Genomic DNA, 137,305 nt, shown 5'->3' with positions numbered 1-137,305 from the left:
GAGGTTAATGTTGAATTGGGCCGGTGGGTGAACGAGGAGGTTTGTCTTTAAATAACTTCCAAATTGATTTGTTTCTGTTTGTTTCTTTGTGAACAATCTGTGCTGCTGCTGCTCCGCGACTCATTCTTCTTTGGGAATATAACAAACTGCATTCTACAGTATACCAGCAAATGCTACATGAGCTGTCGTGCTATGATTGATGCTTTCCACCTGCTAGAATAACAGCAACAGCTCCCACCTGCCTATTCACAACGTGTCTGCCTGCTCTCCACCTGCTGATGGTCTGCAACTCTCCTGCCTACTCAGTTCCTCCTTCTTGCTCTCCTCGCTCACCATAACAAGTAAGACAGAGTCAGACACTTACACAACTCACCACTACAACACTTACCTGTTGGATCTCGCTAAGTGCTGCTCTCTTCTGTGGCAGAGCTCCTGTGATCCAATTCTCATTGAGGCTCTCCTTTACTCCCAGTTCCCTGCTTGATAACCGTTTCTCCTTCTCTGATGAACCCTACTGCAAACTCAGGCCTGAGTCTGCTCTCTGAGTCCTGCCTGATTCAATCCCTGGCTGTATTACTACATAACAGTAACAACTAAATATAAGCATACGTGCATATGTGTTGCTAGTAGGACTCAAACATGTCATAACTCACTGGATGTCCACTTTTGTGATGTTGAACGAGTTTTCACTTCAGCTCACCTCTGAACAAATTGCAGTAACTCTCTTGCATCCTGCCTCTCATTAAACACAACTAACATCCCTTGATGGTTCTTGATCTTGCATCCAACTATCTTTTCTATGGAGGTCCCTGATTCTTAATCTATAACCACGTGGGAATAGTAAGTGGAGCTGTGTTAATGTTGGTCCCATTAGTCCCAATCCCCATCTTCTGCTCAGTGAATGTATCTTCTGACAGGCACAGCTACGCATTTTTGGAGTTTGATTGCAGCCTCTGATCTCCAGCTCTAATAGTAATTTTGTATGGCTTCGCGGGCCAAATGTAATTAGGCTGCGGGCCAAATTTGGCCCGCGGGCCAGAGTTTGACACCTGTGGCCTAGGCCCTTATGTCTGTCTAATACATCCCTGCAGTTTAACTAATTGGTGTGTGTCATCTGGAGGCATGGATACATAAAGCTGGGTATCCTTTGCATAGCAATGAAAATGTATGATATGTTTTCTAATAATACTACCAGCACGTGTAATATAAAAAATGATATTGGTCCTGGCACAGACCTCTGTGGAACTCCATAATTACCTTTAGTGTGTGAATATAATTCACTATTTACATGAACAAACTGGAAACTGTTGATTCTGACTGATATGACTCAAACCACTGCAGCACAGTACCTTTAATCTCTATGACAATAGGTGTTCACTCGTACTCTACCAAAAGCCCCTCCAGGGACAAATAATGATCAAGACTCCAGACTCAGATCAGCAAATTCCTCCACAGGTTAATGAACAGACTCCTTACTGCTTCACATTAAGGGGATTGTGGGTTTGAACCTGCTGACCGACTGGGGCCTTTCAGTCTGGAGTTTGCATGTTCTGTGTGTGTGCCTCCAAAGACATATTGGGGTAATAGGTGACTCTAAATTGGCCATGGTGTTGTTGGTAAATGGACTGGTTCTTAAATGGTGGTTTTCTACCCTGTCTGAGCACTCAAAGCGCTTTATACAACGTGCCTCATTCACCAGCACCCATTCATACAAGCACTGTGCCTTCCAAGGCTTTGGAACAGCTTACCACTCACTCTTCACACTAACAGCTTGAACCTCATCAGTTTGGACAAATGATGTTATTTTTGCTTAACTAAAAAGATTGCACACTTCCTCCACCACTCACATTTTGGGGGGAAAAACTGCAGCCGAACAACAAAGCAAAGCAAAAAAGTACTTAAGCTGAAGAAGTTTGGAAAGCTTACATTCCAATAACCCAAAGCTGTTTCCTCATGTGGAACCATCGCAACGTACTCTTGTAATTGTTCAGTATATAAACTTCCATCATGACTGTTGCTAGAGAGAACAACATTCCCTGCCCATTACACACTCAGGAAACTTGTAGACCTCCTTTATGAGGTGTACCCCCATTGAGTGGGGTTTCCCTTCAGTAACAAGTGCCTGAAGCAGTGTGGAGCTCTCCTCACAGCTGCAAGGAGCCTGAAGGACCCCACACTGGAAAATGAGATTCCACCAGGACACATACAGAGAGGAAGACACACACACTGTTGTAAATCTAAAACAGACTTACAGTATGGTATTTTTTTATTCTATTTATTTATTCGTTTCTGCATTTGGGAAAACCTTGAAAAAAAAGCAGATACCCTCTGGTACGATATGATATGAGTGTTGGTGATGGTGAAGATTTACTGTCAACTAAAGAACCTCATTTTTAATGGCTGACATTTTGGAACATAGTGACAGGATGTTTAGGTTGTAAACAAAGCAACCAATTCATTGAACTTATCTAAATGGATTTAGATTAAACACTGAAAAAACAACTGAGATGACACTAATAATTTATAATCACTCATTTTTTGTTTTTCCTCCAAACAACTTCTCTGACTGTATCACTTTGTGGTTTTTCCAGCAAGTGAGTCCACAGTGGGCAGGTGTAGGTGAGATGTGGGGCTGTGTGGGCTGGGCAAACCCACATTAATCCCATGGATGTCCCAAGTGGGTGTGCCCACACACGGCAGTTTTGCCTTTTCTGGTCGTTATTTGGGATTTCTGATAAGAGCTGGCTTGTCCACAGAAGATCCCTGTGTGGTCCATGTAAGCTGCATTTGAAATGTGTTGTTTTTTTCTCATAGACACTGTCAACAGAACCCAAGCCGACCTGAAATGGTAGCTTCAGTGAACACATGGTTGAACAATGCTTGAGGCCAGTATTGGGGAAGCAGCAAAATACCTTTGCAAAATGTGACTTTTTATTTCATGTTCAAGAAAACCTTATGGGATTACCAGAATTTCTCCCCATCTTATGATTTGTAACAGGAAACAGCTGTTAGTAAAGAGTGTTCAATGGTCACTTTTTCAAGCCTGCTCTATAACGTTATTACTCCTTCTTGTTGAATAAACACATGACCAGTACGTTATTTCTTAAGTCTGATAGTGTTTGTCTACAATGGGGGGGCTTCAAAGCTGCTTGGAGATGAAGAGTGGCTACCACATTACAATCAGACATCAGACCAAGTGGGAAACAAATTGTTAGAGTTGTAGAGTTCGCAAGAAATAGCAAATTGAGAGAATCCTGAACATATCAGCTGCTACTGGAGTGAAAGGAAGTGAAGGTCAGTGATTAGTTGATGCCAACCAGGTATCTGAATGCAAACAGTATCAGTTCCTCCAAGAATCCATGTGCACAAGATATATGGATGAGAGGGCGTGAGAGAGAAAGCAGAAGGCTCCGACCGAAGCCACGAGTAGACGGTAAAAACAAGGTAAAACAGCACACAATCCATCCTGCTGGTCCTTATTAACCCTGAGGTGTCTGCAGGCCAGATGGCTTATTATTCTGCACTTCCTCCAGTTCTACCTCAGAGGCAGATAGACTAGGGCCTGCATACAAACTTAGATTCATTTCAATGTTATTTATATGCTGCAGTATCAAATCACAACAACAGTCACCTACTGGAGCTGTATATTGTAAAAGGCACCCTACAACAATATAGAAAGAACCTCAATCATAAGCACTTGGTAACAGTGGGCAGGAAAAACAGAATGAAACCTCCAGCAGAATCACGCACACATCTGCCATGATGGGTGTGGGTGAGGGGAGGGAGACAGGCCAAAAGACACACTGTGGAAGAGATCCAGAGATTAATAATAACTAATGATTAGATGCAGAGTGGTGTATAAACACAGAGAGAACAAGTGAGCGAGGAAGATGCTCAGTGCATCACGGGAAGCCCCCTGGCAGCCTAGGCCAATAGACTATGTGCACGTTAGCATATGCTACTTCCGGTGCGGAAACTCGTGTGGGGAGCTTTGTTTCCAGTGTCCTAGTCACACCTGGTTTACGGTCCAAAACAAGTTAAGCAAATGATTGAATCAAGCGGCGATTTACATTTCTATAGATGTCTCGGGCATTTACCCAATATATCTGTAAATGATGTTCATCGACTTGTCGATATTTTTCCCCTGCGCCTCAGAGCAAAAGAGAAAAGGGATTCAAATGTTTCTCAGTATCTGTAAACAGCGGTCCCTCGTTTATCGCGGGTGTTATGTTCTAAAAATAACCAGCGAGAGGTGAAATCAAGGAGCCAATTTTATTTTTTGACGGTGCAAAGCGTTTGGTGGACATCGTGGACATACAGCACTGCACTTCAGTTACACTGCTAGCATCGATGCAGCGATTCTGTACTGTACAGGAGAGACGGAGGAGATCGTCTGCAGCGATCAGGACGCAGGACACAATGTGATGTAAAGAAATATGCATGCTTGCACTAAAAAATCTGCGAAACAGCAAGGTGAAAGGTGAACCGCGTTATAGCGAGGGACCGCTGTAATTTTGAAGGTAAGTCACAACATACCCTTTCTTTCCGTTTTCGAGTTTTGGACATGATTTTGGAGGATATCTTCGCAGTAGCGATTGACCGCAAAGTAAAGATACCGGAAATGTACAACCCCACATCCGGTCTCAAACCAGGAAGTTAGCATTTTCTCGTGCACAGGGTCAATTAACCCTTTAAGACCTACCATAGAACCAAGTCCACCACAGCTTTTCTTTATATTTTTAGATGCTGTATTGCCAATTTGGGAGTATTTCAAGTTTCTATACATCAATACAATCGTTATATCCCCAATTTTAATAATATGCATGCATTAAGTCCATAGTAACTACATAAATTGCAAAAAAAGTGCAATAAATTGCAAAAAAATTGAAAATCATCTTTGTTTTTTTTACACATATTTCTAGTTAGAGAAATTTCAGAGGTAAAAAAGTTGCACAAAATAATTTCCAACCACATAAATTTATTTTGAGTGTCTTCATAGTTTTATTTTTGAGATACACCAATTTTTATATACTGCAGGAAAAACAAAAGTAAATATTATAATGCATATTTGCAAAAAAAACCCCCAAAAAACAGCATGTGCATCTAAATAAGCTATATATCTTTGTAATTGCCCTATAGGAAAAAAAACGTCCAGTTTTGGTCAGGTAATGGCGGACATCAGATAGATTGTGCTGACGTTTAGTAGGAAGTGTTATGAACAGCTCATCAGATCAGAAAGCGTGTTTCTGGAATATAATATGTTTGTTGCTGCAGATGCTTTTTACACAGGGTTAAAGTGCAAGTAAGGGAGGGTTCAGGGTCACCACTGCGATCCCTATAATCTTTATCAAAAAGAAAAGTTTTAAGCCTTGCTTTGTCCACTGACCTTTTGGCCTCGTCCTAAAAGAGAGCTGCTCTCTCTCCCGTTCCAGATTACCACACCTGATTGCTACAGCTGAGCAGCATCAAGATCGTCTGTGGAACAGCATATAGAGCTCCAGCAACAAATGCTTTGCTCTTTCTTTTGGCGCTTGGAAGTGTGTGCCTGCCTGCTATCGCTGTTTTGCTTTGGTTACTGGAAGCCAAAGGTGGGAAATATGTGAGACCTAGTTTGTGTTGCTATGTAGTCATGGTATTTTGAAGTTGTAGGGGTTCGCTGCCATTTCTTTTTTATGTAAACCGTTTCTTTAGACCCTACAATAATACATGCAGAGAGAAACCCAACAATCATACGACCCCTCAAGAGCTTGGCGACATTGGGAAGGAAAACCTCCCTTTTAACAGGAAGAAAGTGGCTGTTTATAAAGACATATCTGTGGGATATTATGAATTATTTTTTTCTCTAATGGTAAAAATTCTATTACTAGTTGAGTTTAAAGGAATACTTAGTTCAACACAAGTCTGACTCTTTTTTTGGACTGACCTGACGGATCCAACGTATAGTGACTGTCATGGTTCTGAGTTTGTTTTGTATGTTGCCGATGACATTTTCCACTAGTTAATCTTGAGTTTATTCTTTCCATGTTCCTGAGTTCCCTTTGTTTCTTGTCCTTTAGGTTGCACTTGTGTTGCCTGTGTCTCTTATGTCTCTTTCCTTCCGTGTCTTCCTCTTTCTCTCTCCCTCCATGTTCCTCTATGTTTCTCTGTGTTCCTCACCCTCTCGCTCCATGCCTTAGTCATGTCTGTGTCTCCCTTACTGGTACCCATGTTCTCCTCCCTGTGGTTCATCCTTTGTCTCCTCAGTCTGTCATACACTGTCTTTCCTCTGTTCAGTTGTCAAGCGTACATGTCCTTGTCTGGGTTTCAGCCACTTCCTGTTTTATTTTGACAGTCCCTTGTCTCATGTGTATTGTGTTCACCAGCTCGATAGCAGACCGGGAGGTCAAGGAGCCCGGCGAGAACAGCAGACTCCCGCACATCGTTTTCAAACCCCCCACGGTCTTTCACTACTCAGGTTAAACATGATGTATAAGCCACTTAGATAACTGCGAAATGTTAATGTTTGGTTAGTTTCAGTGTTTATTTGTTCTGAGTAAATCGGTTTGGCTGAGATTAGCTGACTCTGGATTAAATCTAACATTAAAAATATTTTAATTCAGGAAACATTTTCACCGGGAACAAAAACAGCATCTTAGTACATGGAGATTCTGAAGGCTGCTTCAAAAATGATCAGATTCTTTTAAATATTTTTTTCAGTTCTCTTCCAAACCCCAGCAGCTGTCTGTCATTTTTGAGTGTCCACCAGGGGCGGAGCGTGGGGGTGGCTTACTGGGCTTAAGCCCGGGTTGTTTTGTCAGAGGCCCGGGGTCTTTTGGAGTGTAATTTTTTCATAGTTAGATGTCTGGCTGACAACTGTATAAAACAAAAAGTACACACAATATTCGAAGCACATAGTGCACACTGTGGGAATTTACGACTGTGCGTGAATCCCCCCTGATATTGGTATGATCCGAGCTCAGGCACTAAGCGACTGAGCGAGGGGGCGGGGCAGCTGCCGCCTGTGAGTGCGCTGTTGGAGGTTGGAGAGACAGAGCTAGCCATACTAAGGAGAGCTTAAGTTTGACCAGGTACCAAAGCAAATCATTCGTACCGTACAAATAATGTAAATATGACGGTGCATCACGAAAGATATCAAACTGATCACTTGACCAATATTACCTTACTTGCTCTTCAAGTGACTCAACAAATGGCGAAATGAAAAGCCGAACAAATGCTATTTTTTTAGAGTCTTAGCTTACGTGTGTTTATTTCATATTCTCAGTTCTTACCCTCCCCGACTAAATCGGTTTCAGTTATGTACTGAAATATAAGAATGGACATTAGAGGCTTCTTTCAAAGAAAAACTCAGGTAAATGTTATTTTCTATATTATGCTTTGTATGTTGTTCAGTATATTTCTATGCAAAACAAGAGGGGTTTCAGTACACGGCAGGATATTCACATTTGTAACCAGATATTTACACTTTAGGGAGAAAACATAAAACATTTTTACTGTACAACATCAATTTAGAGTAAACTTTTGTTTTAGATAAATATTGAAATATATTTTGAATTAGTTAAATGTCAGAATAAAGAGAGACAGAGCTTCTATTTTTTATCACTTTCATTAAATTTAGGAGTACATGTACACTAAGTTTATTGTTAATTAATAAGAAACTCCAGACGATTCCATTCTGAGCTGAAGAAGCTTCTGATAGGTTAGTAGAGTCCATGTGAGTAAACTGGTGGCACAGCTGTGGATGCATATAAGGCAAAACACAGAGCCTGTTTCTGTGACATGGGAAAATCAAGAGATGTCAACCAAAACACCAGGAACAGAACTGTGGAGCTCCATAAGTGTGGCTCAGTTTGAATACAATTTGGTGCCATTTGCAATTAAGAAATACAGACAGTTTCTCTCTTTACTCTTAAAGTTAACAAATATAAATTAAACATTTAGTCTAATTTGAGGTTTTACCTTAAATAAGTGTTTGTGTTTTTATCTGAAGAGCATGTAAATATCTGGTTTCAACTGTATATTTGATGATGTTGGTGTTTGGTTTGATTCTCAGCACAAAGAGGGAGAGAGAGGGTGAGAGAGGGAGATGGAGAGGAGAATGAGGACAGAAGAGAAATGGAACAAGAACCAGGTGAGACAGACATGTTAGTCAAATGGTTGTTTGCCAAAACATCAGAACATGTATCTCGTACCTAGTGTATCTTTTTAGGTTTGTTATTTTTCAAATTCTATATTTATTAAGTTATGCAAACTTATTTGCACAACAAGGCTAATTAGTTATATAAACTTTTGTGAATCTAAATAGAGTACTTTGGTAGAATTAAAAATAATATGGCGGACTTCCGGTTTAGGTGACTATGGCGTAGGTCGCACCGAGCGTAGCTCCTGCAGAGTCTAGTTATTATCTAGCATTTCCAGGCACATTTTGACGGGTTTTTTCTTTTTGTTTAGTTCCGAGACAAGACTGTTTTTGCTTTTTGTGTTTACAATGTCGCGTAAGGTTAATAAGAGCGCAAGCACCTCTCAGCCGAACTTGCGGCCTGCTGCTAACACTGCATCCCCGCCTCGTGGTAAAACTTCGCCACTGCCTGGGTCACCCGACACGCCGCTCGTCGATACGGAAAAATTCACGAAAGCTGAACTCCTCTCTGAACTTCGTGAAGAAATTTCATCACTGTTTAAAAAGGAACTGACGGCAGCGTTTGCGGAGAATCTCACGTCTATCAGGTCCGACATACAGCAACTAAAAACGGACCTTTCCTCAGATATAACTACCATGCGGCAGGAATTCGCTGGCCTCAGGAGCACAGTTACGGAGATGGAACAGTCTCTCTCCACATGCACGGATGATATTGTCCACCTCCAAGCCAAAGTGGATGCGATGTCAAAGGAGTTGGCCAAATTGGAGAATAAATGCGAGGATTTGGAGTCCAGGTCTCGCCGCAATAATATACGCATTGTTGGTGTGCCAGAGGAGAACGTCCTGTCCGCTACAGATGTGTCTGTGCTGTTGATGGAGGCATTTCAGCTTGGGAAGGAGCCGCTTGTAGATAGAGCCCACCGAACTTTGGCCCCCAAACCTAACACCGGTGAACGCCCCCGTGCTATGGTTGTGAGGCTGCACTATTACGCGGACTGTGCTAGGATTCTCCAGAAGGCCAGGGAGCTGCAGAGAGTGCAGATAAATAATATGACCATTTCTGTGTTCCCCGACCACACCGCTAAGACAGCGCGGGCCCGTGCGGCTTTCAATGAGGTCCGTCGCCAGCTTCACGGCATCCAGGGAGTCCGATTTGGGATCCTCTATCCGGCAAGACTGCGGATCACTTATCAAGGAATGCAGCGCGACTTCGTCTCGCCAGATGAGGCCAAGGAATATATTAAGACAATAACCACGCGATAAAAAATATAGCGGGACAATGTTTGTTTGTTTGAAATAGCGCATGATCCAAATCCAAACCTCATTGTGGTAAGCTAAGTTTGTTACTCTGCCAAACACTTGTTTTGTTTTACCTGTCTAATAGTAAAATATAATTGGGTTATTTTTATTTTATTTGTGCCTTTTAATCTATTGAGAAAAGACTCTGTTGGAGCTTTGGTTTGACTCGGTTCGTTTCGTAGTCGGGAGCGTTTTTGTTCAGATTGCTCCGGGTGGGAGCGTGCACTGCCGTCTCCATCGTTTGGGGATGGGGGCTTTTGCTGTGCAGGGGGGAGGCGGGAGGGTGTGTTTGACGTGTTATTATTATTTTTATTCTGAAGCTGTACTTCTGTTGTTGTGGGTTTGCGTTGTGTGTTTGTGTGAGTGTGTTTTTCCACTTGTTCTTTCTTTGGGGGTGAAGAAATAAGTATTTTCTCTTTTATCTTTCTGCAATGACCAGTACTTCAGGTCAGTCCTTAGGCAATTGTGGGATTAGATTTTTAACTTGGAATGTCAAAGGTATGAATAGCCCAATTAAACGATCTAAAATATTCTCGCATCTTAAACGTTTAAAGAGTGATGTAATGTTTTTGCAAGAGACCCATTTGCGAAATCGGGATCGTCTTAGGCTCAGGTGCCCATGGGTGGGTCATACTTTCCATTCAATGTTTAATTCAAAAGCCAGGGGGGTGGCGATCTTAATAAACAGAAGGGTACAGTTTACAGCCTCTGAGATTAAAGCTGACAAAAACAGGAGATATTTGGTTGTTGTAGGCACCATGTACAATGTACCCGTCCTCTTAGTCAATGTGTATGCGCCAAATTTTGATAATCCAGGTTTTACAGATGCACTTTTGAGTAGTCTCCCTTCCCTTGATACTCATCTTTTGATATTGGGTGGTGACTTAAACTGTGTTATTGATCCTGCCTTAGATCGCTCGAATCCTCGGACCCTGACCCAATCCTCTATGTCCAAGTCTATTTCAGAGTTTATGTCTCAGAATGGTTTTGTAGATCCCTGGAGGTTTTCTAACCCTACTACCAGAGCGTACTCTTTCTTTTCTCAGGTACATCAGTCCTTTTCGCGGATTGATTATTTTTTTGTGGACGGTTCCCTTATTCCAAAAGTACTGTCATCTACATATCATCCTATTGTCATTTCCGATCACGCACCACTTAGCGTTGACATCAAGCTCATAGCCCGGTCCTCTTTTTCCTCACCCTGGAGATTTAACTCTTTGTTGCTTTCGGATGAGGGGTTTGTTACCTTTATCAAATCCGCAATTGATGAATTTATGGTGTTTAACGACAGCGATACTGTTACGAGGTCATTACTTTGGGAATCTCTTAAGGCATATGTGCGTGGGCAAATAATTTCTTTCTCTGCCCATTCCACTAAAAGCCACAAAGCCAAACTTCAAACTTTGACTACGCAAATTTGTGACATAGATAGACAGGTTGTTGACAGTCCCACTCCCGATTTGCATAAAAGACGACTTGACTTGCAGACCGAATTTGATTTACTTTCTACGGCAGATGCTGAACGTCTCTTACTTCGTGCGCGTGCGACTTATTATGAACATGGTGATAAGCCCAGAAGGCTTTTGGCCCATCAGTTAAAACGTCAGGCCTCTTCTCGATTAATTTCTCAAATTAAAGATGCGGCAGGCAACTTGGTCTCTGATTCAAAGGAAGTCAACGAGGTGTTTAAGACGTATTATTCCTCCCTATATGAATCTGAATCTGCTGCTGACGCCTCTGAGATGGATTCCTTTTTTAACGGTCTTATAATGCCCACTGTCGATCCTGTTATAGCTGAACAATTAGATGCCCCTTTTAGGTTGGATGACATTGTGCATGCAATCAAGACCATGCACAATAGTAAGGCACCAGGACCTGATGGGTTTTCAGTTGAATTTTTAAAAACATTTAAGATAAGATAAGATAACCTTTATTAGTCCCACACGTGGGAAATTTGTTTTGTCACAGCAGGAAGTGGACAGTGCAAAAGTTATGAGGCAAAAATTAGAATACAATAAGAATAAATACAGTACACAACTGTACAGAATAGAATAAAATAAAATACTATATACAGTAGAATAAAATAAAATAAATATACAATAAGACAAGTTTGTAGACAAGTTAGCCCCACTACTTCTTTCAGTGTATAATGAATCTTTTGTACGTGGTCTATTGCCCCCTACATTGTCTCAAGCACTAATTACTGTTCTCTTAAAGAAGGGTAAGGATCCTACGTCTTGCACCTCGTATAGGCCTATTTCACTGCTGAATGTTGATGTTAAAGTCTTGGCTAAAATTTTAGCAATTCGCCTTGAAAAGGTTCTTCCTACTATTATTTCAGATGAACAGAATGGCTTTATTAAAGGCTGCCAGCTGTTCTTTAATGTCCGCACGCTTTTGAATGTCATTCTCTCCCAACACTCGACCACTAATTCAGAAGTAGTTATCTCACTTGATGCTGAGAAAGCTTTCGATCGTGTGGAGTGGAGCTTTCTCTTTGCGGTCTTGCAAAGATTTGGTTTCAAGGACAGATTCATTTCATGGATTCGACTGTTGTACAAGGCACCCCAAGCCAGTGTCTATACAAATGGTGTTTCCTCTGGCTACTTCTCATTGTCACGCGGCACGAGACAGGGTTGCCCCCTGTCCCCCCTACTTTTTGCTATTGTAATTGAACCCCTATCTGTAGCTTTGAAGGCCCTTCCTCATTTTCGTGGTATTTCCCGGTCAGGCCTTGACGTAAAATTGTCTTTATATGCAGATGACCTGCTTCTATATGTTTCTGATCCCTTATCTAGCATACCATCGATTGTGTCTCTATTAAACAAGTTCGGCTCTCTGTCAGGTTACAAAATAAATCTTCTTGAAAGTGAATGTTTCCCCATAAATTCTTTAAGTCTTACACTTAAACAATCTGACATTCCTTTTAGACTTAGCCCTGCCGGCTTTAAGTATTTGGGAGTTAACGTGACTCGTACTTTGTCTTCTCTATACTCTTCCAATTTCTCCCCTTTAATGACTCAAATTCAATCGGATTTTCAGAGATGGAAATCGCTACCTTTGTCCCTAATTGGTCGGATCAATGCTGTAAAGATGAACATTTTGCCTCGATTGTTATTTCTGTTTCAGAGTATTCCTATATTTTTACCTAAAGCTTTTTTCAAAAAGTTAGACCAGCTAGTTACATCGTTTTTGTGGGGAGGGAAACACCCCAGGGTGAGGAAATCATTATTACAGAGACTGACATTTGATGGTGGTCTTGCCTTGCCTAACTTTTTATTTTACTATTGGTCCTCTCATGTTCACAAATTGACCCATTGGCTTGAATCTCAAGAACTGCTGTGGTGCAAACTGGAACGCCTGTCGTGCACTTCCTCATCCTTAGAAGCTTTATTGTTCTCTCCACTACCACTTAAGCCTTCTCATTTCACCCAAAATCCCGTGGTACAGTCTAGTCTAAGGGTCTGGTCACAATTCAGGAGTCATTTTAAGTACATCTCTGCGTCAGTACACATGCCCATCACGCAGAACCATCTGTTTACTCCTGGCCTCATTGATGGTACCTATGTACAGTGGAAGCGTCATGGTATTAATACATTTAAGGATCTCTATAAAGATGGCACTTAACTTTTTTAGACCTGTGTTCAGAAACAAATCTTCCGGCTACCAATCTATTCCGTTATTTTCAGGCGCGGCATTGCACTTCTGCTCTCTTCCCCTCCTACCCTCTTCTCCCAAATGTCCAACCGTGGGAGGAATTCTTATCCCTTAAACCCAATAAGAAGTCAATTATATCTTTAATATATAAACAACTTATGGATTTAAATATCCATTCAGTTGTTAAAATTAGGGGGGCTTGGGAGCGGGAGTTAGGAGTAATTTTTTCGGATCAGCAATGGGAGAAGGCAGTATCCAATGTCCGTTATAGTACGTCCTGTGCCAGGTTACAACTTATCCAGTTCAAGGTGTTGTACAGGGTTTACTATTCGAAGTCTCGTCTGTCTGAGATTTACCCACAAGTGATGGATCAGTGTGAGAGATGTCATGCCACCCCATGTGACCTAGGCCATATGTTCTTTCTGTGCCCAAGACTCCATGGCTTCTGGAGTCAGTATTCAGTTATTCTTTCCAAGGCTCTTGGGACCCAGATCTGCATGGACCCTTTTCTAGCTGTTTTTGGGCTTCCAGTCAACACTGGTCTAACCGACCCTACACACTTCAAAATTTTAGCCTTTACATCACTTTTGGCTAGACGTTGCATCTTACTCCTTTGGAAATCTTCAAAGCCACCTTCAGTTTCTTTTTGGTTTAGAGATGTGATGTCATTTCTTAAATTGCAAAAGATAGGCCTTGTGGCGAAGGGCAAATACAGAGAATTTTATCGTATCTGGGGGCCCTTCGTAGACTATTGCAAGTCATTACACGCTCTACCAGCTGATTAATATCACATCTCTCCCCCCCCCCCCCCTTTTTTTTTTTTTTTTTTTTTTTTTTTTTTTGTGTGTGTTTTGGGGTTTGTTGTTTGTGTTTGTTTTGGGTTTCTTATTAGGTTTTGTTTTGTTTGTTTATTTAAGCGTGTGTGTGTGTGTGTGTGTGTGTGTGTGTGTGTGTGTGTGTGTGTGTGTGTGTGTTATTGTATCTGTTTATGTAAGAAAAACTAAAAAATATGTGAGGGGAACAGATTGAATTGTCATTGTAAACCACTGTACACTTGTCTCTCAATAAAAATATGAGGAAAAAAAATAAAATAATATGGCACAAACTTGTGACTCACAAAGACAAATACAGAGGGATCATTAATTAGTAATGATTCTCTTTCTGATCATTCAGAGAGGTCAGGGGAAATCAGGAAAGCAAGAGAAAACCAAAACACAACAGCATCACAGCAGGAAGCAGCAGGTGGATCGTTAAGGACAGCTGAAGGAGGTTTACTGGAAGGAGCAGCAGGAGATGATTTAGGAACTCTAGAACGTGATCCAAGACAATGTCCTCCCACAATATCCGCTGAGCCAGTTTGGAGGCCAGCAGAGGGCGTTCAATAAGAGTTGGTTTGAACAGTTTACATGGCTGGAGTATTCTGTTGTGAGGAACTTGGCTTTCTGTTTTTCATGTCGCATTTTTGGGAAGCAGAATACTTTAAAAAAAGATGGCCTCAGTCATTCAGGGTTCTGCAATTGGAAGAGGGCTTTAAATGCCTTTAGGGAGCACGAAAAGAGTTCCAGCCATTTGTCTTCTATGATCTGCCGGCACAGCTTTAAGACCACAAAAAACCAAGGTGACGCTGTTGAGCAACTTAGATCAGCAAGCGCAGCAGAGATTTCAGAGAGACGACAGTATCTCCACAGGATCTTAGCTGTAACAAGTTTCCTTGGAAAACAAGGAATACCATTCTGTGGCCACGGTGGGCAGGAATCCACCAGTCATAATCAAGGCAACTTCCTGGAGTGCTTGAAGCTGCTGAAAACATTTGATCTATTTTTGAAAAATTACAGTCCTTTTTTTAATTTTTTCTAATTTATTTATTATTTTTTTGTGTCCCGTTTGGATCTTTAGCATCAGAATTGTTGTCTTAAGGCCAAGAAAGATGCCAAGCGGATTTATTTTACCAAGTGGATCATCATGGCCTTGCCATATTGGTCCATTTGATTGACCTTTATTATAATTATGAATTTATTTTATTTTCAGTTGCTACAAACGGGACAGACATGACTGGCGGATAGGACAGGGAGAAAGAATGAAAGAAAGAGAGGGAGAGAAAGAAAACCAAAGGGGAGAAGAGACGGTGAGAAGGGGGGGAAGAAAGAAAAAAAAAAAAACAAACAAAAAAAACAAAACCCCTGGGTCACCTGTATGGAGAAAAAAAACAGAAGAGAAAGCAAACAACAAAGAGCAACATAATAAAAAAAACAGCACCATCACAATAAACTAGCTAGCAGTAGATATCAGTAGATACTAAATAATAAACGATATTGTACAGCACGCAAGATAGACAGCGCACAATGTGCTTTGAGGCAGCAGCCAAGAAAGCTGTAGTCCGCGTCTGTGAATACCCGTGTGTACACCTGTGTGCACACCTGTGTGGATCAGCATGCTTGCATTCCAAATAATAATGATCTGCTAGGGAGTGTGGGGAGCCATAGCCCCGTCCTCCAGGGTATGAAGCAGGTATGGAGGAGATCAAAACTCCAGACATCCAGAGGCCCCCAGAACACAAGAGACCAAGGAAGACCAACAGAGGGGCAGCCGCGCCACTGTCCCAGAAAGAGCTGAGGAGAGTCCCAGATGAGGGCTCACTCAGCAGCCGCGGAGCAGAAGCCAGGGGGGGTTGCAGTGACGCGCCCGTGAGCTCCGCCGGCAGCCAGCTGCGCCTGAGTGACCGAGCCCCAGGCCGAGAGGCCGGGGGCACCCCACCTCCGAAGTGGCCCGAGCGAGCCCCAGGCTCCAGGCCCCGATAAGTGGCCGCCAAGGAGTGAGCCGGTGTGTACCCGGACGCCCACCCCCAGACACAAAGAACCACCAACGCACCGACACCTGAGGGAGTCCGCCACTGGCAGGGGAAGTGGTGGTGGGGGGAGATAGGCCTCCAAACCTTGGAGGGCCTGAGATGTCCACAGAGAGGTGGCGTCTGATACCCAACCTGACATATAGACACAGACATACAGGCACACACATATACAAACATCCATTCCCACCCTCATGCTCTCATATGCACTTACTCCACACTCAACCAACGTGGAGACAGACATAAAGAGACGTTGTACACACGATCACACTCCCCAAGCGTACTCTACGAACCGGGTCTAGGTACCCTTGCCCCTGGAGGGGGAAACTGCACCCAGACCCAGGTGGTGTTACCCTTTTCCCTGCAGTGGGGGGAGGCAGACCGCCCCGACTCCGCAGCAGCAGGGAGGCCCCACACTCCAGACCGCAGTCGGATGGCCAACTCCTCCTCCTAGCCCCCCCGCTCCAGCAGGTCGCAGAGAACGGGGGTGAGAGAAGACTCCAAACCTCCCTCCACCCGCTCATTGTAGTGTTGATGCATGTGTGTTCTAAGGTGCAATGAAAACCCAGGAGAGCATGGAGCTACCTGCCAGAGAGCAGCAGGTAAGCGCATGGTCCCTCCTGCTAGCCCTCAATGTCTACATGTATTTAACATTGAGAGGTGGGAAACGACGCCAGGGGTGAGGTGCACACCCTGATGGTAATTTGGACTCCGTGTAGCGTGCCCACCCCCAAGATCCTATATGTATGTGTAATGAGAGTGTGAGTAATGTGAATGTCTAAGTTGTGGGATAAAATTGAAGCAGAGGCAGCCAGAAGGGGACAGAGGGGGGGGTAGCCTCCTCTGCACCCTGGTGACATACCCCTACTCCAAGGCCCTGCATGTGTGGGTGGTTGTGGTGGAGCGGGAAGAGGGAGGCAGCTGGAGATGGGGAGGGAAGGAAGGGAGGGGCAAGTGACCCCTCCCTGGGGCCAGCTCCCCCGCTGACCCCAGTAGGCACTCCCATACTCCGCGACCCGCCAGGGAAAGGGGGCCCAGGCCCATCCAGACCGGGGCCCAGTGCAGCAGCGCCCCCCGGCCCCACAGAGCCCAGGACAGTCCACCCAACCCCACCACAGAAAAAACTGCACCCACCCCACCATCCACTCATCTTCCAGACTACATGAGACAATAGACGCCCAGGCTGAGATCTTCCTCCACCTCTCCTGTATCTCCCCCTCCTGCAGAGTTCCTGGGGAGAGGAAAGCTCCTGCTAGGTGTGACAATCTCCCCCACCAGTTGAAGAGCCCCCCCAGGTGGCTCGACGCACCGGCAGCACCCTGCGCCAGGGATGGGCCCCCATGCACCCACCTGCCCACAACCCCAGCAACACACAAACCAGGACCCAAGGCCCCGAGGCCCGGCCAGGGCCCCAGCCCAGAGACGGAGCGCCCCCAGAACCTCACGCCCATCCCGGACCCACCCAGGGGCAGACAGGCTACCAGGTCAGTAACCCACGTCCGTCAGCAAAGACCCTCCCCTAGCCCCGCTGCACGCAGCCACGAGGAAACAGTCACCCGAGAGCCAAAAGAGCCCCCAACCGGACATGACCGCTACCCCGGGTTGAGCCCCCCAAGGAATATGCCTCCAGGGAACCCCCCGACGCCCTAAGCCTGTCCCTACAGGCTTACAGTCCTGTCTCACATGCTACCTATCTGTCTCATTTTTCACACAATGAGATGATAACCAGCATTTCACATGAAATAACTGGAAATATAGTTAAAGAGATGAAGGAAGCTGAGATGTACTCTGTTATGGCTGATGAGGCTAGAGATGGGCACACGGAGCAGCTTGCAGTGTGTGTACGTTTTGTGTCATGTAAAGGCCATGTCAAAGAATGTTTTCTTGGTCTACGGAAACTAGAAAGGTTTGATGCACAGTGCATTACAGACACTATTGAGGAGCTGTTGCAGTATCACACGCTCAGTGACTTACTTTGTGTTGCTCAATCCTATGATGGGGCATCTGTCATGAGTGGTGCTGTGGGTGGTGTGCAGTCCCGTTTCAGACAGAGACACCGTGAAGCAGTATATGTGCACTGCTCAACCTTGTCCTTTGCCATACATGCAAGGCTATTCCAGCTGCTTCTGACTTCTTTGGACTTTTGGAAAATGTCTACTCGTTTTTTAACACCTCCCTGGTAAACCACACAAAGTTTAAGGAACTGCAAAAGGACCTTGGACTGTTTGCATCTGAGCTTGTTCAGCTCTCTAACACAAGATGGCCCTGCCAAGTAAATTCCATCAAAGCCCTTCTCAACAACATTTCTGCAGTTTTAGCAACTCTTGAAGCCAAAAACACTCCTATTGCTAAAGGGATCTTGTCCAAGCTGTCAAAACCCAAGACTGTGTACATGTTAATCATGTTCTCTGCTGCTTGGCATCACTGAAGGCCTGCACCGCTACCTGCAGGGAGAAAGGCTAGACATGGGCAAAGCTGTGGAGTACAAGATGTCGGTAGTTGATACACTAAGTAAACTGCGCACAGAGGCTGCTGCTGAGGAAATATTTGAGAAGACCATGGACATTTGTGGAAGCTACAACATCCAGATTCCTCAGGGGGCACGACACAAACAGAAAAGACTTGAAGGATTTGTACTTGAGTCCAGCTGTGCTGCAACACCAAATCTCAGAAGCTCAGCAGAGTTTAGGTACGAGATATTCTTTCCTTGTTTGGACCGAATGTTGCAGGAGCTAGCAGACAGATTTTCTGGGGCAGGACAGAAAATAATGGAGGGCATTCAGGCATGCAATCCATCCTCCCCAACATTCCTTTCCAAAGATGCCTTAAAACCCATTGCGGCACACTACCATGTGACGATAAAGCCTGAAGAACTTGTTGTGGCAAAAAACTTCATGAAAAGAAAAATGGAAAAAGAGAACATTTGCGACATCACAACTGCCTTCCACTTGCTTGACGAGGACATGTTCCCAACTCTGAAGGTCATCTTTAGAATTGCACTAACCATTCCTGTCAGTAGCTGCAGCTGTGAGCGCTCTTTTAGTGCCTTGCGTCGTCTCCACATGTGGCTAAGGAGAACCATGGGACAAGAGAGGCTGAATGATTTGGCCATATTATCTATTGAAAAGTACTTGGATAATGTTGACCCTGAAAATGTCATTGATAGGTTTGCAAAACTCAAGCCTCGAAGATACAATCTCATGTTACCACAATAAAGAGGTGTTGTCAGTGTAGTGCAGATCTGTGATGATTTTCAGTGCTACTGTCATCTAGTTTTGATTTTGGTTCTTTGTTGGTTAAGTCCTAAAGTAGTCCTGATTTTGAACTGTTATTCTGCTGTTTTCATTCCGGATCAGTTCTGGGTGTGGTTGAAATGGGGTTTAGTCCCCGTATCTTGAAACAGCCCTAACTTCGTTCTGCCTTGCTGTTTAAGTAAAAAACTGTTTTTAAGCTGCATATGTGATATTTTTTTTCACATATTAATTTTTCTTTTCTTTTTTAAAGCTTACAACACAGCCTAATAAATCTTCAACTTCACAGCAGGTTTTTTTGTCATTTCCAACCCCCCCCCGCGCGCGCGCGTATTACCCTTTAGGGCTAAGCCCCGGGTGTACACAATGTCTGGCTCCGCCTCTGGTGTCCACTAAAATAAAAATAAAAGTGTTCTAACATCTCACCTGTTTGTTTCTATTAAGACCTACATGTACACTGTTTTTATTAATAGAGAGATTGATGTATAAGTCACTTAGATAACTTCTAAATCGTGTTTGGTTTGTTTCAATGTTTCTTTGTTCCTGAGTAAAACGGTTTGGCTGAGATTAAAGTTAAGCTTCATAACATATAAATCACAGTTAAGAGGGGATTGCAGTAAAAACTCCGGACCTGTGACATCATCAAGTACGCTGATGTTCCAACTGTACAAATCACGAGTCCGGACTCGGCAAGTCCAGACTTGCCCAGAATGCGTGTAAGGAGTCGCGTACTTGAGAATTGAGAAAGGGGCCTAGTATTTTCAGGTTTCTTAGTATTTTCCCAGTTTAGGTTGTTGTTGCATTTTGTTTTTTGTATCCTCGTGTTCAGACTGTATTACCTCGTCTTTTGTTTCCAAGCTTCTGCTTCCCTGTGTTGTCTGCATGTGGGTCCACACCTCGCCATACACGATCTGCACCCGCAGATCTTAACAAGTGAGGGTACCCTGGGAATGCCTAGCAGAGACCTAGTCTCTGAAGGACATTGGGGACCTCATTAATCCCACTTACACGTCTTCCATAGAAGAAGCAGCGTTTCAGGACAAGGGGGACAACAGGGCCCCTAGGGTGGATGAGTTCCTGAAGGCTCTGGATGGTATAGGGCTGTCTTGGCTGAGATGCTTCTACAATGCTACATGAACATCTGGGGCTGTACCTCTGAATTGGCAAAGCAGTGGTGGTTCTTAGCTTTAAGAAGGGAGAGCCAGAGGGTGTGCTCCAACTATAGGGGAATCACACTCCTCAGTCTCAACGATCAATCAATCAATCTTTATTTATAAAGCACTTTTCATACAAAAAATGTAGCAGAAAGTGCTTTACATAGTTAAAAGCAGCCCACCCCACCCTCCAACGCACTCCCCACACTCTCATTAACATAAATGATGTGAATACACACATACACATATCCCCCCCCCCCCCCCCCCTCCACACACACACACACACACACACATACACGCACACTTAAAGAGTAAAAATTGGGCTGGGTTCACATGAGCCAAGTGAGCCAAGTGAGGAAACACTATAACAGGGAGCCGTCTGCACCGAGAGCCGGTCACAGACCGCAACCTCCAGGCTGGGCACACAGCAGGAGGACCAACTTTATCCTCTTGAGGATGTTTGAGGGTGCATGGGAGTTCACCTAACCAGTCAACATGTGTTCTGTGGACTTGGAGAAAGTGTTGTGTCCCTTGGGAGATTCAAGATTCAAAGTCTTTGTTGTCAATACAACAATATACACAGTATACAGTGTACCGAAATGTCGTTTCACTCCAAGCCCCCCGTGGTGCATTTAAAAGAATATAAAAAACATATCTCCAAGAGATGTAAAACTTGAAATTACAAATAAATAATAACTCGCTAGATTTTGTGGAGATCTGGTGGAAGTGCATCCAAAGTCTCGGGGCAGAACGACTCTGAGTCCCGTGGTCAGGTGAGCAGGTGGAACAGACAGACGGGAAGCTGAAGAAGAGCGAAGTGTACGAGGGGGTGAGTATGTGTGGAGAAGATCAGATAAATATGGAGGAGCGAGGTTATGAAGCGCTTTGAAAGTGAGAAGCAGGATCTGACACAGAGTGAACTGGAAGCCAATGTTTAAGAACAGGTGTTATATGTTCAGTGGATCTAGTTCTGGACGCAGTACGAGCAGCTGTATTTTTATTTTTTTCCTGTCCCATTTGGTTCTTTAGCCGTCAGAATTGTTGTCTGAAGACCAACAAGGAGACCCAATGGATTTACTTTGCCAAATGGAGCATCACGGCCTTGCCCTATTGGTCCATTTGATCGACCTCTGTTGTTATTGTTTATTTTATTTTATTTTCAGTTGTTACAGACGGGACAGACATGACTGAGGGACAGGAAAGGGAGAGAGAAATATGAAGGAAAAGAAAAACAGAAGGGAAGAGGGACAGTGAGAAAGGGCACTTAAAAAGAGAAAGAAGAGAAAACAAGCAAAAACAACAGAGCAACATACTAAACACAACACCATCACGTTAATCTAGCTGAGTGTAAACAGCAGTAAATACTAAATATTGAATGTTGTTGTGCAGCAAGCAGGACCGACAGCGCACAATGTGCTTGGAAATAGCACCAATAGAGGTGAACAGTGAACACCTGTGTGGATCAGCGCGCTTGTATTCAAATGGTTTCCACATGTAATGGTCTGCTAGAGGATGTAGAGAGCCATAGCCCCGTCCCCCAGGGCATGAAGCAGGCATGGAGGAGATCCAGGCTCCAGACATCCAGAAGCCCCAGAGTGCGAGAGCCCAAGGAGGACCACCGGAGGGGCATCCGTGCCACCCTCCTGGGAAGAGCTGAGGAGAGCCCCAGACGAGGGGTCACCCAGTAGCCACGGAGCAGCAGCCAGAGGGGGCTGCAGTGGCGTGCCCGCCGGCTCTGCCGGCAGCCAGCTGTGCCAGAGTGAACCGAGCCGCAGGAGGCCCGAGGGCCCCCTTTGCCCCGGAAGAGGCCTGACCGAGCAACAGGCACCAGGCCCCGCCAAGTAGTCACCGGGAGTGAGCTGGTACATACCTGAGCGCCCAGCCCCAGACACCAAGAACCACCAACGCACCTGGGAGTTCCCAGAGAGGTGGAGTGTAAGACCCGACCTGACATATAGACACAGACAAACAGGCACACACAGACACAAACATGCATTCCCACCCTCATGCACACATATACAAATACTCAGCACTCACCCAACGTAGGGATAGACATACATGGACACTGTACACACAATCACACTCCCCAAACATACTCTATACCCCGGGTCCAGGTACCCTCGCCCCCAGAGGGGGAAACGGCACCTAGACCCAGGAGATGTTACCCTTTCCCCCGGGGAGGCAAGCAGGCGGAGTGGTCAGGTTGAGATCGGCGAAATCCTTTGGACGCTGCCAGGTCTCCAACAGATATATGAAGTCAAGTTTATGATCATTAAGAAGATCATAGACAAGAGGTCCCTTGCTGGAGAGGGATCGGACATTAAGCAATCCGACGGAGATGGGATAGTCGCCGCTAGCTTTGCAAGCCGACCTGGCAGGGCTAGCAAGCACACTGCGGTCAGCAGTCCATCAACCAGTCTTCTGAGCGGAGAAGCGATGAGATGACCACAGGGATGGTATCGGGTTCCAGCTGTTGATCCTGTAATTCCATCTGGATCGGGTGCAGCAGTAAAGCCAGCAGAAGGGTCGGGAGGTGCTGGAAGCGTCGATAGAATCGTTCTGGTACCGTGTACCCCAGAGTGGAGGAGACAGGCCGGACTGCAGAACAAACCCAGCGGGAAGAGTCTGGAAGAACAGGACCTTAGCAGTCATGATGTTACAATGTCCAGAATCCAGCTGATGCTAACAGCTGACAGTAAATATGTCCAAAAACACGCCAGTCAAACAGGTAAGGCAGAGAAGCACTTTACCTAGGACGACAATGTAGGTTCAGGGAATAAAACAAACTTGTGTAGCTATACTAAGCAATAAGTATGGAAAGTATAGAGAGAGAGCAGCGGCAGCCAAAACATGCCAGTGTCCACGGGGGGAGTGGATATGTGCACGGACATGTGCAAGGTGCAAAATGTGCAAATATAATATAATACAGATGTGACTGAGGTGTGCAAACAAGCCTATTGTTCCCAGGTCCAGTTTGTAGTGCATTTGTGGAAGATTGTGTTGCTTTGAGTCTTTTGGTGAGTAATGTTGGTGTTTGTAAAGGTGCATGTGTCACGGGGTGGAAATGGACACGTTTTTATCTCACATGAGTTGCTGTGTTTTATTAAACAGCCCTGGCCGAGGAGAACACACAATAAAAAACAATAAAACATAAACACACTAAAAGTCCAGTGGCGTCAGCCACGGCGATAAAGTCCAGGAAAATCGGAGCGGGCAAGGAAAGCCCGGTGGCGTCCCCGGCCGCCCTGTCAGTCTCTCCGCTCCGGAGTACTGAAAAAGAGACGGGCAGCGACAGTCACTGTTCTTTCCAGTGGCTCGGGTTATTGCAGCACAATATGTCACGGGACTTACCACACTATTACATACGTGTATAGAGTTGGGAGATGGGTGTCCTCACTATCTGCTGCAGAGACGTCTTTTCAGCGAGGGTGCAGTTCCCGTGCCAGAGTGTGATGTAGCAGCAGAGGACGCTGTCAGTGGTTCCCTGGTAAAACGATGTGGGAGGAGGGAGACTGGCCTTCTTCAGTTTCCTAAGAAAGTGAAGACGTTGTTGGGCTTTCTTCATGATGGTGGTGGTGTTCAGGTTGCAGGAGAGGTCATCTGATCCGGAGTATGAGTTATGTGTCCTGTGATTAAAAACCATTTAGTCCTTATACAACCGTTGGAGGAGCCTGGTTCGCATTGCTAGCAATAAGTTGGACTTGTGTCCGGTGGATGTTGTCATTGATTTTGTACATAATTTTTATGAACAGAATTTCTAGACGTAGCCAAGTGGCAGAAGGCTTCAACTGTGGTTCTTTTGCCTTCATTGGGTGATTGCTTCCAGCTCGCACTGGAGCGGTTTGCAGAAGGAGAATCAGCACCTCCAAGTCTGAGGCCATGGTCCTCAGCCAGACAAGGGTGGTGTCTCGCTGGTCCAGGAACGCCTCGGTGTTCCCCCAGATAAACTAGAGGAGGTGGCTGGGGGGAGGGAGGTCTGGGCTTCTCTGCGTAGGCTGCTGCCCCTGCGACCTGGCCCCGGATAAGAAGAAGAAATGGATGGATCAGAGAGAAAAAGGTTTCAGGGAATATTGCTAAATGTTCAGAGAGAATGCTGCAACTCTCCTTCCTGGGACAGTAAATCAATATATTGATCACTTAGTAAATGGTTTAGTAACATGGAGTTAGAACGGAGAGACATAACATAACATCACATAATCAACATTTAATTTAACAGTTTCACTCTTTGGTGCAGTGAGTCAGGTTATATTGTTATATATTTATATATTTTGATTAAATTGTTTTTTGATGTTTGTTTTTTGCTGGTCTGAGTTCATTTCTAGAAATAAGAGCTGCTCCATCCACAGTGGGATTGATGCTGTCTCTCCTAAAGACCATTTTTTCCCCCAGAAAGTTTCCCAGTTATCTTTAAAGCCCACGTTGTGTTTTTGGACACCACAGGTCCCTGAGTAACCTCACAGGCCTGGCAGTCATCAGCCCCAAGGGTCTGTTACTTCAAAGGGCTGGAGTGGAAGAGCTATTCATACTAATGTAGATAATACTCAGGTTTTTACCTTTGCTGTTTCACAGTAAGTTAAAAAAGGGAATGTCCACAATATACTTTTTAATGCAGGAGATTTTTAAAAAGTAATTTAGCGGTAGCAAGGTAAAAACAGGATCAAATATGAATAAAAACGGAGTCAAATCATCTGAATTATACTCACCATGTTTTTCGGAGTATAAGGCACACTTAAAATCCTTTACTTTAATAATAATAAAGTAATAATAATAATAATGGATTGCATTTATATAGCGCTTTTCGAGACCCTCAAAGCGCTTTACAATGCCACTATTCAGTCACTCTCACATTCACACACTGGTGGAGGCAGCTACAGGTGTAGCCACAGCTGCCCTGGGGCAGACTGACAGAAGCGAGGCTGCCATATCGCGCCATCACCAGTTGCGCCTTATGTATGAATTCTAGTTGTGCTCACTGCCCTCGAACTGATTTTATGTGGAACACGGCGCCCAGAAATCTGTCAAAAATGTTTTAGTAGCACTTTGCTAGCTATGAAGCTGCACCGCATGATGGATTGTCGGAGCATTACGGCTACTGTAGTCAGGACCAGCACCTGTTAAGAGATGCTTACAAAGCAGATTTCAAACTCTATCAGTCACACAGTCGAACATGGGAATAGAGCAGCTGCGAGAGAATTCAGCATTGATGAATCAGTGGTACAGAAGTGGAGGAAGCAAGAAGATGACCTGCACCAAGCAAAGAAGATCAAACAGTTTCGGAGGGACCAAAGCGAGATGGCCACAGTTAGAGGACAACATTGAACAGTGGGTTATTGAACAGAGAACATCAGGTAGAAGCGTCTCTACAGTCTGTATTTGACTCAAGGCAACAGCGGTAGCATGTGACATGAAGATCAGTCACTTTCGAGGAGGTCCTTCTTGGGCGTAACAAGAACTACACTCTCGCAGCAACTGCCAAAGGATTACGAAGAAAGGCTGGTCATTTTCTGCACCTACTGCAAGAATAAGATCACTGAAAAGAATATGTGGCCAGAACACATCACCAACATCGACAGTAATTTGCCTTATAGTGCGAAAAATACGGTATCTAGTGACCTTGTTCTGATCTTTGTGAGCAGAAAGAGGACGAGCACACCGGGATCCAAAGGTGCACTTATCAAGTGTGCTGAGCTGATTGGAAATCCAAACCTCTCTCATTCATCATATTGATTAAACTTGATTATACGTTGATCAGTATTAAGAAATTAAGCATAATTAACTATTGTCGAAGCTGTAACATGTGTATGTACACAATATCTACATATTAAAACATTTTCATTACTCAAACTGCATTTCTCATTTAACATGTTAATCATACCTGCAGCTTCATTTATATCTCTAATTAAAAATATATATTCACTATTAGCAAAAGCACATACAGAGAAGCTCTGTTCTAGCACTCTGTATCATTGTAAAGATAAAAGGCTGGACGTTAAGACGTTTTACCGTCTCTCAGATGTAATGAGAGGAAATCGCACCTTTCTCATCAGAGTAAAACTTTAAGAACACTTGACTGTTGCTGCTAATTGGAGCTTTCTGAACTGTTGTGTAAGATTCACTGTGAATAAACGCATTGTCGTTCACATGACGCCATGCATTGGGTCTCTTTGACATCCAGATGAACACACGAAGGTTACACTATGAATATAGAAGTTTTATAAAGGTTCAAGGTTCTTTATTTGTCACATGCATAGTTATACAAGTATAACACACAGTGAAATGTAGCCTGACACGCTCCTCGACATGTGCAAAAAAATTGGGGGGGGGGGGGGGTGTAGGGGAAGAACATTATATATATATATATGTAGTATATACATTGGGTGAATGTGCAGTAGTAGCAGCAAGCAGGTGAATTCCGTACGTTATTATGAATAGACATATTTTACAGGATAGACAATATAAACATATTTAAAATTAAAGGAATTGAAATGTACATTGTGCCTTGGTTTAGTGTCTGGAAGAGTCCTGTCTCAGTCAATTATAGATGATGTGAGAGGGCGGGTGTGTGTGTTTAGGGCACGGATGGCTTGGGGATAGAAGCTCCTCTTGAGTCTCTCTGTCCTTGCCCGGAAGATGCGGAACCTTCTACCAGATTGCAGAAGTTGGAACAGTTTGTTGCCAGGATGGGACGGGTCCTTCAGTATCTGCTCTAGTCCGGCATCTCCTGGTGTAGGTGTCCTGAAGCGGGGAGAGAGCAATCCTGCAGCAGCGTTCTGCTGTACGGATCACTCTCTGGAGAGCTTTTTGGTCCTTCACACAGCTGTTCCCAAACCACGAGGTTTGCAATTGCATGAGCTACACAGATTGAACCACTGAAAACACATCTGTGCATGGAAACAGGAACAGGCAGTGATACAATACCACTGTGATCTAAAAGCAAGCCACCACCAGGAACAGTAACCTGTCAATCAAATGCAGCTGTGAGACAAATATTGTGATACACAAATTAAGTCTTAGTAGGAATAAAATAAAACATGTTTATTATGTAAATCTTGTTACGGGGGACAACAAACAGATAAAGCAGTTGCATACAAAGTTATTTATTACGTATTATTGACCAGAATGGGTAAAAGCCAAGGAAAAGCCCGGGTTGTGGCTGAGCTAATGGCTGAGAGCCGGACGAGGGGGAGGATGAACTGGCTGGGGGCTTTGATGGGACAGTCTTAGCTTACTAAATATGTCACTATTTTACTACAAAAAGAAGAAAAGGGAGAGAGGACAGAGTTGTGCTGCCACCTTTAAAGTCTACACAACAACTTGAAAACTAAACCACCCTGCTGCACTCTTTACCTTCCCTCACCAGCTTTTAAAAATCATGGCTACCCAATCGGTTAGGTCATGGTGGTCAATAAGACTAGAAAATGCTACACAGAGGTGAGTCCACTGAAGGATTACTCCAAGAGCGCTGAACAAGTATTCACAGGAATGATGTGACGTAGTGTGATGTGTGGGCCCGTTGTGTCAGGTGAGCAGCATCTGAGACAGAATGAGACGTCAGATCATAAAAGGTTTGGTTTTATGGGGTTGCTTTCATTCAGTTCTCCAACCCTCTGACTCACTGTGTCGCTGAGCCTGCAGCTCTCAGAGCTTTCTTCTTGTTCTTTCATCCAAATATGACTTAAGTGCTTGTTCATAGTGAATCTGCATAACTGATGGTTTATAAATACAATTAGATTGTTTTTAAAAGAATAATTGAGCAAAATTATTTGTTGTTTGTTTATGCATTTCTCTTGCAGTCATGTCAGAGGCGAGCATGAGCCAGTTTGTCTATATGGTCACAAGATTTTGAGGATGTTGAGCTAAAAAACAATGTTTTGTAACACAACAGTGTTAAAGTAGATTCTTAGTAAAGTGCAGTTACCATTGACTCCAATGTTAATTTGGCTGGTATAAAATATGTTGTGGTGCTGCTGAACTTTAATATAGCCAGTGTTGGGACTAACGCGTTATTAAGTAACGCGTTACAGTAACTACGTTATTATTGTGGTAACGAGCACGGTAACTAGTTATTATGCCAAAATCAGGAACGCGTTACTCGTTACTGGGATTCAGATAGACTCGTTACTCGTTACTTCCTGTGGTGGCTATCGCGGAGCTTCCACAGATTCAATAACATTAGCAAGTGGTGGAGGCCAGCAGGTGGATGAACGAAAAGGGAGGCAGGAGGAGGAGAGACCCGAAGCAGCCGCCGGTCCAAGTGTGAACTGAACTTCAGGTAAGAAGTTATGACCTGCAGTCTCTCTGGGTCAGATATGAACCAAGTTTAGGTGGAGTTTATTTTCGTTATTCAGACTTTTTCCGTACTAGCTAGCATGACGGAGTTTCTATACAGCTGGGTGGTGCTATGAAGTTAATGATGTTGAACTTTATTTTGTTCATAAGTTATTAGAGTTGCCAACCGTCCCGTCTGGTATTCAGAGAAAATATTACGCGTTTCTTATTGAGGTGAAAAGGAACAGTTTGTCCCGTAATTCAGCTGCAATGGAAAAGACACAAAGCTGGAGTTACTCTGTGTTTACGCTGCACAGCTGCCTCTTCTTCTCTCATTCTCTCCCCTCCCTCTCCTGTTGCTACTTCAATCATGAAACTGATCAATGATCAGCTGATCGGCTCTCTTGTTTGTTTATCGCTCACTTTGCGCCGAAAGAAGAAACCAGCAGATGTCGCGCTAAACAACAGCAGCACGTTTAAGTTTGATCAGCTGTTGTTAGAATTTATTTAATATTAATTTCTAGTATCAGCTGATGTTTGCTGGAGCCACAGCTGTAAAGCTGCTGGTCATGATATGGTTTGGTTATCTGGTGAGAGGGAAACATGAAGATGAAACCAGGAGATGTCCTTACTGAATCATCAGAGCTGTGATGGAGAAACAGGTTTACCTTTTAGGTGACATGGATGAGTTGAAGTTATGAACTGTTTCTGAGAGACTAATAACACCAGGATCCTTTTCTAAGCAGCTGACAGCTGGTAACTGTGCAGGGGCGGGTCTAGCAAAGTGTTGCCAGGGGGCCAGGTAGGGCATTAACAGGGAGAGGGGGGCACAAAGAAATACTTTTCTTTCTTATTCTCATTCAAAATGTCTAGCTTTTAAAAAATAATTATCTGAATCTTACAACAAACGATTGATAGATTGATGCATATATACCATCAGAACAGTGTACATCACTGTCACAGCAGTGTTTGTTTTCATTCAAAGGCTTTATGATTTTTCCTATAATGGCGGCCGGTCTCTAGTCAAAATGCCCGGGACGATTTTCTGTCCCAGTCCAGCTCTGTATGCAGCTCATCTGCAGTCTGGTGTTACCTACATCTTCCTATTCAGAAGGCAGAATTTCCGAGTTCTGAGTACAATCGAAAGCACCACGACTGCAGTTTTTGTGTTGGATGTAAAAGGTGCACATGACACTGTGACGTAGGCTAGAATCATGGCAGCAGTCAATGATGGTCCAGGCGTGGGATTTCTCTGACAGCTGACAGCTGCTTCACTGTCCTCAGTGTGATAAATCAGTGTCTATGTCCAGATCTGAAGGGTTTACAGAGTTGATGGACCCTTAGCCACCCGACACAGGCTGAACGAGTTAAAAACAGATACACAGATGTACTCAGAGTCTCAAGGGAGGAACTATTCCCAAAGGACGATCCACTGCACTATGATTGGGATTTGCTGAATTATTAATTGAATTAACTGAGATCATTGTATAGAGAGAGACAGGCTTCAGATATTTGTCATTCATGTGATTCAGTCGACGTTTATGCTTTGCTGAGACTGTAATATTTCCAATATTGCACAGAACGCCCGTCTCACATCTAGCAGAGCTGCTTTTAGCAGTGAGGTTTTTTCCTCTATATTACATTTGGTTGGCACTGTATCAGATTTACAGACTGACTAATACAATAGCCTTTTGATGCTACATTACTCTTACAAGTGACAAGCCAAGCCATCAGCTCATAGGCATGCAACCCACACGGAGGAGAGCACATTTATCTCTCCCTCAGCTGATCTTTGCCTGTGACTGAAAAATGTGTCGCATTTGCATATGTTCAGCTCAGTATGATCCATTATTAAACCTCAGGTGAAACGACCTGGCTTTAATAAGTGATAAACCCAATGCTTGTCATTTAAATTCATCATGTGAAGAAAAAAGACGTCAAACTCAGATATCAAAATGTCACTCAGCTTCACTGTTTGTCTTTTAATAAAGCTCTTACACACATATGAAAACACACATATATGCAGCAGCTGCTCGTTGTGTTGTATAGTGTGCCACTGCCATCTAGTGACGGAGTCAAAGCTCACTGGTTTGTTTTTGTGTCAGGTCTGAATTAAATGACACGTGTACAGAGCTACACACACATACCATCACAGAGAAAGCAAACAGAAGTGCACTTGATTGGAATCAGTGTAAGAAGGATATGAAGCTAACAACCTCCAGTCTTGATTCAGGAATCAGCGATCATGTGGTCCTGAGATTAAAGGAAGAGGATCAGTTGCAAAGGTCGGTGCTGCAGCATTGGGCGATCGCACCAGGTGTTGTGATGTAGCTCTGACACAACGCCATGTTCATGCACTGACGGAACGAAGCACCTAGAATAATGAAACAGAGTGTACGCTTAAAGTGAGCGTGTGAACATACTTACTGAGCAGGCATAACTTCACACATGATTTAAATGGCCTGGTAAATGGCCTGTATTTATATAGCGCTTTACTCGTCCCTAAGGACCCCAAAGCGCTTTACATATCCAGTCATCCACCCATGCACACACACGTTCACACACTGGTGATGGCAGGCTACATTGTAGCCACAGCCACCCTGGGGCGCACTGACAGGCTGCCGGACACTGGCGCCACCGGGCCCTCTGACCACCACCAGTAGGCAACGGGTGAAGTGTCTTGCCCAAGGACACAACGACCGAGACTGTCCAACCGGGGCTCGAACCGGCAACCTTCCAATTACAAGGCAAACTCCCAACTCTTGAGCCACGATCGCCCCGTTTTAGAGATTCATTCAATCTGTCTCAACACATTTCTTTTTTTGGTATCATTCCTTACCTTTAGTAGTATTTAAAACCCTCAAATACACATACAGCTGGGTGATCCTGGGTCTGTGCTGCAGATTTGAGTTCATTATGGTTTTGTGTTTTGCATTTAGCAGGTTTTCATATTCTAATTTCCTAATGCATCTGAGTCATTAGATCATTTGTTATTTCAAGTTCCTGGTTTTTGTTGTGTTACATTTAGTTTCTGGTCTGTATCTTGTCATCACCGCCTCTTGTTGTAGTATGCTTTGATTCCCTGCTCATATTCCTGTCTGTCTGGTTTCCCTGTGTCTAGTTCACATATCTCAGTCTAGGTCTCAATGTTTTATTTTGATACACCAGCCTCATGCGTATGATGTTCAGTTTTGCTTTCCTTGTCTCATGTGTTCCCACGTTGCTGCAGATCTGCTCGTCTTTGCCACCATGGCCAGTCCACACCTCACCTGTCTCTTTGCTGGCAGAAAGAGGAACCTGCCCCCGCTGCACCCTCAGTTTCCTTTGGTTCCCTCATCAAGGAGGAACCGGCACTCCCAAGACCGTCAGAGCCTACAGCTCCACCTGGGTTTGACCTCAGAGCAGCCAAACGCTCCTCCGGGTGAATTAGAAGAACCTTTTCTCTTGTGCTTTCTCCGAGCCAGAGAAAATTAAAACAGGGGCTTTAAATTTGACTGAGTTGTTTGTTCCTGAGTCTGTAGGTTTGTCTTTTTTAATGAATCATGTGATGTTCAGCGAGCAGGAGCTGAGTCTGTATTTTGTGCTTTCAGTGTTGACCAAAGCAGAAGTTTCTTGTTTGTTTCTGAGACATTTGTTCCAAGCTTTTACAGTTTGAGGTCTGACCTCAGTGTGGCTAAGATGGCACAATCAAAGAAGTGAAAAAGTGTTTTCAACCTCAAAGCCAGCAAAAAGTAAGACTGAGGTTTTTGTTCCTGAGACTGTCGACATGGACAAAGTGCGTTCCAGAACCAGCTGAAAATAAAGGAGCAGATTTCTGTGCAATTAACGAAGCACTGTGTGTTTCTGAGACAACTATAAACAACATACTGCTCCTGAGCTGGTCGATAATGACAGATGCCAGCCTCTTATTGCTTTTCCCAGCCGGCCAGTATTGATAATTGTGTGTTTTCTGCTTCTGAATCCTCGGCACTGCTAAGTGTAGTTTGCTTTGCGTCTGAGTCGACTATCTGAGGACTTTGAACTTAAACACAGATAAACCAAGCTGGTTTTCTTTAACACTGTCAGCATTTCTGAGCTCGATGATTCAGGGATGCTTGGTTATACTTGGTTATTCCTCTGTTATGATTCAGTGTTATGGATATTTGTGTTTCTTTGTCACACCAGACACACCATAGTTTGTGTCCTGTGTTATTGCTGCTATGTGAGTCCCAGGTGGAGGCTGACCATTGGTGGAGGACTGGCAGAGGCCGGCTATAAATGAGGACCCTTCTCAACCGGCACGCTCCGCCTACTTCCTGTTCCCAACGAACTGTGCATGTGGCTGCGTGTGGATCTGTATTCTGGAAGCTTTTGCTGTGTTGTAAGTAGTTTGTTGTAAATAGATGGTAGCTGTTTTGGTTGGTCTTCCTTGAGAGCAGGGAGTGTGGGGGCATTTTCCTCTTTTTATTGTCCTTGTGTTGCACGCCGGTTTCCCCTGGGCTGGGGTGTAACACCTCTGACTGATGTTTGTCTTCCAAAGCTGGCAGCCGTGAGTCAGCTATGAGCCCTGCTCAGCTCCAGTCGTTGAGCATCCTCCCAATCTGCAGGTTCTCACGCTGCCACCTGTGGACTCCACACAGCTGCCACCGGCTTCCATATTGCCTTCAGCATCTGGGACAGAGCCTGGACCGGCTTCCCCAGCGCCAGTGTGTGCGCCCAAGCCGGGGGTCCCCGCATCGCCTTCACCCAAGTCTGATCCTGCCCCGTCTGGTCTTTAGGCAGCCTGGAGATAAACTATCTGAGCCTACAGCCTCCCAGCCGGGCTTCCACAGCTTCCCTGTTTCTAGTCTCAGCTCCCCAACATTGGACACTTTTAAAACCCGTTTGAAACCCTACTTTTATTCCTTGGCTTTTAAATCAGAATGAGTTTATTGCTTTTATTTATCTTATTTCTCACTCAAATCTTCTAATTTTCTGATTCTTTTTCTAAGCTCTTATCATATCCCTATGTTTTTTTTTCTTTAAATTATCTTGATTGTACAGCACCTTGGTCAACGGTTGTTGTTTTAAATGTTCTATATAAATAAATTGGACTTTGACTAGATTAAACATCTAAGTCTACGTCTAGTTTGTCACCTTACAGTAAAGGTTGTTCCCAGTCACTTTAAGTTGCTCCGAGTGATCAGTATTATGGTGACAATCTTCTATTCTGGGAGGGATCTTTTTTTAATTGACTTTTTTTATTCCTTGTATGATCATTTTTCATAATTAAACAATAAGAACAAGAAGTCTGATGTCTTGTATTTATTATGTATGTATAGTTTGAAATACACTACTTTGTATTTAAATTTCAAACACATTTCGTTTTTGTACAAAGTCTCGATATCGGATCAGTATCGCTGATACCAGCCTGAAGTTTACAGCTATGGAAAGGAAATCCGTGGCATCGCTATTGGAAAGGAAACTTCTTCAAGCTGGCAAAAATATTGTGATGCTACCATAGGGTACTTACTGACGCTTTGAAATATAACATCAGCACAGGCATTTTGTCCTGCCGGACAGGTCTGGATGCTTGTAGGAGTACAGAGGTCACTCTGCCATGAGAAACAAAAGTTACACCTCAGTGCCTCTCCTGGAAACCACACACACACACACATATTAAAATAATGCAGATATAAGAGATCATTCTGAGCACTTATTGACGTCTTTTTTGTCATTCTTCTTGAATTCTTGAATTGATAAACAAATGGTATGAAAAAGAATAAAGAAACATACCCTGATACAAAGTCAGGAAGAAAAGAATGACACCCAGTGCAGCTCTCATGTTTTGGTCTGGAAGTTAAAGAAAACAAAAGTATGTTTACACCGTGTTTCAAATTATTATGCAAATTGTGTTTAAGTGTCATAAAGATTAAATAAGCTGTTCTTCGATAAAAACCATGGATGGGAGTGTGTCTCAGGACTCTGTGTTTCACTGAAATCAACCTCGGACCCCTGTGATCGTTAGTTTGCCAGCTGAGCCCAATTAAAGGAAAAACTACTAAAGGAGGATGTTCCACATTATTAAGCAGGCCTCCATTTTCAAGAAACAGAGGAATGAAAAAGGATCTCTGCTGCTGAAAAGTGTGAAATAGTTGAATGCCTTGGACACGTAACGAGATATTTCACAAATATTTCAGCGTGATCACCATCATGTTAAGAGATTTGTGAGTCAGAGCACACATGGGTCCGTGCAGGTAAAGGCACAATGATGAAGGTTTCAGACAAATGCATCAGATTAAGAGAGCAGCTGCTAAAAGGCCATCACAAAGCAGCAAACACATGTTTGAAGCTGCTGGTGCCTCTGGAGCCCTGCGAACATCAAGCTGTAGGATCCTCCAGAGACCTGCAGCTGTGCATAAACCACCTCCAACCAATGCTCACAAGCAGAAACGCTGCAGTGGGCCCAGAACTACAAGAAGACTCGTTTTCAAACGGTCTTGGTCACTGATGAGTGCAGCGCAGCCCTGGATGGTCCAGATGGATGCAGAGGTGGACGGCCACCGTGTCCCAACAAGGCTGCATCGTCAGTGAGGAGGTGGAGTCATGTTTGAGCTGGAATCACAGGGAGAGAGCTGGTCGGCCCCTTTAGGGTCCCTGAAGGAGTGAAAATGACCTCTGCAGAGGATGTGGAGTTTCTGACTGACCACTTTCTTCCATGGTAGAAAGAGAAGAACTGTGCCTTCTGCAACACAACCATCTTCATGCAACACAATGCACCACCTCATGCTACAAGGAACACCTCTGCATCATTGGCTGCTGTCGGCATAAAGGGAGAGAAACTCATGGTGTGGTCCCCATTCCTCCCTGACCTCAATCCTATTGGGAACCTTTGGAACATCCTCAAGCAAACAAATATGAGGGTGGGAGGCCGTTCACATCCAAACAGCAGCTCCGGGAGGCTATTCTGACATCCTGCAAACACATTCAAGCAGAAACTTTCCAAAAACTTCCAAGAATTGTAGAACTGCTATCAATCATCTGGGACTCTCCTCAGCTCTTTCTGGGACAGTGGCGCAGCTGCCCCTCTGTTGGTCTTCCTTGGTCTCTTGTGTTCTGGGGGCCTCTGGATGTCTGGAGTTTTGATCTCCTCCATACCTGCTTCATGCCCTGGAGGACGGGGCTGTGGCCCCCCCACACCCTCTAGCAGATTATTACATGAAGGAACCTTTTAAAAAAACAAAAAACAAGCGCGTCCATGCTCACAGGTGTACACACGGGTGATCACACCCACAAACTACACCCTTTTTGGCTCCTACCTCAAAGCACACTGTGTTCTGTTGATCTTATGTGCTGCACAATAATGTTTAACATTTAGTATTTACTGTCATATTCCCATATATCATTGTGATGCTGTTTATTCTATTACTCTTGTTCTCTTCTGCTTGCTTTCTTTTTTCTTTCTCAGCAGGTGATCCAGGTGATTGATATATGCATTTTTTTTCTCTGCCCGTTCTGTTGGTTTTTGTCTTTTGCCCTTCTCCCCCGTCCCTCTTCTCAGCTGTTTCTCTTTCCCTCTTTCTTTCTCCCCTTCTTTCCCCCAGTCAAGTCTGTCCCGTATTCAGTAAGTGAAAATAAAATAAACAATAAAAGGTGAATCAAATGGACCATTACGCCAAGGCTGGGATGGTCAGTTTGGTAAAGTAAATCCGTTGGGCATCTTTCTTTGCCTTTAGACAACAATTCTGATGGCAAAAGAGCCAAACGGGACAGGCAAAAAAAAAAAAAAAAAAAAAAGAACTGCTATCAAATAAGGGGTCCTGTGTTAATGTGTAACTTGACCTGTTAGGATGTTTCTGATTTCAGTGAAATTGATCCACTAATGCTGCAAATTCAACAAATCACCATTTTCAATTCTCTACAACCTGTAAAATCTTTTGAAACTGTGTGTGCGTAATAATTTGGAAGCGTGCGTTTCAAGTTTTGTATTTTTGAAAAACTGTTTTCATCGGGAGTTTAGTTCAGTAACATTTGAATTATACTCTAATGGCTGACGACTCGAAAATTATGCCGACTGTCATTTAAATCGACTATGTAGGAAAAACAGAGAAAAATATCATAATCATTTGGAACGCGGTGTAAGCTCCTGTGCCCAAGAAAAGTACTCGACAGGATTGATTGCCCCACTACCCACAGGAAGAGCTTGTAGGGGTTTGGTGCTTTGTAAATAAGGAGGCAATCAGGGGCAGAGCTCGTGGCAATCCAATCGTTAGCTTCCAAAACTGGCTTGTGGTTCATGGAATGTCAGTTCTTTGTGGAAAAGGAGTCTGAGTGAGACTGAAAGACATGTAGATAGGGATGGGTATCGTTTAGGTTTTATCTGATACCGGTGCCAAACCGGTACTTTTGAAACGGTGCCGGTGCTCAAACGGTGCTCAAACCGGTGCTTAAAGAATGGAGAACACAAAATTGGTCCAAAAACCTCTCATGTTCAGCTGGTTTTTTGTAAAAAGATAACAATGTTAGCCTTTTCTGCAGCTATGGGGCATATATGGTATCACTCTTGGCTGGAAGCAGTGCTTAAACAATGGAAAAAACACAAACTTTGTCCAAAAACCTCTCATGTTCAGCTGTTTCCCTCTTTTTCTTTGGTCATTTTAGCCTTTTTGGCCAGGGTGAAGGGAGTATCTGCCATCAAACAAGAAGACAGCCGCATGTAGCTATGATGATGTTTGCTAGTTCACCTTACATGCATTAATGTAATAACGTGGTTAGCCTACTCAACGTAAATTACACACGGACAACATGAAGCTACTCATGCAGAGAAGAACGGCTGCTGCTGCCATCAAATACAGCGCATTTCTCGGCTTTTAAAAAAAACGCTATGCGTCGCCAGGTGTTTCATCGGATTCGAGGTGTTACCTCCTTTGACAGTATCACAGTATCAGCTTAAAGCACTTGTTGCTGCTGAGTTTGCATATTTTGCTGTGAAGTACAGCCAGACTTTTGACCGCTTCGCCTTGGACATTTTTAATCTGTAGCTCTGCATAAAAGAACGTACGTACCTGGCCCCGCCTACTATCCTGGGAAACGTAAAATGATTGGCTAGAAGTGTATCACAGCTCAGGAAAAAAAAGCACCGAAATAAAGCACCGAAATGTGCGCTGCTTTTCGGTCTGGTTACTACCGTTTATGTCAGAACCGGTGCCATCATGGCACCGGACACCGGTACCCATCCCTACATGTAGATGTAGTCGGGCTCACCTCAGTGGACAGCCACCAAGGGTGACTTCAAAGGATTCGTTTGACAGTTGGGGTTTTCTTTGCAGCTTCTTTAGGGTCTTTACCTCACAATATAGTAGTGCCTTGAAGCAACTGCTGCTGTGATTTGGTTTTACATGAACTGAATTGAATTGAATTGAATTGAATTACACTTGCATTCCCCGGTTCGCTGTGTTTGGGTTTTCCCCAGTGGATGCATCCATGTACCTTCTGGTCACAGAACAGGTCCTGACTGTTGTGTTGCTTGTGTGCCAAGTGACAGTATTCAGCCTTCTTTGAGTCACTGGACGGGGTGCTAAAGTGTGCTCCGTCTGGGGACTCCATTGTTTTGCTGAAGGACTTTAACTCTCAATGGGTCAATGACAGTGTGACCTGGAGTGGTCTAATATGAACCCAAATAGGGTTCTGTTATTGGACTGTGGAGCATAAGGATGTCAAAGTGCACTTGGCACCAGGTCATCCTAGGTCACAGATCAGTGATCAATTTTGTAATTATCAGATCTAAGGATGATCAGACATCCTTAGATCAAGACGAGGAAGATCATCTAATCAAAGGCTGTTGGTAGTCCCACAAACATGTTTTAAGACCAGAGGAGGCCCCGGGTTGTGGAATGCTCTGCCTCGATCATTACATTGCCTTGATTGTATTTATTCTTTAAAACAGCAGCTTAAGACTCATTTATTTAGGTTGGCTTTTACCTAGATTTGTGCTGTATGTTCGATTGTGCTGTTTTATGTATATCTGTTTTATATTATTGTAAAGCACTTTCTGGTTTTTATCCAGTGAAGAGTGCTATATAAATAAATAAAGTAAAGTAAGCTGGGGTAACCTGCTGGCAGGCAAAACTAAAGAAGTCAGTTGGATGAGTAACAAAATGTTTCTCCTACAGAAAAAGCAACGTGCAGATGAACAGAATCAGCTTCCTGGGATTTCCTAAACTGGATGATTGAGGATGTATCAAGAGTAATTAGCAGTTTCTCAAGGTAACTTTTTGCACACTGTCCAGTCCAGCGAAGTTAATTAAGTTTTTATTTATAAACAATTATAAGGATAAGTAATGATTTCAAATTCAGTACTATATATATCTATATCTATATATTTATATATATATAGATATAGATATATATGTCCCACTAAAAACGGCTGTTTTTATTTTGATTAATTTGTTGCCCAATGAGCAGTCATTTTGAAATGACTGATCGTTTGTCAGTGACGTACAAACACAAACCAAATATGCCACTAACTGCACTCTGCAAAATCCCTTTGTTCACTTTAAAGCATCCGCATTATTTAAGCCTTTATGTGTCAGTGTTGTTTGCAGCACTTTGAAGACCTTTCCATATCAGCATGTCAGATATGAGCAAACCTCCCTAGTTATGAACAAAATGGAATCTACTTTACAAATAGGGATGGGTACCGGTGTCCGGTGCCATCATGACATAAACGGTAGTAACCAGACCGAAAAGCAGCGCACATTTCGGTGCTTTATTTCGGTGCTTTTTTTTCCTGAGCTGTGATACACTTCTAGCCAATCATTTTACGTTTCCGAGGATAGTAGGCGGGGCCAGGTACGTACGTTCTTTTAGAGCAGAGCTACAGATTAAAAATGCCCAAGGCGAAGCGGTCCAAAGTCTGGCTGTACTTCACAGCAAAAGATGCAAACTCAGCAGCAACAAGTGCTTTAAGCTGATACTGTGATACTGTCAAAGGAGGTAACACCTCGAATCCGATGAAACACCCGGCGACGCATAGCGTTTTTTTTTTAAAGAAAAAGAGGAAAACAGCTAAACATGAGAGGTTTTTGGACAAAGTTTGTGTTTTTCCCATTGATTAAGCACTGCTTCCAGCCAAGAGTGATACCATATATGCCCCATAGCTGCAGAAAAGGCTAACATTGTTATCTTTTCACAAAAACCAGCTGAACATGAGAGGTTTTTGGACCAATTTTGTGTTCTCCATTCTTTAAGCACCAGTTTGAGCACCGTTTGAGCACCGGCACCGTTTCAAAAGTACCGATTTGGCACCGGTATCAGATAAAACCTAAACGATACCCATCCCTATTTACAAAGTTTGCAGATTTAATTTACTTGTGAGTTGTTACCTTGTGCTTAGATCGTCAGCTCCCAATCTGTGTCCTGTATCTTGGAAGGAGGTGTTGGCTTTACAGTGGGTGCTGTCTTTTATAACCATTGCACAATCAGCCAAAGGAGACGATGTATTGTGGAATAGGTTTTGGTGGGGATATCATGTGACTGAGGCTTGTTGAAAATTGTTGTTTCACATGAAATCCCCACCAAAATAAGGAAGTAACAGTGTGTTACTTCCTTATTTTGGTGGGGATATCATGTGACTGAGGCTTGTTGAAAATTGTTGTTTCACATGAAATCCCCACCAAAATAAGGAAGTAACAGTGTGTTACTTCCTTATTTTGGTGGGGATTTCATGTGACTGAGGCTTGTTGAAAATTGTTGTTTCACATGAAATCCCCACCAAAAGTAAGTAACACTGTATATATATATATATATATATATATATATATATATATTTATATATATTAGGGGTGCAACGATACTCGTATCGATATTGAACTGTTCGATACAGTGCTTTCGGTTCAGTACGCATATGTATCGAACAATACAAATTTTTTAATTTATGTTATCAACTTTCCTTCTGACGATGCTGTCTGTGTTGAGCGCTCAGTGGATCTGCGCTCGACAGTGCAGCCTAGGCGGAGTAGTCGAACGCAGATTCACTGAGCGCAGGGCAAGCTAGCCAGACAGAAGTTAAGCTCTCCTTCCAACATGGCAAATTGAACCTCCCCCACCCTCATTCAGATCTGGCGTTTGGAACTATTTTGGTCTTCATGTGACGTATGACCCTGAAGGTAAGCGAGTCATGGACTAAAGTAAAACGGTGTGTCGGATGTGCCACGCAATGCTCAATTACATGGGTGGGAACTAGTGTGTTAGTGCAGTTAGCTCGTTAACGTGTTGACGCCGTCCAGCCCCACGCACGGGGCGATCGGCGGTAGCTCGTTAACGGAGATTTGCCATGTTGTGGTGTTAACGTCATTTCAGATTAACGCTGACAGCACTAGTGGGAACACAACGAATATGACTGCACATTTACACCGACATCATCCTAGTGCAAAGACAAGTGGAAGCAGACAAAAACAAGCAAGCATGCTACTAACTTTAGCCGAGTCATTTAGACAGCCGTTAGCACAGGATTCTCCTTATGGGGACCTGATATGTTTAATATGCTGCTGAGAATATAGCCCAGAAGAAGCGTATAGTAGAGCTTTTATTTTGAAAGAGCCATTTCTCTGTAATAAACTCTCTTTTCCAAAGATGAGTGATTCCTCCAGCAGATAGATTTATTATTTTATTACTTTTTTGTTTTTGCAACATTAAATTAAAAAACTGTACTTTTGAGTTAAAATATATATTTATAATTTTAATAAATGACAAATTAAAAAAGGCATGAACATTTTTTTTGTATTGAAAAAATATCGAACCGTGACACCAAAGTATCGAACCGAACCGTGAATTTTGTGTATCGTTGCACCCCTAATATATATATATATATATATATTACGTGAAGTACCCTCAGAAGGTCTGCTAGATGATGTTAATGCAGCACTACGGGCAATACCTACAACCACGATTACCGACACTAACAAGCTGATCTACAATACGGCAGCAGTGATCAGTGAGATGCTTGGCTACAAGTTGAACAGCCACAAGGGGCAGTACCCTCCATGGAGAAGGAGGCTAGAGGGCAAGATCAAAGTAGCACGGAGGGAGGTTAGCCAACTAACAGAGTTGCAGCAAGGTGCGACAAAGAAGGTGCATAAGAAATACAGCAAGCTGTCCATACCTGAGGCCTTGGAAACTGCCAAGCAAAGACTCACAGCCTTGGCCAGCCGCTTGAGGAGGTACACCAGAGAGATAGAAGGCAGGAGAATAAACCAGCTGTTCTCCACAGAACCAGCAAAGGTGTACTCTCAGTGGCAAGGGAACAATAAGAGAACAGCACCACCAAGGCTGGAGACAGAGCAATACTGGAAGAGCATATGGGAGAAGGACGCAACCCATAACGGCAATGCTCAGTGGCTAGAGGATCTGAGGGCAGACCACAGCGACCTCCCTGAACAGGGTCCAGTAACCATCACAGTGGCAGATATCCAAGAAAGGGTCTCCAGTATGAACAGTTGGACAGCACCAGGGCCCGACATGGTTCACGCCTACTGGCTGAAGAAGCTGACTGCACTCCACGAGCGTCTGGCAGCACAAATGAACCAGCTGGTAGTTAACGAGAGACACCCGGAATGGCTAACCGAAGGTCGGACGGTCCTGATCCCCAAGGACCCCAAGAAGGGACCGGTCCCCTCCAAGTACCGACCAATAACCTGCCTCAGTACTACATGGAAGCTCCTGTCAGGCATTATATCGGCTAAGATGAACAGGCACATGGGTCAATACATGAGTGGGGCACAGAAAGGGATTGGCAAGAATACCAGAGGCACAAAACACCAGCTACTGGTAGACCGAGCAGTCAGCCAAGACTGCAAGACCAGACTGACCAACGTGTGCACTGCCTGGATTGATTACAAGAAGGCCTATGACTCAATGCCCCACAGCTGGATACTGGAATGCTTAGAATTGTATGCAACAATTCTATACAATTGTATTGTATAGAATTGTATAGATCAATGGGACCCTAAGAGCCTTCATCAGGAACTCAATGGGGATGTGGCGTACAACACTAGAGGCCAACTCCAAGCCCATAGCACAAGTCACCATCAAGTGCGGGATCTACCAAGGAGATGCTCTGTCCCCACTGCTGTTCTGCATAGGCCTGAACCCCCTCAGTGAGATCATTAACAAGACTGGCTACGGATACCGACTACGGAACGGAGCAGTTGTCAGCCACCTCCTGTACATGGACGACATCAAGCTGTATACCAAGAGTGAACGAGACATCGATTCACTGATCCACACTACCAGGCTATACAGCAATGACATTGGAATGTCGTTCGGACTGGAGAAGTGTAGTCGGATGGTAACAAAGAGAGGGAAGGTAGTCAGAACAGAGGGGATTGAACTACCAGAAGGCAACATTGCAGACATAGAGGACAGTTACAAGTACCTGGGGATCCTGCAGGCAAATGGGAACCATGAAGAGGCCGCTAGAAAAGCTGCAACCACCAAGTACCTGCAGAGGGTCAGGCAAGTCCTGAGGAGTCAGCTGAATGGTAAGAACAAGATCCTGGCCATCAACACCTGTGCCCTGCCCGTGATCAGGTACCCTGCTGGGGTAATAGGCTGGCCAAAGGAGGAGATAGAAGCCACTGACATCAAGACAAGAAAGCTCCTTACCATGCATGGAGAGTTTCACCCCAAGTCCAGCACCCTGAGGCTGTACACTAAGCGGAAGGAAGGGGGCCGGGGACTGGTGAGTGTCAGCACCACAGTCCAGGATGAGACAACGAACATCCAAGAATACATTGGGAAGATGGCCCCAACTGACCGAGTGCTCAGTGAATACCTCAGGCAGCAGAAACCCAAGAAAGAGGAGGGAGACGAGGAACCATCATGGAAGGACAGGGCCCTGCACGGTATGTACCACCGGCAGATAGAGGAGGTGGCTGATATCCAGAAATCCTACCAGTGGCTGGACAAAGCTGGACTGAAAGACAGCACAGAGGCACTAATCATGGCAGCACAAGAACAAGCTCTGAGTACAAGATCCATAGAGGCTGGGGTCTATCACACCAGGCAAGACCCCAGGTGCAGGCTGTGTAAAGATGCCCCAGAGACAATCCAGCACATAACAGCAGGGTGCAAGATGCTAGCAGGCAAGGCATACGTGGAACGCCATAACCAAGTGGCCGGCATAGTGTACAGGAACATCTGTGCCGAGTATAACCTGGAAGTCCCGAGGTCAAAATGGGAGATGCCCCCAAGGGTGGTGGAGAATGACCGAGCTAAGATCCTGTGGGACTTCCAGATACAGACGGACAAAATGGTGGTGGCTAACCAACCGGACATAGTGGTGGTAGACAAACAGAAGAAGACGACCGTAGTGATCGATGTAGCGGTTCCGAATGACAGCAATATCAGGAAGAAGGAACACGAGAAGCTGGAGAAATACCAAGGGCTCAGAGAAGAGCTCGAGAGGATGTGGAGGGTGAAGGTAACGGTGGTCCCCGTGGTAATCGGAGCACTAGGTGCGGTGACTCCCAAGCTAGGCGAGTGGCTCCAGCAGATCCCGGGAACAACATCGGAGATCTCTGTCCAGAAGAGCGCAGTCCTGGGAACAGCTAAGATACTGCGCAGGACCATCAAACTCCCAGGCCTCTGGTAGAGGACCCGAGCTTGAAGGATAAACCGCCCGCAGGGGCGTGCTGGGTGTTCTTTTTTTTTATATATGTATATATACATATATACAGTGTTACTTACTTTTGGTGGGAATTTCATGTGCTTGTTGAAAATTTTCGCTTCACATGAAACATGAAATCCCCACCAAAAGTAAGTAACACTGTGTACATATATATATATATATATATATATATGTCATCCAGGGAAGGACGGACGTTGTTTTGCTGTGCTGTATTTTAATGTGAAGTGTACATATTTATTTTTTATATTGCATGCATTGGTTATATTTTTGTGCAGTGTTTTATTTAGTTTGCATGTTTTAGTTGCCGGCAAATTGTCCTGGAGAGACTCCGCCTTTTCCCCCGTTTTTACTAATTGGACACACCTGAGAGAAAAAAGGTAATTTACAGAGTGCTCAAGGACACATAAGAGGTTTGGAGCCGGTGTTCAACGAAAATGTAACACGGAGAATGCGAGACAGACAGGGGAAAGACACAGACGATCAGAGGGGAGAGCGAGAGACGATCAGAGAGTAGAGATGATCAGATGGAGCAGACGACCAGCGACTGGGAAGAGAGATTACCAGCGACTGGAAAGGGGAAACGATCAGAGGAAAAAAAGGCAGATGACCAGCGACTAGGGACGCGTAGCGGCAGTCTGGTGGCAATAACGACAAGAGCCAGCTCGTGCACTGCGGGAGAACAGAAGCAGTGAGACCGCGGTGCCGATTGCAGTTTGAGGAAGCGGCGGGCGGAGTTGAGAGCTCTGCCCACCCGGGTAAGTCTTTGACTTATCCTTTTTATAAAGTAAACTGCCAAAGGAATAGTGACTGCCGCTCCCTCCCTTTCTTCAGTGCACCAGGACGTGGAATGCGGGGAGGAAGGCGAGGACTCCGCTGGGTTTCCCTCTTTTAATACTACGCTGGACCTCTTAGTTTTCTGTGACTTTTAGGCCGTGGTGGATTCCACTGGACTTTTAATGTTGTGTGTTATTGATTTTTATTGTGTCTTCCCTTGGCCAAGGTTGTTTTAATTCATTTTATATTTTTAACTATTTAAACATAATAAATTATATTTTTAATTCTACAGTTTTGTTTCGTGTGCTTTTCCCTCGGCGGCTCCATTGCTCTGCCCGTTTTGAGGAAGGTTTCCTTCCTTTAAAAAACACAAATCACCTGTGGAAAGAAGATAAGAGAAAGATAAAACTCAGCCTTTCCGCACCGGTGTCACATATATATATATAAATATATATATATACATATATATATTAGGGGTGCAACGATATTCGTATCAATATTGAACTGTTCGATACAGTGCTTTCGGTTCGGTACGCATATGTATCAAACAATACAACATTTGTAATTTATTTTATAAATTTTCCTTCTGACGATGCTGTCTGTGTTGAGCGCTCAGTGAATCTGTGTTCGACTACTCCACCTAGGCTGCACTGTCCAGCGCAGATCCACTGAGCGCTCAACACAGACAGCATCGTCAGAAGGAAGAGCGCAGGGGAAGCTAGCAAGACAGAAGTTAAGCTCTCCTTGCAACAGGCAAATTGAACCTCCCCCACCCTCATTCAGATCTGGCGTTTGGAATTATTTTGGTTTTCATGTGACGTATGACCCTGAAGGTAAGCGAGTCATGGACTAAAGTAAAACAGTATGTTGGATGTGCCATGCAATGCTCAATTACATTGGTGGGAGCTAGTGTGTTAGCGCAGTTAGCTCGTTAACGTGTTGGCCGTCTAGCCCCATGCACGGGGCGATCGGCGGTAGCTCGTTAACGGAGATTTGCCGTGTTGTGGCGTTAAGGTCATTTCAACGAGATTAACCTGAAAGCACTAGTGGGAACACAACGAATATGACTGCACATTTACACCGACATCATCCTAGTGCAAAGACAAGTGGAAGCAGACAAAAAAAAGCAAGCATGCTACTAACTTTAGCCGAGTCATTTAGACAGCTGTTAGCACATGATTCTCCTCATGCTGCTGAGATTATAGCCCAGAAGAAGCGGATAGTATAGCTTTTATTTTGGAAAGAGACATTTCTCTGTAATAAACTCTCTTTTCCAAAGATGAGTGATTCCTCAATCAGATACAGGGCTCGCAATATCGCTAGCCCGACGTCCTGGGGCTAGTGATTTTTTCAGTCGGGCTACCAAAATCTATCTCTGCCCTGCCCGTCGGGCTATTGTAGGAAAAATATATGTCAATGCTTTTGCATTCTTTCAGAAATGTAGCTGGGTAATTATGTCATTGGCATCGGTGAGCCACTGTCAATATGTGACATATTGAAATCGCGTTTGAATTTGCGCTTGTTTTTTTGCTTTCACTTTGCAATCGCGCGAACTGTGTATAGAGAGCGACAGCACTGATCTGTGAGTGATGATAATTTGTGCACCAATTCCTCTGACATCGTCTTATTAATCGTTAGCTTACTATGCAAACATGACAAGTGAAATCTCCCGCAGCTTAAACATGTGAGAGGTTGATCGCGCAGAGAATCGCTGAGCTTATGTGAGTGAGTGTGTAAAAGCAGCAGGATATATATTTTAGTTCTGCTGAGCCAAATAAGACAGGTCAGGGTGAAGAAGTGACAGCCAAAGAAAAGCTTACCACAAAACGGAGAAGTTATGACAAATCAGACTATAAGGCAAAAAGAAAGTGCAGCTTTATGGTTTCATGGACAAAATAATTTCTGTGGCTGCAATATGACAAGCTAAATAACCAGGGCTGCACATAAGTGGTCCGCAGGTGTGCATTCGCTGTCAAAATAAAAAACACGCACAAGGGTTAGGGTTAAATTTAAAAACTGTACTTTTGAGTTAAAATATATATTTATAATTTTAATAAATGACAAATTAAAAAAGCATGAACATTTTTTGTATCGAAAAAATATCGAACCGTGACACCAAAGTATCGAACCGAACCGAACCGTGAATTTTGTGTATCGTTGCACCCCTAATATATATATACAGCGGGGAAAATAAGTATTTGACACATCAGCATTTTTATCAGTAAGGGGATTTCCAAGTGGACTATTGACACAACATTTCCACCAGATGTTGCCATCAAGCCAAATATTGAAGTCATACAATCAAATCAGAACATAAAAGTATACAAGTTAAACCATAATAAATAAAGTGAAATGACACAGGGAATAAGTATTGAACACACTTTATTCAATACTTTGTAGAAAAGCCTTTGTTGGTGATTACAGCTTCTAGACGCCTCTTGTATGGATAGACCAGTCGTCTGCATTGCTCAGGAGTGATTCTGGCCCATTCTTCCACACAAACGGTCTTTAAATCTTGAAGGTTCCTTGGGCCTCTTTTATGAACTTTAATCTTCAGTTCTCTCCATAGATTTTCTATGGGATTTAGGTCAGGTGATTGACTGGGCCATTCAAGCAACTTGATTTTCTTTCTTTGAAACCACTTCATTGTTTCCTTGGCCTTGTGTTTGGGATCATTGTCTTGCTGAAATGTCCACCCTCTTTTCATTTTTAGCTTCCTGGTAGATGGCAGCAGATTTTTATCCAGAATGTCCCGGTACATCTCTCCATTCATCCTGCCTTCAATAATATGAAGTCTGCCAGTACCCCTTGCTGAAAAGCAGCCCCAAACCATGATGCTTCCACCCCCAAACTTGACTGTTGGTATGGTGTTCTTGGGGTGGTGAGCAGTGCCATTTCTTCTCCAAACATGGTGTGTAGAATGACTGCCAAAAAGTTCAATTTTGCTTTCATCTGACCATACTATAGTCGTCCAATAATCCACAGGCTTCTCCAAATGCTGTTGCGCAAATTTTAACCGAGCCTTGACATGCCTTTTGTTCAGCAATGGGGTCTTGCGTGGTGAGCGTGCATGGATGCCATGGCGGTTCAGTGCATTGCTTATAGTTTTCTTTGAAACAACAGTACCTGCTGATGCAAGGTCTTCCTGAAGTTCTGTCCGAGTGGTTCTTGGCTCTTGGAGAACCCTCCTGATTATTCTTTGGACTCCTCGGACAGGGATCTTGCGTGGAGCACCTGATCGTGGCAGGTTTATGGTGAACTGATGCACTTTCCATTTCCGGATAATGGCCCCCACAGTGCTCACAGGAACATTCAGCATTCTGGAAATGCACCTATAACCATTCCCATCAAAATGCTTTTCAACGATAAGATTACGAAGATCTCGAGAGAGTTCTTTGCTTTTACCCATCATGAAGTCTTTCCTGTGTGCCTTCTGGGTAATGAGGAGCCTTTATAGGCCATCAATTAGGACTAAAGCAGCTGATATCAATTAGTACTGATAGGGGACAGGATTTCTCTATCAATACTGACAGATTTCAGGTGATCTCCTGGCTTTCTATGTCATTTTGCCCCTTGTTATCTCCATGTATTCAATACTTATTCCCTGTGTCATTTCACTTTATTTATTATGGTTTAACTTGTATACTTATATGTTCTGATTTGATTGTATGACTTCAATATTTGGCTTGATGGCAACATCTGGTGGAAATGTTGTGTCAATAGTCCACTTGGAAATCCCCTTACTGATAAAAATGCTGATGTGTCAAATACTTATTTTCCCCGCTGTATATACGGTGCAGAAGTATTATAGTATTAGTATTATTGCTTGTATTGTTTCACTGTAAATAAAACCACTGTAGTTTGCCCTGAAGAGCACTGCACTTGGGTTCGCTTTCTTCCTACCTCTCCTTGACAGAAAGCTTCACGTTGGTTTGGTTTGATCTGGTTGTTGTTGTGCTTGAAGACAGAGCAATGACCCAGACCTAGATTTATTTCTGATTACTAGATATTTTCTTTTAAAATCCTTTTTTCTTCATGACTCCTTCCACCTTGATGAGTTCCAGAACATTAAAAAAACATTTACACAGCTTAATATCATTGTGTTGTACTGTGGGGTGGCATTTTTTGTTTCTTACACCTCTTACACCCATCTTTGTCCAAACAGCTATACAGCCAAAGAGATCGTGTTCAGTATTGGTCAAGTTACTTGAAAATAGTAATTAGTTACTAATTACTGATTACTTCTTCAAGAAAGTAATCCCATTACTTTACTGATTATTTGGTTTGAAAAGTAATTAGTTACTTTATTACTTACTGTAATAATGTGAATTATTGTTTACAGTATGAGTTGTGTTCCACAGTGCTGTGTTACTACACGAGTGTTTTAGTGTGACACAAGGAATGACTGTGTGGGCCGAAACGTTAGGCTGTATGTTGTGCATGGCAGGAGACTCAATCTGAGTCACATGACATGTTAATAAATCTTACTACCCCGTTGGGTAGGAAATAGATATTCTGTAGTCTGAATGGGACCAGAATATAACATGGTGGCAGTGGAGTAAGCTGCACGGACGGATTGAACCTCCCAGAGATGTCTTAAAATGGCGCCGGTGAGGTCGGCTGCCGTGCTGGATGCTCTGCCCCAACTTCTCCACTTTTTGCAGTTTTTCGTCACTTATATCTGCGATAGTCTTACATGGGCATCATGCAAAACACACAAATCCGCTACAGTAGAGACACTTTGTTTTCTATTGGTCTACAATACACGAACATTTCACCATGTTTAACTCCGGACCCAACCTGGCCTACGAGAGATCCTACGAGAGAACAAAGGATGCGACCCTAAGCGACGGCCTCGAGGTAAAAGAGCCGGCATCAGGAACAGGAACAGGAAAACAAGTCTCCCCCTCCATCTCACTCAGCACTGAGTCTTGAAACTGGACAGCATCGTTACTTCAGAGCACCCAACAGCCAAGGAGTGGAACGTGGATCAGATAAAAGCAGAATATGCCGAAGTCTTCACAGGAAATGGCTGTTTGGAGGGAGAGTTCAGGCTCGGATGAAACTGTGAAACTAGTGTAGTTACCAAAACGACGTGTGCCTACTACAATGATGAACCCGTTAAAGAGGGAGCTTCAGGATCTTCAGCACAGGGGGATCATCAGACCAGTAGAAGGCAGCAAGTTAAGCTACCAACATTGGCTATATAATAAAACAGTACTTTTTAAAAACATGATGCACAACCTCAATACGTTATAAAGGAATAGAGCTTTCAGCCCAATTCTGCATTATCTATCATATAAAATTGAATCAAATGAAAACGTCTCTTATTAAAAATTGTTTTATTACTTTTAATCTTTTAACTTTATTGCATCAGGCAAAAATTAAATTATATGCAACAGTCTTTGACTTAAAGAAATCTGTTTAACATTTAAATCTATTTTCTAACCAGCATATAAAATAAAACATTTTTTCTGTTTACACTCACTCTTTCAAATAAAAGCAAGTAAAACACAGTAAAAAATAAATAAAACAAAATCATGTTTTAGTAACGCAGTAATGCAGCATGCTTATGGGAAAGTATCAGTAATCTGGAAAGTAGTAGTCAGATTACACTAACGTGTTACTGTCCATCTCTGATCGTGCTGCATCTCATCTGACAAAAGGGCACAGTCAAGTACACACAAGGGAGGCTGGCCTCAACAATGTGTGTGGGAGAAGAGTTCAGCTAACTGCTCTGCACTGTGTTGGCACGTGCTAATGAAGTGCAAGAACAGTGAATCTGTAACTTCCTTAAACTGTTGTACAGCACCTTCAGAAAGACGTCTACTTTAATGAAATTTGTTCCTCAATGCTGTTTAATTCATTTTTGTAAATTATGCTATTAAGAAAAAATTGAACAAACTAGTGTTTTCAGGGAAATAGGCTTAAATTTTCCATTTCTATGCCATGTGTCAAGCGATGGGTTGGATCATTTACATTTTGAGAGGAGTGAGTTGAGGTAAATAATGAATGAAATGCAGTGCAGAAGTTGTTGATTTAAGCATCTACAAAATGTTTAAATCATCCACTATAATTATTTTATTAATTTAGCATGAAATTAAAAAGTTTGTGAGAGCAAATTAAAACTAGCACGTTAGAGTCAAGCGGACAATTGAGATATCAGCAAATTAAACTGTTTTTTGAGTTTTCCAGTTTCCAGTGTACAAGGCTAAGAGTCAGGCTTTCTAATGAATGAAAAATGTCTGCGTTTTCAGTTGATTAATGGGGTTGGGGATGAGATTTTAGGGCGATTCAATTCCATTTTATTTATATAGCGCCAAATCACAACAGCAGTCGCCTCAAAGCGCTTTATATTGCACAGTCGATCGTACAATAATAGATAGGATGACAGGAGGCAAGAAGCTACTAAGTATGTAACACTGCAACCCACTTTCCTTGGAGGTGGTCACGGCCCACCCTTGAGGCTTATTGCACCACTTTATACTAATCCACATGCAGTTAACTATTCAATAAGAAGAAGACAATAGGACATACATAAATATGATTAAATAATGTGTCAAAACTTTACATCTTAAAAGAGACCCCAGAACAAACAAAAATGAGATGCTGAAATAATTCGTGTTGGCAAATCTGGTTTTTCAAAAACAACAAAGAACAAAAGTGTTTCCTAGATTTCAAGTACTCGGGAAGTGTATTCCATTAACTGGTAGCTTTAAGTGAAAATGCAGATCGAGAGGAAGCAGAGCTTAAAATGATCTCTTAAAGCTTGTTTGTAAAGAGATTTGATAGATTTCAGTGTTGAGACCAACATGAGGTGTAATAAGTTGCAGTATATGAGAAAATATAATAGCATTCAAGTATACACTTGTGGTCTCTCTCATAAGTGAATCATGAATTTTTCACAAGGTATATTTAAGTGTATTGCCCATCACATGCACTTCTTGAAGCAGCGTGTGGGATCGTCGACGACGATGGCGACGTGCCTGTCGTCGAGCAGAGAGGGGATGGAAAAAAGATAGGCTCCATGTTTCCTTTGACATTCTATGTCGAAGTCGCACAGCATATCAAAAATCTGTTCAGATGGCTAAAGCGGCCTTCTTATCGGACATCATTGTGGCCAATGGTCACAATCCTCGAGTTTTATTTAAAATCTTTAATTCAGTGGTCAACCCTCGGTCAGATGTGCTGAGGGAGGCCTCCACAGCTCTCTGTGAGCGATTTTTGAATTATTTCACAGATAAAATTGCATCATTAAAGGCCCTGCATTTACCGGCGGTTAGCCAAGTTCCAACTTTAAGATGCTCTTCGGCCTTTTACCAGTTTGAACCTATCTACTCTTAACACTAAAGGAAATAATAGATCAGTTGAGAAGCTCAAACTCTTTACATGACATTCTTCCATCTCGTATTATTAAGGATGGCGTTGATGTAATCGGGCCTTGCATTCTATCTCTAATAAACTCATCATTGCTATCGTGTCACGTTCGGACTGCTTTTAAACATGCGGTTGTGGAACCTGTCATTAAGAAAAGTGGCCTTGACCACAAAGACTTTGCAAATTATAGGCCGATCTCTAAATGACCTTTTATGGCAAACAAGTCGTTCTTCAGCAATTAGAGGCCTATCTAGATGCTAATCACATTAGCGACAGATTTCAGTCTGGGTCTAAACCACATCATCATGTCATAGTACAGAAACTGCTCTGCTGAGAGATTTTAATGACCTTCTTTTAATTGTGGATTCAGGGCGCCCTGTGGTCTTGGTTTTACTGGATTTGTCTTCTGCCTTTGATGTAGTGGACCACAGCATTCTGCTAACAAGACTGGAATATTTAGTAGGCATTAAAGGGAACGCCCTTGAATGGTTTAAATCGTATCAAAAGTTCCCTTTCTGTTACGATGGGGAGCTACTCTTCCTCTGTTACCCCTTTTCATTGTGGTGTGCCCCAGGGCTCTGTTCTTGGCCCTATGTTGTTCTCATTGTACATGTTACCCTTGGGCTCTATATTTGACAAAAATAAAATTTCTTTTCATCTTTATGCTGATGATATTCAAATCTATTTTCGTCTGACGGACGATACCCCATCTTCACTATGCTGCTTTCTTGATTGTATGAGGAAGGTTAAAGGCTGGCTATCCAGTAACTCCCTTTTGTTAAATGAAAAGAAAACAGAAATTATTATCTTTCATAGCCACATCCCTCGGGGACAATTAACTGATATATTTGGGCCCTTTGCTACCTCCCTCTCTGATACAGTACGTAACTTGGGTGTCCTTTTGGACAGTTCCTTCAAACTTGATAAACAAGTGTCCTCTGTAGTATAGTCTAGCTTTTACCAACTACGACAAATCTCTAAAGCTAAGCATTACATACCGCGAACGGATCTTGAAAAACTTATACATGCATTTGTTACCTCAAGATTAGACTACTGCAACTCCTTTTACCTGGGCCTCCAATCTGCCCTTCTTCATAAACTACAACTTGCCCAAAATGCAGCGGCACACCTTTTAACTGGTACTACAAGGTTTGATTCTATTACCCCAATCCTGGCTGCCAATCAAATATCGGATTGATTTTAAGATTTTATTGTTTACATTCAAAAGCCACTCAGCCTGTATACTCCTAGTTGAGCACTTCAGTCATCGAGTCAAATGCTCTTGGTGCAACCTCGGTCCCGGCTGAAAACCAGACGTGATCGTGCTTTTGTCATTGCTGCACCGAACATCTGGAACAGTCTTCCAGCTGATATTTGCGCAATGATTAGTTAGTGATTTATCGGATGTACACTTTGTACTTTTATTGCGTTTGTATGTCATTCTATTATTTCATATTTTACTTTTCAGAAGCACTTTGGAGTACCTCTGGTCTTTTAAAAGGGCTATCTAACTAAAGTATTGATTGACTGAATATTTAGTGTGAATGGCTAAATACAATTTTATCCAGTTTAAGACACTTATGATTAACTGATGGTGTAGAAGCTTTTTAATAAGCAGTGAATGTGTCAAATGCTTTGTGCAAGTCCAAAGATACTGCAGCCAGTTTTGGTTAAATGGTTTACTCTAAATCCAACTGCAACAGATGAAGCAAAGCTCCTCTTTCCAAACGTTCTTCCAGCTATTCAGTAACAACTTAAATGGTAAATGGCTTGTATTTGTATAGCGCACTGGTGATGGCAGCTACATTGAAGCCACAGCTGCCCTGGGGCGCACTGACAGAGGTGAGGCTGCCGGACACTGGCGCCACCGGGAACCTCTGACCACCACCAGTAGGCAACGGGTGAAGTGTCTTACCCAAGGACACAACGACCAAGACTGTCCAAGCCGGGGAGGTATGTATGTATGTATGTATATATATATATATATATATATATATATATATATATATATATGCATTAAATTCGAGACATGTTCTGGTTGTGCTGCAGGAAAAGTCCTTGAGTGTGTGCGGGAAGGGGAGCAGGAGTCTGTTATTGTTCTGGAGCAGGAGAGTGAGTTGTACCAGACGACTCCTTGGGATTAATATGTTAAAATAGTGACATCTGTTGGTGACAAATATAAAGAACAGCTTGAATCTACAAATTAAAGTGCTTCGTGATTACTGCCCACTCTACAGAGTGGAGTTGATAATTCTGTCTCATATTGGGCCACCCTTGTGTTGTTTTGATCATGTATTTTTAGTGGGTGACAAAATTATGGGATAATGACGTGGGGGTAGAACTGATTGGGAACTGGAAAGGGAAAATGCTAATGAACTTGTAAAGTAAAAACATGATGCATTAAAGGTTACCCTGTTTGGTTTTTATTTAAGAAGGGAATGTGTTCCTCTGTGCGATGGCCGAGTCTGTTTCTTTTCTAGGAGGTCATTTCTCCTGCCTTAGAGAAAATCCTCACATGGAACAGAAGAGGCTGGAGCGCACAGAAACTGCAATGCAAGTTGGTAGAGATGCAGGTTTACAGGCGTCCTGGGACCACAGACTATCATCTAAAAAGAAGATCAAACAACAGGCATACTGAATTTTACAGTATTCATGCAAAGATATCTTTGTCTGTGTCATCTTTTATAATTGCAGCTTTCTTCATGAACTTATTCACTGACAATGCGTTTCTCACCATTACATGCACTCACAGTGCTTATAAGTTGTCTTTCTGGCCTAAAGAAAAACGTTTCTTCATTTTAGGAATAATTTGAATGTCTTCGGTCACACAGCTGCAAATCCCTGTTGCAAACAGCAGGGACACAGAATTACCTCAGTGTGATAAATCATTGTGTCACGGTTCATTTTGAGTTTCTTATGTTTTGGTTTATTTTTGAATGATGGATTGTTTTCTGTTCTCTGGTGCTTTGTTGATTATTATGATAAATCTGTTTCAGTTATTCTGGTATATTTCTGTATTATGATTAATGTTCTGGTTGTATTTTGTTATTATTGCAGCTTTAGTTCAGTGTCTAGTCTTTCTCTCTCTCTCTAATCCGTGTCTTATTTAAGTGTTTCCTGTTTTACTTTGAAGGTTCATGTCTGATGTCAGTGTTTCTGGCTTTGCTGTCTCGTTAGGTCTCATTGCTTGCTCAGTGTATTTAAGCTCAGTGTTTCTTTGTGTCAGTGTCGTGTCGAACCCTCAGAATGGCCTGTGTGGTCCAGTTTGTGTGTTCACGGTTTGGTTTCTGTTTTTGTTTCGTGCCGCAATAAAGCTGAGGTTTCCAGTTACAATTCTGTCTCAGAGTCCTGCATTTGGATCCTCATCCCCGCCTGCCCGCACACAGAGCCCTGACACATTATCTGTGTCAAGATCTGAGGGGTTTTTCCAGAGTTGATGACTGGACTCATAGCCACCTGACACAGGCTGAGCGAGTTAAAAAAAGGACAAAAGTCCAACTGCACAAAGCTCATACAGATTTATTTTACAGTCTCAGAAGGGAGGAACTATTCCCACAGGAGAATCCACTGCACTGTGATTGGAATGGCTGGATTATTTCCTGTTCAATAGGTACTAATTGAGATCAGTGTATAGAGATACAGGCTTCAAATATGTCATTCTATGTGATTCAGTTTATGTAACAAGAAAGAGCGAGTGTGGGCTTTTTGTTTTTTCCTCTTTATTAAATGTGGTTGTCCCTGTATCAGATTTCCAGACTGATGAGTGGCTGCTCGCGGTGTTTATAGTGTACCACTGCCATCTAGTGTCATTCAGAGTCAAAGCTCACTGGTTTATTTTGGACCTCACAGAAGACACCAAATACCATCACAGAGAAAGCAAACAGAAGTGCACTTGATTGGAAGCAGTGTAAGAAGGATGTGAAGCTAACAACCTCCAGTCTTGATTCAGGAATCAGCGATCATGTGGTTGTGGACTTAAAGGAAGAGGATCAGTTGCAAAGGTCGGTGCTGCAGCATCGGGCGATCACACCAGGTGTTGTGACGTAGCCCTGACACACCGCCATGTTCATGCACTGACGGAACGAAGCGCCTACAATAATGAAACACAGACGCTTAAAGTGAGTGTGTGAACATACTTACTGAGCAGGCATATAATGATACATTAGTTTAGATCAGGGATGTCAAACTCCATTTACACTGTGGGCCACTTACAGCCCCTTTTATCTATATTTTAACTGTTATTGATGAAATGATGCTTACTTTGGTGTAGTGTGAATTTAAACAGTAAAAGCTACGAAAATACAGTAAAAAGTCCAAAATCAGTGCCCTCCATCAAAATTTACAAAACTGTCCAGTGGACCGGATTGGAGTCTTTTGGAGACCGATTCTGGTCCCCAGGCCATATGTTTGACATGTGTTTATATATTCACGTAAGACAATGAATAAAATAATAAAAACAATCAGATGCACATGCAGCATATGTAATTTTTGTGTGTGTTATCATTCCTTATCTTTATGCAGTGTTTAAAAGTCTCAAATACAGGTATAGACGGATGACCTGTCGAACCTCTCGGAGGATCTGTGGCTCGGTTACTGCTGTGGGTTGTTTCAAGTAACTCTTATCCTGTGGTGATAACTTCTGTTCTGATGGGAGTAATCTCTTGTATAATGTGACACACTACACCTTCCACAGAGTACTTACTCAGAGCGCCTTGGAATATCACGGCACCACAGGCATTAGCCCGTCCCGAGCAGGTCTGGATGCTTGTAGGAGTGCAGAGGACACTGTCGTCTGAGAAACAAAAGTTGCATCGCAGCGCCTCTCCTGGAAACGACACACACACACACACGTGAAAATAATGTAAGAGATCATTCTGGCTTGAGATACAAAACATTTTTACAGTATATCTAACACATTATACAGGATTTAAATAACTAATGTGGACTCTTCAATAATAAAAATAAAATGTTAACTAAAAAGGTGAAAATGGAAAAGAGACATTTTTTACTCCTGTTAAAGCTTCAAAGTCACAATAAAAAGTTGGTACTTGTTTGTATTTCTTTAAATGATTATTTCTCTGTTTTGTAATAAATAACCTGATTACTGTTGTGCTTCAGTCTTTAAGTGGAATTAATAAAATGCATAAGTTGCATGTATGCCAAGAATAAAGAAACATACCCTGACACAGAGTCAGCAACAGAAGAATGGCACCCACCGCAGCTCTCATGATCTGCAAGAAAACAGAAAAGTATTTATAACCTCCTGTGCCCGAGGAAACGACTCTTCATCAGTGATATGACTTTTCAGATGAAAAAGAAAATCTGTTTGTTGATCAGTCGTTTTGAAACAGCTTTTGTTGTCACAGATACACCAACACAAATACCACTGTCTCTGTTCTCTTTAAAGCATCAACATTATTTAAGCCTGTAAGTGTCAGAGTTCTTTGCAGCTCTTTAAAGTCATCTTCATATCAGCATGTCAGATGCTTGAAATGTGCAAGTGAACTATCGTATAAACAAAACAGAGTCTGCTTCACAGTTTGCAGGTAAGAACTAATCTACGTGTGAGTTGTTACCTCGTGCTCAGACCCTCAGCTCCAAATGTGTGTCCCGTATGTTGGAAGGAAGTGTGCGCTGTCTTTAACAACCATAGCACAAAGCAGAAGAGCCTGTCTGTTGTGTAACGGTGGGTCAGTACAGGGTTCAACAAAACACACTTTCTAGTCGTGTTGCAAGAAAGAAATTTACAAGGAAACTACATCCCACTGATGGATCACGCACCAGAAGCTTTTTCTCAGAAGTGCAGACCTGATTTCATTGCTGAGTTAAACTGAGTCTTAAAAAGAGGAAAAACAAAGAACAGCTTTCATCTGTTAAATGTTCTTTTAATTATCTTCCTGTTTTTAGATGCTGCTTCCCTTTCTTTCAACAGTTGCAGCAGTAATTCTGTCTTTTGGTGGAGAGTTCATGTTACAACAGCAGAGGCTGAAGAGTGTGCAATGATTTAAGAGTACACAGAGGGATGGATGACGGATAGATCGCTCTAGCAGCACATGCTATAGTGTAGCTGGGTAAGACACTGGAAGTGTAAAGTGTAAATCAGGAACTTGGTGACTGCACGTAAATTTTTGAGCTTCAACATAATGTCCAGTAGTAAGTTCCTGATTATGTTGAAGCTCAAAAATTTACGTGCAGTCACCATTTAGGTCACTTCAGCATTTTACAGGACATCCCACTAAAGTCACCTATGTGTCGTCATGCTTGATGCATTGTGCTTTTCTCATGTTTAACATGTAAAGCTTTCCTGCAGGCGTGTTGTACAGACCTTCAGGTGTCAATATCCTGAAATGAGAAGAATAATGAGGCAAGAGTTAGCATTTTGCACTATCCCAGATACCATAGGGCAGGGGTGGGGAACGTCAAGGGCCGGTGTCCTGGAGGTTTAGATGTGTCCTTGATCCAACACAGCTGATTCAAATGGCTAAATGACTTCCTCAACATGTCATAAAGTTCTCCAGAGGCCTGGGAATGAAGTAATCATTCGATTCAGGTGTGCTGACCCAGGGTGAGATCTAAAACCTGCAGCACACCGGCCCTCGAGGCCTGGAGCTGGACACCCCTGCCATAGGGGTACACCCTGGACAGACTGTCAAGCTGATGCAGGGCTAACACAGAGAGACTCATTCACACATATGGGCCATTTAGAAAGGCCAGTTACCTAACCCCACTATCTGCATGTTTCTGGACTGTGGAAGGAAGCCAGAGTACCTGAGACAACCTGCACACAGGGACAATATGCAAACTCCACACAGAAACACTCCGGCCAGCCGGTGGAGTTAAACTCAGCCATGTCTTACAGGTAAAGTGTTAAACAGGCTAGCTACTGTCGACAGTTTGAGACGCTTTAACTGAATAAAGTCCAGTGCTGCCATTGATGTCAATGATTTTATTTCTTATTTTTAGTCACATCATTATAGGCCTAAAAATGTGCTGCAAACACCCGTGGCAACGATTTATCGTACTCAATAGTTCTGTTTGTTTGTTACCTGTCGACACAAACGACGCTCTTCATTTTATCCTCCCCATCACCTCGTTATGACAGTCCACGAGTACACGTCAGACTGTGGTCCTCCTAACAAACCATCAGACAGAACTTGGTTTGCTGCTGTTCTGTCTTTTATTGCAAGGAAAATAGGAATAAAATAACTTTAAACTAACAAGTTTATTGTCCCACATCTTTGCTTTTTGCATTAAAAGCAAAATAAAACAGTCACATGTGGCTGTTGTTGTGCTGCTTTTGAAGGCAGGTGCAGCCCTGACACTCCAGTTTGTTTATGACTGATTGCAAAATAACAGACTTTTCAGCACTGACGCAAGAAAGGACTCTACCCAACTTTTTCATCACATTATTGCCATGTTAGAAAGTTCAGAGGACAGACTTGACTCCGCCCTCAAACCAGCGTGCCTCCCTGTCCAGGATGTTACATCCTCATCATTGAAAGAGTCCACTGGCCTGTAGGTGTGAACAGACTGCAGAGTCCAGGCCTGACGAGGTGGCTCTGCTGTGTTGGTCCATCCTCTCAGCCAGAGCTTGTTTGGTTTCCTCGATGTATAAATCCTGGCACTCCTCCTGCACTTAACAGCGTACACTATGTTACTCTGTTTGTGTCGGGGACCCGATCCTTGGGCTGGACCAGTTTTTGGCGCAGCGTGTTTTGGGGTTTAAAAGCCACAGAGACCCGGTGTTTAGAGAAAATGTGTCTCAGCTGTTCTGATACTCCTGACACGTACGGGGGTTTTCCTCTGCTCTTTCCAGGTGGGTGACACGGTTGCCCCTCTGATGATCCTCCTTGGGCTCTTGTGATCTGGGGGGCCTATGGATTTCTGGGGCCTGGATCTCCTCCATGCCTGCTTCATGCCCTGGGGGGCGGGGCCATGGCTCCCCACACCCCCTAGCACAGGGGTCGGCAACCTGCGGCTCTTTGGTTCTTATACTGCGGCTCTGCGTGGTTTGGGAAAATAAATTAGAAGCTATTAGCTGAAGTGTATTTTATTTGTGTTCTTTTTTTAACTTGTAGTTCTAAACTGGAAGATTATTGTGATATTGAAATATAAAAATGAAATTATATTATATTATTTGTTCATCGCTCAAAATAAGCGTCACACTCGTGGAAGCCGGTGTACCCGCCGAAACGCCGTGCATTTATCGAGACTTTCAGCCCCAGGTAGGCCAATTATGGATCTTTGGATCCACATTATGTCAGCAGCTCCACCGTGAACTATGTTAAACCAAACACGCTCGCGCCTCACAGACGACAGCTTACAGTCCTGTAAAGATGAAAGTGACTTCGTACAGCCCCGACCTGCAGACGCTGTGCGCAGAGGTTCAGGAGCAGAAGTCCCGTTGTAAACATATCACGGCAGACCCGACGATGTTTGCATGAACACGCTTTTCAGCTTCTCTTTATTGACCACTTTTCACACACAGCCGGCTGTAGCTTTGCAGCTCACAGCCCGACACACACCAACACAACAGCACAGACGTTAAGGCGGCGAGGCGTGGTTGCGGGTGCCGCTCAGGTGCGTCCGCCTCCCCTACAGACCACGCCCCGCCACACACATTAACCAGGTAAAATACATATTTAGGCAGAATTTTGCAAATATCTATTTTGCATCTTTCAGCAGCATCGAGCTTTTTTCCAATTATTTTTTAAAAGTCAGGTCAAGGCTCCAAAAGCACAAAGGCGATATAAGGAGGGCTCACAGCAGTTTTTGTTTGCTGGATCATTTTAGTTCAGCTGGGTGTCTTTCCTTTGGTTATATTTCTTTAAGAGTTCAAAATGTGTTAATTACATAAATAAAATGTAATTTTCTCTGTAGCACTTCATGGATTTCATAAGCAACACACCTTAGTTGTTCACACAAAGCATAAAGGTACAAAACAATATATACAGTGTTATCTTCATTCTAGATGTCAAAAAGTATTCGCGGCTCCCAGTGTTTTCTTTCTTTACGTGGAAACTGGGTCCAAATGGCTCTCTGGGTCTTAAAGGTCGCTGACCCCTGCACTAGCAGATCGTTACATGGAGAAACCTTTTGAATACAAGATCCACACAGGTGCTCACAGACACAAACTACAGCTTTCTCGGCTGCTACCTCCAACAACATTGTGCGCTGTTGGTCCTGCGTGCTGCACAATAACTTTCAATATTTAGCATTTACTGTTAGTTACAGTTACCCAGGTTATTGCTGTGGTGTCGTGTTTATTGTGTTGCTCTCCTTTTGTTTGTTTGGGGTTTTTGTTCTCTCTCAGCAGGTGATCCAGGTGATTTTTTTTTTTCGTGCCCTTCCTCACTGTCCCCTTTCCCCCTGTTTTTCTTTCCCTCCCTCTCTTTCTTTTTCCCTTTCCTATCCCCAGCCATGTCTGTCCCGTCTGTAACAAGTGAAAGTAAAATAAAATAACAAAGGTCAGTCAAATGGACCGAATGGCAAGGCTGGGATGATCCAGTTGGTAAAGTGAATCTGTTGAGCATCTTTTTTGGCCTTCAGATAATAATTCTGACGGCGAAAGAACCAAACAGGACAGGCAAAAATAAAAAACAGTCCTTACACACACAATTATCCTTTTGTTATCCTTTCAATCCTTTTTATTGAAATGAAAGGCCAGACAGTCAAAAGAAAATAAAACAGTGGTTAAAAGTGACTCCATGTCTTCTGATATCATTGTGACATCTTCATGCAGAAGTTTCCCTCATCAGTTGCACCGATCATCAGTACATGTGAAGACGTTATAGCTGGAAATGGACTTCAAAGCAAAGGCATCAGCTCTCCTCATGCATCTTTTGAAGTACGAGTATCCTGCAAAAGAGCAAAGTGAAAACTCAGACTGTACAGATTTGAATTCAAAGAAACACCATCATCAAAAATAACATGAAATAACAATAGTGTGTGTGTGTGTGTGTGTGTGTGTGCGTGCGTGCGTGCGTGCGTGCGTGCGTGCGTGCGTGCGTGCGTGCGTGCGTGCGTGCGTGCGTAACCATACTTACTGGGAAATGTGCTGATGACATAGGCACAGACCTCATCAGGTCTCTGGCAGGTCTCCACTGTGTTGGTGCAGCTGCCACCAGCTGTTATTGGAACGCAGCGGTTACACCGCAGAGCCTCTGACAGGAGACAAAGACAGAGATATACACATGAATATGACTGTTTAATATTAGTGAACACTGATGGCAAATCTACTGAATTAAAAACAGAAGAGAAACATGTTGAAGTCCAGCTCTTCAGTGTTACTGCCCCTAACAGAAGATTGGTGGCACTGGCTCGTTTTCAGTCACATTTTGCAGTTTTAGTTAAGTTAAAATTTCTTTTCTTTTTTTATAGCACAACAGTTGCCTCGATGTGCTTTATACAGTAAAGTAAATATACAACTCCTCTGACTTTGAACTGAACAGAACAAAAGCAATCTGTAAATCTAACTTACCACTGCTGATGAAGATCATGAGGAGGATGACAGCAAGTGCAAAGGCTTTCATTTTCTTCTCTTGCAGGAGAGTTGGTCTCTGCAAAGATTACTTGGATTACAATATACTCACTCATATGACCAAATGCTGCTGAGTGTGAATCAAAAACAAGGCTCTGAGAAAACATCAGCTTTTTCCCTTTCTTCAAACACAGAAATCCTTCATTTCTTATTGTGTCTTATTTTTGTTCCCATGTCCAGGCGTCTCTGTCTGTGTCGTCCTTTCCCAGTCCTTTCCCAGTCCTTTCCCAGTCCTTTCCCAGTCCTCCTGCTGCTGATGCTGCCAAACCCTCACCACGAACAGCCCACATGTCTCTGTGATCACACACTTGCACCAAAGAACAGTTAAAAAGGACATTTCGATTTAGAAAGTGAAGAATTACCTGATGATGTTTCCTTTAGCAAAGGTACAGCTTCACTAGACTGAGCGCTTCACTCAGGAATTTATAGTCTGCTGAGATGTTACACAAACACTGGATATTCCATTTTAATGAAAGCCGACTACAGAAGATTACAACATCATGTTAATGAGCTACCACTCTGCAAAGAAACAACGCAAACACACAATTTCATTCCAAGTGAAATTTCCCAGAGTAGAAAAGCGCTGTATAAGAATCAGTCCATTCACCATGTAAACTGTACTTTACTTCACCAGCAGCCAGATGTGGTGAACAGTGCAGCAGGACTGTCTGAATTCTTCTAAATTCTGTCATCTTCTTCTGTCACCTACGATTTCACTGCCAGCTGCCCTGGAAATAAATAATGTTCAAGCTGACGCTGTAGCAAGCAGCACATGTTACGTCTGTGTGTTTCCTTGCTTGTACAGCACAGCGACCCAAACAGTGGCTTCTACATTAAAGTGGTTTGTAATTTGCAACATGTGAAAATACACCGTGTTGATTTATCTTTATTATTTATTATTATTAATTCTTGAATTGTTATTTCCCAGAACACAGAATGTCAATCTACAGGTTCATTTCTGCTCACCTGTAATTTGACTGTTGTTATCCTTTCATCCCTGCCGGACTGTAGCTGTCCTCAAATGTCATTCCTGCCTAACATGTGTTCCTAAAGCAGCCTAGTTAGTATACGTCTATGTCTCAGCCTTCTACACTTACATTTAATTGTCTGGTGTTTGCACATGAACATCCACTGTTGTGTCCATTACTGAAGCTGTTCAGCAGCAGAAATAACACAGCTGCGTAGGACACAATGTCCTTATTTATCTAACATGCAACACAGTAAATCAGACACACCAGTCCCTCTTACACCATCACTGGTTACTGGTACTCTGAGTTTTATTTGAGTATAGTTAGGAAAATACAGCCAAACAAAGATGGTTTCCACAAATCGTCTTGTCAGGTGAAGTATCGATCTTCACACCCTGAGTGATTCCCAGCTTCAGACGCTCCAGCATCTGTTAGCAGGACTCGTATGTGTACATCTGTATATGTATGTAATTTATAATTTGTTCATAATTGTCCCACATTACCCAAAATGTTGAAAAGTATAATCAGTGGCATGAAATCATCTTTAAAATTTGCTATTAAAACAGAAACAGTTTGAGTGTGGTGCCATTGAGAAATCCAGTAAACGAGTCATGTTAGTGAGTAAAGCCGCTGGAATAAACCAAGCATGACTCACAGGGTCACAGCAGGGGGCAGCAGGTCAGGAACTCTGCTGAGGAACGCTCACAGTTTCTGTGGGAGTGTCCTGCGTGTCCGTGACACATGGACTGGTTGGCTTTAGTGAGTCAGAAGTGTCTTTAAATTCAGTCTTCAGCAGAGAGCTCAAATCATCAGATGGGGACATCTGATTGGACGTAAAAAGCTCCAAATGACCATGTACCAAAATCTAAATCCGTACACTAAATGACGTCTGTAAAAAACATCTGGCACCAGGCTGCATGCCTGTATTTGAGCTCTGATGACCTGACTGTTGCAATGACATTAATATTAATGTTGCATGTAGTTATAATAATATCAACAGCTTTAACCCGATCAGTCTGACAGCACAGAGGCCGAGCAGGTTTTCTTTCTTGTGTTGGTCCAAGTGTAAATGTCTTCTATGTTCCAAAACGGCATTTTTTTCATTGCTCTAGCTCAGTGGATTTAGTCGAATTAGATTAGATTTTTAATTAGGGTAAGATACAGGAACCAATGAACCGAAGCCTTTAAAATGAACACGTGCAAATCTTAGTGCAAGACAAAGTGTCTAAATGTGCATTTATAGTAAATCTGCAGAGGTTGATTCTGTTCATATCGTCACTCATCCAGGTGACGTCCTCAGTCTCAGCTGACTGCAGGTTTCCAGCCTTATGCAAATGTGCAGTTTATAAGATGGGACCGGTCCCTTCTTGGGGTCCTTGGGGATCAGGACCGTCCGGCCTTCAGTTAGCCATTCCAGGTGTCTCTCGTTAACTAGCAGCTGGTTCATTTGTGCTGCCAGACGCTCGTGGAGTGCAGTCAGCTTCTTCAGCCAGTAGGCGTGAACCATGTCGGGCCCTGGTGCTGTCCAACTCTTCATACTGGAGACCCTTTCTTGGATATCTGCCACTGTGATGGTTACTGGACCCTGTTCGGGGAGGTCGCTGTGGTCTGCCCTCAGATCCTCTAGCCACTGAGCATTGCCGTTATGGGTTGCGTCCTTCTCCCATATGCTCTTCCAGTATTGCTCCGTCTCCAGCCTTGGTGGTGCTGTCCTCTTATTGTTCCCTTGCCACTGAGAGTACACCTTTGCTGGTTCTGTGGAGAACAGCTGGTTTATTCTCCTGCCTTCTATCTCTCTGGTGTACCTCCTCAAGCGGCTGGCCAAGGCTGTGAGTCTTTGCTTGGCAGTTTCCAAGGCCTCAGGTATGGACAGCTTGCTGTATTTCTTATGCACCTTCTTTGCCGCACCTTTCTGCAACTCCGTTAGTTGGCTAACCTCCCTCCGTGCTACTTTGATCTTGCCCTCTAGCCTCCTTCTCCATGGAGGGTACTGCCCCTTGTGGCTGTTCAACTTGTAGCCAAGCATCTCACTGATCACTGCTGCCGTATTGTAGATCAGCTTGTTAGTGTCGGTAATCGTGGCTGTAGGTATCGTCCGTAGTGCTACATTAACATCATCTAGCAGACCTTCTGAGGGTACTTCACGTAATCTTGGTAACCGGCTACGGGGGATCCAGGTTTCAAGCTTGGCCATGATCCTATTTTTCAGGTCAGTTCCTCTCGCACTCAACGATCCTTCTCCTATCGCACTTGGGGCTATGTGCCCAATCTCGGGTGATGATATCTCCCCCCTGACCTGGCGTCCTGACTCCTCCTTGCCGTAGCATTTGTGTTGTACCTCGTCAATCTCTAGCTGTGAGAGCAGTCCCTTCTTTCGAATGTTGGAACACTGAGCTACTAGTTGTTTCGCCGTCATTGTGGATGTTGGGTATCGAAGAATCCATAGGTCCGTCATCCTATTCATGTAGCCCCTTCCGCCGGGGTTACTTGTGTAGTAGCATTCCAACAACGCCCTGTTTTCATCTCTTAACCACCGATGCCTTCTTGTTCCAGTAGCCCACTTGTCGTCATATATATATATATATATATATATATATATATATATATATATATATATATATATATATATATATATATATATATATATACATATATACATATATAGAGAGAGAGAGAGAGAGAGAGATAGAGAGAGATAAAAGGACCCAGAACCATGACAGAAACTGTTGTTCACAGTTGTTCTGATGTTGTATCCATTTAATTATTGTAGTAAAATAATTGATTTCTGTGCATTTGTTTTCCAGATGCATTAAATTCAAGACATGTTCTGGTTGTGCTGCAGGAAAAGTCCTTGAGTGTGTGCGGGAAGGGGAGCAGGAGTCTGTTATTGTTCTGGAGCAGGAGAGTGAGTTGTACCAGACGACTCCTCAGGATTAACGGCCCATCTTTCTGTACCTCCTCAATAAACTGTGGTGAGAACAAAACATCTGGTGCTTGAGAGGTTATAGGAACGTTACAATATGTTAAAATAGTGACATCTGTTGGTGACAAATATAAAGAACAGCTTGAATCTACAAATTAAAGTGCTTCGTGATTACTGACCACTCTACAGAGTGGAGTTGATAATTCTGTCTGATATTGGGCCACCCTTGTGTTGCTTTGATCATGTATTTTTAGTGGGTGACAAAATTATGGGATAATGACGTGGGGGTAGAATTGATTGGGAACTGGAAAGGGAAAATGCTAATGAACTTGTAAAGTAAAAACATGATGCATTAAAGGTTACCCTGTTTGGTTTTTATTTAAGAAGGGAATGTGTTCCTCTGTGCGATGGCCGAGTCTGTTTCTTTTCTAGGAGGTCATTTCTCCTGCCTTAGAGAAAATCCTCACATGGAACAGAAGAGGCTGGAGCGCACAGAAACTGCAATGCAAGTTGGTAGAGATGCAGGTATACAGGCGTCCTGGGACCACAGACTATCATCTAAAAAGAAGATCAAACAGCTGCAAATCCCGTTCTCACTCCCGACGCGTAAAATACTGACGATTTGTCATGTCCCTTAACCTCTCATGCTGACGCTAAAGGTACCCTTCCACGTTTTTATGCGACGCTGTGGGTTGTCAATTCATTCCAATATGAACCCACTCGTGGCGATCAGAGACGCTTTGAGCAGAGGCTCTAGCCATCCATTTACTCCAATAATAACCCCGTCACGGCGAAACATGACGCCGTGAAGCACAATCTAACTGGAGAACCGGGGACCCTCTCCGCGAACGGGTTTTTCACCCTAATTTAATGCTTTCTTCTAATGACATCGTTAACATTTCTCAACAAAAACACGTGAAAGTATCACTGATAATTCAACAATAAAATCGCTTCATGTTGTGGCCATCACACAGTGTTTTCCAAACTGATTCACAATCTGAAAGTGCGCAGATTTAACGTATACATAATCCTTTGTTAGGTTTATTATTTTCATTTCACACGTAAAACACATTTATAGATTCATTCACCACTCCTGTTAGTTTTGGATGCGCTCGGCTCCAACCAATCAGACCAATTTACGCAGACGGCGCACTAATCCCGTAACTGCACACTACCAATAATCCTCAACCGCCGTTGCTATGGAAATGAAGATAACAACAGCTTGGTGCTACCCGTTATTCCTTTATTTACTCTAAAATAATAACCAGCGATAATACGAAAATAAACTGGCCCAGTGTTTAATTATGTAATTACAAATTGCAAATTTAATTTTTTTATTTCATTTTATTTTTTACAAATTGCAATATTTATCTACAGCGCGCCTTTAGCGACACGTCAACAGGTCTTAAGCAAGGCGATTGGATGGTTTTTACTGCAATGCATCTTGGGAGTCGTAGTAAATGTATCTTTCAACTCACGGTCCTGCAGCGAATTTTTCGACTCGACACGAGGCAGCTAAGTAAGTTGTGATAAACTGTGGGCAATTTGCATGTTCACTGAAATATTAATTTCAGTGATATTAAACTGATATTAAACAGTAGAAGAAACTGCTCTCAGTTTTTTGTGGGAATGGTAATGCAGCACGATACACCCATGAACCAACCTGCAGTCAGTACAGTGAAGCAGGACAAATGGACAGAGATGTTACCAGTGAATGGAGCCCTGGTAACCTTCAAACTGGACACAGGAGCCAAGGCTAATCTGGTGAATGAGCTGGATGTGAAAGCGATGAAAACGAAACCACACATATTCCAAAATAACAGTTTACTCCAAGCATATAATGGAGAACCAATCAAAACCAAAGGTAAATGCAGGCTCAGGGTACAAGTAAAAGAAAAATATCACAGTCTGATGTTTATCATTGTGCCAGAGGGACATGAATCTCTGTTGAGAGATAAAGCATGTGAGAGACTCGGCCTAGTCAGACGGGTATACAGTAGGGCTGGGCCATATTATACCGTTCACGGTAATACCGGTATAATGTTAGGCAACGATAGGAAAATGAAATATCGCGATAGAATGGGAGTAAAACGCGCGTCCGCAGTGCCTTTGTTTTCATACGCACATGGCCGATTGTTGAGTGAAACAGATGAACCAGAATTGGTTTGTAAAAATGGTGCAACTTCCGTGATGTGGAACTGGTTTGGTGTTTGTCCGTCAGATACACAACAAAGCACATTTTTTTGCAGAACATGCAAGCGGCCGTTGTTATTGTCATATTTGTCGGACTAAGATGCTCTTAAATCTGGGAGTAATCTGGGTCCTAAACTCCGTATCCTTCAGGTCAAACAACACTGCAGCATCACTGAGAGTTAAAAACTGTCTAAATTCTTTCATCTTTAATAAAACGATCAGCATTGCTGCTTATCCAGGTGTAACTATGAAGTTTAACTTCCAGGCATCCATGAAAACAAAAGTTATTACATTTAACGGAGTTAGAAGTTAGCAGGAAGCTAGCGGAAGTTAGCTCGCTAGTTTCGCTAGTTACCTAAGCATGATATAGCATGTTCTGACTGAGAGATTTCTGAAAAAAATCAAACGTACAGCTCTGCTATCACTTCCAACATAAATGAAGGCAGGAAACTAAACAGCAGTGACGTTTGCAGGGTTACTGAAGTTGGGCTAGCTGGTATATAATGATGTGCTACGTGATCGCTAGCGACACAGCTATGTTAGCATAACATAAACAGTGAAGCTGGAGGACGAACACTAACACTTTTCCACTTATAAAAGTTAACGTGAAGGTTCTTCATGGTTAGAGACAAATGCAATCGCATGGCAGGATGCTGTAAACGGACCAAACTTCCATCAGGAGAACAACTGAGATAATCCATCCACAATACGAGGTTAGTCATTAATATACTGCAACAACATGGGAATAGAGCAGCTGCCAGAGAATTCAACATTAATGAATCAATGGTACAGAAGTGGAGGAAGCAAGAAGAATGAGTTTAATAAAGTTTGATTTATCTGACTGCTTTGTTTCGCTTAATGTGCCTTATAATCCCGTGCACCTTATGGTCCGAAAAATGCGTACTGCACACTGCAGTTTAATGTTGCAAAGCACCTCTTTTTGACTTCAGTGGATATTATACATGGTTATGCTCAGGATATGTCAGCCCATTTCTACTGGAAATGCCTTTTGGTTAAACTTTCAGCAAGGAATTTGCATTTGCACTGTTACATTTTTATAAAGCTTTAATGTACATAAAAACCAGCTTCTTGTTTAAGTGAAAATAAATGGAAGGTTGTCTTTTTGCGCTAGTAATGTTGTGGAGTTGTATTTTGTCTCGCATCAATTATATCGTCGGTTATATCGTTATCGCAAATTTTCAAATATATATCGTGATAAATATTTTTGGCCATATCGCCCTGCTCTAGTATACAGTATAAACAGCTCTGAGCCCAAAAGTGTGAAAGAAATAGTGGATCTGTACCCAGACATATTCAAGGGGTTTGGAGTGTTAGTATTTAGTATTTATTTATTTATTGTCATTGTCAAGAACAATGAAATTGCGTTTGGGGCTTCCATACAACCCAAAAAAAAGAAGAAAATAATAAATACCCCTTAAAACCCAAGTGTACATATTTAACCCAGTGTGACTCCAATGCAATAAGACAATCCTTAGCAATAATGTTCGTAGAAATTCAGACAATGTTACCCTTCACCTACAAGATAAAGCTGAAAGAAGGAGCTCAGCCTGTGGTTCATGCACCTCGACGTGTTCCAGCTGCTCTTAAAGACAAGCTCAAAGAGGAACTAGAGCGGATGGAGGCACGGAGGCACTGGAAGTAATAAGAAAAGTTGAAGAACCTACTGAACAGAGATGGGCAGTAACGCGTTACTTGTAACGCGTTACTGTAATCTGATTACTTTTTTCAAGTAACGAGTAAAGTAAGGGATTACTATTGCAAAATCGGTAATTAGATTACCGTTACTTTCCCGTAGGAACGCTGCGTTACTGCGTTACTAAAACCGTGATTTTTTTTGCGAGAATGTCTCATGACAGTGACGTAAGCAAGTGCGACGTTGGTGACAGCAGCTGTGTGCAGATCAACAATGGATAATATATCGAGTACAGGAGAGAGTATGAGCGTGCAGCGTTTAAAGTGTGGAAGTACTGACCTTACTTTGAGTTTGATTCCATAAAAAGTGACAAAAACATTAGCGTCCATCGTGCGTGGGAAGAAAACTTCTTTTTACAGCGAAAAAAACCCCTAAACTTCCGAGCAAGCACCGAGTAGCTACGACGTGATGGGAAACTCACAGAGACACTCGCGCGGATTCTTCAACTGACCGCAGCACACCTACACCAGGGTAACCCTCCGCCTACCCTGCTCCTGCTTTACAGGTGAAAATAGAGCAAAAGGACCGCTGAGTCTTTGACTTTATTTATTTTCTGCTGTGTTTTACTTGCATCTGTTTGAAAGAGTGCGTGAAAACACAAAAAATATTTTATTTTATGTGCTGGAATGTGTAGAAAATAGGTTTAAATGTTAAACTAATTTATTCAAGTCAGAGAATGTTGCATATAATTAAATGTTTTGCTTGATGCATAAAGTTAAAAGATTAAAACTGATAAAACAAGTTAAAAAAAGAGACTTTTCCATTTGATTACATTTTGTATGATGGATTATGTAGAAAAAGTAGAATTGGGCTGAAAGATCTATCACTTTATCACCTCTTCAGGTTGTAAATCGTGTTTTTAAAAAGTAACTAAGTAACTAAGTAACTAAGTAATTAATTACTTTTGAAAATAAGTAATCAGTAAAGTAACGGGATTACTTTTTGGGGGGAGTAATCAGTAATTAATTACTGATTACTTTTTTCAAGTAACTTGACCAACACTGCTACTGAATGGGTTAACTCCATGGTGTGCATTAAAAAACCAAACGGCGCTCTTAGAGTCTGCATGGATCCGAAAGACTTAAATGCTAACATACAAAGAGAGCATTACCAGATACCTACAAGAGAAGAAATAACAAGTGAAATGGGTGGTGCAAAATGTTTTAGCAAACTAGATGCGTCTCAAGGATTTTGGCAACTCAAGCTTCACGAGGACAGTACAAAATACTGCACGTTCAACACGCCATTTGGGCGTTACTGCTTCTTGAGAATGCCTTTTGAAATTTCTTCAGCTCCTGAGATATTCCACAGGACCATGGAGCATATGATCGAAGGAATCGAGGGAGTCAGAGTTTATATGGACGACATCATTTTGTGGGGATCCACACTACAGCAGCACAATGAGAGACACAAGGATGTGTTTTGAGTCCCCTCCTGTTTACGCTCTACACATCCGACTGCTCCCCTACCCATCTCTCAAACACCATCATAAAGTTCGCGGATGACACCACAGTGGTTGGACTCATCTCAAGGGGGGAGGAGTCGGACTACAGAGATGAGGTCAACAGACTGACTGAGTGGTGTTCAGTTAACAACCTCCAACTGAACACCACGAAAACTAAAGAACTTATCTTGGACTTCAGGAAGGGCAGAGCAGACCCGGCCCCACTTTACATTCACGGGAGCTGTGTGGAGAGGGTACACTCCATGAGGTTTCTGGGCGTGCAGATAACTGATGACCTCTCCTGGACTGCAAATACTACAGCGGTGGTTAAAAAGGCCCAGCAGCGTCTCCACTTTCTGAGAGTGCTCAGGAGGAACAACCTGGAGGAGAGGCTGCTGGTGACATTTTACAGAGCCACCATAGAGAGCATCCTAACGTACGGCATAACAACATGGTATGCAGGGTGCTCAGCTGCAGACAGGAAAGTACTGCAGAGGGTCATCAACACAGCCCAGAAGATCACTGGCTGCTCTCTGCCCAGCCTGGAGGTCACTGCAAACTCTCGGTACCTCAGCAGAGCTGGCAATATCATCAAGGACCACTCTCACCCCAGCAACCAACTGTTTGAACTATTACCGTCAGGCCGACGGTACAGGTCACATAAAACCAGGACAAACAGATTCAGGGATAGCTTCTTTCCCAGAGCTATCACCGTAGTAAATAAGCACAAAAACAATTGAACCTATTCCATACCGTCACTGTCATTATATTATGCTGCTATTCATACTGTCATCATATTAATGCTGCTATCCTGTATATATTGTACATACTATTGTTTGAGTACTTACGATTGTTTTTTTTGTACTTTTTATATTTTACATTTATATTTATTATTGAAACTTGCACCAAGGGAGTGGCACTCCAATTTCGTTGTACTCTGTACAATGACAATAAAGGCTATTCTATTCTATTCTATTCTATTCTATTCTAAAGGTTTTGGAAAGAGTGAAACGTAGAGCTGGGCGATAGAACGATAACGATATGTATCGCGATATAACTTTTACTCGATAGAGAAATTAAGCTATCGCGATAGACCTCGCCGCTCTTGTCCTCAAAAAAAAAACAAAAAAAAAAAACAGCCAATCCAAATTAAGTAGCGCAGAGCCGAACCAATCACAGCCGCAGCGTCACGTCACGTGACTTGTTACGTACAGCACAAGTGCCAAGCCGCACGTGTGTTTGTTTGGGAAGCAGCCAGCGGGTAATGGAGGAAATGAGCTTGCCGACTAGAAAAATCAACCGAGCGTGACCGAAGAGAAAACAGATGATGGTTCCAACGCCGGAGAGATTGTCGAACGGAAGAGCCATAGACGTTCCGTAGTGTGAAGGTATTTCGGCTATTTCAAGTCTGACAAAAAACAGAGTAGCGCGCACTGTAAATGTGCCGAAAGCAAGTCTGGAAATACAATAAACTGGTGCATGCGTCACACTGTGCGCCACGTTATTGTTTCGGTGAAATGAATTTCTACAATACTGTTACTGTTAATTCTACTCTCTGCAGTGTTTAAATGCTTACATATACACACAGTTACTGTCCCTCCACACATACGACTCTGTTCTGCTTCTATGTCCCAGCTTTGTTTACTTTTTCCCACCGAGGCTTCTAGACTTCTGATTGGCCAACATTTCTACACGGTTAGGAATCTAGCGCCACCTGCTGCTTTGGCATGTTCATAGCAGCGTTTTCCTTCATTTCTTCCTTTATGTGTGGACGGGATTATTTCTCGGTGACAAGCTGACAGCCGAAGGCATCGAGCCGGACAAGGAAAAACTACGAGATATACTGGAAATGCCATGTCCTGAAGATAAAAAAGGTGTGTTGAGAATCCTAGGAATGGTTAACTTTATTGGAAAATTCATCCCAAGCCTGGCAGCCAAAACAGTGCAACTGAGACAGCTTCTACACAATCCGGTTGTTCAGTCTGACGTCACTAGCCGTGTCTGGGTCTAAACTCCGCTGCAGGTCCATATATCAAACGATCACTGTGGCATTACTGAGAGTTGAAAAACTGTCTAAAGTCTTTCATCTTTAATAAAATGATCAGCGTTCTGCTCTACCAGGTGTAACAATTGAGTTTAACATCCAGGCATCCATGAAAACGGAATTTATGACATTTAACGGAGTTAAAAGTTAGCAGGGAGTTAGCTCGCTAGCTTCTATCTAAATACAATATAGCATGTCCTGACTGCGGGGTTTTGGAAACAAATTAAAACGTACAGCTCTGCTATCACTTCCAGCATAAATGCAGACAGAAAACTAAACAGCAGTGACGTTTGTAGGGTTACTGAAGTTGGGCTAGCTGGTATATAATGATGTGCTACGTGACCGCTAGCGACACAGCTATGTTAGCATAATATAAACAAGCTAACTTTTTTTCCACTCGATAAAAGTTACCGTGAGTGTTCTCGGTGGTCAGGAACAAATGTAATCGCATGGCAGGATGCTGTAAACGGACCAAACTTCAGCCAGGAGAACAACTGAGATAATCCATCCACAATACGAGGTTAGTCATTCATATACTGCTGCATGGGCTGGGCTGTAGCTACATCCTAAGGTTTTAAAAACTGAGCTTAAATAAATGATTAGTGGTAATAAAAGCCGAGGGAGGTCTACAGTGATCACTGACTGTTTTAGGAGCTTTTTGAGATCAAATAGAAGAAAATACAAAACATTAAACATGTTAACAACACAAAAGCCATATTACAGTTTTTCTCGATTGGTTTGGCTCATTTCTTGAAACCGAGATGACATTCTCAAAATAACATGGACAAATCTCCAAACCACCTTGCAATTGTTCACAACAGAATGTCATTTTTCATTGGTTTTATCAAATTGCAAATGCTTTAGTACATGTCTCAAGTGACTCTGTGCTTCTTTTCAAATGATTATGTACAAGTAGCTACAGTTAGCACAATGAGCCCACATTTAGCACATTTTCCAAATAAATAGATCTTGGCGATCTAAACTGATTAGTTGATTTTTCAGTGAAATGGTTACTCACTCCAAAACATATCAGCATGGTTTCATTGTGTAAGTCATCATATGCACAATTGTCTGTTCAACTGTCAAAATTAGTCAAAGATATAATACCATGAAAGTATGGCTTGGAACATTTGATAAAGTTATGACAGTACTTGACAATCAATCAGGTGAAATTAGAACTAACGAAGGAGCAGTTTCCCACATCTCAGATGACCAATCAAACAGGTTGTTTAGATACCTGACAGGTGTTGTCTATGATTATGACTGCTGCCAAAAGTATATAGACAGAGCTTGGCCCAGGGCCAGTTTCATTTGCAGTGTGAACATGGAAGCACCTCGCCAAGTACAACAGCAACTTCCTGCTCGAGGAAGAAGAAGAAGAAGAGGAAGAGGAGGAGTGAGAATGCGTGGAGGAATAGGGGGAAGAGGCCGAGGAGCACGGAGGCACCATGATGTCCCAGATGAAATCCGGGCCACCCTTATTGACCACGTTATAAACCATCGCCTCACAATGGCAGAGGCAGGTCGCCGAGTGCAGCCTAATGTGCCTCGGTCTACAGTCTCCTCCATCATCCAAACCTTTCGCAGGGAAAACAGGTACAGAACTATGCTATTGAACTATTCAGTGTTGGTGTGTGTGTAGGCCTAGAATACTGTAATATCTTCATGTCATGTTATATGATACTATAAAAATGACAAAGAAAAAAATGGAGAAAATACTGTGAATAGTATTCCAGTCACTGTGCAGTGCATCACACTTTTAGTACCATAAAACAGCAGTACAATTACATTGGTAACTCATTTTGTAACAAATTCAAAGTGTTGACCTTTGACTTGTATGTCTAGGATTGGACGACAGCCTCAAGTGGGTGGCAGAAGAAAACTTCTAAATGAACAACAAGAACGAGAAATATGCAACATGGTCATTGCAAATACTGCCATCACACTGAGACAGATTCGTAATGCAATCCTGCTAGACAATGTAATGTTCCAAAATATAAACTCTATCAGCATCTCCACAATAGACCGGGTACTGCAGAAACATCAGATGACCATGAAACAGATTTACAGGGTACCATTTGAGAGAAACTCTGACAGAGTGAAAGGGCTGCGGTACCAGTATGTGCATGTAAGTCAACTACTGGTTGTCTATCATTGTAACACTATTACAGTAAGACATGGTTACCACTGTTTTTTTGTTTTGCGTTATCCTTTTTACCTTCAGAACCCAGCTTTGTGTGACTAGAGCATTTTGCCTAGAAATTGTCTTCAGTTTTCCACTCCCTGTTTTTACAGTACTTTAGATCCTCCCTGCAGTATCTGTCTCTACTTGACTGATTAGATTTATTTCTATTCTATTGTAGAGAATAATGGCATTAGAAGGCAACGAAACCCCTCACATCCTAGTGTTCGTTGATGAAGCTGGCTTCAACCTGGCCAAAGGTCGAAGGCGTGGCCGTAACATCATTGGCCACCGAGCCACTGTGGATGTCCCAGGCCAGCGAGGAGCAAATATAACAATGTGTGCCGCTATATCAGAAAGAGGTGTGGCCACACACATTCCCAGTTTAGGGCCCTACAATACACAAAAGCTCCTCAATTTTTTGGACCACCTTTATACTGATCTGATCCCAGAAAATGAGAGAGGTGAAGAAGGACCTCAGCTACCACATTATGTCGTTGTGTGGGATAATGTGAACTTCCACCGCGGCCCACGCATCAGAACCTGGTTCACCACCCATCCCCGGATGCTAATGGAGTTTCTTCCACCTTACTCTCCTTTCCTAAATCCAATTGAGGAGTTTTTTTCAGCTTGGAGGTGAAGGGTGTATGAGCATCAGGCTCAAGACCAGAGGGCCCTGCTGCATGTGAGGACATCACAGGGGATCAATGTAGGGGATGGTTGAGACATTCACGCCGTTTCTTCCCTCGCTGCATCGCAAGAGAAAATATCCGTTGCGATGTGGATGAGAATTTATGGCCTGACAGAGAGCAGCGCGTCGATGGCCAGGGGGATGAGGATGGTGGCCAGGAAAGAGAGGGTGACAATGGCGACCACTGAAAATATTACTGTACTATAGTTCTGAAACTTTATTTACAGTATGTTAGGCTAGAGTTTGTTTGTTTTTTGTTTGTGTTTATAACTGTTCACATTTACAGAATCCTGTATATGTTTTCTTTTCACAGTATGTTCTCTAATGTTAACATTTCTTTGTACGAATGAAAATGTTTACAGTTTCCTTGAGTATGAGTGGTTTATTGGAGGCTGATTTTACTGTAAAGTCTTTTAGTTTTATTCATAGTGGTATTCTGTTGCTAGACCTGTGTCTCAGTGACAAAACGTCTAAGCATTTTGACTTGCAGTGCTTAAACAATGCCAAAGGTATAATGCATTTTGGGGGCATTGACTATTTATATGAGAAGGATATTTAGTTTTGACACATGGATAAACTCTTTTGGGAGAGATATGAGCTTTTGCAGGGGATCCATGGTGTTGTGCTAAACCATCCAGGTTATTTTGACAAAAGCACTAAATGAATGCACATGTGCCAAGGCACTTGAGAAGGATCTGTGCTATTTTGACTGTACTGGCCTTTTATATGGGAAAGGAATCTGCTTTTGAAGCATGGACGAAGAGTTTGGGGAAAGATATTTGATTTTGCTAGTGAGCTATAATGTTGGGCAGAACTGTAAGACTGTTTGGCCAAATGACCTTATGGTTTTGAGAATGTCATCTCGGTTTCAAGAAATGAGCCAAACCAATCGAGAAAAACTGTAAACGCAGACTACTTTAGACCCGGAAGTAGGATTCGTCGCGTCATCACTGATCAACCGGATAGCTGCGAGTTCAGATGGAATAAAGAACTGGAAAACGAGTGGCAACAACTGAAAAAGACACTTACAACAGAGCCCGTTTTGGCGTATTTTGATCCAAAAAGAAAAACAAAAGTGTCAACAGATACATCGAAGGCCGGGATCGGCGCAGTGTTGTTCAGCAGTTAACATCTAAAGAAAAGGGGATGTGTTGATAGGAGTTATGTGGGTTAGTTCAGCTTCACCACTAGGGGGCTGTCTAAACCAAACTGTGATATATACTGTGTCGTAGAAGCAGCGGCAGGTTATGTTTGCATGCATGGATGTGAGCCACGTTAAAATAAAGAAGCTTGCTCACTACTACTGATGTTTTATTAGAAACACGACAATTATGTCAGCAGCTCCACCGTGAACTATGTTAAAACAAACACGCTCGCACCTGACAGACGACAGCTTACAGTCCTGTAAAGATGAAAGTGACTTCGTACAGCCCCGACCTGCAGACGCTGTGCGCAGAGGTTCAGGAGCAGAAGTCCCGTTGTAAACATATCACGGCAGACCCGACGATGTTTGCATGAACACGCTTTTCACACACAGCCGGCTGTAGCTTTGCAGCTCACAGCCCGACACACACCAACACAACAGCACAGACGTTACGGCGGCGAGGCGTGATTGCGGGTGCAGCTCAGGTGCGTCCGCCTCCCCTACAGACCACGCCCCGCCACACACATTAACCAGGTAAAATACATATTTAGGCAGAATTTTGCAAATATCTATTTTTCATCTTTCAGCAGCATCGAGCTTTTTTTTAATTATTTTTTAAAAGTCAGGTCAAGGCTCCAAAAGCACAAAGGCGATATAAGGAGGGCTCACAGCAGTTTTTGTTTGCTGGATCATTTTAGTTCAGCTGGGTGTCTTTCCTTTGGTTATATTTCTTTAAGAGTTCAAAATGTGTTAATTACATAAATAAAATGTAATTTTCTCTGTAGCACTTCATGGATTTCATAAGCAACACACCTTAGTTGTTCACACAAAGCATAAAGGTACAAAACAATATATACAGTGTTATCTTCATTCTAGATGTCAAAAAGTATTCGCGGCTCCCAGTGTTTTCTTTCTTTACGTGGAAACTGGGTCCAAATGGCTCTCTGGGTCTTAAAGGTCGCTGACCCCTGCACTAGCAGATCGTTACATGGAGAAACCTTTTGAATACAAGATCCACACTAGGGCTGGGTATCGTCACTGATTTCTAGAATCGATTCAATTCCGATTCACAAGGTCCCAAATCGATTCGATCCACGATTCGATTTAATTCGATTCGATTCGATTTAAATCTGGGAAATTTTGACAGTCAGAGATATAATTCAGATCAGAACATTTACATATTTTTGTATCAATAAAAAGGAAGCTGACACGCGCAAGACTTTATCCAAGGTGTGAGCATCACAGCAGATGCCTTTGTGTCAAAGTAGCTGAAGATAAAACACAGAAAAACATGAAGGTGATTTTCCTGGCCTGGGATTTTATAAAAATATTCTGCAGTACATCAAAAACGAAAGAAAACCATTAATTAATGAACATTACCTCTGACGTTACAGCGGTTTTATTAGACACACGGCTAAGCATTTTGCATTTTGAATAATTTTAAAAAGTTTCAATTTGTTCAGTATTGAACAGCAGAAATGAGGTTTTCTTTTCGGAAGAATGTAAAAGGGAAAAAAACAGCGGCCGACAGCCTGTAAGCAACAGTAGACTTGTGCGTAACAAGCAAGCGAATAATGAAGAAAGCGAAACTGTTCGAGAGAGAGGGGAGGGGGAGGGAGAGAGGGAGAGAGAGCTGCGCATCGCAATGGAAGCAAAACAGTAAAAGAGTGAATTCATGACGATGTTTATGTGAAGCGTTTGGATCTTCTTTTGCTGCTGGTTCGGTCAATATTGTTTGGAGAGAGATCAAACTAACAGCTTTAGAATCAGCGCATAAAGGGCGTGAACACAAAGCGCAGACCCGGATCAGCGAGCTGTCGGCTTTCAGCCCCGACTGTGAGAAAGGCGACATCTAACTGATTCTGATCCGCGGGTCGCGCTGTGTGTTTAAGTCTATGTGCAGAATCCCTGTACCTGCTCTCATTTACTGTTTGGTGGTTCTTGAAATTTTGTGAGATGTCACCAGAGATTCTGGCATTTCGGACAAAATAAATTTATATTAAAAAATCGATTCAGGATTTTAATGAATCGATTTTACGTTATCCAAGCCAGAATCGATTTTAATCGATGAATCGATTATAAAAACCCACCCCTAATCCACACAGGTGCTCACAGACACAAACTACAGCTTTCTCGGCTGCTACCTCCAACAACATTGTGCGCTGTTGGTCCTGCGTGCTGCACAATAACTTTCAATATTTAGCATTTACTGTTAGTTACAGTTACCCAGGTTATTGCTGTGGTGTCGTGTTTATTGTGTTGCTCTCCTTTTGTTTGTTTGGGGTTTTTGTTCTCTCTCAGCAGGTGATCCAGGTGATTTTTTTTTTCGTGCCCTTCCTCACTGTCCCCTTTCCCCCTGTTTTTCTTTCCCTCCCTCTCTTTCTTTTTCCCTTTCCTATCCCCAGCCATGTCTGTCCCGTCTGTAACAAGTGAAAGTAAAATAAAATAACAAAGGTCAGTCAAATGGACCGAATGGCAAGGCTGGGATGATCCAGTTGGTAAAGTGAATCTGTTGAGCATCTTTTTTGGCCTTCAGATAATAATTCTGACGGCGAAAGAACCAAACAGGACAGGCAAAAATAAAAAACAGTCCTTACACACACAATTATCCTTTTGTTATCCTTTCAATCCTTTTTATTGAAATGAAAGGCCAGACAGTCAAAAGAAAATAAAACAGTGGTTAAAAGTGACTCCATGTCTTCTGATATCATTGTGACATCTTCATGCAGAAGTTTCCCTCATCAGTTGCACCGATCATCAGTACATGTGAAGACGTTATAGCTGGAAATGGACACTTACACTTGGACCAACACAAAGAAGTGTCTTCTATGTTCCAAAACGGCATTTTTTTCATTGCTCTAGCTCAGTGGATTTAGTCGAATTAGATTAGATTTTTAATTAGGGTAAGATACAGGAACCAATGAACCGAAGCCTTTAAAATGAACACGTGCAAATCTTAGTGCAAGACAAAGTGTCTAAATGTGCATTTATAGTAAATCTGCAGAGGTTGATTCTGTTCATATCGTCACTCATCCAGGTGACGTCCTCAGTCTCAGCTGACTGCAGGTTTCCAGCCTTATGCAAATGTGCAGTTTATAAGACTGGGGAAACCTGCCGCTTACAGTTGAAGGCACATCGATATGGAGCGCTGCCTCAAACAGGCAGTCTCATTAATGCATTTATGATACATTAATATGTATCATCTGTATGAATAAATACTAATGCAGACTGTAGTTCGGGTATTATACTGAGCTTGGCTGAGTATGAAAATGATCAAAGAGCAGAGCCCCAGCTTTCATTCATCATTTCTTTATTGTTTGCACACATTAACATTACAGGATATCACCATTTATATCACACATGTATAAGACTGAGATCCACAACATATCAAAAGAGGATGAAAAAAAGGAATTAAGAAAATAAGGTCACTAAGTAAAAATAAATCAGCCTGGGAACCAATGAATTTCTCCCTTAGAGAAGTTCACTGTCACCATGACAACAGTTACAGTACAAAGACCCATAGATTAGAGAGGCTGTAACGGATCAGCAGAGTTGAGAAGAATCAGCGTTTCGGGAAAGGAACACGGGACACAGCTGACAGCTTTACAGTGGGGTTAGAAAAGGAAGCGTTTTTACCCGTCTCGCTCACCTGGTGACTTTCAGCTACGCCGTCTTAAAACCTGAAAACGAAACTAAACCGAGTTTTGTGAGAAGAAGATCAGACGAGTGGGTTTACACTCGAAGCTCAGACTCGAGCTCGATTTTGTAACGAAGACAAATCCTCAAGTCTGCCGTCTCCCATTATAGCTGAGCTGCTCTCAACAAAGTCAGCGTTTGGGTGGGGGCCACGCCGCACGCGTCACAGGCTGCTCTGAACACCAGCAAACACCAGAGCTTTGTTGAACGCACCCCGTCTTATTTAATCTATGGCAGAATGATCACACTGGCACTTAGATGGCTAATCACATGACCACGCGGGGGAAACAAATAAGGCACGAGCACGCACAAACACACACAGACTATTTAAAAAGTGCATCTCCACTAGCTTTTGTGATTCAGAGAAACTGCTTGGCTCGCTCTTTTTGTGTTTCACAGATCAAAGATGACTCACAATCAAACAGGAAGGTCTGTCTCACTACGTCACACCATTAAAAAACGGAGATGTCACCACCTGACAACATTCACGCACGCAGCCCTCGTCTGCAGTGAAACCCATCTGCACTGGTACACACAAACACACACCCACGTCACTGTGGCATTAAAACAGGTAAACACTTTTTGTTGTCGTTTTTGCTCTCAGCTTCAGTCAAACTGAAATTCTGACTGTTTTGGTGCTTTTCAGTCACATCGTTACAGGAACACCACAACACCAATATTTACCCACTGATAGTTTGTTGCAATGAAAGACATCTAGTTGAACAGCTTGTTTTGAGTCTTTAGAAACTGGCTGACTAAAGGAAAGAGACAACGTGTCAAAGGTAACTACTGCAGGTGCTGACTGCTGTAATCACTGTGAGGCTGTCCTTTACACGAAGACTCTGGAAACAGAAACTGAGACTTGCAGAAATAATGTTCTTCTCAGGAATCACAGGTGATTATTACAGGAAAGAACATGAGCAATGATAAATGCAGCAGGAAGCTTAAGGCCTCGGTTACGGCCACACAGTTCTCATTTAGCCACAGAAATTAAAACCCTCATTAAGGAAAGTTGTAGCTGTGCTGGAGGCTGTGAAACCCTCAACAGCAAAGACATCCCAACCAACTCCCCACAGCGTCTGTGCATCACTGCTGAACCGTGAGATAAATGAGAACACAATGCAGCTTTTGGGAGGCCATACAGTTGCACCCGGGAACCTCTGCGAGAGCCCACAGTCACCTGTGTGCATCCAGTGCCTGCGCTCAAAAAGCCGAGGACGGGGGCTGCTGCTCACCTAACAGGAGGCTGTGAGCTGCTCAAACAATCACACCGAGCAACCACCGCTCGTGTTGGCTGCACTCTATAAGGGACTGATTCATCTTTGGGTTTAGGAAGAACTAAATCATTTCAAAGGGTTCACACTTTCCTCTCTCACTACAGAGGAGAGAGTACAAGCCGATTCTGACGGGTTACACTCCTGCTGCATGCTCCTCATACGCCTGCTCCTAAAGACCTGTGGTGACTAAAAGAAAACACAAGAGCTAAAAGGAATACTGGCTTGTGATTGGCCAAAGGGTGTGTTTCATCCTAGACAGCTCTGATCTAATGCGTCTATATCCTACATTAATACTCAACAAACAAATGGACGAACAGCTGGCCTGGAGCCCCGGTGCCCTCTGAGGCGTGTGGGGTCTGTTAACTGCACTGCTCAGTGTGGATTATGTGCAGCACACCACGGCACTGCGCCACAAACACCGAGCCAAAAACCAGCACATAACTTGGACAGACTCCTGTAGTTCAAAGCCTGAAACGGTACACAGAGTAAGCCTCAGTATCAGGTACTTCTACTTAATTAAATTTGGGACAATCACAGGAAATCACACACCCAAAATCATTCATTATGTACACTGAAGTGATGCTGCTACAAATGAAAACATGAATCCATTACAACTTATATTATTACTGATTGTATGAGCACACATCACGTCTGCTCGCACAATCAGTCACACAGAGGGCAGCAGAGACGCTGGCCTGTGGGAGTCCACCACATGCCCGACGTACCGACCGTCTCCCTGTAATTTAAACAACAACGGCGTCACTCCAGGGAGCGCAGTCACATCTACACTTTGTCACCAAACCCGCAGAGTGCCGAGTGTGAAGCCGTCACTCAGCACACTTTTGTAGTGTGCCGTTTACCCGGGACACCAGCTACAGGTCCAAATGACACTGCTATTAGGAAAATTCATATAAAGGAAGAGAAAGACTCCACGTGCACAGCTGTGGCTGGTTTCTGCCACTCCAAGTACAGCATTTCATAGATTGTCCACAAAGTTCGGTACCGAGTTCACCATTCTGACGTAAACCCGAGTCACGCCTCCACTCTCCTCATCAGCCCTCTCTTTAGCGCAGAATCAGAATCTAAAGAACATTTGGTAACACAGGTGAAACGCCTTTTTGGCACTACATAGAAAACAACACGACCAGCTGCTACTGACAGAGATAAAAGATGCAAACCAGCCGCTGTTGAAGCAGGGCAGCGATACAGGGCTGAATATAGATATGAACACGTGCAGGTAGGAGTGACGGAGGCATGGACGGAGCAGTTCGGGGTGGTAGAGAAGCACATGGCAGCAAATGACTAGCCCTGCATTCACACACATGTAGTGATTTCAGATTTATGAGAGCTTTTATGTCCCCCTCCCCCAGTGTTGCAGCTCTTTATAGTGTGCCGGCCTGAGACCCGCATGAAACGACTTCACGTCATCGTTCAGATTCTTGTTGTGCTCGTGGAGACTGCTGGAAGCACTACACTGACTTAAAGGAAGGGAAACGTGCACGTCTGTATCTGTACTCGTGACGTGTTTGTGGGATTTCATGATGCAAAGTGATGTCGAGAGTTATCACGGCTCACAGTGGAGCACCACTCACGCAGGTGGTATCAGGGCCGCAGCGTTTCATGCTGTGATACGTGAACAGCCTAATTTAACGCTGTAACAAAACTGGGGATCTGGATCTTTCTTGTTTACCATCGGTTGCATTTTGTAGTGTTTTCTGTTATTTTTTGCTCACATTATTTTTATTTGCCTGAGCTCTAACACGTGTGCTGTTTCCACTTGTTTTCATGCTTGGAGTCAAATAGAAATGCCAGAAGTTGCCAGACATAATAACAGGACGCTCAGAACGACCGGAGACACACAAATAACTTGGTCCACTGAATCTTTTTAAATGTGCGAGACAGTCAGGCCTGTCTGAGTACTTTGATGATGCTCCTAAGGTAAGCTAAAGGCTAAATGCTGCAGGGAAGGAGGGTCTCGGCGGCGTTTCACATTGGCAGAAAGAGCTCAGAGCAGAGGGCTGGACATTAGGCAAACACCAGATGCTGCTGGTCCAGCAGGGTTCTCGTGAAGTTATTGATTGGTCCAATGGCGCTGAGCGACATGGCGTTGTCCCGCCCCCAGAGCAGATTGGGACCAAAGACCACAGCCAGGTTACTGTTGGTCATCTTATTCACCTCACTGTTGGCCGATACCTAAACACACACACACAGGATGCTGTTGTAACAGACAGAGATGATATTTTGTGATCAGCGGGATGTGCAGACCATCAGCTGTACCTGTGCCAGAAATGTGATGAGGTATCGCAGCGATGCGTAGTTTTCCTCCGGCAGTGACTCTACCAGCGTCTTCATTACTGTCACCTGACTCTCACTGGACACAGCTGGAACAAACACAGTCATCAGGTGAACTGCTGAGGCAGACTGTTCATCTGGTGTAGGGCAGGTGGGGGTGTGGGCTTCACACAGTCACACAGGTACAAGCTGAGACTCCTCTAACCGTACTTACAGGCAAAGTTGACAATGTCATTGTAGAGCTGATAGGTGAGCAGAGGCTCGGGGAGTTCCCTCAGGAATGTTTTCAGGATGACAGCAGCCAGGTGCACATCTTCCATCTCTCTGAGGTTCACTGTCGCACCTGCAAACACACGAGTTCAATGAGAACAGAAGAAAACCCGAGAGAAGAGACGAGCGTCCCAACCCTGCTCTAACGTGGAAGAAACCAGGCCCTCTGCACATAAACACCTGCAGCCTAACTGGTGTTTACAGAACCATCCATAACACAGAGGATCATAACTGACGTCACACAGCAGGTGGAGGGGACTCCTCCATCATGAGTCTACAGCAGGGAATTTCAGCATCACAGGGCGGTCAGAGCTCATACCTGAGTTGTACCTGAGCTGGACCTCCTTCACCAGAGTCACGTTGGCAGATCGTCTGAAGATGCCCTCAATCTCCAAGCCTGACGCACACACAGACGCGCACACACACAGTGAAAAAGAAAGAAAAGTGTTTCTTTCAGACATAACGAGGCACAGCCTGAGTCTGCATCAGAGCACAGCACAGGTATAAAGTCACCTGTGTGTGTGCAGCAGGCTTTAATTACAGTGATGTGAGCCAGTAAAAGCACAGGTGAGGCAGCCGTGTGTGCTCCATGCAGGCACAGCTCAGGGAGGAGTTCGCTCAGGTGTTCTGTTTGTTACCTTGCTCTGACAGGAAGCCAACGGTGTCTCTCATCACCACAGGAACTGGATCGCCATCTGGATCCCTCTGTCTGAGCCTGACACGCACACATTAAAACAACAAGCAGATTCAAAGGTTTTTTCCTTTATCTGGAAGCTTCTCTCACAGGGCCGTGTCTCTCTCCAACTACAGAATCAGCACTTACAGCGTTAGTGGCACACCAAACACCTGGCTCGGGAGAGGAGGGCTGTGAGGAGGAGACATGGGGGGCTGTGTGGTGGGTTTCAGAGATGCTCTTAATTTGTTGTCATACCTGGCACAGAGACAACGGGAGATTTTAAAAAGTAACACAGGGCTTCACTATTTGTGCCTGAATGTTTGCCTAAACCACAGAATGGAAGCAGCACAGCAGTGAATAAACTCCATCAGTGGCACCTTTTAAGATGCATTGTGCATGAGCAGAACAACCACAGGAAGCATTCCCAAATCAAATGAAAAGATTGACAGTACTCAGTGCAGAGGGCATTTCCAAAGAAGACGCACATGGAACAGGATGCAATGATGATGCTTAAAGTGACAATAATATGTGGAAACTGAGATTTGTCATTGTTTCCTGAAAAAAAACAAATGCATGCTGACTTTAGATTCAGAAAGCCAAGATGGAGAGGGAAAATGTCTGAATGTAAAAACTCTGCTGGTAAGAAAAACCCAAGAGAGCGGGCTGTAAACCAGCACACGACTCACAAATTGCACTCTCTCACCTCCAGCTCGTTTAGCGTGGAGCACAAGGAGTCGGCACACAGCTGGGAAACCAGCAGCTGTGCCAGTGTGGCTACATCAGGGTGCACTGCACGGTTATTTGGATTGTGATGAAGCCACTTTCAGTAAGATAATACCATCCCACTTCCTGTGTTTGCTCCAACACGCCACTCTCAAGGAGGTCAAACACTTTCAACACTCACTTCTCATGCACACGGATAATAAGACGGAGGCGGCATTTAACCCTCAGTGAAACGTGCTGCTGGCATCACGCAATGAGAAGACTGAATGAAAGGCACACATCTGAAGTTTGGCAGGAACACTTACTCTCTGACGCGGGAAGGAATGACCAGCTGATCACACTTGACCACATCCTCCAGCTCACTCAGATAGCTCACATAGTTGATCTTCCTGCCAAACTTAAAGCTGAGAGAGAGAAAACTCGAGTGGTTGATCTGTGAGCAGCAATGATGATGGTTCAGACTTTTTATAACCATGAAAACAGAAATGTAACAAAGTGAACGTAGCAAGTAGCACATGATGTGCGCACCTTGTTATGGACATTTTAACAACAACCCAGCGAGCTCGTTTTGAAGTGGTTTAGTTAACACGTTGCAATGTGGAGAAAACGTTCAGATCAAACAACAGTGTTCTGAGGACGGACACCTCCCTGAACTCTTATACAAACAAAGAACAAGCCACAACTCTCACATGCTGGCCCCTCTCACAGGGGCTCCTCCCGTCACCTGAATATTTACATCCCTGATAAGGGGAAGGAGTCCCACTATCTGCTTAGCGTCTCCCGTTACAATGGCCTCACTGTGTGTGTAGAGCATACTCTGCAGTGAACATGCAGTGAGACAGTGACATTACTATTACTAATGTGAAATGATTAAATATGTGATTAACAGAAAACCTCTGGTTTGGTCAGAGTATTTAAAGACGTTTGTGCACTTCCTGGAACGCTTCATACGCCAAGGAAAACAGCAACAAGCGACTCACCGACGAGTCCGTCTACGGGGAATTATGTAATCATAATTCCCCCAAAATGACCGGCTATTTTTTCTGTTTCTTGAACAGAGGCGGTCTAAAGGTTAGCGGTAGGCTCAGTGTCACACTGTTTCATCAGCGACTTACATAAAAATGTTCCTGCTGGATGGAGAGAACAAAGCTTACAAAGTTAAGCGAGTGGTTCTTGCTTCCAGCTGCAGCACTGTGACACTCTCTGTTGGCATAGCTACAAGATGATGTGTACAGTATAAAGCACCTCGACTGTTGTTGGGATTTGTTGCCATTTAAATAAAACTGGTATCCAGTAAGAACCAAACCTGAAGCAGGAACTTCAGACACATTTATGGCTGCAGTTTTCTACTGCTGCCACTAGATGCTGCTCAAGCTCTGTCAATGTTAGTTACAATGGCCCAAAATTCACATTCATTAATCATGTGCTTCCTTTTTAAATGAACACGTCTCTTGAAAACCGCAGGAAGGACTCGTGTAATGATATCAGCTCACATAAGCACACTGATGTGACACTACTGTACTGTACTGTACTGTGCTTACTGAGGGAACATGCTCATCAGCATTTAGCATTAGTGGAGTCTGTGTTTACCCACAATCCACAGGAGTAATGCTGGAGTACATAATGCTGTGTGGTACCCATGGCTGCCCGTTAGGCAGATTATATTAGCAGCACCTGACCCGACATCAAGCATATAAAAAAATCCTAGAAAATGTCATAAAATCAATGAGGGATTAAAAATCTGACTGACATCAAGTTGCACTTTAAAACTGGTTGCTCCAAGTACAGACGGCTTTTCCATCATAGCAAGGATAATAAGTTCACGTACTGGGTCACCCTCTCTGAACCTTTGAAGTCTGACAGCCACAGCTGCATAAAATCGAGCCGTAACCACGTGTTATAACCGTGCATCCGTCAAAGAGTGGGCCGTACTGTAACAGGACGCCACAGCTGCAACGATCAGTCGTCAGATTTCTCCCTATATCAACAGGAAGTGGATCACAGAGTGATGCAGGCCCCACCCACCCCCTTATTCAGTTTTATTTATACAGCACCAAATCCCAACAGTCGCCTCGCTTTGTAACAAAATCAGCACAAAACTGTGTGTATGTGCACGGGGGCTGCGCATAATGGTCCTTTAAAAATCCCTGAAACCAGAAACTAACCTTATAATTGGTTTGAAGAGGATCAGCAGAGTCTTGATGAACATGGTGGGATGGACGATGTACAGGGCCTTGATGTTCTTCTTGTACCTGCAAACACATCACATGTTCTCACAAGGTGTGCTAACACACGTTTGATACAACGATTACAAGAGCATACACAGAAACGTGACAGCATCTGTGGAATCTGCTGTCCACAGGTTACACAGGCAACCAGCACTGCTGAGGGGCTGAATCCTGTGCTGTCAGCGATGAGCTGGTGAAAATAATGCGAGGACATGTAACTGGAGACCTGCTTTTATCTTTATCAGCCAAACTGAATGGCTGTGTGGGTGTGCTCGCCCGCTGCTGTGCAAAGTGCAAATTAACTGGGTGAAAGTGATTAAAGACAAAAGCAGGGCTCAGCTCCTTCGCTATTTTGAATAGTGGGAACATGGCTGAAGCCATCCGCACATGTTACTGTAACTGTGCAGTTTATGAAACACTGCACACAGTATTTGTTTCCACTGCATTCAAGAGAAAAACCAGTACCATATCAGTGGATGCACACTGTGCACCTCTGCTTAAATACAGAAGTGAGGGGAAAACAAACAGTCAGAGCTTCTCACGTGTGCAGCACGGCTCCTTTCTCCTCGACTCGTCCTGTCTGTACTTCCTCTGTGGACTATGGTGCTCACAGGAAGTACAGAGAAATTACTTTCTTACAAAAAATGACTCCCTGTTTTTCTTCATTTGTTCTGTTCAAAGAGGAGAACGCTGGCACAAGTCTAACCTTAGTAACATTTAAAAAGAAAATAAAGGTTTTTATGCAAAGTCATGATGTTTAAAACATCCAGTGTTGGAAGTGGACGGTGCCAGCCTGAAGGCTTTGGGATACGTTTACCCTGGTGTGGAATTTTGATGCATCCGGTACAGGCAGAGGTTAGTCTGCAGAAGCCATTGATCCGGTTAATAAATGCAAAGAGCAGCAGTAGGACCAGCTGTAAACAGGTATAATATGATAAGTGAGATGTGCAGTGATGTGTTGGAGATTACTTTCTGTCAAACTCCCTGTATGCATCCCGCACCCAGCTGAGGGAAGGTTTGTTTTCACTGGTCAGCCCGTGGTGAAAGTAGATCAGAGTGTAGTCACTCTCCACATACTGATCCAGGGTTCCTTTGAGATACCTGAAAAACATGAGCAAGTCTTTGTAAACGCAGAAATATCTTTACCTGCTCAAATAACTTTGTTGGTTAGTAACTACTGCACCTGAGGGCTTCGCATCAACTATTTCCATACCAGATGAAAGAGTGAATCTCTTCACGCTGTCCCTACAGGAAGGAGCCTTCAGAACATTTTCTAAAAACTGCAGCCTTACGTTCACCGCATCACTCGTTACACCCAAACACAGCAAAGATAGACACAGCCATGCCTTCTCCATTCATTCCAATCATGATTATCTGGGGCAGTGGTGAATACACCATTTCATAACATGATTACTCCCCGACTGTGGAAACATCAGGCAGTCTTTAAAATAACCTTTAAAACGTATTTTTTCAAGACCACAATCACCTCCATCACAGTCTGCTCTTTGTAAAAGCAACCAGTCTGTCAGCAGGAAGGCGAGAGTGGGCGGGGCAGACCAGGTCAGACACTCGTACACCTCAGAGGCCCCACAGTGGAAGCTACAGGTAGAACAATGGTGACCACCGACCAACACTTCCAGCACCACTGACACCTGACTGCTCAGCCACGGCTCGAATGCTTGCTCTGCGGATCCTTCAGCAGCAGCTGTCGGTCTTTGGGACTAATCTTCTCTCAGTGTCACTGATGCAAATCTTGTTCTTGTTCTTAACATTAGTGGATCGCATTTATACAGCGCTTTTCAAGAACCTCAAAGCGCTGTACAATGCCACTATTCATTCACTCTCACATTCACACACAGGTGGAGGCAGCTACACTTCCTGTCTTTAGATACAGCGTGATGACCAAAGACCACCACTTCTCCTTACATCGTGTCACATGACAAAAACGCTGGCAAAGCCTAAAGGTTTGCGGTCACTACTTACATCAGCAGCTTATGATGGTCCAGCTGGTGCTGCGGCGGCATCCTGCAGGCATTAAACACGATCACCTTCCTGCCAAAGTTGTCATCACCTACGGACGCAGACATGGACTCGCGTTACTTCCACTACAAGATTTTACTTTTCAAAAACATATATTTCCAGACTGAAAGGTCAGCTGTGACTGAAGAACCGACCGGCCACTTCGATGATCTGATGTCTGGCAATGTCATAGAAAGGGTGGTCCCAGGGCAGGTGTGGAGAGCTGGCGTCAAACTGCTGGGAAACATCTGTCTCTGAAACACACACACAGTTAATACAAGACAACAATCACAGCATTACATCACCATGAAGTCCTTCATATGTAAATGTGTTTGTATGTAACATTTTAAGATTAACCCCAGCCGCTCAGAGCTCTTACAATCCTTCGTTTGAAACATGGCATCATCAGCAGGTGTGGACAGACATCCCTCTCACCTGACTTGCTGAGGTAAGACTCGTCAGCGGGCCACTGCTGGTCCTCTATGGTAGTCAGCTTCAGCTGTCCTAGCTGCGCCGTTGCAGAGTCGTCGCCCACATCTACCAGCAGTTCTGAAGACATCGCACACACGTGCGCTCTCACATACACACAGACGGCACAGCGATGTCTTTCTTCAGCTCACTCAAACATACACGCACAAGCTGCAAGAGACAAAAACACTTCAGGTCAGCACATCTCAGCCAAACTGTGTTTGAACCTGATGCTGTGACATTATATCAGACCCAGATCAAATCAAACATTTCTGCACAACTGAAGCAACATGAAGTCACATCCGTGAAGTTTCTAAGAAACACGAGACATTTGAACTTCCACAGAATACGCTGTCCCTTTATCACACTCACTGTTACCCAACTCGACTGAGTTTAAAAGATGAAAGAATGAAATCCATTAGTGATTGATGCTGCTGCAGTGGGTGACATGCTGCATCAGCACCATCTAAATAACATCAGACAACAGCAGTAATCTTCAGGCTAATGCTGCGCGATCCCTTTCTCACAGCCTCTAATTATTCCGATCACACCTCCAGAAATAAAGAGTGTACACAGTTACACAGAACATCTTAGCGATGCTGAGGTGGTCGTACAGTTTCCTTTGGCTTATTAGATCTGCTTCAGCCAAGTGACGTTAACCAAGGACAAACCACAAGCAAAGACTACTATAGATCTGCACTGCAGAGTAACAACTAACTTCTTCAGCCCTATAGAAACATACCACAAACTGCAGCATGACGAATGCATGAAAGACAAGAAAAACGACATAATGTGTGCTGACATGAATCGCCCAACATCAACTTGATCAACTCGTCTGAGCTGACGATGGACAAGAATGTACAGCATCCTGTGCAGGAAGACACTAAACTCACCAACACCTGCATTATATCAGGAGATCTCACAACTATGTGAGTTTCACCTCACGTAACCAATGAATGAAGTACTTTAGATTTTGCATCTTGATAAATAAATACAAGGTGAAAAAACAACTTGTTTGTCTGCAAAGATGAAGTTACAGGTAGCTGTGGCAGAGTGTAAAGACGAAAGCAGCGCTGATATGATTTCATTTTGTGTAAAGCTTTGGTACTTTTTTACTTCCAGGAGGTGCACTGAGTTTAGCTGGCGAGCTGTCCAGGGTGTACCCCGATTCTCTCGCCATGGTAACTGAGGTGGGCTCGAGATGTTTTATTCATATAAATAAAACATCCGCTGGCATATTGACTGATGCACAAACCTCTCCCAGTGACAGCTCCCACAGCTGAAGGAGATGTTAATGAGAAAAATAGACCACTCACCACAGGTACGTGATACAAAGAGCCTGTGGGATTTTATTGTCACTGGTGTGCCAACCCTCAGTGGATTTTTGTTACTCTGAGTAGTTTTAGTTCAAGAAAAATGAAGACACCTTTTCCCCCTCAGGAGCTTTGGCCATGCTCCAGGTGGTGACTTACCATCAGTTCCTGCATGCTTTCTGTTTCTGGAGCTATGGATCTGTGTACAAGAACAGTATCAGGGACACATTTTTTGAGATTTTTAAAAATCTGTTTGATTTCTTTTTCTAACCTTCATTTCACCAGGAAGTAAAACTCTAGAAGCTGAGATTCTCTTCTGAGAGAGTTTCTTAGTGTGGCTAGGGTTAACCCAGCAGGCAGTTTCACTGGTGACAAACCAGAAACGCTGAACAGTGGCCTGAGACGTGCAGCAGCAGAGAGACTGATTAGTCTCAGAGTGCCACCACAGTTTGGTCCTGCTTTTTGTTTTTTTAGCTTCATCAGTCTGATGACTTTCAAATGGAGCTCCAACAATAAGGTTCAAACACAGCATGAGCCACTTCCTCAGTTTAATGACTGCATCACTCCTCTCCTCTCTTATTAACTGCCCATATTTTCTACATGCTTCCTTTTTATCTACCATCCCCCACCTATTTACTCCACTCTTACTCTCATGCCCACACACGTACACACACAGCTGTGATGTTATGCTAGCTGACAGCATGTAGCTTTAAATAAATATCGCTACTAACCAGCAGACACAGTCGGCCAATTGCTGCAGCCAAACACACACACAGACAAACTGAGTGAAAAGCAACTGTTTGCACACTATCTGCATGTCAGTCAGTAACCATGCAGCTGTCGGGGAGGATGTTGGTTAACATTTATGATGATGTGAACAGTAACAGGTTCCTCATTTCCTTTCTCTTCATTCAGTTCCTAAACTGAACAGACCAATGGAGGTCACAGCAGTGGGTCAGGGGCACAAAACCTGACTGTGAGTTTATTTCTATGACAAAGTTTCACACGTTACATTCATACTGAAACAGGTAAGCTCGCTCCAGGCACTTCAGGTCTGACAGCTCTGGATTCAAAATGTTTACTTTCGTGGCATTCAGTCCTATTGTCTGCACTGGATGATCTGTTGCTATTTGCCTAATTTATTGAGCCTATTTGGCTTTTTAAGCTGAGAAGCACTGAAAAGATGTAATGCTAAAGTTTCAGGATCATCACTCTGATGGTGGAGGAGACGCCCAAGTGTAAATAGTCAGAGGTCAGGAGAAGAGGAACCAGAACGCAAAGCATGCAGAGTTTCACTGGGAGACAACCGGGAGGACTGCAAGGACTACGGTTTGTGAGCAGGGTATAAGGGTTAGCCTTGAAAGCTGATTTCCACCTCTCTGCTCAGTTTAAAGTAGCTTTCTTTGTGTTTGCTTGGTTTTTTTAACCAGATAGTTGCATCCTTAGTGTCGACAAGGTTAGTTCAGGATTGGATCTGATAGGGCATGGGTGTCAAACTCAAGTCCTAGAGGGCTGGTGCCCTGAAACGTTTTAATATGCCACTGCTGCACCACAACTGAGAAAGAATTAGTAGGTCATTAGCAAGAACTACTAGCTATAGAACGTACGGTGACTCTGTAACCTTGGATCTCTGTTACACATGTTACAAATGATGACAGTGCTGAATCTTGTGTATCTTTGCCCATGCAGTGCATCCAGCCACAACACCATGTATGCATGAGGCATTGTTTGTGGATCGTGCTGCACTACCCACATGTGTGCATGCACGCGCACACACACACACATATATATACACACACACACAGAAAAAGCCACTTTGTGTACATATGAGCATCTAACAGAAGCATCCAGCGAGCACAGCACCCTGCCCCCTCTATTCCTCTTCTCTCTCAGCACTGCAGAGCAGCTGAGGAGGGCAGTTTAGTCAAAGCCTGCTCCAGGGGCTCAGGAAATGATTCCTAGCAAAGCTCTAGTGCAGAAAAAAGCCATGGAGTGACACAGTATTATTACTGAGCATTTCTGCATGTGAAACACTGCTCTACTTATTTTATGCTTTTATGGCATTTCAGCTTCAGTAGTCTAAATACTACCAAAGGGTTCATCCCTAACAGCAGCATGCACCATCAAATATGCAAAAGAAAAAAAAAGACAATACTGGCATGCACATGCAAGCAGCAGCAACATTCCCTCTCTCCATTTCTCTCTCTCTCACACTCACACACACACACACACACACACACACACACACACCTGCAGTAACATTTCTGCACCACAACACACTCCACAGTTTCTAATGCCGACCAGAGACTGACACTGAGCTTAAACTCCAATCACCTCTAGCTGGGGAAGTTCATTTTACGTTTTTTTACCTGAGGGACGCCACAAAAAGAAGAAGAACCTGAACAATGGGAACCAAAAATCCCACAAAAAAGCAACCACTGTTTCTGACATGACATATGTGTAAGGAACAGCTCATTTCATCTCCTGCATGCAACTCACTGATGTTTGAAATCACTGCTACAGCTTTCATGTCAACGCAGCTTTCGCCCCAGTCTTCTTGGTGAGTTACATTTATTTATAAAATGTATTTTAAGATGTTTATACTCTAGAGGCCTTTTCAGGCATGATCACCTAACACTGCTGGCTGCTTGAAGTCAAAATGATGACACTGGGCAATTCAGGCAAGGGTCACTTTTACATTCAGGTTTGGTAAATATCACAGGCGTAGAGTTGCTGCGACAAAGGCATGAGGCTGAACTTTGCAGCTAGTAATAATAACATAACTGAGGCCACAACTATACTTAAAAACATTCTGTGGCTGAACGTTGTAAAACTGTATGTGTCTGTCTGTTAATGTGACTGCACACAAGTACCAGACCAATCAGTGTGATCAGGTTTAGCATAGGAGCAGTGCACTCCAGAGTTTTAAGGAAAATCACCTCGATGCTTTTCAGATATGAAGCACGCAGTCAGTGACTGGTGTCCCGGGTTGTACTGAGGTTACTTTTAATATTTCTAAAATCCTTTCTAAAGCCCAGAGATGATCCAATCCTAATAATTAGCTCAACCGGAGGAAAGAAAGGCACAACCATAAAAGGACTGTTGGCTTATCCTGTCACAAGACAGCAGAACGCGTCATTTTTTGATCACCTCTATTTTAAACAGAATAGTTTCGCATTTTGTTTGCCATTCAGAACCTCCGCCTGCCACCAGGGCAGTTTATGCAGAGGGTGTAGCTCACAGACACCATCAGCCTGATTCTGTAACCTCTGCGTCAGTATGAAACTACACCCAGAGGCTGTCTCATTTTTCAATGTCTAATGTAAAGTTTTCCAGTAAAATCCAATCATAACCGATAAACTACAAAATACAGTGTAGTGTGTAAGTGGAAGGGACATCACTGCAAGCTATGAACACACTGATGCACTACCATAACATGATAATGTGTGATATATGCACATTTTTGAAGTGAGACGTCATCTTTGGGGAAATGCTACGAATGATTTTGGGGGAAGGAGAGAAGAGCATTAAACCCGAACGGAGTTTGGCGGGCTGAGCAGACACCTTCACTGCTGGCAGTCCAGCGATAAAAGCAACAAGTGAGCAGCTGACCTCTTTTACTTTTACCAAACGGCTCAGCGGGAGAAACATTTCAGTGTCAGTAGCTGCGGATTCAGAAAAGCTGAACAGGCTAACGCAGCCACACTCGCTGGTCATTATCACACAGCGAAACGCATTAGCAAACCGCCTAGCAAGCTGGCTCGGCTGCATTCACCATATTCGGCACACGGATGCACATTTTATGGCGTTTCATACGCTGTGAGGCTTCAGTAACTGAAACGACGCTTAGCTGGGCTAAACCAGAACACCGCAGTGTTAACAAATGACCTCATCACAACAAATTAGCCCCACAACACCCGACTAACAACGCACGAGCATCACAGCGCGTGAGCCCCGCGTGCTTCTAACATGTTCAGTTTCTACCAAACACAGCATCATGAAATTTGTTTTACCGTAATAATCCAGCCGCTCTCTTACAACCGATTCACTTTGTGGCGTCTGAAGTCAACGTAGACCGTTGTCAGCAACAACCCTGCGTCAGCACCTCTTCCGGTTTGTTGTTTTCAAAATAAAGCTATCAATTCAGTGTTTGTTTACTATACCTGTCAAAATAAAAGTGCTAAAAAAAGAAAGCGTCCCCGTGGTGTTTTAGTAAAAGGCCTGAGTCTCCACAGGCGGACTCAGGCCTTTTACTAAAGTATGACAAGCTGATTCTATTGTGTCTATCTATATCTATTATTCTAATGATAATATTCTATTTTCCACACCGACCAAATTCAGTGGCGTGTCTAGAAAATTTTTGTTGGGGGGGCCAGGTAGGGGCACAGATTTGGAGAAGGGTGGCAGATTTAATTGGCAGATAATGTTTAAAAAAAAAAAATTCTACCAACCCTTAACCATAATTCAATAATCCTATAAACCTAATAACCAAATGCACTTTTAACTCTTATTAGAATGAGATTTTAACCACTACGGTGCAAAGTTTTTAGATACTGCGTTGATAAAGTACAAGAGATACAATCAGTGCTTTGTCAGTGTTTACTCAGCATTCAAGGACAGCAATATTTGCATAGTATTTTTACTGACATATAGTGCACATATGTTTTGGGCAAAAACATTTTTGAAAATTAAAATACGAACATTTGTAACAAACAATTGACAAATTAGCCAATGCAAAACTTTATCTGCCTGTTAAAAAAAGAAGATAATCTTCTCACAAACTGGTGTTTGATTTTGAAACAGGAAAAAAGTGGGGAAACAAATGAAAAGACTAACATTTGAATAAAACCTGAAAGCAAGTAAATACTTTCTATGCTGCCTTATGGTAAACTTTGGTAATATTGATAAAGAACAACACTGGCTGATGATAAAATACAGTCAGCTGGCATGGTGACACTGCCAGTATTAAGCTGCAGGGCTGGACTGGGACAAAAAAATTGGGCATTTTTACTACAGACCGACCCACCAGGTAGTAAAGCCATAAAGACTTTGACTGAAAACAAACCCTGTTGTGACAGTGATGTACAGTCTTGTTGGTATATGTATGATTTCTATACATTTTACGTCAGATAAAAACTTTGGTTGTAAGATTTAGATAATTATTTAATAAAAACTAGGTATTTTAAATGAGAATAAGAAAGAAAAGTATTTCTTTGTGCCCACCTTTCCCTGTTAATGCCCTACCTGGCCCCCTGGCAACACTTTGCTAGACCCGCCCCTGCACAGTTACCAGCTGTCAGCTACATAAAAAAGGATCCTGGTGTTATTTGTCTCTCAGAAACAGTTCATAACTTCAACTCATTCATGTCACCTAAAAGGTAAACCTGTTTCTCCATCACCTGTTCAGCTCTGATGATTCAGTAAGGACATCTCCTGGTTTCATCTTCATGTTTCCCTCTCACCACATATCTAAACAGACATCATGACCAGCAGCTTTACAGCTGTGGCTCCAGCAAACATCAGCTGATACTAGAAATTAATATTAAATACATTCTAACAACAGCTGATCAAGCTTAAACGTGCTGCTGTTGTTTAGCGCAATATCTGCTGGTTTCCTCTTTCTGGCGCAAAGTGGGCGATAAACAAACAAGAGAGAAAAGCCGATCAGCTGATCATTGATCAGTTTCATGATTGAAGTAGCAACAGGAGAGGGAGGGGAGAGAATGAGAGAAGAGGCAGCTGTGCAGCATAAAGACAGAATAAATCCAGCTTTGTGTCTTTTTTCCATTTTAACTAAAGTCCGGGACAAACTGCGTCTCTTCTCAGCTCAATACGAAACGTGTAATATTTTCTCTGAATGAGGGACCATTCCATTTTTTTAAGGAGCCGTTGGCAACTCTACTAACCTTATGAATAAAATAAAGTTCACTATCAGTAACATCATAGCACCCACCCAGCTGTATAAAAACTCCAAGCTGGCTAGAACGCAGTATGAGTTATTGCAACTGACAGTAAAAAGTCAGCAACATGAAAATAAACTCCACCTAAACTTGGTTTATATCTGACCCAGATAGACTGCAGGTCATAACTTCTTACCTGAAGTTCAGTTCACCTGACACTCGGACTGGCGGCTGCTTCGGGTCTCTCCTCCTGCCTCCCCTTCCCTCATCCACCTGCTGGCCTCTGTGGAAGCCCCGTCATAGCCACCACCAAACAACGGAGTTATTTCTACACATCGACCTGCATCTGGCCAATCCACCACCTCTCATTGTTCATGCCATTACAAAAAAAAATAAAAAATAAGTCACTGGGGATATGCCCGGTATGCCCGATGGCCAGTCCAGCTATGTTAACCTGCAACCAAATCTGCAGCTCCATACAGCAATGTTACGACTTAGATTATATCTTATAACTCATAACTCTTATGTTAGCTGCCCTCAGTAGCATACTGTCTGAAATATTCCACAGCTGCAATAATTCTTTAAGTGTTATTTTTTCCTTGGTATTCTAATTTCACCGAAGTTTACTAAACTCAACAAACTTAATATTACTTACCGGGACATTTATTCTGTCCTCATTTTCTTTCACCGAAAAATTGTTTCCTGCAGTGACGTCTTTCGTGCTTGGCTCTCCTACCTTTGCTAACGTGATGCACATAGCGCAGAAGCGATGCTGCATTCACTTACACTCGGATATCTGAGCGTCACCGTGAAAACATAATCGGATATTTGATTGAATTTTATTGTTTTGCCTTTGGGGTGGCACCTGGGGTGGCCAGTCTGGTTTGGGGGGTGGCCTGTGCCCCCCCAGGCCACCCCGCTGGACACGCCATTGCGACCAATGGCGTGAACTGTAACTAATCCCTGCGATGCCGCTCAGCCAATTAAATCATTTGTTCAGAGCGCGTGAGAAAACATAATTGTGGGAGGAGACAGAAGAGGGTTAGAGTACACCTTTTTATGATTTTTTTTAAATTAATTTAAAAAATATTACTGTTTTAATTAAGTACTTATTTAAAGACAACTAATTCAACAGTTCTTTTTTATTTTTGAAAGCAACTTGAAACAAGAGCATCCAATCATTACTGTTATTAATATTATAATAGAGTACCTTTCAGACCATTATGAAAATGATTAACGGTGTTGCTGTGGACTCACGGATACAACTGTGCGGCTACTTCAAAATATACTGCTTATGATGTATGAGGAGCTTTATAATCTTTGGGACATTTGTTTGAGGAAACTCTATTAAATAAAAGAGAAAGCATTCGGTTTAGAATAAAAATATTAAAATGTTGATTGTTGGAGCAATTCAGCAGATAAAACAGGCCAACACGTATCAACATACAATCAGTGCAGATCAATGACTGTCGGAGCTTTCTACAGTCACTGGTGCAGATTAATATCAGCCAATCAATCATACAAATTTCCATCCATTCTCTTCCGCTTATCCAGTTCAGGTTCGCCGGTGGGCTGGGGCCTATCCCAGCTGTCTTAGGAGAGGCTCACTCAAAATCTTTGTGAAGAGTGAAACACGGTAAACTGCTCTTTCTGCCTGATACTTTACCATAACTGAATTTAAAAGAAACATATATAAAAAAATATTTAAAGGACTGTAAGTGGCCTAGCTAAGCTTGTTTCCACATATTTAACTGTGGCAGTTTAAACTACACCAACGGAACCCCCGCGGGGACAGTTTTGTGTGCGGAAGCGAAAAGTTCAAACATGTAATCAGCAGTTCCTGGTACAAGTTAAAAGCAGTCGGGTCGTCACTGTGAGCATGTCATCGGTCTGTATATTCACAAACTGTCCCTGTGTGTATAAGAACGCTTCGTTCTGCTGAGCGCGGCTGTGAAAAGGTTTGATTTGCAGACGTTTTCATTTGTTCGTTTGCGTGAGCAGCGTTACATGTTCGGACAGGAGCCCGCCAGGAGCGCGAGGCGGAACGGCCCCAAACCATGGCCCGTGGTCGCGCTGTCGGTGCTGGGCTCGGCCGGAGCAGTGGCCGCGGTCGGGTTTCTCTGCGCCCTCATCTACCCCATACTCAAAGGTAAGCGCGCGGCCCTGTACCGCACGCGCAAATCAGGATCAGATCAGTGGGATCAGAAAAGGAAAAAACAGTTTTTACTGTAGGATGATCGGTCAGTCCAAAGGCATGTTTATAATACAGTCATCACCAGCAAATGCTTTAAGTATTAAATACATTTGTTCAATGATGTTTCATTATTGCACATAATAATGAATAAATGCACATCTGTGGATGATTTCTTTGCATGTGTGCACTGGATGGGTTGTTGCCGACAGCTGGTGAGAATCTCATGTCAGTAACACCTTATAACATGTTAAGAAATATATTTACTTAGAAAACTGCTGACATGTCAAATATTTATTATATCATTATAATATATATATATATATATATATATATATATATATATATATATATATATATATATATATATATATATATATATATATATATAACTTGTTTTTATTTCCGAGCTCTGTTAAAGTGCTCATCTGGCACAGGACCAGATGGGATCTGGCTTTTTAACAAGTGTTGGTCAGCATAAGTTGTGATTGTTTCAGAGCTGCGGGCAGAGAGGGTGACAGGAGAGGATGGCACTGAGGAGAAGATGCTCGGTAAGTATAAGCTCTGTATTTACTGCTCCGTCCAGATACTTGTGTTCACCATCATGCTCGGTTTACACTGTCTTTGGTTCCATGTGCAGCACATATACTTAGAGAAAGCTCTAATACCATGTTTCAACATTTCTGAAAAGTACTGTACAAAGTAACTGGTGTAAATATCTGAGGGCTGCAGCTTTCATTACTTATTATTCTGCAAAATCTTAGCAGCTAATCTTTACTAAAGTAACAAAAGAGATGCACATAACAACAACTTTGCCATAGACATGTTTATTTAGACTGTGGGTCACCTGCTGTCCAAAAGTTCTGTGTTTCTGTATATATTGTTTTTATTGTAACACCAAAACAAAAACATGTTTTATCAGTACGGAGTGGAAGCAGTCAAACTCAGTGTGACAAGGACGATGCTGTTGCTCCAACAGTGGTTTCTCCCTTATTGTGTAAAACAAGGGAAGAGATCCAGGCTGTAGAAACTGTAAACCCTGATCCTGCACTGTGTGTAATCAGGCTTCTGGAGTCTCCTGGTCCTGTCAGTATTAGTAGGATGCATCTGCTGCGTCTTCTCGTGGATGCTCACCTACCTTGACTCGTTCCAGCCTGGTATGGATTTCCCGACACTGCGGACAGTGGCCCACGTCAGGTAACACGCTGGGATACGCTTTGTATGAGCAGAAGAATCAGGAATTCTCCCTTATAATGCTGATTTCTTACACGTTTTTTCTCTTCTGTTCTTCACATCAAACAAATTTGAATATTACACAAAGAAAACCTGAGTGAATACCAAGTGTAGTTTTCATTTATTAAGACAATCTATCCTAATCTACCTGGTCCCTGAACTCTTCTAAAGTAACTGGCCCTTGTTCCAGCATGAACAGCCTGTTTAAGGCCAAACAGTCTCAATCTGGTTTCAGTCTGGACTTTGACTGGGTCACTGCCAAACCTTCATTTAGTTATTGAGCCATTCAGAGGTGGACTTGCTGCTGTTTTTGGAGACTTCACACTCCAACAGATGCATTAGAGAGGAACCTGGGGTTCAGTATTTCGCCCGAGATATTTCACACGTAGATCTAAACAGTGAGGAATCAAACCACCAACCTCCTGAGTTACAGACATCCGCTGTTCCCGAAGCAGCGAGCCTTTGTGTTCTTTCGTCCCCTTAATGAATGAAATAATGATTTAAAACCTGCATTTGTATTTATTCGATTGGTTATTTAAGAAACATTTAAGTCTAACAAATGTGAAAAAAAGGGAAATACTTTTATACTCTATATTATACTTAACTCATTCACTGCCAGGGTTTTTGAGCATTTTTACTCATTTTTGAAGAGCCACAGAAAACTGTGTGTTATGATCATATAAACGCTGAACCTACCAAAATGAAGAACAGACTCTCTTCTTCCATCCAAAAAAAAAAGCTTGTTTCTACCATTTTCCATTCTTTAGTAATCAGCTGTAGAAGAGAGGTGGGTTCCACCAAAAATGCCTGTTTTGACCACAAAAAGGGAGAAAACGAGCTTTTTGTGAAAAATACATTTCAAGCAGTCTGATGTTCACTGACAAGCTGCCCGAGGTTGTATTCTAGCCCCTCCCATTGGAAACGTAATTGACGTCTATAGACGTCAATGGCAGTGAATGAGTTAAATGTACAGTACTGTAAGACAGTTTTACAGTACTGTACATTTAATTTCTTGATATTAAAATAACACTAATCAATAATATCTCTCTTCTTCTAGAGACGCTTCTGACCGTGGCTTCCACGTGGGATATGGAGTTGCTGTTCTTAATGGCATCATGGCCATGCTCACCATCATCTGGAGTCTCTGCTGACACACACACACACACACACACACACACACACACTCATCCAAGCCCAGGGAAATAACCACAGTAGTTTTAATGTGCTGTTATTGCTGCTAAAGCGTGATCACACAGCTGTGCACTAACTGAAGACACCTTCTGTAACACTGGTGATGAAGCTGCAGCTTTCACACACAGCCTGTGTTTACCTGCAGGTGGATGGACACAGCAGCTTCCAGGCTGCAGCCTTGGATTAAAGCTCTGTATGTGGGGCTGTAAGCAGTTCAAACTCTGACACACTGCATGTCTTCAGATGAGACTGTGAACAGTTGATTAACCACCCAAACAGGAATGTTACATGCTCAGGTCTAACATGGCAGCTTTGGTCAAATTTGAAAAAACAAAAGAATTAAACTTCTTAGTGCTGATGAATTGTTTTCGTCTTTATTTCTCGGCTCGCTTCACCTGAAGGCTGAACAAAGCTTTGAAAGTTGTTAAAAAGACAGAACAATTCTTCAATGTCTTTAAAAAGCTTTAAAGAGTTTTAATTGCATTAACAATTTATAGCAACGTGCATTCTGCAGTTTTAATATGTAATAAGATTTGTGGTTTAAATGCCAAACTCTCATTTTATCAGATTAAACTCAGTGGCCTTTCCACTTGTAAATGCTTTGCTAGATTAAAGGTTTTGGTTAATAATGATCAGCTTGTGAAGAAAGTGTAAGTTTTCACGTTTTCCCTCCAGTGGGTCAGAGCCGCTTCATGACAGGGACCTATAGAACTTTATATGTGGTTTTTATGTTCTAGCTGAAGTATGTTAATAAAGGGAGCTTATGAATGCTTTCATATTATTTACATTTTCATGGTATGGGACGATGATCTGATCATCTGACCACCACCTGATCCAAAGAGCCATTTAGATGGCCCCTGTGACAGATTTGTCACTCAGAGCTCCAGCACTGAGTCTAGGGAGGGTGCCTGATGACCTGGTGCAGCCTGAACAAACAACATGGGCCCAGCTTCCTGTGGGCTCTCCAAGCGTCAGATGGGATGTCGAGGGCAGAAGCAGTCCGATGCACTGGTGCTGAGGCCGGCCACTGGGGCGCAGAAACTCAGATGTTTGAAAGAGCCTGAGTGAGTGTGTGAGGTTGATGTAGTCACAACAGATGATTCATCCATCAGATTCCCAGAGGGAGAACACGCCTTCACTGCTCTGGAGTCTAGTGGTGGCGTGCTTTACACCGCTACATCTGATGCTTTGCATTGGGCTTGGTGATGTAAGGCTGGGATGAAGCACCAGTTTCATCTGAAGGCCACATGAAGTTTGGAGGTCTGTACTGAAAGTTGGCCACTAGGTACTTCAGCATCTGTGTTTTACGTTGCTTACCGCTTGGTGGCTGAGTTGCTGTCCTTCCCCATCGCTCCCACTTTGTTGTTCGCTTCCACTCACAGCTCTCTGTGGAGTCTTTAGTAACGAGGGAATGTCAAAACTCACCTTATTGCAGAAGGTGCATCCCATCGCCGTAAAACGCTGGAATTCACGGAGCTCCTGAGAGCAACGCACTCTTCCACAAATGTTTGCAGAAGCAGGCTGCACAGGTGCTTGAGTTTGCACACCTGTGGCCATAGAAGTGACACCTGAACTCGCTGATTTGGACGGGTGAGTGAATACTTTTGGCGCTTTCACTTTCCAGTCACTAAAGTCATATTTAAAACCTTAAAGACATCTGGAGACATCTGGTGGCCAACAGTATGAAGAGCAGCTCTACAACGTGCACTGCTTCATTGTGAGGCTATCACGCCTCCACACGGTGCTTCTGATGCAGTGTGTTGTTGTTGTTTTGGAACACGCACCAGTTTTTATTGTCTTTGCAAAGATGAGAGAAAAAACTTTTTGCATCATTGTTTAATAAATGAATTGGCCTCCAGTGATCCAGATATAATTGATCCTTGTTCCCCATTATCGTGTAATCCCTGAAACACAGCAGGCAGAAGCAGAGCTGTAAAATGACAAGTCTCTCTACATCCACACTCTCCTTCTAATTCATCATTGCCTGGTCATTTGTCATCTTTTACCCGAGTTCCCTCAGGCAGGCTTTGAATTCCTGATATTGTCTTGGAATTTCTCAAAGAAATGTTAGATGAGGAATACAGTTTTTGAAAAAAAAAAACAGGCCAAATAGGAAAAGAACTGTGATGAACTATTAATGGGAGTCTTATTAATTATCGTTTCAAGGAAATACTTTGAAATATTGCAGAACAAATGTCTCCTTCTGCGAGCCGTTTCCCTCTGGATCTGAAAAACGCCACCCGGCCTTATCCTCTCTGTCACTGCTACGTTGTTAGAGGTCAGTCATGAACCAGAATAAACTGTATGGGATTTATATTGATATTAAGAGTACCCATCAATCTGAATTGACGGCTGACCACAGAACATTCCTTATAAAATTGCGACACCTGCTGATTGGTTTGTGCCAAAGGAGACTCAGATATCAGGTTCCTGTTGGCTGTGCGTGGCCTTGCTGAACCAAATTCAATTCAGCACGTTTTTCTGTACAGTAAAGAAACAGAAGCTTTCTTTAACACTTGTGCAATAAGCAGGAACAGTGAAGTGGACACTATGTGAAAAACATCCCCAGTTCCACCCAGTCATGTTTTCAATCACAAGTCTAGTCCTCACCTCTGCCATATGCTTCCTGCCAGTAAAAAGACTTTTATTTTGAAAATTATTCATATAGAACAAAAATCAGTTTTTATGTGTTTAAAACCAGAATAACAGTGGGAACACTGCAGGGCCTAATCTTTTTAGGATGTCCATCTCCTTTCCAGCACAAACCTCAGTCTTAGTCTCCCAGATTATTAATCACAGAAACCAGAAAGCACAGGTGTCGTTCTCTCAGTGAGTCTGCTGCTTGTGTCACTGGAAATCCACTAAAAGTTCAGTAATGCTGGGATATCAGCTAGAAGGTCCTAAATGTGCTGCAAGACAGTGTGGAAATAATGCAGGAAAGGTGGCTGAAAACAGACGTTCTCAGCTGCTCTTTACAAGTCCAAACATCCGCTGCATTACAGACTCGTGCCACAGCTGGTGTTCTTGTGAAACGTTTTCATGCACCTTTCACGCTTTTCTTCCTATTCCCACTGCATCTCATCAAGATTCAATTTGATTTGCACAGCGCCAAATCACAACAGTCGCCTCAGGGTGCTTTATATTATAAAGTACAACAATACATACAAAAGAAGCTGCTTGAAGGCACAATCCTCACATTGTGTAATTATTTAACAAAAACTGTGTGCACCACGTTTGGTGACATTCAACTTTGTACAGAAAAGTGAGTCTGAATTTCTGTGAGTTGAAGCTGATAAGTTACTGTTGCCAAAGGTGGTTCTACACACTGTTGCATAGTGGGGGTGGGGAGGGGTTACACTTTGACACACTGCTTCTGCATTTTGGACGAGTTACTGTGAACTAAACAATAGCAGAGTCTGAGAGGTCATGCTGTTCACCTGAGGTTGTATTTACTTCATATTAGAACCTGGTAATAACCAGATGATTCGTCTTATGATGTCTAAACAGATAAAACCTTGGATGTGGCAGAGGATGATCCTGGTATGTGAAGACGAGAAGTCTGTACTTGAGTTTAAAACTTTAAAGGACGCTGATGCCACCAGCAGTGATGGCAGACCACTAGGTTTAGATTTGATGACCTCAGGCTAAGAGAAGGGCGCATACATTGTTGGGATTTAAATATATATATTAATGCTTCTTTTGCTGATTACATTGTATTATGTATAAGAGAGGGCCAGGAAACGGCATGTTTTTGCAGAGCATGGTAACTGCAGGCAGAAAGGGAAACTAAGCAGAGTGTTTGATCGAAACTTAAAGTGTGTGTGACGTCTATATGAATAACGCGTCAGACCTGAGCTCGTGTTCGGGTCTCCATATTCCGGAATATTGTTAAATCCTCCCAATTCTTTCGATCTTTGGGCTGAAGGAAGGACACTACTCGGTGTATAAATGCTCCTTCAACAGTGCTTTATTCCATACAATTCAACACTTTTGAGCATAAACCATCCGGATGGGGAGACATGCATGCAGAGGGTCACAGCAAATCTCAAGATGGTGCAGGCTGACTCAACCCTGCACCATCTTGAGACTCAACCTCTGGTGGGGGCCAACAGAGGCTATCGTAAAAACCCAAACATCCACATTCTTTCTCTCTCTCAGTGAGCCTGAGTCATGACCTTGGCTTCCTGTGCAGTCTGTTCTGTTCTCTTCTAATCAGACAAGCAAGGTCCTGACTCTCTGAAAACAGTATTTCTTATGACTCAGCAGTATCATGCATCATAAAACAATATCATTCATTCACAATGAATCAGCAGTCTGATCTAATACAAATCAATTTAACAAATGTAATAGTTACCACCTTCTTCTAATTCAGGAGAATAATACAAACTAAAACTACATAATAATTCACAAGCTTTAATTAGGGGTCTAACATAGCATAAGATATAATTTAATTATAATATAATAATCCCACAATATGTAACATGAAAGATCATTTTTTAAGTTAGACCACGTTGAGCCGTGTCTTTCTTTGCCGTAGGGAATACAAAGAACTGAGATTTAATAACATATATATACACACGTATACATACATACATACATATATATATATACGTATATATATATATGTATATATATATATATATATATATACATATATATATATATATATATGTGTGTGTGTGTATGTATATACATGTATATCCTCAATGTTAAAATGTTACCTAGATCTGATTGGTAGCCAGTGTAGCGACTTTAACCCTTGTGTGGTGTTCATATTTTTGTTACTCAGCCAGTGTTCATGGGTCTGGTGGACCCGCTACAGTTTTGGCTTTCCAAATTAACACTATCAAACAATTTTATGTTAAATTACTCAACAGATGTTTACTTCATCCCAATTACAAACCATATGAACAGCAAACATGGTTAATTTTTTCCCTTTACCTTTGTTAGATCACATTTATGAATTAATGTGCTTCTCGTTTTTTTTTTTATTTTTTATAAAATGTTATAAAAAAAATAAATCAGTTATAATCAAGTGGAGTGAGTGGAAAGACAACACATTTACACGTGAAGCAACATGTTTCACAACTAAATGGGATCAGCTGCTCATCAATGGTGATATTAGGCCCAGGGTAAAAAACAGGGGGAGGTGGTGCACACACTTATCCCACACTGTCCTGATGGCAGCTAGCTTGTCTCTCTGCCGTCGAGCTGGTCTGTCGTCTCGGCTATCAAAACGGATAATCCTGGAAATTTTGTGGAAGTTTTCCAGAGACACTGATGCACGGAAAGGTTCTTGCCGGTTTCTGCATCCCACAGGATTCTGTCGATTCCCCTTTGGACCTGAAAACTCCTGCAAGGATGAGAACCCCAAAGTAGGCCTTTGGGGTTCTTAGATGGATTTGGTCCATCTCCTTCCACCTCTCTCCAAAAACACACCTTCCTTCTAGATTACTGCAATGCAGAATAATTTTCTGGATGGAATCTGGGATGAAAAGCTCAAATGAAGACTTGATGTCCTGCACATGAGTAACTTCAGCCGTGTTGGCCCTGGCTGATCACAGTAACAGCTCTGCAGGGTGGCTCATTTCTTGTGCAAGAAGACCATTCAATTTCACCAGTTATTGACATCCATATTTCTTCACTTGCTGTCTGGTGGGCTTGTTCTGGTCCTGGAGCTGGCAGCAGATGGGGTACTCGTCTTCGTTTTGTTACTAAATGATGCTCAACCTCATCCTCTTCTTCAAAGTCACTGTCAGACTCTGAATTTTCAGAAATGTGAAATGTTCTGAAACCTCTTTGTCAACATCATCATCAGAAGCCCCTCTCTCTTCCAAAATCAATTGGATGGCAAAGTCTTATTTATAGTATTATGCCCCTAATTTGCAGGTGGGACAGGGTATGAGAAAATAAAATTTGGATCCCTCAAGAAAGAGGGTAAAATGTGTGGGATGTCAGAGCAGACGGTGTTGGTAGTTGAATTTTCAACAATGTTGCAACTTTGTGCGGAGCAGGAGGGGAAGAAAACACTATCAGCAGCACCAGAAAGGAGAAAAACAGAGTGTGGGAACACAGGACCTACACTTTCAACACTTTTATTAGACCTGGGTCCAGTGGACCCGAACATCTTGTATGTAATGTAAATGCGTGGGGGGAGGTACAGTATGAGGTCATTGAAAATTAGTTTGGATTTATGTTCTTCACAGAAAATAAGCCAAAGCCAATGAGTTTCAGGTTGAAAAAATTATTGTTTAATTGTTCTTTTGAAAAAAACTGAAAACGGGTCTCACAGACCCGAACACCATACAAGGGTTAAAACAGGAGTTATAGGAGCTCCTCTGTTTGAGCGAGTCATATAACCTGTCTGTCCTGTTGAGCTGGAGCACCGTCTTTCCACCTGCCTAGACATAGTTCACTCGTTAAACAGGAACTTGGCAACTTAACTATCCTGTTGTTGTTGTTAAGTTAGGTGATTGGGCCAGCTTCCAGTGATGCAAAGACGAGCCTGTGTGAAGCCTGAACAAGATCCCAAAAACAACAAAAAGCCATCCATCCCAAACTTCAGGGACCCAATCCCAGCGGCCCCAGGCTGAGGCGTGTTCCAATGTTGTATATGTACAAGGTAGACGTATTAAAAAATACATCTTTAGACATGTATGACACACAGAGAGGGTTTCACAGCATAACCAACCATGGACTTCTGCTGTTGTGTATGTGACTAGTATGGCTGTAGGCCCTTATTCTGAACAAAAAGACTGGAAAAGAAAGAAATAACAGTACAGTTAAAGTTTATTTTAGTCTGAACATGAATCAGAGAAACACCAATAAAATGTTGTTATTATTGCATAGACCAGATAAGAATCCCCCGTGTCTTTGTGGGGGAGAAGCAGTCGAGTCGGACACCTTCAGTTTAGGCAGGCGAACGCACACATCACATGTAGACAAACATTCATGAATCGTTGAGTGCACACTGATCACTTCATGTCAGATGTTGGAGGATCTCCAGCTTGTGTAACACTGACCGTCTCCATGGGAAACGGTCACAGGAAAAAGGCACAGTTCATCCAGACCAATGTTTCAAGTCACTGATTGGCTCCTCCGGTTTGCAGCCGTCTGTAAGGTAGACGTGTTCTCTACTCGTCTGCATGACAGAGTAACTGCAATGTTTCAAATTATTTCATACTTTAAAAATAAATACATAAATCCTTTATAATGTCCATCCACATTTATACCCCCCCCCCCCCACCAAAGCAGTGGAATGAATATTAATTTAATGTGAGAGCTTGAGTTACAGCACACAGCTGCCTGTGGAGGCGGCAGTGTGCTCGTTTGCTTGCTGCATCCGCTCACAGCTACTGCAGACAGCCTTGGAAGAACAGGGTGTCACCCGGGCATTTATGTCTTATGTATCGATTTGCTCACGATTCATTTTGGTTGGTGCAACACAATTTGGTGGCCACATTTAGACAAAGCTTTCTGCTGTTGGAGGAAAGCAGCAGGAATGTGTTTCAAAGCCTGGGCTGGTGGGACTCTGTAGTCTGTGTGATGATTTCATTCAGTGGGTAAAAAGGCAGCCATCAGGTCAGCCAGCTCCTCTGTACTCAAACATCTTTGTCAATTATCTGTATGAAGGCGCGCGCACGCACGCACACGCACACACACACACGCCTGGTATAATCAGTCACACTGATACTGACACAAAATAAATGCTCATCTCAAAAAACCGTGAACTAATCGCTCAGCTGCTCGGACTGAACACTTAGTTTCTCCATCTCTCAGTCTGCTCGTCAGCACACACACACACACACACACACACACACACACACACACACACACACACACACAGTTTGCTATCCTCGTGGGGACATCCCATTGACATAATGCTTTTCCTAGCTGTATAGCCTAACCCTTTACACTGGTATCATAGACGCTTTAAATTACAAGACTACTTTGCAGACGATGACTTTCGTAGCGAGCCCTACGGTTTGGGAGCTGGAGTGGGGAGCCATGATATACCCCTAATTAAAGATTGTGAAATTATGTAGTTTTAGTTCGTATTATTCTCCTGAATTAGAAGAAGGTGGTAACTATTACAGTTATTAGACTGATTTGTATTACATTAGACTGCTGCTTCAGTGTGAATGAATGATATCGTTTATACTGCTGAGTCATAAGAAATCCTGGTTTCAGAGTCAGGACCTGCTGTTCTGATAGCAGAGGAGACAGAGCACATTCCACGGGAGCTTCACCCCCACCGTTGTTGAAGGCAGACAAAATAGGGAGCAGCCAAGGCCATAAGTCAGGCTCGCTAGGAGTTAGAGAGAATGTGAATGTTTGGGTTTTTACGACTAGGTGGGGGCCAACAGAGGCTAGAAGAGTTTGAGTCACCCTCCACCAGTTTGAGATTTGCTGTGACCCTCTGCATGCATGTCTCCCCATCCGGATGGTTTATGCTCAAAAGTGTTGAATTGTATGGAATAAAGCATTGTTGAAGGAGCATTTATACACCGAGTAGTGTCCTTCCTTCAGCCCAAAGATCGAAAGAATTGGGAGGATTTAACAACAGGAAGACTGTCCATTCATTACACAAGAAATACATCGCTGCGAAACAGCACGATTATCTGCTAAAGGACACGAACTATTTTCTGCAAATGATTCGCTCCATAGCAGATAACACGTATATACAATAGATATCGAAAGCTTGTTCACTAACGTAAACACACGGATGCGTTTGAGAGGCGTGACGAACATCTTTCGGCGTTACCCAAACGCTGTGCGTCCTGAAATCCTCCAACTTCTGGAGATCTGCCTTACTGATAACAACTCTCACGTTGACGATACGTATCATTTACAGACTGAACAGCCCTGGACCAAAGACATGCACCATCTGATGCTAACACCGATATGAGTGAGTGGGAGGCGCTGACCAAATGCCCGCTACAACCGCCCTTTTATTTTCGGTTTTTAGATGACATCATAGGCGCATGGCGAGGACATGTTTAAACAAGTTGTAGACAACACACGCCATCAGTCTATAAAGCTCAAACAGGAACACGGCGAGTCGGAAATAAACTTCCTAGACACTACGGTCTTTTTTGAAAATGAAAAGGATTGTAAGAGGTTGTGGACTAGGGCACATTTTAAACCACGGATACACATGCGCTCCTACACAAATTAAGCCATCATCCGCCACACACATTTCAGGGAATAGTAAAATCTCAGATATTGAGGTTCTATAGAATATATAGCAGGGAGGCAGCTGCCATATTGTTCAGAAAACAAAGAAAAAACTATTCAGTGTAACAAGTGTGGGTTGATGTATGTGGGGCAGACTGGGGCCCACTTGAGAGCGCCTCTGCAACAGCACCTGTATGCCGTCCGGATGGACCGCGTATTTTACTGGGCCCTCATTCTAAGGAGCACAGAGGGGGCATCGGTAATCATGGGATTGGAGGCGAATCCTGGTTGGTTGGTCGGTCGGTCAGTTGAAAAGGATGGAGAGGGGGTGGATAGATTGAATGCTCCGTTAGGCCTTAATGTGAGATGCGGACTGGACATCCTTTTCTCCTTGGTTTAGAGGACATCATATATGGGTCGAGTGTGGTTCTTTGTAGTTGTCTCTTGTTTGGTTGCCTAAGGTATTGTAAAGTCTGAAAATAAACACTAAGAGAGCCCTAAACAGACATGTTGAATGTCATCCCAAATAAATAAATAAATAAAAGGTTAAAGGTTAGCATAAGTGAAAGAAAGTAAACAGGCTTTCGCCACGGAAACTGCAAGGCAGCATGGGATTGGCAAATACGGTTATGAATACTAATCGTATGTTGCAATTTCTGGTAATTTACTAGTTGCACAGTCTTAAAATTGTACACTGATATGAAAAAGTCAAATTGACACTATAGAAATGATCCCCTGGAGGCTGAATCCCCTCCAGAGTGGTGTTGGGAGACCTGACTTTCGAGGAGAAAATAGAAAAATAAAGGTAGAATATAAGCGGGTGAGAGTCGACTGTTTGTTGTAGCATACTTTGATTAGAGACCACAGCAGGTCTTATATGAAGAAAAATGGGGGTGATGGAAAATATCAGCAATATATAAGAATGGCATTCATAAGAAACAACGACGAAGAAGAGGAGCATGTTAACAGGAGGAAGAAGAACCGGTGGGAATCAGGATGCTGCAGCCGATCCCAGGACGGTGCGCCTAAGTTTTAAGGAAGAACTGAGTCGTAACTCCTAAATTGAGTGTGAAACATGCCCTCAAACGTGTGGGGACCCCACAAGTATAGTAAACCTCCAATTTATCTCTCACACACACACACACACACACACACACACACACACACACACACACACACACAAAATTCTCAAATTTGATTTGTTAGAAATTTGTGCCAACCAATCAAGCTCAGACACACAAACACATTTAATACTTGCTCTGCAGCACAGAGGGAGGAGGGCTAATAACGTACCATTGCTACTGATTGTTCAGCAGTTTATATCAAGTCTAAGGAGCAGCCTGTGTGCGTATTGTACATTTATAGGAACAAACATCAGCTGTGTGTCTGCTTGTCAGAGCTCTTCAGTAATAAGTCATTGTGCGAGGCGAGTGCAGGCAATCTGACATCTACCTTCTACTTACAGTCTACTCTGGCGCATAAAAAAGCGAGTGGACATTACTGAGCTCAGCCTGTGGATCCACACGCCTGCGTGTGAGGCTCTAATCGCTGTGGTGTGTCCTGGAGTCTAAGGAGCTTGGAAAGAAAAGCGTCTGGACCTCTTTGAGTTGCTTGAAGACGTTTCACCTCTCATCAGAGAAGCTTCTTCAGCGAGGGAGACAAAGAAGGACAGACGCAACAACATTGTCATCCCCTATGTAGCCGGTGTATCAGAGAAACTCAGGAGAGTTTTCTCCAAGCACGACATCCCGGTGTACTTCAGACCCAGCAACACGCTCAGACAGAAACTGGTTCATCACAAAGACAAAACGCCAAAACACAGACTTAACAATGTGGTGTTTGCTGTACAGTGCAGCGAGGAATGCTCAGACCTCTACATCGGAGAGACCAAACAGCCACTTCACAAGCGCATGGCACAACACAGAAGAGCCACCTCCACAGGACAAGACTCAGCAGTCCATCTGCATCTAAAGGTCAAAGGTCACTCTTTCGAGGATGCCAATGTTCACAATTTGGACAGAGAGGACAGATGGTTTGAAAGAGGAGTGAAAGAAGCATCTATGTCCACTGTGAGCGACCATCTTTGAACAGAGGCGGGGTTTACGACACCAACTCTCTGCCATCTATAATCCAGTTTTGAGATCCCTTCCCAGACGCCTTAACGCCCACTCACATCCTGGGCCATCTGACCTCAGGAATTCGCATGATAAGGTGGGGCCAGGTTTCACAATGAGCTCACCTGAAACTCTGGCTGATTGGGACCCACACCCAGTTTCCCACCTTGGCTCAGGCGATTAGAGGATCATCAGGGGTCCTTTTGTCCCTCTGTGGGGGGAAACTCCCACTAGGTTTATATCTGGGACTCTCCACCATTTGACCTTAGAACTGAAGAAGCTTCTCGGATGAGAGGTGAAACGTCTTCAAGCAACTTAAAGAAGTCCAGACGCTTTTCTTTGCAAGCTCCTTTGACTACGATGACCTGGATGACTGAGAACCTTCACCAACACATGTCCTGGAGTCTGTGCCACCGATCGGTGGAGAGTCCGTCTCCGATTGCGCTCGGCTGCCGGGCAGAGGCTTCTGCTCAGAGTGCCGCCTGGAGACCAGTTTATAAAGCCCAGCAAAGAGGAAGATCGCAGAAATGACAGCAAAGTAGGCACCGTAGATGAAGAACTAAGGAAGGAAACAAAGAAGTTATCACATCTACATCGTGGAAGCTAAATAGGCACAACACAAGTTCTACATTTGTTATACTTCCTCACCTGAGTGAAGACTTTAAGGCCCAGGACAGAGGAGTCCACCACCACCAGCGTGAGCAGAGACTGCAGCAGCAGAGCCACAAAGGTGTTCACTCCAAACACCAGCGCATACCGCTGCATGTTCAGGCTGGCCACAACCTGATACCTGAGGGAGACAGATGAGTTTGAACAGACAAGCAGTCGCAGCGTGTGAGCAGTAACAGGAAGTCAGATGGAGAACAGTCTCCTCGTGTTTGCACACATGCACTTCTACAGTCAGCAGTGCTCCCACGCATTCAGCTCAATGTGCTCCTTATTCCAAACAACAATCTTCCCATGTCCTGTTAATCCCTCACATGGATTCAATTTCTGCTTTTAAATTTCCAGTAAGCTGTGCCAGAACTGCTTCATGGAATAACACTAATGTTTGCACTTCTGCCTGAAACGAGCCATGGAAGTGCTGCCGTCTCGGCCTGGTTTGACTTCTGGATCATCGCCGCGCGTGCACTGGACGTCGATACAGGATATCATGATACAGGATATCATGATACAGGATATCATGATACAGGATATCATGATACAGGATATCATGATACAGGATATCATATGTGGCTGGTGATTGGGTACTCACGTGGCCACAGTGATGAGCAGCATGTACGTGGTTCTAAAGAGAATGTAGAAGCTGTATGACAGCCAGATGTGCTCCGTGTTCATGACAAACACACACACAGCCATGAGCAGGGAGAGCACACACAGAGCCAACTCCCCCCACAGAGCCCAGGTCACAGGCAGGCAGCCCACCAGCAGCGCCGCCAGAGCCCCTGTGGACGAGAGGAACACAGAGCTGCTGTCAAAGGTCAGTCACGCTGGGAGAGTGTGCTCACGTCACAGCTTTACACAGTCTGCTGTGAAGCAACCAGAGCAGCCTCACCGAGGAGCGTGGACAGGGTCTCTACATAGCCGTTGTAGATGATGTTTTCCTTGGATGGAAGAATGTGCTCCCACAGCGGCTGAGAATAGTTGATGATCTGGAAGTAGCCACAGGTGGCCAGAGCCCACCACAGCGACCAGGCCAGCAGGGTGCGACACCTGTAGCACTGCACAAAGTCATCAAACAGCATCCGCAGGACCGCCACGAGCCCCCCGCTGCCACTTCCTGCCTCAGAGGACCTGGATGCCTGCACAGACAAATGCAGACGTGTGACCTCTTCACACAATCGTACAAACTCAGAATCTCTCATCACAGCCGTGGCCAGATACGGCAGCTTCACTCACCCTGGAGATATCCGGCCTGTTCAGCGGCACCCTGCTGTCCGAATCCTCCGCCTTCTCCATCCTGGTGGCGGTTCTGCTGCTGCTGCGGGGCCTAGCCTCCTCTGCTCCTGCACGCCTGTGGAAGAACAAGCTCCTCTTGGGCATGGGGAGAAAGCAGGGCACCAGAAAAGCCACAGAGGCTGACGCCAGTGTAATGATGACGAGGTAGACCTTGTCAACTTCGGCCACGGATACCAGCAACTGACCGGTCAAAGACCCAGCCGCTGATCCGAACAAAGTCACGCTGCGGCAGTAAGCAGTCACTCTCTGGTAGTGCTCCGGCTCCACCACGCTGTAGATGTAGGAATAGTAGGCCACCTCTGAAGCTGTGGACAGACCGTAGAAAAACTCCAACAGCTGCATGGCCAGCATGCCCTGTGCCCTCCACAGCATGACATAGGTGACCACTAAGCTGCTGGCCTGGAGCACCAACACCGGCTTATAACAGAGGAAGTCAGTGGCCAGGAAGATGGGGAACAGCAGGAACAGATAGGAATACGTCCATACTGGAAAGATTTCATTGACAACCTGCAGACAGAAACAGTCACCGCATGGATTAGAGCTCCTTTCACTTTCCTTTGCATCAATAAATGACAAGGATGCTGTGCATTTGAAACCTGTCAGTGATCTTGCTGATCTCCTGTGCAGCTATCCTGCTCAGCACCGTACGGACGTGTGGCTCCGTTTTGTGAACATTAAACCTAACGTTAACGTTTTAGTTGAGGAATTACAGAGAGGTAAACTTACCTTGCAAAAACAAAAAAGTCTGCTCATTAATCGGCGTTACTTAAATAGCTAAGCCAGGCTCGGGGTACGACACGGTCGTCCCAGCCTTTGGACAGCGCAACAGTGGGCACATCCAAGCAGATTCAAGGTTTGCTTTCTGAAGGCCTGCTGAGAGCCTCAGCATTGTACAAGTAATTATTTAAGGATTAGCCAGAAATTCTGGTCATTTTTCAGGGAGATTACTCCGTCTACAGCGAGGGTCTCTGGGATTACTGCTCCAACACTGAGATCGCCATTTTCAGTCTTTCCTGCCTGACGCTGTACACTGCGGCACCATGCAACATCCCTGCGACAGCACATTTTGTAACAACTGTCATACTGCAAATGCAACAGTTCTTACGAAAAACAAAATGGGAAACATAAACCACACGTATGTCTGAAGGTTCTCAGTCATCCAGGTCATCGTAGTCAAAGGAGCTTGCAAAGTCCAGACGCTTTTCTTTGCAAGCTCCTTTGACAATAAACCACACGTACATGCAATAAAACCAAGTATTTTCACTTTGATATGACACCAGGACATGGTAAACTTTCAGAATCAGTCTCAAAAAACCTTCAAAACAATGCTAAAGTAAGTCGTTTCTTATTATTTAAAGGTCCAGTTGCTGCCAACAACCAGCCCAGGCTCTCTCCTGCTGGGCTGACCCCAGCTCCACCATCTAGGAGGAGCCAGTGGTCTTTGTTCTGCTCTCCAGGACATTTGATGTGATCCTGATATTTGATGAGGGAGTCAGAGTGTGTCTAACAGCGGGATGAAGCAGCTACGTGACTCCATCCTTCAGACAGAGACACACAGGCAGGCTGAGCAGCTGATTAAAAGCACGTTACATCACATGTCTTGAGCCCCACGCCAGCAGCCCCCGCCCGCAGACTGGGGTGAGCTGGTCCGGGACGCCCTTTGTATCTCTGCTGCTTTCATAAACTTTAGTTTCTGCTTTGCTGATCTTTGCTGTTTATCAGCCAAATGACACTAAATGACGGAATCCTGATTAAGCGGGTTGCTGAGTGAGGAGGTTTTGGGGGTCCTCTGCGCGTGCCCGGCACCGCCTGTCCACAGCTTAGCTCCAACTTACTTCACGTGAACATTAACAGTGTAAACGCACGCTGATGCTACAGAGCGTGACGACACAACTAAGACTCGCCTCAGAGTCGCTGTTGCTAACAGCGAGCTAGCTCACCTGAGTCTCCGTCAGGTTCTTGTCTGGTCCCATCAGGTAGGCGGTGATGAAGGGCTCGCATGGCCGCATGCTGGTGAAGAAGCCGTAGACACAGAGCAGCACAGTGGGGACAAACACCGACATGTCTGAAGCAGCATGACCTACGCCGGTCCTTCTTCTACTTCTTTCTTCTTCTTCTATCTTTTTATGGCGGTGCCAAACAACTTCAGGTACATTACCGCCACCTTCTGGACTGGAGTGTGAATCGCAACGCCGCGTTTATATGGACAGCTACTGCCCCCTGCCGGCCTGAAACAGGCTTTTCACACAGTTGTGTGACGAACGCTAAAGATGCAGGTGAAACTCAGAAAATCAGAATATCGCGCAAACTTTCATTTATTTCAGTAATCCAACTTAAAAGGCCAAACTTATATATGATATGAGACTCGTTACATGCAAAGTGAGATATTTCAAGCCTTTATTTGTTATCATTTTGATGATTGTGGCTTAAAGATTATGAAAAGCCCAAATTCAAGAGCTCAGAAAATTAGAATATGGTGAAAAGGTTCAATATTGTAGGCTTAAAGGGTCATTCTTTAATCAGCCAATTAATCCATAACACCTGCAAAGAGTTGCTGAGCCTTTAAATGGTCTCTCAGTCTGGTTCAGTAGGAATCACAATCCTGACTGCTGACATGACAGTTCCGCAGAAAACCATCATTGGTGTCCCCAAAGCGCTGTACAAAGAACACTAATAGAAAGCTTGTGGAAGAAAAACTTCCACTGAAAAGAGAAAGATGAGCGACATGAGACGGAACAAAACAACACCTCAGCAGTGCCCCAGGCTGACAGCATCCATGCCACGCTGCACTGAGGCAGTACTGAGTACACATGCAGGATTAGACTTTCCAGAAGTCTGACATTTCTCTATTTAAAATCCTTGTTTTATTGATCTCATGTAATATTCTGACTGTGACTTCACCACAGTGAGGCGCAGACGGGCCAGTGATGGAAAATCTTAGATGCTAATCTTTCTCCCTCAGCCAGGAGGCTGGAGACAGTTATCAGTCAGATGCTGCTATGGCAACAAAGGAGTGGCTTAAGCACGTTGAGGTCATGCAGAGAGCAAACGTACAAGCTGTAGGGAGAGAACGCCATCAGCTGTTAGGCCTCAGAACTACGACCAGGACACTTTGTGCTGGCTTTTCCTTCACCTGTAACCTTGCCACCTGCAGCATAACGTGTATCATGAAGGAACATTTTTAGGTTTGAGATGTTTTACTTACCACCGCCCCTCCCCAGCACCAATAAATACATCCATAAACAGCATTTTTCTTGCAATATTTGGGAAACTCTTTATTGATAAATGTACATCTTTCTGAAACGGTGAAGCCTCACCACCAAGCAACTTAAATTAGAAGACTGGACCAACAGGCACAGATACAAAGAGAATATTTGATCAACCAACACACGAGGAAGCAAGCTGTGGATTACTGAAGCAGATGCTTTGTATGGATGAGTGCTGCCACTGTAATGAGCCAAACATGACAGGTTACAGGAAACATGGACGTGTAGTTAAACTGCATCAGTGAGGCTGCTCTGCAGAGGTCACAGCAAACCTCTTCAAAGGTCAGTAATACATTAGACACAGAGTTACATCTGACAACAAATCCTCTGAAGCATCAATTAGAAACCTGCTCACAACTGAAGACCGACACAGAAACGGGATCAGCACATTCTCAACAAACTGAGGTTCAGCCTCGATTCCCGCAGAGAGCGTTGGGATGGAAGCGAGGACAGCTGACGGGAAACATCCGTGCTCCACGAGCTTCCCTCGACGCCGCCGTCGAGACAAGGCTGCTTTATTATTTGTAGCCATCCAGAAGTTGTTGGGCTCCTGCTTCAGTTTTCCTGTGTCTCAGCACCCACTGAGCTGAGACACAAGCGGGCAGACATGAGCACGAGTGGATGCAGCCGAAGCTGCTAAACACAGAGTTGTTTCCACAGGCTGGTGCAGCCAGAGAGCAGAGTGAGTGCTGGACTGATGGAATCGTCTACCACAAACTCGCACCAAGCAGCAGTGATTTCAAGCTTGAATGTGACAGTTTTAAGTTCCTAACTGCAGGATCGCCTCCATGATGAAGAGGAGGATTCGTTTAGTTTCTCTAAGGTCGGGGCTAAGCAGCGCAGCGCTGTGGGAGGAGCAAACCTGATCTTACACCAACACATGAATGAGTGTCAGACTGGGAACTAAAGCAGCACACATCAATCCTTCCCTGCAGCAGGACATTGCTTAGCTTCTGTTTAAACACTCCTAATCACACTAACCATCAATAAGCTTCACTGTCCCGCAGAGACATTGCAGGTGCAGTCGAGCTCTTGGGTGATGAGGACCTTGGTTACCGAGGGTTAGACCTCACCTCTGATGTGTTTAGCCAGCTTATCACAGAGACAGAACTACACACAATGTATCTGAATTTATGCAACAGAGCAGGGTAGCTGTGCCGTTTGCATGACAGCATCCTACTCTGTGCTGCATACACACAGATCAAACTGATGCTGATCGGGTTTCTCTGGGTTCAGCAGAAAACAAGCACGTGTCCTAATACGTCAGCCCGTTCTTTTAAGAGACAGCGTTTCATATCCTTGACACTTCCACACAAAGCATCTTAGAGTAGCACAAACATTCAGCAGACCAGTTGTATTGAGAGCGGAGACCATCTCTGGTATTTCCCGTGTGCACGTGGTGTTGCAGCAGAGGCACCTACATGGTAAAATGTCTCGTGTAGTCGTATTCTATCGTGGGAATGACGGCCTGCACAAACTTGAGGAAAATCAGAAGATACCTGAAAGCATCAGTTAAGGAAACAGAGGTGGGGGTAGAGCGACCACCTGCCTGACCACGAACACTCGCTGCAGGCCAGCCGCCGAGTGCTGCTCTTCCTGCCTGGCTGCAGCCGGCTCCTATAAAACATCGAAGTGCTGATACGTCAATGAACTGCTGGTGTACAGAGGTGAAAACATCCATCCCTGCTGCTTATCCTGGTAAGCCTGGCACCTCCTCAGGCAGCTTCTTGGCTGGTCTGGAGAGATGCTGTTAGGAGCCAGCAGAGCGACACAGGCTCTCTGTGCTGCCTGCCCTTTGGCTCTGCTGCTGACCGGAGCTTCCCCTGCTGGGTGCTGCTGCAGCGCCCACACCTCCAACAGCTCTGACACTTTCCTTTTGCAAATAGCCGAAAATACACAACATGCACAAAGTTAAGCTTCTCAACGGAGCCACTTTCCTTTCATTGCGTCGCTGTGGTGACGCGTGACATCATCAAAGGATACATATGCACTCCCAGCTCTCCTCCTCCTTCTGCCACAGTCTCAATGATCTTTTTCATCACTTCAGCATGCCTGAAAGCAAAGGTCACGAGTTCAAAGGTTAAAGGTTCTTGTCAAAATGTTTGCGACACAGACATCCTTAAACACGACCACGGTTCCTTTATCTCAGCGGAGACGCAGAAGAATGCGACTCGATACCAGCACCAGCTGACTCGCTATTAATGGTCATGTGATCACTCAGTACTGTTGCAGGGGCTCTGCCTTACAATAACATCTGCGGTCGGTATAGAAATCAAGTTGAACTGAACACAGAAGTGAGTTGAACGTGTGAAACAGGTTTTGGGCTGGAGCAGCAGCTTCTAGTGAAAACAGGAAGTTAGTGTGTGACAACGTTTGGCTTCTTAGAGCGCAGTGAAGAAGTCACAGTGCAAATCAGCATCACCGAACCCACCACAGTGTCATCCATCTTTTCCCGATTCATTCATTCAGCTCAATAAGCCTCGACACCATCACAGGTGCAGCTGTGTGGTGGGTCTGCATCGTTCAACGCGACAAACGAAACTCTCACCTGCAGGGGTGAACCGAGCACATGGCAGGTGGAGGAAGGTGGGGGTGGTTCTCGATGGTGACCGTCTTCTTCACGTGGTCCTGACTGATGTCCTCGTACATCTGCTCTACAGTGAGCGGCTGCCTGTCCTGGGAGACAAAGCAACAAAGCTGGTCTCAGTTTTGGTTGCGCTCCTTCTCAACAAGAAGCAGCAGACTGCAGATGTTCACGCTCGGAGTCTATCGACTGCTTATCATCTCTATACCACGAAGAATAAAGTTCATACTTCATCATATCCAAAGAGCCAGAGTCGAGGGGTCTGGTAGTATTTATCGTATGTGATGTACAGGTCATATGTTCTCGTCTGAAGAATGGCGTCTTCGCTGCCAGGTTCTGCTTTGGTTTTAGTTTCTGCTATTTTGCTGGTGTCCAGGGTTGCCTAGAGACAGAAAACAAGAGTCAGGCCGGAGTCGGGCGGATGATGGCCGAGGTCAGACAGCGCTGCGAGCGTACCTCGTCTGTTTCCAACAGCCCGCTTTCTTCATATTCTGAAAAGACAGCAGAGTGTGAGGGCCGATCTGGGAGCACATCCAAACCACAGAAAGACACGATCAATACCTTCCATATCTGCCGCTTCTCCGTCTTCATCATCCTCATCATCACAGCATGCTGCAGACGGGGCATTCATGTTCTTATCCTAGAAGAGTTCAGATTAAGAGCACAGATATGTAACCGCACAATCAGACACCGGAGACGCAATCGATGGCATCGAGGCTTTTATGATGGTCCACCAATCGCAAGGAGCGAAACTGAGCAAACGAACCGTTTCATTCACATCTGAGCAGTAATCTGGGAGGAAACATCCCTCCGTCACGCACGCCCTCGGTCCTTCAGCCGAGGGATGGAACTATTAGAGCGGTGGAGGATTTTACATTCATATTAATTAGAAATCAAACCTTGTTGTTGTCCAGTGAGATTTCCTGCACAGCATCTGTGACTCCTAACACACCTGCACAGACACATTCAGGGGATCTTTACTGACACCTGCACAGTCATCAGGAAATACTCAGCACACGTCTGATATCACGGCCACGTCATCAGAATGAGATTGATCAGTGTGATCGTATGTGAAGCATGTAGCCCACTCCAGTATGTGACAGTGAACGAACAGTTAGCTGTGCGCGGGTACCACCAGCATCACACCTGTGTTGTGGTAGGTGTCCACCCAGCCCCCGTCTCCATCGTCCTCCTCGATGATGGCCTCCAGCTCATCTGAATACTCCATCTGCTTACAGCGCTTGTAACAGGGCACTGCGCAGGCACACACACACACACACACACACACACACACACACACACACACACACACACACACGCACACACACACACACAGCAATGACACTTTGAAACACACAAAATTATTTGTTTACAATATCATCTTTAAAAACTTCAGTCCTGTCCTGAACTTTAAGGCACTTGAGGTTCAGTCTTGTGTCACTAAACACTGAAGCAGTGAGTCAGACTCGCTGACTGAACTTCCTGAAGTCTGCCTCTCACCATTGCGTGTCAGGAGAAACTGTTTGTCCTGTGGCAGATATGGCTTCACCTTTGCTTCTTCTCCAGTGGCCCTGACGGGAGAGAAAAAACAGATCATTTGCTGCCGTTTTAGCCCGGCTCAGGTCCTGAGACCTCCACCCTGGTTACAAACCACAGTTTATTACAGTTGTTCTCATCTTTCTGACAGTGAAGAACATGGACTGAGCTTCTGGTTTGGAAACATGAAGTCTAACGAGGTCCTTCAGTCTAAAGAGCACTAGATGTGGACAGCTGTGGACAGCTGTGGCTTTGGCTCTTGAGTGAAACGGCTTTGTGTCCTCAGTTTGGGTCTAGCTCGTGGCGATGCTGCATTTCACAATGGAAGATTATCTGTGGCATGAACTCACATTAACTAACAAGCTGTCAATCACAAGCCATTATCACTGACCGTTAACCGATATCAACTTCATGGCTTCAAATCAAGCCTCCAACAGGGGAGGTCACAGTAACTACATCCAGCTTTTACATTTGTCCTGCATTTGACATGCAAAACATAAAAAACGACCTCTGTTCTGTGGCAGCAGGTTTCAGTGTGTGATGATGTGCCATAATGACACAAGCTGGGTTTCTCCGTGTTGCATCACAACAGCTTCTTCCATTATGCTGTGAAATCGCTCGGACACATTCAACACTCATGCAAGCTCTGAGGCCGCATCCTCATTTTCCACACAAACGTTCCTGTGAAAGCTGTCAGCACAGGCAACATTAATCGTCACCACACTGCAGCAGGACGGACAATGTTGGCGACACACTGGTGCAGCGGTAACACTGCTGCCTCCCATCAAGAAGCTCTGGGTTTGAACCTGCCAGCTGGTGGCTAATAAAGACTGAGTCAGAGAGGCGGAGCAACATTTCATCAGCAGAGCAAGTCCACAGATGATCAACACTTTGTGACTAAAGCAAAGGGGCAGAAAGCTCTGTCATTACTACTGAAGACGAGGACTGCAGCCAAGCTGCACAGCTGTAAACAAGGTTATGACAGCGCCCCCCATCACAGCAGCACCTGGGTTTCATTGTCTTAGTGGAGGGTGGGGGTGACGTTGCACTGTGTGGTGCAATCTCACAGTTTCAGCTCCACTCTGTGCATCGAAAACTTGTTTGGACAGATTGATAAAGACTGCCAACTCTGCGCTCTTTGACAACTGCTCGATGGACTGAATGGGACCGTGTACCACAGTTTCCAGGAGCTCTAACAATCGAGCCCGCACATGTAAGGATATCGCACATACGTGTTCTTTGTATGATCTTTCCTTTTTTAATGTACGCTGATGGTTTGGTCATTCTGTCCCCCTACAGTGCTGGTTTGCAGCAGTTACTTGGAGTTTGAGTTAGTTATGGTGCCCAGTATATTTCCTTTAACCCTTTGTGGTGATGATGATGTGAAGCATGTAAGCATGAGCACAGATGATGGGAAAGCGGCCCCTTTTCAAGCTCTTTGTATAAACGGCTCATTTGTGGTGTTACTACAGTAAAAAAAGTGCAGGTTTTTTTACATTTTCCATCTGCAGGTCAAACGTTTGTCACAGGAACGACGTGTATAAATGTGGCGTCTGAATGAGTGGAGAAACTGAGCTTTGACCGTCGGAGCACACGGAGACGCGCTTCCAGAAACACGGCACCAAGCGTCTAGTTTCGTCTTTCGTGCGTTTCTTTTTTAATGACACGGACTCGTCGTGTTTGACATGAATTAAGCCTCTCACCATTTCCATGTGGGGCAGTGATGAACCAGGTGATCTCCAGCTGCTACAAACTGAAAGACAGACAGAGGAGCGGACAGGTGAGGCCCTGAGCAGAGCCGCGGAGGAACAGTGTATGCGGGGCTGTGTCGGTCTCACCTCCTCCGGCGTGAGGACTCCCGTCTCTTTGAATCTCGATTCCTGTCATTAACAACAAAGCGAAAGCTGTTAGTGCTCCGCTTCACTTCCGGTGAAGCAGCTGCGTGTCAAACATTTCACACCGAGAGCACAAATGAAGCCCCGACGTCCGAGCGGCTACAGCTACCAGCAGCTAGCTGCCGCGCTTACCTTTAATACCGGGGTGAATAACTCGGCCACCCCGAGGGCCGTGCCCTTCACCGTGTTGATCACGTTCTGCATATCGGAGAATCCTCTGGGATCTGAACCTTCCTGTCAGAGCTCCGACTATTTTGGCATAGCTGTTCACACTGCCAGCTACACCGAGTCACATGATTCGCCTATAAACTTCCGCTATACAACTCTCGCGAGAAGTGTAGGAGTGGCTTAAACGTGCGTGAAGAGCGAAACAACCGCGTTTAGATCGGTTTGTTTCAGCGTCGGAACCGCTGCGGTGAGCTGTGCGTGAGCTCCGGTGCGGTCACACCGCAGACTTCGCCTTCAAACCACGGCGGCTCGCGCTATGTGGAAACAGGTGAGCTCGCTGCTGTGGAGGGCACCGGTCCCCGGACTTTCACCGGCGGTCACGGTCCGATCCACGTCCCACGGACCCAGCTGCAGTGTGTCCGGGAGGGAGTGGGTGAGGCCTAGCGGCTTTGATACGGGCTTGAAGACTTTTAACAGCCTGAGCAAACAGAAGGAGCCCCTGATCCTGACAAGAGAGGGGGTCGCGACCTGGTACGGACTCTGACCACTGTGCTGCTCATGCCGGCACACGGCGGCCTAATAACCCACTTATGTGTTACATCTCAGGTACAGCTGTGGACCCACCGTGTACGATCACGCTCACCTGGGTCATGCAAGGTAACTATGGCAACAGTAGGTGAGGCTATGGCGTGCAGGTAAACGGTGTGTGTGTGTGTGTGAGCTCTGTGGGTTTGTTCCGTCACAGCTCATACGTGAGGTTTGACATCCTGCAGAGGATCCTCAGCAGACTGTTTGGGATCACCGTGATCCATGCCATGGTCATCACTGACATCGATGACAAGATCATCAGAAGAAGCTGGGAGGTGAGGCCGTCCTGCACCTGCTGGCTGCTGCTCTGTTCTCACCTGCTGACGTCATGTGTTTCATGTGGTCCAACAGGAAAACGTTTCCCCAGCCGCCGTCAGCGCAGTGTATGAGGACGAGTTCAAGAGGGACATGCTGTCGCTTAAGGTGTGAGCTTAGACCTGCAGCAGATCAGCCTGCGTTACAGCATGCACAGGATAAAAGGATAGATCTATTTCATGAAGCACTGCACAATTTTACCTCCACTCTGAGTTTCAGCGTTTGTAAAACCATCCTGTTCATGTATAAACACGTCTTCATGTTGTTGTGTTGAGGTGGTTCCTCCTGCAGTGTATTTAAGGGTCACAGAGAATGTGCATCATATCGTCGCCTTTATTGAGAAGATCATCAGAAATGGACACGCTTATGCCACGAAAGAAGGTAAATATGGAGGAGCTTGTTTTGTTTGGTGTTTTTGGTCGTCTGAAATGCTGGAGGTGTCACTTGTGCACTGCTTTGGTTGCAGGCGATGTGTATTTTGACATTCAGTCCATTGGTGGCAGGTACGGCAGGTTTGTGGGAGCTGTGGATCCTCAGGGAGAGCCCGGTGAGTGTTGGTGTGAGTTAATCCTTTCTTATTATTTCTGTTTCCATGTCGATGTTAGTGAGACGCCCGAGTTTACTGACCGCAAACTCTACGGCTCTGCAGGCTCCTCAAACAAACGGGACCCGAGGGACTTTGCTCTGTGGAAACCGTCGAAACCTCGAGAACCATACTGGGAGTCCCCGTGGGGCAGAGGAAGACCGGGCTGGCATATTGAATGTTCTACCATTGCTAGGTTTGTTCTGTTTGGTCATGAATCCCATTAACGCTTGGGAATTCTTATCTTTGCCCAGTTACAGACAGACCTCAGTAAATGAGGCGACTTTTACTGCGGTGATTTGTTTCCTCCGTGGCATCGTGAAGTGGGCGACTGAACAACCTGTGGTTTCTGCATTTCCTCAGTTTGTAGACACGTTTTCTTGTTGTGGGTTGATTACAATTCTAAATTGGAAGCCAGTGTAGAGCGGCCAACAGCAGGGACGTGTGCTCCTTCTGTTTCGTACCGGCCAGCAGACGAGCAGCTGCAGTAAAGAGAGGCCTGGTCCAAACCAAAGAACTGCAGCAGTCCCGTCTGCAAGTACTGAACAGATGAACAACACGTTCAGACTTTAGCTGGAAGGTTTGGCTTTCCCTCGGCCAGCTGTCTCAGATGGAACAAGTCAGATTGAACTTGTGTGCTCACCTGCCTACAGTGTAAAGGACAGAATAAGGTACACAACAAGGTTTTAACACTTGTCTTACAATGTCAGGATAAAGGACCCACAGCAAATTTAAATCCTTACAACTGTAAGGATATCTGCTGTCCTCAGGGGATGTACTAACAGCTGAGATGAGTCTGCACCTGCTTTAAAAGGCAAACCTGCAAAAGTGAAATGAAAAAATAGACCCCAGTGTTAGCAACTGTTAGCAACACTGACTTCATGTTAGTCCAGCAGTGATGTTTGTTTCTTCAGTCGAACAGTTGAATGCAGGATTTAATTAGCCTGAGTTTGAGCGCTGATGAGTTTCCTGTTCGTGTGCTTTCAGCTCCATGTTTGGGGGACAGTTGGATGTCCACTCTGGAGGGATTGACCTGGCTTTTCCTCACCACGAGAATGAGATCGCTCAGAGTGAGGCGTATCACCAGTGTGGACAATGGGCAAACTACTTCCTGCACTCAGGTAAAAGCCAGACGTGGCTCGTGCCTCGTGCACGCTCTCTGGAAAGCAGACGCTGTCTGAAAGTGTTTGGGGGTCATTCGTGTTGCAGAGCTGAGTTTGGGAGCAGCTGTGTGTCGTGCTCTGTTCAGCGTGTTGTTGCTGTTTTTAGGGCACTTACACCTGAAGGGCAGTCCAGAGAAAATGTCTAAATCTTTAAAGAACTACATCAGCATCAAGGTACAGTCCTGCTGACTCCTTGTCTTATTTGTGTTATTGCATTAATACCTGAATGCGCTATGCTGTGTGGAGTGGGTGAAAATGATCACGTCTTCGTCCTCGTCAGGATTTTCTGCGGTCTTATTCTGCCAATGAATTCCGGATGTTTTGTCTTTTGAGCAAATACAGATCAGGTGAGGCACACGATTAGGTTTTCCCAGTCTGATACATGAATGCATTCGTTATTGGAGTTCGAGTCGCATAGCTGCGATGTTAAACTGCACTTCCTGTAATGTCTCCACAGCTATCGACTACAGCGACAGCAGCGTGCTGGAGGCTCGCAGCACTCTGGACACCATCTCCACCTTCTGCCACGATGCTCAGGCCTACATGAAGGGTCAGCTGCAGTGTTCACACGTGCAGGAGGATTTGCTCTGGAGCAGGTGCCCACTTTCTCCTCCGCCCATGGCCGAGTGTCCTCCTCATATTTCTGTCTCTCCTGTTCCTCGCACAGCTGTAATTAGCTGAAGCAGTGAGGACAGGACAGATGCTAGTGCCGGCAGCAGTCATGCATTCTGAGACGCTTGCCTGCTACATTCAGCTGATGCCTGAGAGGTTCTGCTCCGTCTACAAACTGTCTTCCTGTGTTTTTGTACTTTTCAGGCTGGCTGAGACTAAATCCACTGTGATGTCCACTCTAGCAGATGACTTTGATACACCGAGAGCCATAAGTGCTCTGATGAATCTGGTTTATCACGGAAACTGCCAGCTTCAGCCTGTTTCTACGGTAACTGTCTGACAGGTTTGATGTCAGTGTGTCAGTGATGTTGGTGGAAAGTCCCAGTTAGCAGCTTGGTCTCCACCAGGTCTGGCAGTATTGGCGCTCTGGGATCATGCTGTCGTATGTTGGGTTACATGTTGGTCTGAAGAGCTTTGAGTGGTCAGAATAGACAAGCTTCAGTTCCACCTCTGTCACAACAGCTGGACAGGCCCACTGTTGTGAAATCTGAACTTCTGCCAGCAGACGTCGGGTTAGGTCAGGGGTGGGGAGCTCCGGGCCTTGAAGGCTGGGCTCCTGCAGGTTTTAGACGTGTCCTTGATCCAGCACAGCTGATTTAAATGGATAAATCCTCCTCAACATGTCTTTAAGTTCTCCAGAGGCCTGGTAATGAACTGGTCATGTGATTCAGCCGTGTTGATCCAGGGTGAGATCTAAAACCTGCAGGACAGCGGCCCTGGAGGCCTGGAGTGGCCCACCCCTGCACTAGAGATCAGGAACAGGAGCTATGACAACAGTGTGGTCAGTGAGCAGCAGCGATACTTGTTCTAAGCGTATTGCACATTCAGACACAAGCCTGTTTCTGTTCAGCCTGCTGGGGCGGCCCGCAGCCCCGCCGTGTTCGGAGCAATGGTCACCTACGTCAGAGATGTCTTGGATGTGTTTGGCATCGACCTGCACACTAAGGTCAGCACTTTTTCACTGTGATGTCCCTTCAGCGGGCAGCATGACACTGAGGCGTCTGTCAGTGAATCATGATAATAATCCTTGATTGAAGAGGTCTCCCGTGTGTCTCTGTCCTCTGAAGGAGGCTGAGGTGCTGAGCAGCCGAGGCAGTCTGCAGCCGGTTGTGGAACAGCTGACTCAGTTCAGGAGCAAAGTTCGAGAGTTCGCGCTCGCTCGGCGGGACGGTTCATCCACAGGATCCCCGAGCAGAGCTGGACTGCACCCTGACAGACTCCCTCTGCTTAAAGCCTGCGATGCCCTCAGAGAGGACCTGGCGCCCCTGGGTGTGCTGATAAAGGTACGACGCACAGAAGGTTAGCTCAGTGCATTTCCTGTTTCGGGCTACACTGGTGGGATTGTCTTGTGTTTTCAGGATAGAGGAGCCACCTCCACGTGGGAGATCAAAATGAGCGCGAGAGGACAAGGACCGGAGGACAAAGGCGAGGAGACGTCCAGCTGAAGGTTTTTTCATTTCTAACAATGATTTGAGCTTTGTGGACTCGACGGAAAGACTTGGAATAACAAGAAAACAGCACGATGCCATAAAACAGAAGCTCAGGGTGCTGGACTCTTAGTTTGTTTCCTGAGCCACGTGCTGTACCTGCCTGTCACTGTGGCTCCACCTCTCAGTCATGTTACAGGCCTCCTTTATTTTTAAAACCCGGTGGTTATCCAGTACTGGACTAAGTCTGAGCTGCTGTAATGCTCACAGTTGGCTGTACCTGCAGTATCATCAAGGTTTGATACCCACCTCACCTTATTCACCCCACAAGGCTGATGCTCACCATCCTACAGCACCAGGAGCTGCAGAGGTCTGGCAGCATACCCCACCACCACTGTATTTGGCATTGATACATTAAAGTTTTGCTGAAAGTACTGCATTGGTCCTTAAACTGCGCAGTCTCTTTATGGATTCATCTCTGAGTACACGGTCTGAGAATAACGAGAACTTCCTTCATGAGTAGCACACGAAGCTTCTGGGTAGTTTAACCATTACCAATCAGAGCTGACACAAATGTGTGGAACAAACTGAATGCAGCACACGTAGAAAGCCCACCATAAATATACCCAAGTGTGGGTCTAAGGAGCTTGCAAAGAAAAGCGTCTGGACCTCTTTGAGTTGCTTGAAGACGTTTCACCTCTCATCAGAGAAGCTCCTTCAGTTCTAAGGTCAAAGAGGAGTAAAAGAAGCATCTATGTCCACTGTGAGCGACCATCTTTGAACAGAGGGCGGGGCTTAACACAACAACTGTCTGCCATCTATAATCCAGTTCTGAGTTCCTTCCCAGACACCTTAACGCCCACTCACATCCTGGGCCATCTGACCTCAGGACATCACATGACAGGGTGGGGCCAGGTTTCACAGTGAGCTCACCTGAAACCCTGGCTGATTGTGACCCACACCTGTTTTCACACCTCGGCTCATGTGATTAGATGGAGGATCGATCATCAGGGGTCCTTTTGTCCCTCTGTGGGGGGTCACTCCCACCAGGCTTAAATGTGGGACTCTCCACCATTTGACCTTAGAACTGAAGAAGCTTTTCGGATGAGAGGTGAAACGTCTTCAAGCAACTTAAAGAAGTCCAGACGCTTTTCTTTGCAAGCTCCTTAGACTACGATGACCTGGACGACTGAGAACCTTCACAGACATGTGTGGGGTGTTACTTTGAGCCACTGAGTTGCTTCACGACTCCAGTAAAGAAGAAACGCCGTTGTGCAAATGCAAAAATACACAAGTCACTGATAAAACTCAGGATTTGTTTATTCCAGTTTGGCTGAAATCCTCATACTGGGAGGTCAACTGTAACCTGACGTCTGCTGTGATTAAGAGTACTGAGCCACACAGGATGGCAGTGAAGAGTCCAGCTGTGTGTCAACAGCCACTCAAGGATGTGTCCACAGAGTGTCAGGCAGCACTGCGACTCTCAGGCATCAGGTTGATCAGAGAGTTGCTGGCCTGAGCCAGCTCTGTGATGGACACTCGGCCTCGCTGCCTGATGAACTGAGCCACAGAGTCCAGCTCTCCTGGAGTGATGGAGATAAACTTCCCTCTGTCATCAATCACACCTGCAGACAACAAGTAAACAGTGAATGCATCGTTTCTTATACAGCACCGTTCTCCTCAGTCTGAGCACTCAAAGCGCTCTGCACATTCACACATTCAAGGGCTTTTTTCTAAGCACTTCCCATTTATGGCTACATTCACACTGCAGGCGAAAGCGCATCAAATCAGACTTTTCTGACCCTGTGCGACCATCTATCCCATCATGGTGTGACAGTGTGAACGGCACAAATCCGATATTTTCAAATCCGACCTGGGTCACTTTCGTATGTGGCACTGAATCCGACACATATCTGATGTTTCAGAAAGCGACTGCTGTTTGATGGTCATGTCGCATTAAATCCGTCTTTTACGTCACTGACACAAGACAGACGCCATTATCAGCGCCGGAGAAGACATCGAACGCTTCCTGGTCATCCCGTGAAACTGCTGGGAAGACAACGATGGAGAAACGTGAACATTTTATCTGACAGAAACCTGCAGCTATCCTTTGAAGCAGCGCTGCTCTAAAACAGCAATCAGGATCATTATTAGGTTATTTACATTATTATGTAAATAACAAAATAACTTAAAGCAAAAATTGGGAAACGTGAAGTCCGAAGTCTTTATATTAAGGGCCATCAGTCAAACAACACTGTTGCTCTGGGTCTAAACAGAGCGCGTCGTGCGTGACGTCTTCTTTTGCGCACGCGGGCGCTTTGAGCGTTCACACTAGAGCGCCTTTGCTGTCGCATTTTATTTGTAGTGTGAACGAGCAGACAAAAAAATCGGATTTGATCAAAAACTCAGAATCGAGCATTAAGACCTGCAGAGTGAACGTAGCTTCACGTTCACTCAGCAGACTGGGAATGAACCACCAACCTTCTGGTTAGGTGACCTGCTCTACCACCTGAGCTAAAGCCACCCCACAGGTCACCGTAGGATCTGCCTCCTAGATACTGCATCAGCACTTCATAATAGCAACCAGAACCAATGCTCAGACAGTTACGTGGACATCTGGTGGCAGCATCGAGCACAGAAGCTCTGTGCTTACTGCCAGGAACGAGCTGAAGTCGTCCATGAACATGTGGGAGGATGTGCAGTCGGGCTCACTCAGGACGAATGATCCTTCACAACAGCAACTGTCAGCCTGATTTTCCTCATTAATTATGTAATTAATTCATCTTCTGGCATATTGGATCTGACATGTTCAGTGTATTTGAACGGTCTTGACGCGCTAACCTGTGAGGGAGCCTTCAGCCAGCAGGTCCTGCAGTCTGTTGATGGCATCTTGTGTCCTCATCCCAAAATGAGAAGCCAGATCCTCCAGGAGAACCACCTTAGAGGTCTGCAGCAGAGGAGACAGTTAGAAAGACGCCGACTGATGTCAGCAGGGGAGCAGCGGCGGAGTGGGCGGCCTTACCTCGATGTACTGGATGAATTCTTGCAGCAGGTTGCGTGACTGAGAATACACAAGCAGAGGTTTACTCCAAATAAAACAGGAATGTTTACCATAATGTCTCCGGTCTGACCTGGTCCTCAGAGAGCTGCTCCTCCTCTCCCTGCTCTTCTACGATAAAGGAAGCCTTGAGTCTCAGGTACTCTTCCTCCTCGCGCTTTTCCTGCTCCTCTTTAGCTCGGCGCTCCTGCTCCTCCTGAGTGGAGAGCAGCACAGAGCATCAGCATCTGATCACGTGAGCACCCGAGGAAAGCTGCCGAGGAGACTCGGTGAGACCTGTTTCTGTTCCAGCAGCCGCTCCTTCTCCTCTGCCTGCTGCCTCTCCTGTTCTCTGAGCTCCTGCATCCTCCTCCTTTCCTCCCTTTCTTCCATCTCAGCCTGAAAATAGTAAACTGTAAAGTGACTTTGAAGACACTGCAGTAGAACAGAGTTCATTAAAAACCAGTAGATCGAAACGAGCCCTGAGTGGACAGTGGAGCGTGTCTCACCTCCCTCTGGGCTTTCTTGGCTTGTTTCTCCTCCAACTTCCGCTGCTTCTTGGCTCCGACCTTTGCAGTCGGCTGGAAGCTCTGCTGCTCCGCCTCGTCTTCCTCCACAGGCTCCTCCTCTGAAAGCAGCAGGACACACTCATTCTCATGTATAAACAGCACCTTTACTGTGTGTTTTGCATTTGATCAGCAGAAGTGGAAACAGAAAAAAGGGGGGTGAAATCAAATAATGTGACACGTTATAAATGCTCAGCAAAAACTGTGGGAAAAGCCAAAGTTTAATGTTGAAATTCATCTTTGTGTGATGAACATGCAGGGACATTATGAGGGACATTTGTCCCACAGGAAGCCTGTGCTTCGAGCAGAAGCACAGGCTTCCTGTGGGACAAATGGCCCTCATGAAACATACGCTCCGAGAGCTCAACCACGAGCCGAGCAGACTCTTCCAGCACACTAACGTGTTTGTTTCAGGGGCTTTACCGCGTTCCACAGCTTCTCTCTGAGGTCGTCTGTTTGCCATCACACTGGCCAGGTTCCTTCTCCTGCGAGGCATGCCGGCTCCTCGCTCCTCTGCTGCTCGCTGAGGGGGCCCCGCTGCACGCACAACATCCCTGCGCTGGTCCTCGTCGGCTGAGCACACAGCACAAGGAAACTATGAGCCATGCACACACTTTGTCAATTAAGTAAATATTTAAACTGGGGGGGTGACCACATAAAGCTGGGGTTTTGTGTCTGTTTCGGTGAGTTTAAACGCCATCAGAAACAGATTCAGGCCAAAGCTGGTGTAAGTCTGCCGTGTCCTCATGTCCTGGCTTCAGCCACGGGCTGATGACACGTTCAGGCCCACATCAGCTCTGCACAGCTGCACGCTGACAGCACGTCGTTACCACGCGTGACGTTTCCATTCCCACTGCCCGACGAGCTTTAACACCAACATCTGATGAACTCATTATTTACAACCGGCTGTCAGCGCGCTATGAGCCGGATCGACACGTTTAGGGCTTCACCAAAACACGGCACAGATCCGAGCAGTCAGAGCTACAGGTGCTGCTCAGCGTGTGCGAGCTGCTCATCTACCAAACAGCGTCTGAAACGAGCAGCCTGGACTGCGGCATGTCGGCATCCAGGCAGCGGCCCACCGCTGCAGCCGAGCGCAGTGAGGCGGTCCTACCTGCCCGTGTCTGCCTCCGCACCTTCACGGCAAACAGTATGAGAACGACGAGGACAGCGGCAGCTATCACATACAGCGCTACATCCATAGCTGCCCGGGAAATACTCTGAACGGAATCTGTTCCTTTATCCCGTCTATTCAACTGTGACAGCTCAGTACTAACGCTCCTTCTTCTTCTTCTTCCTTCTTCTGCTTCTTCTTCGCGTGTTTTGGTGAACCGATAGAAAAGGGACATAGCGCCACCTGCTGTGTTGGAGTTCTCAGTACAGCTGCTGTGTGATGACCACAGAAAACAATGAAGTCAATTCATTAATTTGGTTTTCTGGAAATCTGTTTGCAGCCTCTGCTGTCGTCCTCTTTATCCGGTATCCACCAACCTGAACACCGGAGATCAGATCTGAACTGTGTTCACACGAAAGGGATGGCACTGGTCGTACTGGTCACTCTGGCATGAACAGCACACCCGAGCCGATCCCACAAGTTAGTGATGGATACATGAAGCGCACTGAAGCTTGTATTGAAAAGAGGTTTTCAACACTGTCCTCTTTGGTAGCGACATATGAAGAGCAGCTTAAATCCACGCGTCCATGCTCCGCTTATCCTCAGGGTTGAGATAAACTGGTCATTATGATTGCCCACCAATGTTCGCTCCAAGCTGCGCGCGTGCGCAATTGCGCACTGCTGGCACGTCTCTGCGCACAGAAAATCTGCGTTGCCCACAAAACAAATCTCACCTGAATTGAAATTAAAATTAAAACTTCAACAATCCTGTTCTGCAGTGTGAGTCAGTGACTGGCTGCTCCCGTATGGGATCAGAACGATGCCACCTTATCCCACAGTCCAGCCAATGATGCGATTCACATTCGTATATACGCAGCTGATCAACGTCGCTGACAGGCTCTGACAGCGTCCTTATGTGCGACACCGGTGTTTTAGCAAAGCGGCTGATGTGGAGTGAAGCCAGGTTAATGTCCAACCATTGGAGACGTGAGCAGGACAGACGAACAACTGACGGACAAAGTGTGGACTTTATACCAGTTTTTAAATTAGAGTTTAAAAGTTTTAGGAGGGACGGCGTGTTTGAGATGTGACAGATTTGCGACGTTTAGCACAAATCTTGTGTAGTTAGTGTCAGGCACGTGCAGAGGGGGGCTAGAGGGGCTTGAGCACCCGCCCCTTTCCTGATGGGTGCCCAAAGTGCCCTTTTGTTGAGGCAACTTTTAAAAAAAAAAAAATTTATTTATTTTTTAATGTGTGCGTGCGGAGTCCTGTCTGTGCCCCTCAACAATAATATTTAACTATTAATCACAGTTTTGCTAAATAAAAGGATCTGGCTTGCATCAGTCACATGATCACATTTAACCAATGATCGCCCTTGACGGCAAAACGCGCTGGTTACGAGGCGGGAACGAG

At 44.2% G+C, this 137,305-nt stretch overlaps 7 protein-coding genes and 4 long non-coding RNA genes across 16 annotated transcripts; 4 read left to right on the top strand and 7 right to left on the bottom strand.

Moving 5' to 3' along the window:
* Nucleotides 1–7,008: 7,008 nt before the first annotated feature.
* On the top strand, nucleotides 7,009–8,090 carry LOC143415177 (uncharacterized). The gene is made up of 3 exons (XR_013095810.1): nucleotides 7,009–7,067; nucleotides 7,262–7,348; nucleotides 8,051–8,090. It is a non-coding gene; the product is annotated as an uncharacterized LOC143415177 (long non-coding RNA).
* A 22,471-nt stretch (nucleotides 8,091–30,561) lies between these two features.
* Nucleotides 30,562–40,062, bottom strand: LOC143415073 (uncharacterized). Its single transcript, XR_013095682.1, has 4 exons — nucleotides 39,954–40,062; nucleotides 34,366–34,422; nucleotides 34,103–34,222; nucleotides 30,562–30,985 (listed from the first exon to the last, which is right to left on the bottom strand). It is a non-coding gene; the product is annotated as an uncharacterized LOC143415073 (long non-coding RNA).
* A 14,742-nt stretch (nucleotides 40,063–54,804) lies between these two features.
* LOC143414973 (uncharacterized) lies at nucleotides 54,805–58,757 on the bottom strand. 3 transcript variants are annotated; one of them, XR_013095580.1, is made up of 5 exons: nucleotides 57,985–58,181; nucleotides 57,588–57,639; nucleotides 57,111–57,233; nucleotides 56,341–56,498; nucleotides 54,805–55,014 (listed from the first exon to the last, which is right to left on the bottom strand). It is a non-coding gene; the product is annotated as an uncharacterized LOC143414973 (long non-coding RNA). The 3 variants fall into 3 exon arrangements; XR_013095581.1 differs by lacking the exons at nucleotides 54,805–55,014; nucleotides 57,985–58,181 and adding an exon at nucleotides 58,734–58,757 and having other exon boundaries at nucleotides 56,213–56,498; XR_013095579.1 differs by lacking the exon at nucleotides 54,805–55,014 and having other exon boundaries at nucleotides 56,213–56,498; nucleotides 57,985–58,176.
* Nucleotides 58,758–62,026: 3,269 nt separating this feature from the next.
* Nucleotides 62,027–63,443, bottom strand: LOC143415097 (uncharacterized). The gene is made up of 4 exons (XR_013095702.1): nucleotides 63,311–63,443; nucleotides 62,889–62,967; nucleotides 62,455–62,571; nucleotides 62,027–62,266 (listed from the first exon to the last, which is right to left on the bottom strand). It is a non-coding gene; the product is annotated as an uncharacterized LOC143415097 (long non-coding RNA).
* A 12,252-nt stretch (nucleotides 63,444–75,695) lies between these two features.
* On the top strand, nucleotides 75,696–77,449 carry LOC143415218 (uncharacterized). Its single transcript, XM_076880814.1, has 3 exons — nucleotides 75,696–75,830; nucleotides 76,080–76,362; nucleotides 76,598–77,449. Exons 1-3 carry the CDS (start codon nucleotides 75,745–75,747, stop codon nucleotides 77,054–77,056), a joined length of 828 nt encoding a protein of 275 aa, XP_076736929.1. The 5' UTR covers nucleotides 75,696–75,744; the 3' UTR covers nucleotides 77,057–77,449.
* A 4,095-nt stretch (nucleotides 77,450–81,544) lies between these two features.
* On the bottom strand, nucleotides 81,545–99,865 carry arhgap1 (Rho GTPase activating protein 1). 3 transcript variants are annotated; one of them, XM_076880694.1, is made up of 13 exons: nucleotides 99,769–99,865; nucleotides 91,868–92,071; nucleotides 91,588–91,686; nucleotides 91,397–91,484; nucleotides 90,383–90,514; nucleotides 89,351–89,437; nucleotides 87,491–87,589; nucleotides 86,610–86,717; nucleotides 86,425–86,501; nucleotides 86,106–86,183; nucleotides 85,731–85,859; nucleotides 85,502–85,605; nucleotides 81,545–85,417 (listed from the first exon to the last, which is right to left on the bottom strand). In XM_076880694.1, the coding sequence occupies exons 2-13, from the start codon at nucleotides 91,989–91,991 to the stop codon at nucleotides 85,250–85,252; spliced, it is 1,293 nt and encodes a 430-aa protein (XP_076736809.1). In that variant the 5' UTR covers nucleotides 91,992–92,071; nucleotides 99,769–99,865; the 3' UTR covers nucleotides 81,545–85,249. The 3 variants fall into 3 exon arrangements, with proteins under 3 accessions (XP_076736809.1, XP_004564165.1, XP_004564166.1); XM_004564108.3 differs by lacking the exon at nucleotides 99,769–99,865 and adding an exon at nucleotides 97,227–97,379; XM_004564109.3 differs by lacking the exon at nucleotides 99,769–99,865 and adding an exon at nucleotides 97,227–97,379 and having other exon boundaries at nucleotides 91,588–91,680.
* Nucleotides 99,866–100,734: 869 nt separating this feature from the next.
* On the top strand, nucleotides 100,735–104,090 carry arl6ip6 (ADP-ribosylation factor-like 6 interacting protein 6). The gene is made up of 5 exons (XM_014407677.3): nucleotides 100,735–101,001; nucleotides 101,115–101,262; nucleotides 101,802–101,855; nucleotides 102,369–102,501; nucleotides 103,595–104,090. Exons 1-5 carry the CDS (start codon nucleotides 100,993–100,995, stop codon nucleotides 103,686–103,688), a joined length of 438 nt encoding a protein of 145 aa, XP_014263163.1. The 5' UTR covers nucleotides 100,735–100,992; the 3' UTR covers nucleotides 103,689–104,090.
* Nucleotides 104,091–110,499: 6,409 nt separating this feature from the next.
* Nucleotides 110,500–119,107, bottom strand: slc19a2 (solute carrier family 19 member 2). The gene is made up of 6 exons (XM_004564107.4): nucleotides 118,919–119,107; nucleotides 116,919–117,485; nucleotides 116,575–116,821; nucleotides 116,275–116,464; nucleotides 115,668–115,809; nucleotides 110,500–115,578 (listed from the first exon to the last, which is right to left on the bottom strand). The coding sequence occupies exons 1-6, from the start codon at nucleotides 119,039–119,041 to the stop codon at nucleotides 115,375–115,377; spliced, it is 1,473 nt and encodes a 490-aa protein (XP_004564164.3). The 5' UTR covers nucleotides 119,042–119,107; the 3' UTR covers nucleotides 110,500–115,374.
* Nucleotides 119,108–120,226: 1,119 nt separating this feature from the next.
* On the bottom strand, nucleotides 120,227–126,591 carry atg3 (autophagy related 3). The gene is made up of 12 exons (XM_004564105.5): nucleotides 126,392–126,591; nucleotides 126,203–126,244; nucleotides 126,068–126,117; nucleotides 124,329–124,399; nucleotides 123,975–124,082; nucleotides 123,728–123,780; nucleotides 123,390–123,468; nucleotides 123,285–123,319; nucleotides 123,058–123,210; nucleotides 122,793–122,920; nucleotides 122,228–122,296; nucleotides 120,227–121,743 (listed from the first exon to the last, which is right to left on the bottom strand). The coding sequence occupies exons 1-12, from the start codon at nucleotides 126,461–126,463 to the stop codon at nucleotides 121,662–121,664; spliced, it is 942 nt and encodes a 313-aa protein (XP_004564162.1). The 5' UTR covers nucleotides 126,464–126,591; the 3' UTR covers nucleotides 120,227–121,661.
* Nucleotides 126,592–126,607: 16 nt separating this feature from the next.
* Nucleotides 126,608–131,609, top strand: cars2 (cysteinyl-tRNA synthetase 2, mitochondrial). 2 transcript variants are annotated; one of them, XM_004564106.5, is made up of 15 exons: nucleotides 126,608–126,958; nucleotides 127,034–127,084; nucleotides 127,173–127,290; nucleotides 127,367–127,438; nucleotides 127,606–127,711; nucleotides 127,797–127,877; nucleotides 127,980–128,109; nucleotides 128,901–129,034; nucleotides 129,183–129,250; nucleotides 129,357–129,423; nucleotides 129,534–129,672; nucleotides 129,893–130,016; nucleotides 130,599–130,694; nucleotides 130,816–131,031; nucleotides 131,107–131,609. In XM_004564106.5, the coding sequence occupies exons 1-15, from the start codon at nucleotides 126,744–126,746 to the stop codon at nucleotides 131,191–131,193; spliced, it is 1,704 nt and encodes a 567-aa protein (XP_004564163.1). In that variant the 5' UTR covers nucleotides 126,608–126,743; the 3' UTR covers nucleotides 131,194–131,609. The 2 variants fall into 2 exon arrangements, with proteins under 2 accessions (XP_004564163.1, XP_076736567.1); XM_076880452.1 differs by having other exon boundaries at nucleotides 127,797–127,889.
* Nucleotides 131,610–132,477: 868 nt separating this feature from the next.
* On the bottom strand, nucleotides 132,478–136,098 carry ddrgk1 (DDRGK domain containing 1). Its single transcript, XM_014407667.4, has 8 exons — nucleotides 135,893–136,098; nucleotides 135,202–135,351; nucleotides 134,722–134,840; nucleotides 134,510–134,611; nucleotides 134,307–134,429; nucleotides 134,198–134,236; nucleotides 134,017–134,122; nucleotides 132,478–132,800 (listed from the first exon to the last, which is right to left on the bottom strand). The coding sequence occupies exons 1-8, from the start codon at nucleotides 135,978–135,980 to the stop codon at nucleotides 132,640–132,642; spliced, it is 888 nt and encodes a 295-aa protein (XP_014263153.2). The 5' UTR covers nucleotides 135,981–136,098; the 3' UTR covers nucleotides 132,478–132,639.
* Nucleotides 136,099–137,305: the final 1,207 nt, after the last annotated feature.

The sequence above is a fragment of the Maylandia zebra genome, linkage group LG23 (assembly GCF_041146795.1).
Source record: "Maylandia zebra isolate NMK-2024a linkage group LG23, Mzebra_GT3a, whole genome shotgun sequence".
NCBI classification, from domain to species: Eukaryota; Metazoa; Chordata; class Actinopteri; order Cichliformes; family Cichlidae; genus Maylandia; species Maylandia zebra.
The sequence above is the reverse complement of the archived record's forward strand: the minus strand, read 5'-3'. Positions and strand labels throughout refer to the sequence as shown.

Bases quoted from the DNA above. Each gene is read 5' to 3' on its own strand.
- atg3 (XM_004564105.5), bottom strand. From the start codon at position 126,463: ATGCAGAACGTGATCAACACGGTGAAGGGCACGGCCCTCGGGGTGGCC. The intron at 124,400-126,067 runs GTGAGAGGCTTA...CTCTCCCGTCAG, and splicing joins CACTGCCCCACATGGAAATG to GGCCACTGGAGAAGAAGCAA. The intron at 123,469-123,727 runs GTTTGATTTCTA...GAACTCTTCTAG, and splicing joins TCTCACTGGACAACAACAAG to GATAAGAACATGAATGCCCC.
- slc19a2 (XM_004564107.4), bottom strand. From the start codon at position 119,041: ATGTCGGTGTTTGTCCCCACTGTGCTGCTCTGTGTCTACGGCTTCTTC. The intron at 117,486-118,918 runs GTGAGCTAGCTC...TTCTGTCTGCAG, and splicing joins AGAACCTGACGGAGACTCAG to GTTGTCAATGAAATCTTTCC. The intron at 115,579-115,667 runs GTGAGGAAGTAT...TTCCTTCCTTAG, and splicing joins GCCTTAAAGTCTTCACTCAG to TTCTTCATCTACGGTGCCTA.
- ddrgk1 (XM_014407667.4), bottom strand. From the start codon at position 135,980: ATGGATGTAGCGCTGTATGTGATAGCTGCCGCTGTCCTCGTCGTTCTC. The intron at 135,352-135,892 runs GTAGGACCGCCT...CTGTGTGCTCAG, and splicing joins GCGGAGGCAGACACGGGCAG to CCGACGAGGACCAGCGCAGG. The intron at 134,430-134,509 runs GTCTCACCGAGT...CTCTCCACTCAG, and splicing joins GGCTGCTGGAACAGAAACAG to GAGGAGCAGGAGCGCCGAGC.
- LOC143415218 (XM_076880814.1), top strand. From the start codon at position 75,745: ATGGCAGAGGCAGGTCGCCGAGTGCAGCCTAATGTGCCTCGGTCTACA. The intron at 75,831-76,079 runs GTACAGAACTAT...TTGTATGTCTAG, and splicing joins ACCTTTCGCAGGGAAAACAG to GATTGGACGACAGCCTCAAG. The intron at 76,363-76,597 runs GTAAGTCAACTA...ATTCTATTGTAG, and splicing joins TGCGGTACCAGTATGTGCAT to AGAATAATGGCATTAGAAGG.
- cars2 (XM_076880452.1), top strand. From the start codon at position 126,744: ATGTGGAAACAGGTGAGCTCGCTGCTGTGGAGGGCACCGGTCCCCGGA. The intron at 126,959-127,033 runs GTACGGACTCTG...GTTACATCTCAG, and splicing joins AGAGAGGGGGTCGCGACCTG to GTACAGCTGTGGACCCACCG. The intron at 130,695-130,815 runs GTCAGCACTTTT...TGTCCTCTGAAG, and splicing joins GCATCGACCTGCACACTAAG to GAGGCTGAGGTGCTGAGCAG.
- arl6ip6 (XM_014407677.3), top strand. The intron at 101,263-101,801 runs GTAAGCGCGCGG...TGATTGTTTCAG, and splicing joins CATCTACCCCATACTCAAAG to AGCTGCGGGCAGAGAGGGTG. The intron at 101,856-102,368 runs GTAAGTATAAGC...GTGTGTAATCAG, and splicing joins CACTGAGGAGAAGATGCTCG to GCTTCTGGAGTCTCCTGGTC.
- arhgap1 (XM_076880694.1), bottom strand. From the start codon at position 91,991: ATGTCTTCAGAACTGCTGGTAGATGTGGGCGACGACTCTGCAACGGCG. The intron at 91,687-91,867 runs GTGAGAGGGATG...TGTGTGTTTCAG, and splicing joins GTCTTACCTCAGCAAGTCAG to AGACAGATGTTTCCCAGCAG. The intron at 86,718-87,490 runs GTAAGTGTTCCT...TCTCTGTGCCAG, and splicing joins ATTCCTTCCCGCGTCAGAGA to GTATGACAACAAATTAAGAG.